Consider the following 142,347-nt stretch of genomic DNA (forward strand, 5'->3'; position numbering starts at 1 on the left):
TTCTGCATTTTGGTCCTACTAAATATATTCAGCTGCAGTGGTGCTAATAGTACTTTTGTAGGTGAACCAACTTCTCAAAAAGTGTGGGGTTTATCACACTATTTCTATCAGGTTTTCTGTGCTAGACAGAATATCTTTCTCCTAAGAAGAAAACGTAGAAGGGAGCTAGCTGTTGTCAGGAAGCACCAGGAAACGGTGTGCAACAGCTATCCCAGTTCCAAGAACACATCAACTGGCAGAAACACAAATGTCAGGGGAGCTGGTTGCATAGCTTACCCATGTCTAGAAGGATATGGTTTTCATTTTGAAACTGCTATTCATCTAAAATCACAAACTCTTATACCCACAGCATGAGTGTTTCTGAGTTCTGTATCAGAGCCCAGAGTTCAGAAACACACGTGTGCACCTTTACATCTGGTGCTTTTATGAATCGTTTTGAGGACTTGTTACTAAGCAGCAGCAGCTATATCAGGGCTCCATTTTATAAAGAGGAAGGGCTGTGTTACTCATTTTGTTTCCAAAAAATTCATTTGTTTTGCATTCCCAGAAGGTACTTTTATTCTCTCAGAAAGGTCAAGCAGAAACATTGATGTAAGTCCTGTTTATGGCGATTTTGTTAGATTTCCAGCAATTGCAATGGAACATATTTATAACAAGTATGTTTCTCTCTAGGGTGATAGCATTAGTCAAAATATGCTTTCTCATATTTCCACTACATAAACACAAATATCTTTTAAGATTCAAACTTACTGGTCTTGAGGATTCCCACAGCCACATCTCATTAGTGGTTCAGAAGGCTGCACTGGTCATGGTTTCAATCTGGGATGAAAAGGTTTTGTTAGGAGAGAGAACTTCAACCAATCTAGAAGGTTGAAAAACAGGATAATATTCCATGTGTGGGCTGTGGCCTGAACAAAACAGCAACTGGGAGAACTCCAATAGTCTAACCATACAACTTGAGATTCAAGGTGCTAAGGATCCAGGCAGGTCTGTGTTTGGTGCCCAGGTCTCAGCTTTGATATTGTGCCACGTCCACAGTAACACGTGTCTCCCAAATCTGAATTGCACTCAGTGTACTAATAATATGTCATCCCTGATGCAGAGTAGCCACTGACTCTGCATCTAGTTCTCTACAAGTATCCCAAAATATGCTGATATCCTAGCAGAAACTGTAAAGAAGCAAACTGTTCACTGATCCAAATGTCAGGAACAGAGCTGACAAATAAAACTGCATTACTGGGAGAACAGCAGCCTAGAAGTTGAAAGTAACACAGCCAAATGAGTTCTGTACTTGTCATTTCTTCATTTGTGAGACTGCTATTGAAATGAGGTGACAGTATTAATCTACAGAGTGTCCAGATAAAGAGGCAAATACCAATGCAGTTGAAATGGCATTTTAGATCTCAATATAATAACTAACTGGCTATGAATTAATTCTTGGAAGAAAAGCAACAGGCTGCTAGCCTCACATGCAATCTTAGGAGGGTTTGCATCTCAGTATGAAGAGGGCTTGGTACCTAGGTTAAAAACTGGTTTTATAAGAATTTGAGAACATAGATACCTTGAACACTACATTTAAAGAAAAGTCTTGCTGATACACCTGAAACAAAAGTGAATACAGATTGGAAGTAGAAAAGTTTTCTTGCTCTTGCTACAGTTGGGGTGCAGCTGTTTGAAAGGCAGACACCCCCCTTCTTAGGGGCTATCAGCAAATTCATTAACTACATTTTGGCAGCAATATCACCAGCTGATCTACATGTCCTAGGACCTAAGTGAGTTGAAACAGAATTTCAGGACAAAGTTCCAAGGAATAGCATTAAGGGCGTTGTTATGTATCACTGTGTTAAAAACACTAACTACAGTTTAACAGGAAAAAACCCTGGCAAAAGTTTACCTACTTCGGTCTGCCAATATTTAGGAGTACTCTTGGGGCCCATCAGCATTACAAGAGAAGAGTGAATCTAGTGGTTATATTATGTTCTGAAAATTTTGGGCCAAAACTTGTTTTTCACACAGCATTTCAAGAAAAGTATTTTGTTTTTCCCACAGATTATAATGGACAATTGACAATAAATTGCATTTTTCTCAGGGTCATCAGCTATAAATCACAACACCCATTACATCCTTAGCAGTCAGAATCTAGGCTGGCTGAAGGTTGTATAAGGCAAGAGAAAACGGATGTGGGCTGTCAAAGGTGGGTTTAACCAGCAGCAGTCACTACAGTTTGGGGATATTTTGTACACTGGAGACTAAAAGCAACAATAGCAGGTATTTTAAACTGTCCTAGTTTTATATATGATGGATTTATTGGAGATTGATAATGATGGGAATAAAACATTCATCAGTGATGGACTCAGTTATACCCCAGTGAACAGAATTTGCCATGACCCAGGGCTGAAGCTAAAGCAGGTTACATGACAGATTGGAAGACAAAAACAGTCTCTGCACAATACCCACCAAATCTTCTTTAGTATCTGATTAATGAAATATCAACAGGAAAAAAAATCTATTGATGGAGAAACAGAGGTGAAGAATGAAATCATTATTTGAGAAATCAATTTCAGTGTAGCCAGACTTTCACCAACGTTGGCAGTTGAAGATAAGTTTAGGAATGAAGCTGTGTGGATAACACATGGCCTTTTCTTCTGATTGCTTTAATTACATCTCACCACTTACAGACTTCTCTGTACCTTTAGCCTCTCTACCCCAAAGTATCAGATGATGAAAGCAAAGGAAATGTACACTGGAATTGAGGGTAAAATAATAATGAAGTAAACAGGCATTACCTCCAAAACATAGTAAAATCAACAATTTTAGTCATTAAAATAGTATGTAGAGATCAGTGCAGTGAACTGAAGGAGGCTGATAAGAACAACTGAGAAGACACATCTCTAGCTGGTTACCACTGGAAAATGGTTCTCTGTATGTATCACAAGCTGGAGTCTGTCACTGCTGAAGTGCTTGCACATTGTGAAAAGAAAAGCAGTAGGTAAGAGCTCAGGATTTGAAAAGAGATTAAAAGATTAAACAATTATAACTTGGCTAAATGACAATTAAGGAAGAGAAAACCTTTTCAAAATGATTGAACTGTGGAGAGGGACTGGAACTATTCAGTATCTTCTGTGGGGCCACAGGTAGGAAACTCGGAGGAATGACCTGAAGGTAAAAGCTGAAATCTAGTCCAGTCGTTGAAGTTAAGCTGGTACAAACTTCATCACTGAGTCCTTTATAGTTCAGTGTTATATATATTGTTATGCTGTAGGGGCTGGTCTGTTACTGTCAGGTATACAAAGTAAATCTAAGATATTTAATAGATGCTTGTTGTCCTCTCTGTGTGTGCAATGCTTTCTGTGCCGTGTAGCTCAGGCTAACAGAGGAAGAAGGTCATGGAAGTAAACATTTGTATGTTTATGAACATGTAACATGCTTCTTTTTAGGAATAGTTCTGATGGATATATTAGGAGATTCTTGTAGGGTTTTTCATACATTTTCTGAGTCAACAGTTAACATTTTTTATATGAAAACATAAAAAAAAAATGTTCCTAGGACAAACTGAACTTTTGTGTATCTTGGATTTGTAGCTTTAGAAAGGCAGGTATTTTAATAGATTCCCCCCCCCCCAAATAAACAATGCCAGTGTCCTAGCAACAGGTACATAGCTGATTACAGATATCAGATTTCACAGAGTATTATGAAATTCATTCTAGCAATCCAATTTCATTAATTCTGCCTTCAAACTAATCACCAGCCTGACACAGGTTCTGAAGTCTGGAAGAAACATCAGATGTAAATGAAATTGGAGCATCCTCCAGGAGATGGGGATGCATCGGTGGAGAGAAGAGTAAGAACATTCATCAAGCCAGTAATTATGGCAGATTTTTTAAAAAATACCTAAAAATGAAGCTCATTTCTCTTAGCCTCACTTGGCAGTTTGTGGAGGAGGTAGCAGTGTGTATGAGAGACTTGTACAAGCACTGGTGTTTATCATATATTTGAATGCAGTGGAAGATTGGAGGCAGTTAGCTGAAGGGGTATGTACTCCACTGCTCAAGAGGAGTGTCTATCTCAGGAAGCACAAAACCTGATAAATCTTTCCAGCTCAGAAGATTCAGTTTGTGTTTTACTTTCAGAGGTTGAATAGCAGTACTCTGCTGAGGTCACACCAGACCTGTCCTGTGAGATGTGTAGGGCTTTATCAGTATTAAACCATTTGAAAGAAGCAAACAAACTCACTCAACTTCAGGAAGACAGACTAAATTGCATAACTAGAAAAAGACAGTTGCTTTTTCCACATCACTAGTTCTGTAGGCAAGAGAACAGTGAATGTTGAAAATGTCTCCTCTTCAGTTCATTAAAGACTGCTTCTTGCAGTGATTAACCTAAATCAGTGTGTATTCTGTGCCAGTTAATTGGTGCTTATCACAAAGTGACATTTCTTCAAGGACTGGCTGGTAAAAATAATGCTTCTTGATGGTCTGCCACTGGACTAAGCTCCTATCAAGAGAGTACAGGTACTCTTGACTGAAATGAACTCAGTGCTCCACTATTTTGCAAAAGAAAACACATCAAGGACCGTGAGCACTGTTTGCAATTCTACACCTTCAGTAGGAAAGAAACGCACTGTGATGCTGCTCTTCCTGTTTCCTTGGGATTTGTCCTCTTTGAGTGCCTCAGGGATGAAACTAGTAATTTGAAATTTGCATCCATGTTATCTGTTGCCTTCCCCATCCATAAGCACCATCTCCAAGAGCCCAGGGCAAAGATGCCGTTATACTCAGTCACTAACAAACCAGGTGCAGTCAAAAGATCTACCAGAATGTTAATAAAAGCTCTGATGAAGAATAAGAAAACAAACAAACCTGCTGTTGTGGCTGTAAGAATTGCTGTGCCCAGGAAATTAAAAAAGTACACATGTCATATGCTGCCTGCCTGCACTCAGCACTGCTGCTCAGCTCTGAAGTCATGTCCACCAGCCACAAAGGGAATCAGGTCAATTGACTGGGGGAAAAGAATCAATTTGAAAAATTCTGGTGAGGTTACAGAAATGTCTTTCTCTTCTGTGCATCTCTGGGGTGACATAGTTATTGTTATGGTTTAAAACAAACCTCTAAAGAGTCACATCATCGTGTGGATCTCATTCTTCAAAAAAGGCACAGACTGAAATTAAAAAACCTGAGTTTTCCTGAAGCTTCATCGTGGTCAGAGGACTCAAAGCTCCACAAGATGTTGTTTTAAAAGATAAGGAAATAATGAGTTGGCCAGAAGTGTGTTTATCTGGTTTCAAAGTTCAGTAGTGTGAGGGAAAAAAGTGGTATTAAAAAAGGCAGCTTAAAAAAAAGTAATCACAGAATACAGCTGTTTTAGAAACCTGAGACTGTGTATCCTGCTGTAGTACTCACATAAGTGTAAGAACTGGATCCACACAAGAACCAGGGATCAAAAAGTCCAGGCTTCTGTCAAAGATCTGCTCTATCAGACCTTGTTCCCAGTTCTGTCTGTGTGTTAGAGGATGGAATTGGGCTCGCATGCATAGGGCTGCTAGCCAGGAGCACATGGGCCAAACCATTGGAAGAGGCCATGGGATGCTCTTCTGAGACCTTCCAAGCATATTCACCAGGCTCTGGGTGGGTGAAGCCTTTTGGCTTGGGAAATGCTGCTGTTTTGTTTCAGAGAACTGCATTGACAGATGATTTAAACCACTGGAAAGCAGCATTTTCTCTTGTTTGAGTACCCCTTGTGAAATTTCCTGTGTGTGAACATTTTGAAGACAGAGGTTTGTGTAGCACCAAAGAAGCAGCAGCACATGCTTGCACATGGAATTGCTTTAACCACTGCTGCAACAGGTTCTTACCCAGGGTTTATCCCCAGCATTCTGTCCTCTTTGGAGGCTGCCACATATCTATTTGCTGATAAGATGCACAGATTGAAGACATTACAGAGCATCTTCCTGGATGTAACATGCTTCTTTCCCTATCTATGCTTCTCTAAGGGAGGCTATATAAGGAAGACTGCCTACTGTTTTGCAGAGGCAAGAGAAAAAAGCCCATTCATTAGGTTAGTACACTGAGTTCCTGCCAACTCACACAGTCCAGTGTTCAACAGCAAATGTCTGTGACAAATAATTAGGATTCACTTGGTAATTACAGAAGAGGAGGTCGTGTGGAGAAGACAAGTTTGCTGTTGGTATACAGAATGAAATCTGGTTTAATGTTTTGCCTTTAAAAGACATTGAAAGATACATCAAATGTGTAACTAAAAGGATTCAAAATTAAGGTGCCAAAATTAAGAACTTGGAAAACAGAAAGTGTCATATTGGTGGTATTTCATGTGACTTCTAACCTTCATCTGTGCTGTAAGGGCATTTGTTCAGATTTCCAGTCTCTCTGGAGCATATAAAGACAGCAGTTGAGGGGAAATAAATCAAACAATATTTGGGCAAGGCTATAAACGTGACAAAACCAGACTATGAGCTTTCATCCTCAGTGATTTCACCTTTCTGTAGTTAGCAGCACTGAGGTCAGTCTCCTGTCCCCGTGCAGTGAGGTGTCTTGAGCTGGATGGACTGGAATGCAGGTGAGTATTGTGTGGACTCCAGCACCCTCTAATGGTGAAAGCACTTGCTCGCCACATGTTCCTGCCTACCCACAAACAAATGACTGCCCTTGTAACAATGAGACAAGTTTTGCTGCAAATGGCCCCTTTTTCACTTGCTGGCAATTAAAGTTTAAAACAGCTTTACTTGCCGTCTATGCTGACAGACCTTGCTACATACTCCATATGCCCTGCCCATATTTCCACATGAAGTTGTGATAACCTTGTTAATTGGGGGATGGGACGAGTGAGAAATCAGAGCAAGCAGGGAAGTAGATGATGACTAAGAGCAGTGACACCTCCTATGCAGCTCCCAGCCCACGGCAAGGCAGGTTCTACCATGAAGGACAAAGCCAGGGGGAATGTCAGTCCACCTTGGGTTTACTATCAGCAGTAGGATAATTGTTAAAATCCATTGTCCCAGAGCTGCAGAAAGAGATCTTAAAAGTGGTGTGTACAAACCCAGCCCTACTCACTTCATTACAGCTCTGCTGATTTACATTAAGTATGTTCTACTGGTTTCTTTAATTTACTTTATCCACTGCAAGATAGTGTCATGATGTTGTACACAGGTTATGTGGATAAATGTATCATAGGACTGTTGTATGTGTGCACACACTCATGGAAACTACAGGAGTCTCAGGAGAGAGCTCCAAAGTCCTGCCAAAAGTCCCAAAAAATAGATTTTCCTGGGAATGTGTAAATGTGGCAGCTTATCACACCTAGTGGAGAGTTCTCACAGGATAGAACAAAACTGCAGCTTACTGAGGCAGTCCTCATTACACTTTCACTATCTCACAGCACTTGGCTAGAAAAAGGGGGACAGAAGGAAAAGTGTTTATAAAATATGACTCTCTCTGAGAAGTGATGAGTAAAAACAACAGGATCTCTTGTGGAGTCTGGAGATTATCAGCTGCATCTACTTTTCATTTTTAACAGTATTCCCTACTCCTGATTCCTCGTCCCATCAGTCCTTTGAACTTTCTGATGTGACAGCAAATGAAAATTGCTGAATTCTGGCCTGTTTGAAACTAACTGTGAAGGCTACTGAAAAACTCCAGCTACAGCAAAACCTGTCACTGCTGCTGAAAACTCTGTAAGCTTCAGATCACGCTGCAGTAACTGCACACAACATGCTGGTTGATGGCCAAGATATTAATCAGTAGTCACAGAGCTCTGCATGGCCAACTTCTGGACTACCTCTCTTTATTTTTCCTCTGCAATCAGCTGTTTAATATCCATTTTCTGGAAAAGCTTGGTCTAACTTCTCTGCCTGAGCTGGGATGCAACATTTTTTATACAAAGCCTTGGTCTGATGATTAGATTTAGCATGGGTTGTAAGCTTTACCTGCTTACCTACAAGTATAGCGTGTGATAGTCCAAAATACAATCAAGGTAGGGAGGGTTCCTGTGTTTTCCTACAATAAATGACAAAACCTTTAGGCCCATAAGACCTTTCAGGTCAGCCAGGGCTGATTTTGGCTCCCTTTTTAGGCCATAGATTTCCACATCCTGGAAATCTCTGTCACTGATGAGTAAAACCATGTATAACCTACCCAGATATGAATAGCTCTGACAATAAAAAAACCACACCTTTCTTTTACACACACTAGGTTAAATGTAGTTTGAAATGTTAGATCTCCATGAGGTTTGGCTCGTTACTGTTCAGGACTGCATTGTAGCTGTCTTTCCCCATGCCTCCAGGGCTGGCAGGTATTACAAGCTTAAACAAGATTTTGAAATGAACAGTGAGGAAAGTAAATTGCACAGGTTTGATTTCTCTGGATTAGGATATAATTTGAAAACACATGCTTTAGTCTGTGCACATCTTCATGTTCAACACTGCAAATGGAAACTTCATTTTCCAGTTGAGGGCTTTGTTTTACTGGACAGTACAATTAAGCATTTCCTACCACGTGTGATTCTTTTAAGAGCTTTTAATAACGTGACAGACAGCACTTCAGTGAAATTGGCATGTGTGGTGCTTTGGGTTTGTCTGCAATAGATACATTGTTGTATAATCCTGACAGTTTTTTCCTGAGTTTATATTGTTTCCTGGGGGTTTTAGCTATGTTTTGGACCAATGACAAAGCCAGTGCTATCTTAGCTGGTGTTAGTCTCCCTACAGTTCTTTGTAATGTGTTTCTTGAGGCCCAGAGTCTATGGCATTGGTGAATCACCATCACTGTCCTCTTTGAGCATCCAAAATGTTACATTTCTGAGAAAAAGACAATGGTGAGCCCTATTTAAATTACCCTAAAGCCTTATTTAAATTACCTCTTTAAATTCAGCAACTAGTAGTTGATTTTCTTATCTGCCTGTCTTGGTGCTACAGTCTCTGTTAGTAGTTTTAAAGTTTCTAGTTGCTCATGTGGATGAAGCCACAGCTTTCTGAATTCTGCAGAAGCTTGCTTCTTTGCTTAAAGAGATGAATGAGATGTGTATTAGCATGAAAACTGCTCTTGGTCAGAATTAACCTTATAGATATTACTTAGGAGAATTCTACGACTTCCTAAATCACTGTCTTAAGTCAGGCTACTTGCAACCATTGTACTTGCTGTGGAGCTCCATGAGGCTGCACATCCAGAGAAGACTTTATCTACTTGGTAAAACTGGCTGAAGCTCAGCATTTATTTTGAATAACATCTGTAGCACTGATTTCTGAAAAGGGCACAAGGTACCTTATAGCATTTGTATCTGACTCCAGCTGGCAATTTCAAATGGGGAGCTACCATTTGAACCACAAATGCAAAAAATACATTATAAGAATCACAAGATTTCATGGTTGCAAGATTATTTTTGTTCTAAAGAGCTGTATCTGGGAATCTCTTACCTCAGATGAGCTCATGTTTATATGACTAAGTCTCCCCTGGAAGCCCATGAAACAAAGTAATTTTGAAGATAATCCATGTGGATCTTAGAACACATAGAAAAACTGGCTGTGGGACAAAAAAAATAGTCCTAACTTTATTTACAGAGGCATTATCTGACAGTGTCTGCTCACTTTTACAGTGTTCCATTGCCATCTGTCACAGAGATTTCCTTCCTGCTTATACACACGTGCAGGAGAAATGTACCATGGATGTGCCTTGTCTTCCATCTATGTGATTACTAGATTTAAGATTCTGGGGGAGGAGATTCTGTAGAGTTGCTTCAGGCACTGATTTAGCTCACAAGAATGATTTTTAAGTCTCACTTAATATTGCTGGCAAAAATGATGGCTTCTCACCTCTATGCAGTTCAGGGGGAAGGAGGGGAAAGCAAGTAGGCATTCACATCTGCCTCTTCCAAATCCTTAAACATCGAGTGTATGTGCCCTGAAGCCTCTCCCTGAAGGCCCTGGAAAGGAGCATTTCCCTTACCATCAACTGTGTCAATATTGATATCCATATTTGTAACTATAAAAACGTAGACTGTGGATTTCACAACCTAAGTCAGATATCTGAGATTTCATATTTAGGGTTACATGCAGCTCAGGCCAATTCATGTTAAGGTATCTGTAAAGCACTTTTGCTACAGCAGAGACTATCCAGCAGCCAGGTTAAGCTGGACTGCAGGCAGAAAATGAAAAGTTGAGATTTAAGACTTTAATAGCCTGAGGAAGGGGAGAATAGTGACCATAAGGACTGTGAGCAGGGTAGAGAAGCGTTGTCGCCTCAGTACTGAACACATTTTTTGAGAAGATTGGGTGTTGCAGCCTATTTCCATGTTAAAATATTGAAGGAACTAAACACAGAATTGCAAGTGCAGTCTAAGGATTTGTAGGTGATGTCTAAATTCAGTGACTGGGGCAGGAGAATGGCAAATGTGACGCCTATAGTCAGAGGGAAAAGTCGCTAGAGGCAGCACAGCCTTCCAGTTTGATACCAACAACAGAGACAGTTTTGAAATAATGATGAACAAAGAGGTGACTGGAAAGTGTGTTAAATTACACAGGGTTTTATCAAAAGTACATTCTGTTAGATAAATCAGTCTCTTGATGAGAAATCTAATTTCCTTAACAGAGGCAATATAGTGGATTTAATTAACTGAAGCCTTAACTCAGAACACGTTACTTAATGTGGAAATGAGGGATATTCCTACGGGAATTCAAGGGGGGTTGTGGAGAAAACTGGGGAAGCAAGACGGTTTGGAGCTTTCTCTTTTTCTTTTTTTTTGCATTAAATGCCATGTTATTAAGCTGTTTGAGGGGACATTTTGTTCCATAACTTGTCTTGAATCCGACCTTACCATGTATATTCATTCACTGGTAACCTAGGTTTGTGTGTAGGAAGTGTGAGAGCAATACAGCGCTGGTGTTGCCAATGCAGAGGACAGCATCATCCTACAAGAAAAAAAAATATAAGCTTAATAGAACAAAGTACAAAATGTGTGATTACTGAGAAAGACAGCTTTTGCTATAAAGACTTTTCAGTCAGCAAGAAATGATACTGGCCTGTATTAGATAGTCAAACCAGCAGGACCAGGGCAGTGATTGTCCCCCTGTGCTTGGTCCTGGTGAGGCTGCAGCTCGAGGGCTGTGTTCAGTGTTGGGCCCCTCACTGCCAGAGGGACACTGGAGCATGAGTATGATGGGGAGGGGCTGAGGGAATGGGGCTGTTGAGCCTGGAGAAAAGAGGAGGCTGAGGGGAGACAGCAGCACTCTCTGCAACTCTCTGGCAGGGGGCTGCAGTGAGCTGGGAGTTGGTCTCTGCTCACAAGCAACGAATGACAGGACAAGAGGAAATGGGTCCAAGTTGTGCCGGGGGAGGTTGAGGTTGGAGCTGAGGCAGAACTGTTTCCCTGAGAGGGGTGTCAGCCCCTGTGCCAGGCTGCCCAGGGAGCTGGGGGAGTGCCCAGCCCTGGAGGGATCCCAAAGCCGTGGGGCTGAGGTGCTGAGGGCTGTGGGTCAGTGCTGGGCTGGGCAGGGCTGGGACTGCAGGAGCTTCAAGGGCTTTTCCAACCCAAACTACTGTGTGATTCTAAGCAATGCAGGGGAAGGACATCTGAGCACATGAGACATGCAGGCTGGCACAGGGATGCTGTGATGGAGAAGGCTGATGTGGGGTGCTCCTAGCAGGGCCAAGGACCGCTGAGCACCAGCTGTGCCAGGGTCAAGGTGCCCACATCCAAGCACCGCAGATGAACACTAACTAGGGCAAGTAATGAGGCAGAGTGGCTTGTGCCGACATAGCTAGGAACTCTATGAGTATCTTAAACCACGGATGTGTCTGTTCGTTCCACCCGGTCACAGGGCGGCTTTGTGACCGCCTGCGGGCGGCGGGGCCGCGCCTCGTGCCCAGAGAGGCTCCGAACGTGCAGTGACACCCAAGCCCTGCGGCAGCGGCCGTGAGCTGGCCGGGGGCCGTGAGCCGTGGGCCGGGGGCCGGGAGTCGGGGGCCCGCGGCAGCGCCGGTGGCCGCGCCGGTTGCTCCGCTGTTGGCGCCCGGCCCGCCAGGGGGCGCCGCGCCCAGCCCCGCCGCTGTCCGCCAGGCACGCTCAGCCGAGCTCCGAGCGCCTCTCCCGTGCCGCTCAGCCCCGCGCAGCTGCTGCCCGATGCGTTCGGGCGCAGGGGAAAGATGGCTGTGTCGCGGGGGCTGCGGTGCTGCCAGCGGGCGTTCTCCTGGCTGCCCGTCCTCATCATCGCCCTGGTCGTTCTCTGGTCCTACTACGCCTACGTCTGCGAGCTGTGCCTGGGTGAGCGCGGCGGCCGGGCGGGGCCGGGGCGGCGATGCGGGGCAGCGGGCCCTGTCCTGCCGCCAGCGCCGGGCGCGCGCGGGTCCCTCCCGGCTGGGTCCGTCAGAGCCCCGAAGGCGGGTGCGGGGGTCCCGTTTGGGCGGGGGGTGCCGGCGGACTCAGAGCCCCCCCGGCATCCCCGGAGGATGGAAGAGTTCTTCCTTTCCTTCTCCTTCCCCCTCTGCTCACGCTGTGTGCCGGAGGGAGAGCGCTGGCGGCGGGCTGGGGGCGCGCTGCCCGCGGCGCTGCCGCACCTGGAAGCGGCGGGGCGGACCGCCGAGCGGGGCCGGCTGCCGGCTGCTCGGAGCGGCCACGGCACTGCAGCAGCCGCGCCTGAAAGGGACGAGTGCGGGGGAAGTACTTCAGTGATGGTCAAAGCCATCAGGGGATTAATTACGGAGAGTTTGCGGTGTGCTGCCCTGGTTTTCCATAAGGTTTGCGTCCCGGCTGGTCTGGCGAGTTCTTTTACGTAGTTATGAGTCTGTGTGTTGTGCGTCTTCCTGTCAGCCAGGGCGAGTGACGCTCCCCAGGGATGGGAGATTGATACCCACAGGGAAAGTCCGTACTGGTCGCCATGTGATACCGTTCAGGCGTCAATTTCTGGTTTAAGCAGTAACGAAATATAGTATATACCCTGTGTTGCAGTCATTTTCTTTTGTATCCTGAGAAGGAGGAACCCCAGGTTACATTAAATCACGCTCATGAGTCACCTTGTTGCAGTACCGTGAAAAAAAATAGATTTTAGAGAGGAAATTTTTTGTACTGGCTAGTAATTGTATAGTTTAATGTAGCAATTTTACTACTGAGTAAGTTGCAAACGTTCTTGTGTTTATTATGTTCTGGTTTAGTGTGTGTTTGCAAAAGCCTGTTACTGGGTCTGGGGGAGGTGGAGAGAAAAGCTGGTAGCTTGGACTTTTGAAACTGTGAGAAGTAGCATGTGGCTTTTTCCCTTTAGGATAGAGTGAGCCAGATAAAGGAAGCCAGAGTTCCCAGGACAGTGGTTTGAGATGTTGCTGTGAAGAGCTGCCTTCTGCTACTTCACAGCAAATGTAAATCAGATTTTTGTTCGGGTTGCCAGTGCAGTAAGACCTATTGTGGGTTTTTTTGATGGGGACTGAAATGAAATGCAGCTTCTTTGATCTGTTTTAATTGACAGCTTGGCAAAAGCCCCAAATTCTTCATGACACTTTATTCCATCTCTGAGATTGTGGGCTGTTTCTTTCAAGGATTCAGATGGAATGATATTTCCAAGGTGCCTGTAACTGTCAATTAGACCATGTGACAAAAAATGCAGAATATTTCCCTGAAATGCTGCAATATGCTTTGTTTGCAGTGCTGTGCAAATTCGGTAATATTTAACAATGTTTATTCTAGGTCTTGGTGGTAGCATTGGGGAAAACTCTACTGGTTTAAGTGGGGTTGGGACTGGGCCTGAGTTACTCTGCAGATGCTGGTTAAGCTGGCAGGAGCTCATCTCACTGCCTAGAATCACAGCTTAAACTCACTCTTTTGCCCACACCCATCTATGGTTTTTTATCCCATCTTTCTCTCTCATGCGTTTTATTTGTGTGTGGAGGAGGTTATCTGCACAGAAATTGAAATGACTACATTAATTATTTTAGGCTTTGAGAAGTTAACTGTGGGCATATGCAGTTAGTTAAAAAACAGAGGTATTATCTCTCTTCCTGAATTCTGACATAGCAAGGCTTTTATATGTTGGCTTCTTTTTTCCCCAGGTTTCTGTTGTGTATTGCCATTTCAGCTGTTTCCAGCACGGCAAAAGTAAACTCTCTGCTTGGATTCTTGAGTTTCATCATTAGTTGTGCAGCCTGCTGAGGACTGAATGTCCTGTGGGGTGATGTCCCAGAGGCTTCTGATGATACCAGGCTTTAAACTTCCAATGCCTGGTATGGACAATAAGTTGTGCTTCAGAGGAGGCTTTGATTTCATGTCTGATTTATGCTGCTACAGCAGGAACAAAGTCTCAGTGCCCCATGATAAAACCTTTTATATAGTCTTTATTTAGGAGTTTGCTTCTTTTTTTGCTTTTTCTCAATTAAAATCCTTAGAAGGGCCATGCTGCAACATGTCCATCAGGAGGGAACTGAGCAGTAGTTGTGAAAAGCTGATGTACTCTTCATACTTTGACTTGCAGCAAAAACTAAATGTTTCCTAACAGTCTTGTTCATCTGAAATTGAGTGCACAGAGTCACAGCAAATATTTGGTCTCTTTTTTACATGTATGTTGTTGTGTACCTTAGGGGTTTTAAGAAAAGCTACGTTCATCAGTAAAAGCAAGACCTCTTGGTCCCTGCTCTGGTGTGCATTATTCAAGTGTGTTATTCAAGCAGGATGATAGAATGAGCCTTGAAGAGGAGAGTCTCTTTCCAGCAGCTGTAGGTTAGAAGTAAAAGGCTCCAGCTCTTCTAGTCCTTTTTCTGTACAGTGTAACAGAGATACTGAAGTGGCTACCAATGGTACATGCAGTGTCTCAAATCTGTGAGTCTTTCGACAAAATCATCTTATTTTTGTGAGAGTGCTGAGCCTCAGGGATGTTATCTACCATGACCACTAGTTTCCTTTCATTCCTCTGTTCCTCCAAGGAGCAACACATTTCAGGTGCAACCATTAGATTCAAGGCTATGGCCTCCATATAAGGGCCTCCCATGGTAAGAATAATCTTTCTGTTCCAAGTAGTATTCTGTCGTGTCACAGAAATGTTCCATTTTCCATTCAAGCTGTCTTTATGTTTTCTGTTAAACTTGGATGATGGTTTTTAAAATAGCCAGTAGAAGCAGACCTTGAGCAATGTACCCCTTGCTGGTGGCTCTAAGTGGTTAGCAGGGACTATTCCTGGGATTATGGTGAAGTAAGGGCTTGTAAAAACTCTGCTAAGAGGAAATGTAGAAACAGTTGAGTCATTACAGCGTATCCTTTGTTGCTGACGGGGCCAAAGCTGAGAGAAATGGTGATTTTTGATTTAAACTGATGCAGAGATGCATTGGGATGTTGCTTACTGTGGAGAATCATGACCACCTAGAGACCAGTACAGAGCAAGTTACTGGTACATGCATAGAGCTGCTGGTGTGACGGTGCAAGAGGAGCCCTTGTTCACATCACTGTCATCAGTGGACTGTTTTTGCTGTATTTCTAATGTACAAATAGACAAGGGAAGATACAGCATAAGTAACATCATACAGCATAAGTAACAGTTATTGAGCATCTTGTTGTGGGTGTCGTTTGTGTGAGTAAACAAGGAGTTGTTGTGAACGCTTTGGATTTGATGCTAAACTGTGGGATCTCTCTTTGTCTGTTGAATTTGAACTTTTTTTCCTTGACTGTATTTCAAATAAAACCTTTTTTTGTCACAAACTTTTCTGGAAATCCTATTTGCTCTATAGCCATGTGTCATTTTTCTTTTCCAGTGACTCTGAGCAACCCTGTGGAAAAAGGTATGTGCATTTGCTTTACCATTTGACATTCAGTCCTTGCAAAAAGATTCACAAATGTTCTACTTAAAATCCCAAAAATGCTTTCCATCATTTTTTTATAGCCTTATATACTCTTCAGTGTTTCCTTCCTGTAACTACCCATTGGTGAAGTGTGCAGCATGTGTTGTTGGACATGCTGTAACTCCTGGATGTGTTGGGAAATACCCCTGTTAGTTGCAGAATAAGCAGAAGGACATGAAGGGGCTTTGGTCCTTTTTACTCTTTCAGAAAAATCAGATACACACTTTTTCAGAGCTGATTTTACAAGCTGAATTAAAAGGATTAGCTCTGTTCTCTGGCCCGTCTATCTTGTTCCACTTTCAGTGAAAGCTACTTTTAATGTTTTGTTGTAGGGAGGTTTTTTGCTTGGTTCTGGTGACCGCTGCCCATATATGGAGTGGTAACTCAGTAACTTCCAGTTCTAGCACAGATGAGGTCCAGCAGATGTTTTTGTCTCATTATTATTTGGCTTGAACCCTTCTCAGATTCGTTTGGCAGCCTGAGCTGGCAGGGCTTGTTCTGAGGCTCCAAAGCCCGCATGAGGCCACTGTAGGAGCTGGGCAGAGCAGCAGGGTCACTTGATGACAATGGGGCTCGGTTGGAGGCCACAGTTACTTTCTTAGAATAAGAGATTAGAGGCCATTTTCATATTCCTCCTCCTCCTTCCTGGAGGTGCTTTGGAGGCATTTGGCTAATACAGATGGCCTCTTACCTTCATTTCTTCTTCCAGGGTTATGAAGGATAGAAGTAGGTGTAGCAGTTTTCGGCTGACAAATCGCTCCATGAGGCTCAGTGCCAGCTGATTCCTTAAAGATCTTCCAGATTACTCTGTCAAGTAAATTCTTCTTCAACTAGAGAGCTGTCCTAATCTTTGAAACTGTTACAGAGAAATTATGGAAAGCATGATGTTAATGGTTATTCAGCAGAAGAAAGTTATTAGTAGCCTAATCTATCAGTGTATCTCCAGGTCAGCTTCCTCTAACACGCTGCTGTGTTGCTTTATCGACACAATTAAACCTGTTGCAAAATTTATCTCCTTAGATGTTAATTTTAAAATGCCTGAGCTCCACCTGCATGTAGTATAAGGATAACATCTCAAACAAACTTAGGAGCATAGTAATGAATGATCATTGACTCACAGATCAGCCACACAATCCCTGGTGTTCTGATGAGGCGGATCAGATCGTTTGCCATCTCATCTGCTGCATTTGGCCTTTTTACCAGTTACATTGTCACCCAGTCAATCTTGCCTGAGAAGTTTGGAAGTGTTTGGATTTTAGACTTCTCTTTCTACTACTAGTAGTGGGGAAAATAAACTTGGTGATTATGATGGTGAAAATGTGTGTTTAAACAACTGTTTTCTGACTGTTTGATAATGTCTTAGTGAGTTGAAGATTAAAGAACTAATCACATAGTTCGTGTAGCTGAAGGATAACTGTCCTTTGGCTTTCTGAACCATAGAGTGCCTGCTTATGCCCAAAGCCTTTGAAATAGAGTTGGCTATTGAAATGAGATTACTCTGACGCACGCTGGGTTTCATGTGATACTGCTCTGTCTAGTGGATTACAATTCTTTCTCAGTAATCACAAGTACTATTTTGCTCAATTTGAGGACCGTTTTCCTGATTTGCTTTATTGCATCACCTGATTTGCTTTATTGCATCAACTGAGGCAAATTAAAAAAAGATGTTTTATAAGAGAGTCATCTCTTTTTTTCTGCTGATGTAAAGCTCTGCTAAGAGCACATTATTTCTCTCAACTATCCCAAGCGGTGGGTGACAGGACACTGATGGTATGGTACTGTGATTCCAAATGCATTTAGTAGCAACTAAACCCCAAATCTGGAGGTGCTGCTCAGCACCAGCCAGTTCTGCTTTGCTTGTGCCCAGGATATGGGGAAGAGACAGGAATCCCATCCTTCCCAGTGATGCAGGGTTGTCAGCAGCACTGTGGGTGAAATCTCTCATGGCTGTCTTCTTCCTCACCCACGGAACTGTGCTGGGTGGAGAAGGGCAGGCTTGTGAGACAAGTAACTTCTGGCTGCTGCCACAGATCTCTGAAATTCTCCTTACCTCTTGACCATAAGGTTTAGCTGTAATACTGCTTGGAGGGGTAAATCTTTCTTGTTCCCCTTTTTTTCGGTTGTTGTTGTGAATGATTGCAATCACACCCATTGCGAATGAACCTGTTAAGAAGTCATTGTTCTGCTTCTATTTTTTGTTTTGTTTTTTAGTGGCCTATCTTATAATATTCCATATTCTCTTTGTGCTCTTTGTGTGGACATATTGGAAGTCTATTTTTACTCTCCCAGTGCAGCCAGCCAAAAAGGTAAGAGTCCAAGCACATCTCACTCATTGCAGAATGAAAGCAAAGCTGCTGAAGGGAACTCAAAAATCCTTCAGTCTAGTTGATCTGGAGAACTGATTGGAATTCCTAAAAAGATGGAAAGTGACCTGTCTTGTCCTTAAAACCAGAGTATTTTACCTTTCTGAGATCCTTTGGCTCCTCAAAGAGCATGGCTTAAGTCAGAGATGATGTTAACTCTTTAAAGCCGCCTTTTCAGGTGTTTCAGGTGCCAATAAGAGGATGATTATGAACTTCCATATTTATGTTATAATTGATCTCTAAGCCTTTAACAAGTTGTGAGCCTAATTCTTAACATAGCCTCACTGGAGTCTCCTGAGAAGGGACCTTCACTTTTGGTTTTCTGTCTTCATGGGCAAGGTGTAACAGTGCAGATGGGGACAGGTGCATTTGTAGTGGGAGTGGGCATTCCTGCCCCCTGGAGCCAGGTTGTTGTGTGAGTATTCGGTGTCCCTCCACAGTCCTGCATGGCAATATACTCTGCTGAAGAGAAACTGGGCTTCACAATGAAAAGTAGATTGTTTCATGAGTAATACTTGCTCAGATTAGTGGATTTTGTTTGCATTTTGTTTTACCTCTCTATGAAATACTAACAAATCCCTGTATTTGGAGCAGTGGAATGAGGTTGATGGTTGTGTGGCTCTCTAAATATGCATGGCCATAATCTGATCCTAATTACAGGAATGTAAACTTATAAATAACTAATCCCAGTTTTAGAAATAGAAAACCGTGTCTGGGAAGAGTTTCTTGCTCACAAGGGAAGTGCTTTAAAGTGTCCTTGCAGTGGTTAGTACTGTTAATTATGAAAAATAGTAACCTAAGGCAGCAGGGGTAGCAATTCCAGGGTGCTGGTTTGCAGCCCTTGATTTCACTTTTGTGTTCCTTATTGATAGTATCACATGGCATTCTGGCTGTCCAGCACTTACTGTCTCTTTTTGTCTTCTTTACAAATACATTTTCACGTTAGATTAATCTCATTAGAAGGAATGAGAGGTAAAAATGTTTCCCACTTGCCTGTATTTTAAATACTTTCTCTGCTCCACTCGTGACTTTTGCTTCTAGTACCACATGTCCTACGCTGACCAAGAGCGCTACGAGAATGAGGAACGGCCAGAGGTGCAGAGGCAAATCCTGGCTGAAATCGCAAGGAAGCTGCCGGTGTACACCCGAACAGGGAGTGGAGGTCAGCTGGGCACAGAGCTGCAGCTCGTCAAGCACACTGAAGCAGCACGTGGCAGTCCAGATGATGCTGCCAACCAGCCAGCAGCGTGTTCCTAATGCCACTGCCTGCACCGAGTAACTCCCGTGCAAATAGTTTTAATGCCTTTTCTCTTCGATTTTATTGTTTGGGAAAACAGCAAAGCCTTGAACATTTCTGTTCATCTTCAGTGGGGTATCAGGTGCTGCCTTTGAGAAGCACTCTGGTTACCCTGTGTGTTCACAGTCCAAAAGCCTCCTTGCCTTGCCTGTACTAATAGCAATAGAATGACAAAATCTGTTGTTGTTTTGAGTTAAAGTGGAGTTTAGCTTAGAGTTACAGGGTGTAATTCTGTGAACAGATTTCTGGACCTTGATCTAAATTAAATGCATACTGCACTCCTTTCAGAGCTGTAAAGAAACCCAAGTTCATATTGGAGGCTTTGACCTGTTTGTTTCTATCAGACAAGGCAAAGAATGCTGAAGTAAGGACTTGCTTTAGAAACAACTGTCAAACTGGAACATATGTAAAGTCTGAGTAAACATGGAAGCTAGAGAGAAGTATACCATTTTGTTCTATTGCTTTTAAGCTTCTTGTCTGCTTTACAGTGATGATTATCCCTCCCAAGAATTATGAGCATTGCTTATCTAGTTATGACTTGGCAGCAAAAACCATCAGTGAAAGCACTGATCTTTTGAAGTGATAGAGGAAAGAACACGAGTAGTTAGGAAATGAGCAAAATGTTAACTAACAGGTGAAACAAAAGGCTATTTTGTTATTTGCTAGTGTGTCTTCATTTGCTTTATGTGTCTTTAATTTCAGGCATTCGATTCTGTGATAGATGCCAGCTGATAAAACCTGACCGTTGCCACCACTGCTCTGTATGTGCTGTGTAAGTTACTGGGTTGTTTTGTGAGTAGAGTCACCCCAGAGGCATGCAATGGGCTGGGCCTTCACATGGCTTTTCAGGTGTAAAGGTCCCCAAACGGTCTCTGTATTTCTGCTGTTTGTCACCCTGAAGTGTTTGCAGCTCCCACACCTACAAGTGTATCAATATTGGTTGTTAGGAAGTATACCATCAAGTGAAAAATAACTGATTAACCTAGGTAGGTTTAACGAAAGTATGATTTTTACTTTAAATATATCTATATATTTAATATCCCAGGCCTATACTTGTGGTGTTTTGCAAAAGTTTTCATCCCTCCAGGGCAGAAATCAGTTTCCTATAATTTTACCTCACAGAGTACCAAAGACATTGCTGAAATGTCCTTGGCTTGAGAAAGTAATAAATGTTCCATCTTAAAATTGTACTTACCTTAAAAAATTCACAGAGACAGTATCATCTTGAGTTTGTCATGTAGAAACCTCACCACAAATCCAGGGTTTTGCTGTTGGTCTGCAGTTGGCAATTAAACACCACATGAAAATCTGGTTTTCTTTTTCCTCCTTTGGCAGATGCGTGCTGAAAATGGATCATCACTGCCCGTGGTATGTTCTAGATGTTGGTTTGTAGTTCTCTGAAAAGCTGTTTGAGTGCATTTCTTCCACAGAATAGTGTCTGTGTGCCTCTTTCATTTGACACCATGCATCCCTTTATGTTGGGAAAGTTATCAAGTGATCACACTTTGAAACTGCCTGAAATATTTGATATTTCGAAAGGCAGATCATTCATGTCTGTTCCATAACCTCTGCAAAATAGCTGCTATGTCAGTATGAATTCAAACCCAACTGCTAATTCAGTCCTTGACTGTTATTCAGATGTTAAAGGGACTTCAGCATAGCCTTTCATTTGGGGTATCTGACTGTTTCAGCATGCAGTTGGTGGTTGCTTTCAATGGGAATATTTGCACATGGGTTGTTTTGGAAACGGTGCCCGCCACCTGTGCATGGACACACACAGTTTGTGTAGAATGGTGCATGGATGAATCCAGCTTTGTACTTTTTTGAGAATTGGTGCCATGAAATTTCTTAAACTCTTCCTTTTTTCTTAAAAAAAGGAAGATTTCAGAAATCAGAAGCAACACAAACATTTCCCCACCTGAACCTCCCTGGTAATCCCAAATTTTAGAGGATTTTTTAAACCTGAGCTTTCAGTCAAACATCCTACTATTTTTTTCTGCCTTCCTTTATTCCTCTTTAGAGTTTCCCTGTGCCTGGAGAATTATAACCAAATTTGTCCTGACTTGGTTTATATGAAAACAGACCAACAGTGGTGAATCTGGCTCCTGAGTTTTGCCAGTGAATACAGTAACCCAGAAATCCCAGACCCAATTAGCTCTGCAGACAAGAAACAGACACTGAGTAATTAGAGCCTGTGTGACAGATCTACCAGTGGTACCAACTGCAAAGCAGATTCCAAATGACAAACTGTCCCTGTACTGGGCATAGCAAGGAGTTTGCAAGCTAAAAACAGAGACCTCAGATCTGTTTCATGTTGGCCACTAAGGGGAGCCAGGTATTGCCAAAACGGGGTGGTGTAATCCAGAGGCTTAATGAAACCAAAAGCATTGTCATGTTCTTGTGTTACACCTGTGTGCTGAACAGATCCTGATTTCAACTTTGCTTTTGTTCTCCAGGGTGAATAACTGCATTGGATTTTCTAACTACAAATTCTTTCTCCTGTTCTTAGCCTATTCTCTGTTGTATTGCTTGTATATTGCTGCAACAGTCTTCAAGTATTTCATTAAGTATTGGACAGTAAGTGGTGAAATCTGGTTTCTTTTTCATGTCCTATGAGTCTGGTGGGGTTTAGTCACTCCTGTTACTGTTTGGCTTTCAGTCACTGAAGGGTCTGCATTTCAGCCTGAAGGTTTTTTCCTGGGCCCTTTTCTGAGTATAGCTCCCACGAAATGTCTGAACTGGAGAAAGTGAGAAGCAAAGAGACCTCGGGAATTTCACCCTGTAGGGTTAGCTTCTGGCAAACAAAAGTGATGTCCTTTCCCTTGCCTTGTGTTTGCGTGTACCTATCTCAGAATCTTTGGTATCAAAGTATAACACCCTGGTGTTGATCTGTACACATTTACTGAACAATATCAAACCCCCCTGTTTATTTTCTAATCCCCAGATGAGTCCTTTCTCAACTGAAAAGTTGGCTGAAATAACATATGCTGCTTGCTTGGTTATTGATTCCCATTCACATTGCAATGCCAACTGACAGTTCCAGGGAGACTCTACCCTTCTGTCTCTAGTTTCCATATCCCCTCAGCTGCTAACACTGCAGGACTGTGTTTAAGTAACTTCACTTTGCTGTGCACTAATTCTTTACATTTCTCTTGTTTTCATGGCTAATCACTTACATAAAATGCTTCCAGAGACCCTCATGGGATGCTGGCTGGGATTGTTTCTTAGGCTGAGGAAGCAGAGACTTGAGCTCTGTGGCTGCATATATGGGATAGGCAAAGGCTGAGATGGAATTTGTTCCCTTTGGGTCCCCACAGTCTGTCTGTAGGTGTGTGCTTAGGAGGAGCTCTGGCACTTGACTCTCCTACCGTAGAAGGAAATCAAGACCCTGCTTGGTTTTTAGACATTGCCAAACCCTCTGTGCTCTGTTCCAACACTACTCGAGTGCTATAGCCAGGCAGCCTAGGTTTGCTTGGTGTGCCTTACATTGCAAGGGGTGCAGAACCTCAGTATATGCCCAGGAAATAGCAGATCGTGAACAGGGCTCCATGAGTTTGCGCCCACTCGTGCACGGGTGGGGCCCTGTTACATGCAAGGAGGTGGCTGCAAAACCCCACTTTCTGCTTTGGGTACAGGAGGGGAAATGAGCCAGATAATTTCTTTGTCTCTTCTTGCTTTTTATAATAGGATGTCACTTTTGTGTATACAAAACAAAGACTTTCCAGCTTTTATTTGTTCTTATCACTGTGTTCTGTGTTCCAGGGTGAGCTGACTAATGGACGTTCCAAATTTCACATCCTTTTCCTTCTCTTTGTGGCAGTCATGTTCTTTGTAAGCCTTATGTTTCTCTTTGGCTACCATTGTTGGCTCGTTAGTAGGAACAGGTCTACTTTAGGTAAGTCTCTTGCCTCTTACTTCTTTAAGTAAGACACACCAAAAGTGCTGTAAGAAGATAAACACCAAAAAAGGCATTTGTGTTCTGCTTCTATACCTTCCTGCTGGTTTATGAGGGAGGAAGATTTAAGATCTTGGCACAACGCTGCAGAAATTTGTCACTTCAGATGAGCTGCATTTATTAGCTGATGTGACAAAAGCTTTGGTAGGGAAATGAGAACCTTAAAGTGTAAATGTCCAATTATAAAAAACATTCTGCATAATTACATTTGCTGTGAAATTAATGCAGCTTCTCAAGAGTAATGGTTCTTTATGCTCACATGCTGGACTGCCTCCTAAACCAGCTCAGTAAGGTTGGGAAACACAGTGTCCATCTTCACTGACGAAGACATTGTGACTGTAAAACCAATGGCATGAAAATCTGAAGCAGTAAGATTTTTGTCTTTCCTCAGATAAGAGTTTTGGATGTAGTTTTATAACAAAACTACACAATCCATCAGATTTTGTGTACTTAACTTCAAAACTCATTTAATGGAGAACTGAAGCTCATCTATCCCAAAACATCACTCTGCAGCAGCTTGGAAAGGAGATAAAATTGTTTCTAGTGCACTCTAGGTTCTCCTCCCCTCTCTTTCCCTAATCTAATGTCTCACCATAACAGAGAGTCTATTTGCATATGTTTGTTCCTAATGTGTGTTCATTATATCATTAATGAATGAGGCAATTTAAATCTCCAGTGCCACTTCTGAAATATGCATTGAAGACCAACCTACTTAATTCTGCAGATTTTCTTCCTTTAGAAATTTCTACCAACAAGTCTGAGGCCAAGATCTTCTAGTTCTCCAGGTTAAACAAAGCGCTTGCACTTCAGTTTGACTGTTCCCTAAGGTTCAGTTGCAAGACCAAACTCCTGCCTGAGGTTTGAAAGTCTTCACAGGCCTGCAAAATGAAAAACATAATCCCCTCTATTACTTTGAAACTCGGTGTCTTTGCAATGCTAGTTGATTACCTGTTGAATCCTGTTGTCTTTAGATGGCTACAACACACAATCCTGTTTCTGAGTGTTTGATGTCGATTTTCATGTTCTCTCCACTGAAATTGTGTGTAGAGGCTTTCTCAGCTCCAGTCTTTCAAAATGGCCCAGATAAAAATGGATTCAATCTTGGCTTTGTAAAGAATCTTCAGCAAGTGTTTGGAGAAGAAAAAAAGCTCTGGTTACTACCTATTGCCTCTAGGTAAGTAAAACTCAAGTCAGTGTTAAAAGGTGACGCAATTAACTGAAGGGACTAGGGACTAAGTTCTAAATGTCTGCGACAGCCTCATCGTGTGTTTGGTGAGTGGTTTGGTTGACTCTGTTGTGCATCATCGTAAAGGCACCACAAACATCATCTCTGTTAATCCTGTTCACCAGAAGTCTGGAAGGGAAAGGGCTTGGAGGGATAAATGTGCTGCAGAGGGTGTTTGGACTCTTCCTGGACTGGTGTGGCAGACGTGTGGATGGGTGTTCACTTTGAAGATGCTGTTTCCTTCACCTGTCAAACACTGTTTCTGCCAGAGGAGACTGTTTCTTAATGTAGGGGAAGAAGGTGTTTTGGTACTTAACAGACCAGTAGTTAAGAACAAGTTTGCAGATACAACATGTCAAAATTGTCACTCTTCAGAGTTACCTGCTGCTCTTTACAGTGTCCTGCTCTGCCTTTTTCCATGCAGCCAGGGTGATGGACATTTTTTCCCAATGAGAGCTTTGTGTGAAGCTCAGAATCCTCTCCTAGCCAATGAAGAGCAGTGGGAAGATGATGGAATAGATGCAGAGCCTCATGGTAAGGTAACACTAAAGACAATCAGTTGTGTCTTGACCTACAACTAAAGGATGAATTCCAGGAGCTGATCAAGTAGAAGAATGATGTGTGTTAAGTCATTGGGCAGCTCTGACTTTACTACTGAACATAGACTCAAAATAAGCCCTACTTTGGAGTGAACTCTGGGGTTCTTTTCAGTAGCTTTCTGCCAGCAAGTAAGTGAAGTGAGAGGTTGTTACAAGTTACAAGAAGCGAGAAAAGGAAATTTCCACAAAACGACTGTATTTACATGTAAATGGTGCTTCATGCAGCACAGTAATCGGAGACATAAAGCTGTGCCTGTAAACATGAAAAGACTAAGGGTGTTTTTAAGTGCATTTATCCTCTGAGAGGTTGTGAAAACAAGCTTGCAATCACCTGAACACAGTGATACATCTGGGTACTTGGGTTGTTCATCTTTATTGCAAGAGTGAAGCAGCTCATTTGGGTCTGACGTGTGCCAAGCAATGTGCTCATCTGCACAGCAGAAATGTGCTGAGAGCAGTGTGAGGTGAGCTGGCCTGCTTGTACAAGGGATGTGATCAGGTTCTGAAATGCAAACATACTTTTTATGCTCTGGATGTCCTGTCCTGAACAGAAAAAAAGCTTGATAGCCACATCTATTCTTTGATGATTTTTGTTAGATCGATTCAAAATTAGTGTAAGGATTCTTTACTGTTACATTTATCTGTTTGAACTTGGTTTTTTTCTGTGCAGATTTACCTCCCAGCTTTGGTCTTTGGAGAATCAGTAGATGTCAGAATATCAGGGCTCATGTCAGAAACCTCAGTTACCATGTCTTGAGGGTTCAGAGATCCTGTCAGTAAATTGAGGATGGGCTCATATTTTTTCTTTACTCCTGCTTTCTCGCTGCTGCTTCACTTTTTTCTAAGGCATCAGCAAACAAAATACTCTAAGCTTAGTTTTCAGTTACTTCTAATAGAAGTGAACCAGCATTGTTTTCTGACCAGAAAGACCTGAAATGGTCCATCACAACTGAAAGGTCTTTGTCTTTGTGGCTTTAAAGCTTGTGACTCAGTTCTCAAATAGATAAAGACAATAATGGAGTAAGCTCAGTTTAAAAACTACTGTTCAGTTATCTCTGACAAATGGTTGTTTGTTTTTGTTTGGAATGATTCTTAAAACCATACTCCCATCCTTCATGAAAAGCATTCTCAGCAAGATAAACAGATTTGCTTCCCTCTAACTACTTTGTTTTTCACCGTACAGATTCTAGTGAAGCTGCATCTCTTGCCATAGAAAAGGAGACATAGCAGTTTGAAAATGCAGCAGCATGAAGCTTGTTCAGAAAGGTCAGTGTTTCTTTGTTACCTTCAAACCAGTGGCTGTGCAGGGAAGTTATTAGTATTTCACCAATATTTTTCCATCTTGTCCAGAAGTGTATTGTTTAAGAGAAGCTAAAAGCAAACAGTAGCTCTCCAGGAGCCCTGGGCTGATGCTGATGTGGTTAACACCAGAGCCAAAAGCCCTCTTGGCAGGAGAGGTTGCAGCGCCTCTGGTAGATGTGGCAGGAACAACTCTTGCCACTTGACTGGTACAACTGCAAGGTTAGAAGTCGGTTTGGTGATTCAAGAATGCTGTGGGAAGGTGCAGATACAGTCTGGAAAGAAACTGAAGTTGAGAGCCAAGTTGCAGTTGGGAATAGATGGAAGTGACTTGTAATGCCCACATCAGCTGCTACTGTCTTATCAGTCTTTTTTCATCAGGGAGAAACTTGGGTACAGCAACAGCTGGTAGTTTGGGAAAGATGCTGCCACCAGAATGTTCCCTGCTCTGTAATCTCTTCTGACGTTGGTGTCAGCAGGGAGACACCCTGCACATGGCCTGATGCAGTAAAGCTGCAGCCTCTTCAGGCTCCATGAAACATCTGCACAGTGGAGTGTCACTGCCCATGATCCTGGGAGTCTCCTCTGCTGTCCCATGGGCAGGAGGTGGAGGGAGCAGACAGAAGATGCCCCCATTTCCCATGCTTGTTGAAGAGCTGTATTTGTGTGGCTAAGAGCTGGAACCCACAACCTTATTCTGCACACAAGAGACTTTATAGATGGGCTTCTTACACAGATGTGACTCCAGTTTCTTCCACTGAGAAGAAAACCCCCAAAGTATGTTTTCTGTCAATAGTGGGGACTGAACACTGACCTTCTACTGGGGGAGTGAAAAAATGGCACCTTCCCTGGCATTCTGCCTGGATTTAAGTCAATGCTCAAAGTCAGGGTTAGGCAGCCATCCTACCTCAGGTCACTGCTTATAGCAGCTCATTTATCTTAATTTAAATTTCAGCTTCCCTCTCAGGAGCCAACATCTCTTCTCTTGGCACGGACTTGAGTTTTGAGAGGCAGCAAATGAGTGGATCTTCAAGATCAGAAAACATCCTGAAGTATTGTCTGATTGGAATCTGCATTCTAGAGTGCTTCTCCAGAAATCCTGCTATCCAGACCTTTCAAGGCTTTACAAGTTTGAGTTACAGAGTGAGCAGAACAGTTTGGCAGAGTGATTGTGGCCAATCTTATTTGGCCTGCTTTCTTTATTTTGTAAATAATAGATATTTTTTATTCAGAACAGGTGAAGGTATTGATGTGAGTGTGTTTCCAAAGGCCTTTTCATTTTGCAAACATCAGGGACTTGAGCTACTGACATTCTTACAAGCCATAATATTCTTGGGGGTGGTATTTATTTTGAGACTGATTCTCCAGCCTGCCCTCAGAAGTGACATTTTATAATGTCTTTAAAGTTCTGAGTCCATTCAGCTCAATGACAGACAGACTCACTTGTATTTGGCACTGAATTGAGTGTTGAAAGGGAAAGTGCTGAACATGCATTTTTTATATACATGTGCAGCTGTGTGGGAAACTAAAATATTCACATTGCCAGGGTCAAGATTCAAGAATATTGTGGCTGTAGATTTTATTAAAGAAAAAGGTTAGGAGGGTGTAATTGTCTTAAAATTCTCGTGCCCTGTAAGCCCAGTCCCACTTGCAGGCACCTAAAATGCAAGAGAGAGCTTTGCACAATACAGTTTGTACTAACTCTTAGGGCTAAAAAATCAAGTCACTCCTGGCTCACTGTTTGATGGGAATTTGTGTGTTTGTGGAGTCAGAAGATGTAAATTGGAAATGTGCACTGAAAGTTCAGCTCCAGCAGTGGTGTTTGGAGTTGACACCCCAGCAAGGTGGGGTTTGGCTCATAATGCTGAAGCGACAGCTGATGCACTGAATTTGTTCAGACTTCTTCCTCAGTGAATGTAGTGACTGGTGGTTCCAAAGTTCTTCAGCACAAAGAGGTGATGGGGTTTTGTCTTTGTTTAGCTCATAAGCAGTTGAAGGAAGGTGTCTCTGGTTTTGTTCTGTGGAATGGAACTGAGAGTTTGCTGGCAGGGTTATCGGCTTTTTTCTGGACCTGAGTCCTTTTTTTTTATCTGCATGATTCAGACCTGGCAGCTCCCTGGCTGGTGTGTGGATTGGGTGCATGCTCACAGTGTCAGCATACTGCCTTTAAGATCATTTGTTCCCATTCCCCATCTCAGTTTGTGTTTGGTTCTCAGCCTGTTTGTGGTGACAGTGACTACAGCAGCAGTTTGCATGTCATGAGAAATTACCTGAGAAGTATCTGTGTAGTGACAAAGGCTTTGCCTACATACTAACTCCTCTTTTCCTCTGCTTACTCTGCCTCTGCTACCAGTGGAAATGTGTTAATGAGAAAGAAGAGAGTCTTGCAGGTATTTAGGGCAGAAGGGTTTTGTTGGCTTAGCTTTACGTAGCCAAGGGCAGTGGATCTGAAAGGAAAGGCTGGTCCCCTGGCCATGAGGCTGCTCAGCCATGTGGCCCAGGCCTCTGGCTGCATCTGTGGTGCTGGTTGCTGTCAGGGTTACTGGGATGAGACCATGAAAGCTGGAGTAGGACCAGCAGATGCTGCCTGTGATTCTGCCATCAGCCATCAGGTAGTAATGACAGTGGCTGAAGTGGCAGCTGGGGCTGCAGGTGTCAGACTGGCCAGGAGAGTGAAAGGGCTAAACAACACCACAGCTGCAGTACCTTAAATCAGGGCACACAGGTGTGAGTTCAGGCACAGCACAGCCTCCCTTCCCTTTGCCCAGCCTGGCAGGGAGGAGCTGTTCTGCTCTCAGAGCTTCCCCAGGTGGGTGTTGCTGTGTGGGAGTCCCAGTGCTCCCGCTGGACCTTGCTGCTGTACTGACCACTGACAGCCACCTCCTCACCTCTCTCCCTTCCCTCCCATTTACATTCAGGTACACTGATCTCTTTAAACAAAACAAGATAGATAAAACATCATATTGATGTTTCTATGGTATTGTGTCAAGTCCTCTCCTTGGCCAGTGAGTCCTGGCTGAGGGATTAAGATTTCTGCAAGCCTCAGTGCACTGCAGTTTTGTCTCTTGCTGAACTGGTACGGGATGTTTTTGGAGCAGAACAGGATTATCTCTTTAACCAGGATGTTTTCAGCAGCCCATACCTGGTGCATGGTGTGCTGTCAGTGAGGAAATGCAGGTCACTTCCCCCGGCACAGAGCAAGGAATGTTTCCTTCCTGGACAGACCACAGCTGCAACTCCCCAGACCCTGCACTAGCTGTAGTGTCTCAGTTCTGTTGCTGCTGTGGGCAGAAAGCACAACTCAGTGTTAGTTACCAAACCTGATGCATAAAGTCTGTAACATAACAGGAATGTGAAGTGTTGGGGGGGAAAGAGGATTTCCCTTTTCTTCCCCAGCCAGTGTGCTTTGATGTGTTCAGGTCCCGCTGCCTCCCGCAGCTGCTGCAGCAGCAGGACACTTGCAGTGTCGCAGGCTGAAGGGCAGGAGCGGGTGTGAGCAGGTGAGGCAGGTGCAGCTCACCAGTTACACCAGAGTTCGGTAACTTCAGGGTTTTGAAATTGATCCATAGTACTTGAAAATACTTTGATTTTGTTGCTCTTTTTCCCATTCTGTCAGCTTCTGCTTTGTTACAGAACACTTGCAAACACAAACTCCTTCTGAAACCATCCGTGGGAGCACTGGCCGTGGCAGAGTGGCCACAACAGGCTGTGTGCTGTTACTGCCCAACGCCTCACCTCCCTTCCTGGTCAGGAACCATTTCTGCTCCTTTTTCCATCTCCCTTTGAGTCTTTCCTCTTTCTCCTGAACATTCAGTTACAATCTTACCAGCTTTCAGCTGTTTGTGCTGGCTGTTGGATGCCGTGGAGGTGAGTAGGTGCCACTTTTAAGCAGTTGTGCCACATGCTTTCTTGGTGACTGATCCCAGTGTGTGTCAGGGATGGGTTTGTGATCCTCACCCTTCTGACCGTTTTGCTCAGAGCAGTGGGATCCAACATCCTGCCCTGCTCTCCTCTCTTCCCCAACTCTCCCATTTCATTTCCCACCTTCAGTTTGGAATGTAAACCGTGGGAAATAAAATGTACATTTGCAGCTCAAACGTGAACTTATTAAGCTGGTTCTGCTCTCGTGCTGCTTGAAATAGGGTTTTACCTGTATGAGGTTTGAAGATTTACAGCAGCATTTGTAAAACCAGTGAGTAACAGACACTGGTTGGAAAAAAATGTTACGTTGAGGTGGGGAAAATCCCAATGAGAGGGACCAAGAGCTCATCTTTGCTTCTGACTGCAGTTGTGCTCCAAAAGAAACGCCTGCTTGCATCACGTGCTCGTGTCCAGCAGCTCAGTGAGCTGAAGGCGTTCCTGCTCTGCCAGTACTTGAACTTTCCTTGAGTTAAACCTTGGGCAAAGTCCCGTGGGAAGCATGGAAACAAAATCCCTTGTCCTGCCCATCTCCTTTCTGGCCTGGGAAGGTGTGTACTGCACCTTTGGAAGAGAAAGGGAAATCCAGCAGATTCTGGAAAGTGTTGGTGTACTTTTTTCCCTGGGAGGATGCAGGAGAAATTCCTCCTGTCAGCACCTGGCCTTGTGCTGATGTAAGGAACAGCCTGGGCTGGGGCAGAGGTGGCCTCCCCACAGGAGGAGGGATCTTCTTGTGCCAGGCAGTGGGAGGAACTGAATTAACTTGTGTGTGTGTGTGTGTGTATGTGTGTGTTCTCCTTTCACAGGAGTTACACTGGTGGGTAGCTCGCTGCCCTACCCACCACACTGCAAGCAGGAGCTGTGTCAGAGGATTTCCAAATTGCACTGTCAGGGCAGGGAGCTTGTAACAGCTTCCCTTTGGCTGGTAATGTGAAACAGAAAAGGTCGTGTTGTTTTATAACTTACTGTTTTTCATCTGAAAGTAACTCATTGACGTTGGCGATGAAAATGAGTTACTTAAACTCAGGATCTGATAACCACAGACTTACCTGTACCTTTGGATTCAGCACTGAGAGGAGTTTTTACCCTTCTGCTGAGGGGTTTTGCTGAGATGCTCTGACTGGGCAGGACGAGGGGCAGCACCGGAGCTACAAGAACCATTCCAGGAGCTGGAGGCTGCGCTGTGTCCGGGGCTCCTCCCCCTCGGCTCCTGTTGCCCCGGGCACCGCAGCATCAGTTTCGCCGCGTTGCTTTGTTGCCTTCAGCCGCAGTTCAGGGACCAGCCGGGCGCGGCGCTGGCGGTTGTGCGTGCGGACGGTCCCCGCTGTTCTGCTCCGGTTCTGCTCCACTAAGGATCTGCCACGTTGTTGAATCCGGATTCCTCACCCTGTAATTGAGCAGGACTTGCACTGGGGATGTTCTCCTCAATGCTGCTGCTGGCACTGAGACTTTTGATATCAAATGGGTTTTTACAGAAGCTTTGGATACTTGTTTTTACTGTCTGACAAACGTTCTGCCTTTATTAGGAATGCTTTGTGTACGTGCCACGAGCATCTTCCCTGTGTTTGTAAGGTTTGTACAGCCCAATATCCTGTACCTACTGCTTTGTCCTTTTCTATTATGGTTTATACTGGACAGCCTGCCCAGTTTGTACTGCACTACAGGCCAGGACTACATTAAAAACCAGTTTGGGCTAATTTCTGATCCTTGTGAATGGTTATTTCCTGTGCTTCAGCCCATGCTGAACAGTCTCTTTCCAGAAGCTGTGATTAAGTGAAATCACTGCCCAGAGAGAGGAAGGTTCTTGATTTTGCTCTCAGCTGCCCTGTGCTGTGAAACACAACAGTTGCACTCCATGATCTCAAAGGTCTTCTCCAACCTAAACGATTCTGTGAGGTTTTGGGGCAGCTCAGGCCTTTGCGTTCTGCTCATCCAACGAGAGGTACACAACACTGCATTTGCTGTGGCATCCTGCAGCCCTGCTCTGTTCACAGTGTGGATTTACTGCAAGAACAATAAAGGACTACATTGTCTTCATATGTAAATGTCCCTAAGTTACGGCAAGGTGAGGTCCTGCCTGGCTCAAGCACTGGCTGCTGTGTCCTGGGCGCTCAGAGATGCCGATGCAGTTACTGCACTGAGCATTCTGCACAGGTGCTGAGCTACATGCTGCACTTCTCCTTTGACTTGAAGCCCTGTTGCTCTGCCAACTGAGCTAGCCATCGGGTTCCAACTTTTTGCCACAGCTCTCCTTTCAACCAGAACGTTTAGAGGCAGCACCTGAGTGCTGTGTGTGCGGCATTGCCGTGGGTAGTGCTGCTCCCACCCTGTGTGTGTGGGCCAGTGGCTGCAGCGGGAAGCTGCTCTGTTCAGTGATGCTGAGCAAGAGAACTGGGGATGTTTTACTCTGAAAATAATCTCAACAGAGCAAACTTCAAAGAGCTGTATCTTTAGTTCTTGGCCACCACCCAAAGACTGAAACTTTTGCCAGCAATTCCCTGTGGCAGCTCAGGATCATGTCGCGTTCCAAGTGTGCCCGTGGCATCAGCAGCCTTGGGAGCGGCTGCACGAGCTGGCACCATGAGAAATGAGCTTACGCCTCTGAGATATAGTTATTTTATTTTGCTCCTGCAAGCAGCCACAGGACAGGCTAGAGAAGAATAAATAAGTTAAAGCAGAGAGTGTAGCAAAGGATACAACCCCCCATTGAGATGCTCGGCTTCGTTACTGTACCTGATGCCACCTTCAGGCAGTAACTGGCCACGACTAACCAAAGCCACATAATTCCTCCTTTGGCCAGGTATTTTGATACATGCCCTCACCAACTCAATGATATTAAAATGTAGAAAAAAACCCCTTCTTGTAACATCCTAGAGGTTTGTTCCATGTGTCAGTCTGTCCCAAAGTACTTCTGTCCAAAGTGTGTTGGTGCCACGGGATGAACTTCTGTAGTCAAAATGGTGATCTCGGGGAACTCCTGGATGATGGATTTGGCACCTTCAGAGAGGAGGCAGGGGCAAAAAGGACAGGTCAGCACCATGTGCTGAGGCAGGTAAGTCTGTTCTTCCATCTCCACGTCACTCTCCTGCCTGGCTGATACCCGTGAGGAAAGTCTACCTCAGTTTAGTGGATTGCTTTTTGGGGTCTCTGATTGGGATCTTCCTCCTCTTTCTGTACACATGTACTCCCAACCCAACCACCACATGGGTGCAGACTGCCAGGAACAGATCTGCAGTTCTGGGGGCATTTCTCGTCATGATTTCTGTCATTCTTACAAGAACACACATTTTCCTGCTTCACAGAAACAAGATGTTCCTTTCTTGGATCTCCTTTTACAAGGTAAGACCTGAAACATGCCAACAGGGCAGTTCTGTAGCTGCACTTCCTTGTGCTCCTTAGGGCTGGGACAAAGGCTGCACTCGCTGAGCTTAAAGGTCTCATGCAGCTGCAACGATTCTGTGATTCCTGCTCTCAGCAATCCTGCACCATTGGGGGTTTTGCCTTTGGGTGTAATGGGCCTTTCCCTTGCTGCTCGCCCAGCCACACATGCAGCTGATAGCTCTGTTTCACAGCTCAGCCAGAATCCCCCAGAGCCCTCCCTCCCCAGCAGAGTGATGCTGCTGTCATTCTCTGCAAGGAGCACCTCTTCCCCTCTGTCCAAAGCACCTGACTGAGGTAACTTCCTCTGTAAACTGCCCCTTCTGCCCCCTCACAGCCGCTCAACTCACCGTGAGGGGTGGAGAAGAGGCTGAGCAGGATGATGACGCTCGGCTGTACGCCGTGTTCCACCAGAACTTTGACAGCCTCAATGACAGTATTGCCAGTACCTAAACGGTGGGAAAAGTGACATTTTTTTATGTTTTTCTTCCCCCCTGGTTGAAGAACCTGTCCTGGGCCATCTGAGAATATCCTTGTGAAGGCTGAGTGATGGCACTGCCCTCACCCAGTGGAGAGCTGTCACCTCTGCAGGCATTAATTGTCGAAAGTGCTGGTCTCCTGGTGAAGGAGCTTCATCTCCATTTCTGCAACAGCCAACTCTGACAGCTTTTAAGCACCGAAGTCAGCAGATTTTATTAAAGCCCTGAGGCAAGAAAGCTCATCTAAAATAATAAAATGCCAATTAAGAGCTCCATGTGTAGAACCAGAGTAAGACTGGAGAAGTTGCTTCATCCTGACAAGCTCCTGACACACTGACCAGGTACTTGGTGTTTTGGTAGCCTTCCCTGTATTTAACTGTTTAATAATTTACTTGTAGCATTAGAATATTAATCCCAAAATGTCTTCTAATAGCATGAGAGAGACACTGAGTCTTTTCTGATGACGTAATTTTAACAATGTAATTTATATCAAGTCTTAATGCTTCAGCCTTCCTCACAAACACAGGAATGCCCAAGAGATCTGCTCTGCATTCATGCTGCTGCAGGCTGACTCGTCTCTGCACTGGCACAGCCTGATCAATTCCCTACTACCTCACCTACATCAAGGCAGAAGCCTAATCAGAGCCCCTTGGAAATTTCCCTTTCAGTTCAGCGTCCAGGTGAGTCCAAGGTACGTAATGGTGAAAGACACTCACTCAGTATCGGGTACATCAGCAGCACTTTCCTCCTGTAAATGTCTGGGGGGAACTTGGCATAGTACACTTTGGCTCTCTGCGTCTCCTCGTCGCTCTGTATCAGGATCTTCCCGATGCGGATGGACCTGCAGCAGTCCCGTAAGCCCTGCTCCATTGCCTCTCCTCAGAAGCAGCAGCCAAACAACAACAACAAACCGTTACACGCTACAATCGGCACAAGCGCGAGCTGCTGCAATCAAACACACTGGCCCAGTGCTGCCTCGGGGAGGAGCTCTAAAAGGGAGAGAGTTTTGCTCAGTCCTGTCTGTTAAGATGACTTGAAGCTGTTTTCCTTTTTTCCCTGATTAGAGAGGCAACTGAGGCCTCTTGGTGTTACTTCTCTTGAGTATTAGTGTTCCCATACACTAGTGCTGGGCTCTCAAAGGTGAGAAGCAGAGCTCTGGGGTGTGGAGAAGGTGGTTGAGCTCTGCCCGGCGCAGGGGGCTGTTGGAGCCCCTGGATTTCACATCCCAGATCCAAAAGACTCTGCAGCATCAGACAAAGCGACAGTTCCAAACCCAGCTGGATGAGTTCCTGTGTGCCCTACCCTAGGTGGTGCTGCTCTGGCAGGGGGTTGCACTGGATGAGCTTTCAAGGTCCCTTCCAGCCCTTGAGATTCTGTGATTCTGTGACAGGGGCTCTGCCAGTGCTGACCGTGGCTCACTGGGAGGCCCAGCCCTGAGCAGAAGTGGCCAGTGGTGCCCAAGCAAGGGCAGCTGGGCCGGCCTCTCGCTGCCAGCAGCTGCTAGAGAAGGAGCAGATGGAAGCTGCTGCAGCTGTTTGGCTCCTACATACAAGGTTAGTGAAACCTATTACCTGACATTCTGTGACCTAGCCTACCTAAGAAAGAGTAACAACAGGCAGTTTTGGCTACATGTTTGCTGTAGAGAGGCCTTGGTGCACAGGAAGAAGCTGCTGCCAGGATTCCCAGCCCCCACCAGACACTACCTACCGCTTCTCATGATGCTCACACCACAGTTTCCCTTTTCGAATCGGACGCCTTCGTACTTGTGTCCTGTGACAGGAAAGAGAGCAGAGACCTGGTGTCAGGGCAGCTGCAGCTCCTCCTGCCCCACCTGAATGTCCCTTGTGGGGACACTGTTTGAGGTGACATGGTGTGGATGGAGCCAGGGTCCCCCAAGGCCCAGGTGACAGCAGTGAGATGAACACCTCACAACAGGCAGCAGGAACCAACCGGCACCCACAGCCTGCAGCCCTCCAACAGGCAATGGGAACAGGGACAAAACCTTCTCTGGTAAAGGACCTGTGCTTTTTTTTACCCTTAAAAATCATGTCAGAGAAGTAGCACAGCAGCAGTCCCTTCCAAGTATGTGTTTTATAGTTTGTGGTAGTCTGTGATTACTTTAAATGAAGGACACTGCAAAATAAGGGTAACAGTATGGGCCCCACGAGTCCAGATAAGTGCAGTCTAGTGCTGCAGGTGGAAAAGCAAGAACAGAAATAGGATGCTACAATGCTCCTCTCACTGTGTTCTCACACACTGAAAGAAAAATAGTGAGCAATGGTGTGCATGAGGTAGAGGTGACTGTCAGCACTGAGCTCAAGTCTCTGGTTACTTCAAAGACAAAGGCAGCAGAGCAAGATTGTTCCACTCATAGTTCTCCAGACCTAACCCCAGAATGGGTAAGGTAGTTGCCCAGCACTGCTGCTGGGAAGGACATCATGGTCCTTCCAGGCATGGCCTGTTCCCCTGCCTGACAGGAAAGGGTCCAAAGGCTCCTTCAAGAGAAGGAATCAGGGTTTAATGGGTGCCCCTGAGGGAGTCCTGCTTCTGTGCCCACAGAGCAGCAGGCACCCGTGCACACATTGTCTCACATTTGCTTGGAGGGGAAGAGCTCATTGCAGCTGCACAGGAATTCCTGCAGAAGCATCTGAGTTCTCAAAGGGCACTTCCCTGGGAGAGCTGGGCTGAGGCACTGGGCAGGTGCTGAGCTGAAAGGGCAAAGGCACCAACTGCAGAGCTGGGGCAGCTTCAGACAGTGAGGCTCTACTATGTCTTTTCACCAGGGTGATGTGTGCTCAGGAGCATGGCCCAAGGCTCTGTGCCCACTCAGAAAACCTGCAGAGGTTCCAAGTGATGGTACTTGCAGGGGACCTGCCAGGAAATTGTGTAATGCGGAGAGAGGATGGTCATCAATCTGCCCATCACAGACTGACCTGCAGTAGCTGTGACATCAATGAGGTAAAGTAGCTGCTTTTTATTTGGAAGAGAGCCAAGGTAAGTGATTATGCCTCCTGAGAGCCTTTCAACCAGTACCCTCTATCTGGTGTCAGAATTGAGTGCTTTCAGTCCATCTTTTCTCTGACTAAAAGTAAAGCCTTACAAGTGATTTCCTGCAAAGGGCATGGAAGAGGAGGGTGTCAATCTCCTGAGCTGCTCACCCTGCCAAAATGCAAATGCAGTTCCCAGGGGAAGAGGACTTGAGTGGGGTATGTCCCAGAGGTGCACTGAGGTCCCAGGAAGCTGCAGGTGCACTGAGCAGCTGCCCATGAGCAATGGATGCAGCCTGACAGATCTTTAGTGAATAGGAGCAACTCAGAACTAATGCCATGGGCTTCCCCAAGTGTCCAAACAGCCACTTTGTATTTTCTGCTTATTGTCACTCCCAGCTGGCCCCCAGCTGCAAACAGAGGTGGATTTAGGCTGGCACAGCAAAACTGCTTGTGCCAAGTACTGGAACAGGCATGTGAAAAGTCATCAGATCTAATTCAACATTGCAGGATGGGCAAATAAACTCATCTTGCAGGTACACTGGTGAGTTTTCACCACAGCTTTTAGATTAATTTAAAACTATGGTAAAACAACAACTGTGTAATGGTATGTTTTGATCTGTTGTGGTGTTACACACCTTCTAGCTTTTTAAGTACTGAAAGGGACCTGAACCCTACATGCTGCCCCAAAACCCCAGGCTCCCCAGGGAAGTGGTGCCTGTCAGAGTCCAAGGAACACCTGGATGATGCTGCCTGTCACATGGCTGAGTATTAGGCAGTGCTGTGAGGAGCAGCGAGTTGAGCTCGATGATCCCTATGGGTCTCTTCCAACTCCACACACTCTGTGATTCTGTAACAGTTTCCTTTTTTTGGTGTTAGTTAAATTCCCACTTCCAGCCCTGCCTGGGGGAGGAGTCATTGCCCACGTACCTGTCGGAGTGGTCACAGTACATTCTGTGTATGGCAGTTGATTCAGTCCCTCCTCAACCACAAGCCTGATCTGTAGAAACAGAGAGATCAGTCAGCTCAAAGGGATTTGTTATTTGTGGAGACAAGATACTAAATGTTAGTAGTTTTCACAAGTACTAGGTGAACACCTAACAGCCTGAAGGTTATAAAGGGTCTCTTTAATAGTAGTTAGGGACTGGATTTAGACATCTTTTGGGGGTGATGCCTATGTTTTGTCCAGAAATCAAATGAAAGCATTACAAAACAAAATGGGGGTAAACGGGGGGGGCTCATCAACAATCATAAACTGACATGATTTCCATCTGGCAGGCACAGGCATCACGCACAATTTTTTCTCAACTAATGAGTGCAGCACCAACTTCATTTTGCTGACAGAAAATACTAGTGAAAAAGGGAAAATTCCACCCCTCTCAGTTCCTCATCAGAGAGGCTCTGAGGTCTATTTACATCTGTACTTCTGTGACTGAACTTCAGTGGGGCTGCCAGAACAGCTCCAGAAGCTGCAGCAATGTAAATGCCCCACTAAATGCCCAAAGAAAGCTCAGCAGATCCAGAAATCTCTTTATCACCTTCTTCCTCTGGCACCTGCCAGCTGTGGTTGCCATGGGCTGCTTCCCCATCTCAGCAGGGTCATCTCTACTGGAGGTGCAGCTGTACCTCTTCCAACCCTTCCAGCCTCAAGCAGCCAGCAAGCCTCTAGCTCTCCCCTATAGCTGTACCCCAGACAAAGCTACCAAAGTGTATTCATCTGAACCCAGAATGATTGCCCAGGAAAGATGCTCTGGGTATTAAAGGTGGAAACATTCTCTCTGCTAGCAAGGCAAAGATTCACAGGGCAGAACTGCTCAAGGAAAGCTACTGCCAGGAAAAGATGAAACCTGCTAAGCAGAACTCACCATATGATGGCAGAAATGAGGTGACTGCAAGTGCACTCACTTCAGACATGATATTAGAACTGAGCAGACTGGAAGGTTTTTATGCTCTAGTCCCTAGCACACAGGCAGCTTCTACTAGAAACAGTCCCTTACATCTACAATCCCTATTTGAAGATAAGATTTAGACAGTTTAGTACAACGATTTTCTTTGCTGGAGTTGGGTTTGTGGCAGCCATTCTCAGAGCTGATGCTCAGACCTAACCAGTGAAAGTCAAAGGGTACAACTGACATATGACAGGAGTGAAAGCCTGAAAAAGCAATTCATGGTGTGGTATTTCCACTGTGGCAAAACTGCATGTGGGAAACAGGTTCTCATAGGTAAGGCATCCAGCTCTACTGCCTTCCTCCTCCTCTTCTTCCTCCTGTCTCTCTGCAAGTAGGGCTTTTGGCTCAGTCTTTTGAGTCAGTCACTTTAACCTCGAGACTGAAGGTACCAGTGTTCTACTGAAAGGAGCATCTTCTCACATAAGCCAAGAAATCCTTGATTTCATTTTTGGTTTCACCAAAAAAAAGCCTCCCTCTCAGACAGGTTTGGAAGAAATGCTTTTGTCTTACTGCTGTCATGTTAACATTGCTCCACATCATCTGCCTCAAGGTCAGAGTAAAGCAGTGAAAATCTATAGTCAAATAATCTCCTTGGGTTTACTACAGGGGTGCATGTTTTACACAGAGCCTGGGAAGGATTCTTCTGTACACTTGTAATTTCTTTCTGCAGGATGTTTTCTGCAGCCCCCATGCTCAGGGATTAGGATTTCCACCTCTTCTCTCTGGCTCTGAGAACCAGCAGCTTTGCTCCTCTTCCAGACAAGTGGATGCCATTGCTTGGATAAATGAAACAGGGATTATTATGGCTCCACATGAAGCAGGGAAGTGAAGCTTTGGTCCCAAAGTGGAAGAAGTTGACCAGAATTTAAAACCATGAATTAAAAGTATCAACAAGTAAATCTAAAATGGGGGACAAAAGCTAAATGGGATGTTAAATTCTACAGGCCTAGTTAATCTCTCATGGCTTATAGAGTTATGCTAAAGTTTGAGATTCAGCATTTAATCTGATGTACCAAATTATGTCATTGTGCTCATTTAGTACAGTTTTACATCTCAGATTTACCCCAGAGTCTTTGCAGTAAGCAAAGAGAAATACTGTTTGCTTCAAACCTGCTTTAGTACAAGATCTGTTAGAACTGTGAGCAAGAACAACAGTTAAAAGGTCGAAGGAGTTTCAGCTCACTGCCACAGAAACATTTCAGGGATAGTTAGTGACATTTACCTTTCCTCAGCCAATTAAACACACAATGTCTCCTACCACACCCAAATGCCACTGAAGTGGCCAGTTCCTCAGAGTTCCTGGGCTGAGAAACATGGATTTAGGCAGCTGTGGAAGGCAGGCTGACAGTACTCCCAGGGGAAGGAGACCAGCCAGCTCCGGGCAGAGCTGGTGCTGCTCTCAGCAGACACAACTGGGAAAGATGGGAACCATCTGGCAAGATGGGAACGTAATGCAAGGTGAAATGAGAATGTTAACCAGAAACCCTTGCTGTGAAAGGAATACAGGTAGGGAAGAGGCTGGAGACCTGTACCCTGTCAATGTGTGGGATTGCTGGTGTTGACCTTGGTCAGCTTCTTAATCTCATTTGCACACTCAAACAGGTAAAGAACCTGAAACTGCAAAACCCAGGAAGAACAAGATGTAGCTGAGTCACTCTCACAGGTGGTGGCTGTTTACTGGGCTGTTCCTAGTTATCCAATGAACTGTAGAGAATTTATGTCTACTTAAGTGGTACCTACTGAGAACTGCTGGTACAGGACAAAGCTGGGGCTATGACTTTTGGCCTGTCCCTTATGAAGTACTATTGGCAAAGATGGCCCTCCAGTCAGTCACTGGATCTATAAGTGATGGGATTCGTTGGCTTGTGCCTTTGCTGTTCTTAGGGAATGGGAATGTAAGGAACATCCTGAAGAAGTGAAAAGCAGGTGGGAAAGTGGAAAAGCTGCAAAGATAAAGAACTCTGCAGTCACAGTCTTAGGCTGTGGTCAGACCTAAAGCCTGAGCAAGCCTGGATCTGGCATGGACTAAGACTGGGCTCACCAGAGGAAACCTGCCTGCTGCAGCAAATGGTGCTGGTAATTGAATGGTGTCTGGACTCATCTTTGCTAGATGGAGAAAGACTTTCCTTGTTAATGAATGTGGATTTACACACAGCAAACACCCTCATGAATACAATGAAGTGTATGTGTGGGTGTGAGCGTTGTGGTTGTCTTTAATCACATAATTCAAATGAGATCAAGGTTGTGTTCCCAGCAGTCTTTGTTCTGACTTAGTAAAATGTGTGAAAACTTCAAATTGCTTTGTCCCTGCTAGCAACTACCATATGGCTAAAAACACATTCCCAGTGTGCATGTACCCAGAGCTACTAATCTAATACACAGCAAGTGCCAGGAGGCACTTCTGCGTGCAAGCAATTGGTAACATCTAGACTGTAAGAAATTGTACAGCTCTGTTCACAAGATCAAAAGTACTATTTCAAAGTAAAACTGAATTATCTCTAGCTTCTGTGCATCTGGTTTTAAACAGTATTCTCCTATTACCACTGCTCTCTGTCCTGAAGTAGTTGTGTTTGATAATAATATGGTTTCTGGAAGCCTTTGAGATGAAAGCAGTCCATAACAGAGAACAGAAGTCGCTGTACAGAAAGTTGCTGTCAAACAGTGATTGCCTTTGTGCAGAGAAGTTGCTCTCACACCACCATGATTCTCTCCTGAAAGACCCATTTCATGGAAGAGTTACAAAGTACAATGCTAAGAAGAAGAAATTCTTCACCTACCAGACGATCAGCAGAAAACACGAAGTCTCCTCTGCTGGATTTCCTGAAAAAGGTAATAATTAGTGCTTTAAATTGGGGAATCATTTTAAGAGTGTTGCTTAAATATTAAATGAATTGAAAGACAATATAATCTAAAGTCAGCTCAGAGAAAAGTCTCCTATAGATACAAAATTTATCCCAGAGATTCTTCTTCATGTGGCAAAGACTGAGAAGCAGTGAGCTAACACAGGGGTTTGCCTCTCACTGCTGGCATCACTGTACCAGGAGTGATTAAAGCATGAAAACAGAAGGATGATGTTCTGTAGGTTTTCCGTTGTACTACTGTTCCATCTGAGTTCCCAGACACCTCCCAAGCTCAGATGTGCACCAACCTGCTACATTCCGAGAGAGCTTCTCTCCACCTGCTCTTAAGTCCACCAGAAACCATGGGACAACAACAATGCAGATCCCCAGCCCTGAGCCCGAGTTAACACACCTGATAAGCAGTATATATAGCCTATCTTATCTGGAATTCGTTCCTAGGGTGACTAGATTAGTGAACTTGAGAACAGATGAGCAGAGATCCATGAAAACATCTCTCTGTCCTCTTAAGAGCTTCAGGACAACTTTTTGCTCATGTGAGTGCGTGGCTTTTGGCCCCGTCAAGAGACAGAATCAGCTGCTTCCTCCTGCTCCCAGCTGTGTGTGTACCACCTGAAAAGCCTGAATTATAAAAGCAGTTTTTGACACCTTGCTTCTGATGTCAAAACCACACTCATTACACGAGTCACACAGGTTTCCAGTTAAGGAGCCAACACTGGCCTTAAAGACGCTCAAAGCATCAACATTACAAGCAAGTGCTTTAAAATGACATTTTCTGTTAATGACAGCAGGCCCATTCCTCTCTCATTTTCAAACTGGGATACTCTGGATGCCCCCTGAAATACCATAAAGAGAGTTTTGCATTTCATCTTCAAGGTTCTGCAACATTTTCTCTTTCCATGAGTGAAAGTCAGGTTTGTCTGCTTCTTTCCTGGGCAGCTGGTAACTTATAGCCACACTGAAACAGGAGTTTCAAAAAGACTGTCAGGCTAATGTAATCTCTTTCCTTCTGCTAACAGCACACTACTGAAAGTGCTGTTGGTTTTTCCTTTTTTCCTCCTGTCTGGTAATGACAGGACATTCATACCTTTCTGCTACTTTGTCGTTCTGCTTAATGTCCATGCTCAAAAAAACCCCAATCCCCCAGAAACCCACCCTTAAACCCCTACAATCATGCCAACTGATCTTATTAAGACTTCTTGAAGGAACTCATATTTCCATCTGTGGTGTGTATGGATATTTTGTTTAAGAAGGAAGTAGCAGACTGGGCGGGTGATGTATCTTAGGCTCTTCCAGACTATGGCATTCCAGCAAATGTAGCCATATTTCATGAATGGGTGGCAAAACAAACCAGATCATGTCAAAACTGCAGTTTTGACTGCAAAGCAATGCACGTGTAGAATGAATACTGAGCTATTAACAGAGATTACTAGGCTTTAAGTTAACTACTCTGCCCTTGCAGAGACACACAGATGTTTTTATGGATAGTTCAATGAACACACTTAGTCAGTTAGGCCTGGTTTTTGAGGAGAGGAGGACAACAGAAAGCAATGGTGCTTCAAAAGGAGAGGCAAATAACAGTAATAGTGAAAATGACAGACCTGGTGTACACCAGCAGCTGGGAAGCTGTGACTGGATTTCAAGCCCCTCATCACATGAGAATCGCTAGGAGCCAGAAAAAAAGGCTTATGAGAAAACACTATTAACTGCTTACCTTCAACACCAGATAGAGGTACAGAAAGTAGGGATCAAGGGCACTTCTTCAGGTTCTTAGTCAAGTAACAAATGAGATGTTAAACCCTGACTTGTAGCACACATGTTGTGCTAAACAATATCGTTTCATTTTGTTTCTGAAGCTATGGAAGCCTGGCTGATGTACAATTACAGTCATGTGTGTGTCTTAAGAGGTGAGATGTGTTTTGTGGGAATGTACTGAACACAAGCTAACTGCAGGATTTCTTCCTGCTTGGTACTGGTTACAACCACTGCTCTGGCTGTAGGCTCTCTGGGTCATGGTCTGACTTTGCTTCTGTAAATCCTGTTTCTCTAATTACCTTGCAGAAGAACTTTTTGAGAGACACCCAGGGTGCTGTGAAGACAAGACTGAAAAAAAGCCCCTCCCATAAACAGAAGCTGTAAAAGGCCTTAGTCAGAAAATGTAAGGCACTGGATGAACTGTTGCCTTCAAGGTGAAATGATATAGCTGGGAAGCAGGACCATGTTCTAACCCACAGCACTTGCAGAAGTCACTTTTACTCATCAGAGGTGAGTTACACACCCCTGAATGACCCTACAGCAGTCAGAACTGCATGTCCTGCCTCTTCACAGCTTCATTTCTGTGTTGTTCAGTCAGTTCCCTGGGGAATGAGAAGCCTCAGCAGAACACAACAGAATGATCTCACGTAACAGACGCAATAACCTTTAAATACCAACATTTAAATCACTTCTGTTGTTAAATCAGGAGTTAAAATTACACAACTCATCTGAGCTTATAAATTTTCTTCTACAGAAACCAGAGCTCCACATGACAAATCACTACACAACTCATTTCAGCTTCCAGACACCTGGTTCTAACTGTGCAGGCCAGAACTCACTTTGAGATCATAAGCTCCTGTTCCTAAACATTCAATACTTAAACACCTCAGTTCACATTCCATTAGGGACTCAAAATTCACATCCAATACACAGTGTAAAAGGCATTTGCCTACCCATTAAGCACTCGCTAGACAGAAAACGGAACAAGCCTGAGGAAAAACGAGCAAGCCCACGCATGCTCAAATTGAGGTGATGTATCCATCTCCCCAGTTCTGGCACACAGACCTAGTTCTTGTTAACTCTGAGGAAGCAAAATACATAGGCAGTTCAGTCCATCAGCCAGCCGTTACTGATTCAGGCAGCTGTGTCTGAACCCACTACAGGAGGTGCTGACGAGCCACATGAAGGTGGGTTTTTCTTTTATAAACTAGATGGCTACTCCCATTTAAAGTCCACAATTTCTTTCTTGGAATCTCCTCAGGAACAAGAAAAGAGCTTTCCACTTTTCTGAGCAGCTTACACTATGGAGAAAATAGAGCCCCTGAGGTCTTCTGCATCTGGCCTGACCATCCTTAGCTCCAAGTAAGCATGCCCAGTTCCAACTTTGCACTGGGAGTATCTGTCCCTTCCTTCCTTAACACCAATAGTACTAAATTGACTGAGGTTTTCCTCATTTCTGTTTCTGTCCCCTGACAGCTTGCCTTTTAATTTCTGCCCTTGTCAGGCAATTGCTGCACATGGAACATTGATCTTCTGCAGCATTAAGTAATCCAAATATCTTCCTTAAGGCAGCTTTAGTGTTACCTGTTCCTTTCTTAATCCAGAAAGATGCAGTGATAGGTATCTAAGTGCCCTGTAGGTGACTCAGCTTTTCTCTCTTCCCCAAGCAGTGTATGTGAACTTACCCTTTAGTCAGTTTAAATTGCATTTTTGACCAGTACCTCCTCTTAGCCATATAGCTGCTTGTTGACAAATACGATACTTCTTCTGAGGAGATTCTTTTAGCACTTGGTTTGAGTGCTACAGTGGTTATAGAGTCATCTGAAGGCAGATTACACCTGCCCAGGGAAAGGTTACTGCAACAGTTTCTAACCAGTGCATAAGAAATCCTCTCAGCCTTGCAGCTGAGCATGTTTCAGCATCTGCCTGAATGAAGGCACTAAAATAGACCAATCTGAGGTCTCCTCTTTACTGAGATGCAGGTGACTTTCTGGGACAGAACGTAAAAATTAACGTTTTCCTCCCCTCCTTACCTCTAGAGCCTACACCTGCCTTTCTGAGCAGGCTGTCCACTTTTCCTCACTGGTTGGGAAGGGAGCTTGGAAGCGACAGCTCCATCTCCAGTGCCAGGACAGCATCATGCTCAGAAGAAAGCACAGTTGGCCATCACTGCAGCTGTTATGAGTCATTAATTATTTACAAGTCTTATTCTGTACTTCCCCTTCCCAAAGTCTTGTGCAATGAAGCTGATGCCACTCTAAAAAAAAACCTCTTCCAAGTTAAAATATCAGCTGCTGGTTTCTGCACACTATGCACACTGTAACCAGAAACTTAGTGAATGTATTTGCAAGAGTTCAGAACCTACTAACAACAAAACAATGGTTCAAAAATATAGCTGGGTACAGCAACCACATTGCTAGTATCAAAACTATGTACTATTTCCTTTTCACTAACCTCAAAACCTTTTATAGGCCATCACCAAGCCTAGTTTAGATTTCCTCTCTCTCTTTGCTTTGCCCACTTACTTGCAACTTCCCTTTCTGCTCTGCAGGGAAGCTGCTGGGCAGACAGTCTCACCTGCAGAGATCTTTTGTGTGGTCTTGCCATAGCTGTCCATTGAGACTGCTGTACCTCAGTGTGCTCATGCCTGCAATGAGATTGTATTTTCCCATGATGCTTTGAAGATGTTTTTTTAAATGGTTTAAGGTAACAAGGTTCGTGTAAGCTAATAAAATTAATGTAGGTGCTGTGTCTGAGAGATAATTAATTTTGCCTTAAAATGTGTGTTACTAGCTACAAAGTTAAGCACTTGAGAACCAGGAAATACTGAAGCCTAGACTACACAGACAGGCAGAGATGAAACAAGGGGAAGAACAGTGTCTGTGCTACATGTTAGTTATTGAAGATGTCAGAAAGCCAAGGTGTCTCAGGAAGAGAAGGTTTTATTCAGTACCTGATCACTCTATTGATAACCTCGATTTCACAGCTCTGTGGCTGCTGGTGGTTCTTGCATCGCAGTAGGTGCTTTTAAAAGACGGTCACTACTTACACTTGTAATACGTTGCATGATGAATTTAATGCCTTACAGAGTCGCCTTCCAAGTGCTGAACAATCAGAGCTACCAATGTGATCAGTGGGAGGTATGCTTTCAGTAGCTGAGATGCTACGTAAAGCATAATAAACCATTTGTTCTTAAGCATCTCACGTGGGATGCTCAGCAGCGGGGCACACTTTTGCATGGGTTTCTGCACTTCAGCTTCAGATTTGTAACAGTGCAGTAACACCTTCATGTCTCACAAGGTATGGTGGCAGCAAGGCCTCCTGGCGATACAAAGTGTCAACAATGTAAAACACCACCTTCAAAAAAGGCACTTTGCAGGTAATGCACCCAAAGTAAATCAACTGCTGGCTCTCTGTCTGCTTCTCCTCTTAACACCGTCTGTCTCCCATTCCTCCCATCTCACCATGGTCTGCTCTCGGCTATTCCCAATGTACTCTTCCAAAACTATTTGCTCTTCAAACACCTGATTCCAGTTCACTTTCATTTCAGCTAGTCCTGCTTTTCTCCAGTCTCTTCCTTATTTATAGCTCTCTCAGGCTGCTCTTGTGATCAGTTTTCTTCTGGCCATACTTGTCCCAAAATCCTTAACACCATCACACCCCTTTTCCAATACAGACAGCAAAGACTTGGCCCTTACATTTTTCCATAACATGGTAGTCTCAATTTTCAGCAAACACATGTGATTTCCCTGCCATTTATTCCTAAACCTAGCATCTGTTTTTTGCCATCCTTTAAATCCGGTCTGTGCTCCTGTAACCGCTTTGTCTTAATCTATTACCACATTAAAACTACAGATCCCGTTGCTGTTCCAGTGAGGGCAAGGGGGGCTGTTAACATATTCTTAAGACTGGTAAGGGAGCAGAACTGTAACCTCATCAGCACCAAGTATTGTGGGAAGTTTGCACAGGCTTATTTGATGTAGGATTCAGAAGTGGGTCCAGGCCAGCCTGCCACTGCAAGCAGTCAGTGGTAGTCCATCCCATGGGCCAGGTTGCCTGCTCATGTGATGCAGGACGTAGTGCCACAGAGAAAGACAAAGGTTCCCCACCCCATCCTGCCTACAGTCTACCATACCCAGACACTGCTAACGAGATCGTTCCGACAGGGCACGAGGGTGTGACAATAAGCTACTGCCTCCTTTCTCAAGGGTTTTGTACTCCATTGTACGGCGGTGATGTGGCAAGCAACCTCTGAGCCGTCCACGGTGTGGAGGCACCCAAAAACCTCACAGCAGGCAGCGCAAAAAAACATCTGTCAGGGCTTTAAAAGCCGCCAAATTCATGTCTTTGTCACCGCCAGGGCCAGGGCCGGCCCTGGATGCCCCCCGGGAGCGCTGCCTGCCGCTGAGGCGAGGCCAGGCAGGGGCGGGCGGGCGGCGGCGCACACCCTCCGTCCACACGTCACCAGACATGGCTGCGCGGCCGAGAGGCCCGTGAGCCGGCCGCCCCCGCGCTCGGCCCCGGCCCCAGCGGGGGCACCCGCCTGACGGGCAGCCGCGCCGCCGCATCCCTCGGGAGGCCGCGCCGGGCACGGGAGCCGGCCCTGGAGGCCGAGCGAGAGCGGGGTCGGCGGCGCTGCGGCTCGGCGAGGGAAGGCGAGGAGGCGGCGATCCCGGCTCAGCCCCCGCCCCGGCTCCTCCTCAGGCCACGCTCTGTGCCGCGCGGCCTCCCCGCGCGCTGCCCGGCCCGCGGCCCCGCGCCCCGCCGCTCACTTGTCCCTGATGATGGTCTGGAGCTCCCGGAGCTGATCGTTCATGGGCAGCAGCTTCAGCTGAGGCCCGATCGCCGGCTCGACGCCCTCCGCCGAGGGGACCGGCGGCGGCGGTGCCACCGCCACGACCCCGTTGCTGCTGCTGCTGCTGCTGTCCGGGCTGGGGCAGCCGCTGTCCTCGCTGGGCTCCGCGAAGCGGATCAGCCGTGAGCCGCCGCTCGCTGTCACCGGCGCCGGCGCCGGCTGCTCGTCCTGCGGCCGCGGGCCGAGCCGCTGGTTCTGGCAAGGCATCGCCTCCATGCGCCGGGGCGCGCGCGCCCCCGCCCCCTCCGCGCGCCGGCCGTTGCCGCCACGCGCCGCACCGGTCCCGCCTGCGCCGCCGCTCGCTGGGCGGGGCGGGGGGCGGGGCAGCGCTGAGGGCCGCTGTCGCGCTATTGGCTGCCGGCACTGTCACTCCAGGCCGCGGCGGGAGCGCAGCCCCGGGGGCGGGGCGAGGCGGGGCCGCCCTGAGGCGCGGGGCCGGCGCTTTCCCGCGCCGGGCGGCCGGAGCGCGGGCTGCGCACCGTGAGGGGAGCCGGGGAGCCGCTGGGCGCCAGCCGCCCCTCAGGTGAGCCGCGCCTTCGCCGCCTTCCCGCCGCCTTCCCGCCGCCTTCCCGCCGCCTTCCCGCCGCCTTCCCGCCGCCTTCCCGCCGGGTGGGCCCTGACAGCCGCCCTCAGGTGCAGGGGGGCTCGGCCGAGGGCTGATGCCGCTGCTCTGAGCCCCCTCCGTGGTGCAAAAGTTGTGCTGCAGGGTTTTTGTGTTTGGTTTGTTTCTGTTTTTTCTGGGAGGGACCTTTCAAGAAAGCAGAGGCTGATTAGTGCAGGTTCAGAGGAGAAGAACAGATGGGATTCAAGGAAGGCCACGTATGTAACTGTGGTTTCTCCTGGGTGCAGACGCCCAGTTGCCAGATTTACAGATGTCATGGCCCTGCAGCACAGGCTCTAGTGTCCAGTATTTCCACTGTATTGAGCTCTCAGGACATGTTCTAGCTGGAATATCCCATCTGTGGATGAAAGAACCCTGAGTTGTGCTGTCGCTGTAGTTGATGTAGATTTAATGCCTCTCCAACGGAGGTTTACAGAATCAGCCAACCAACATGTCTTGGTAAACCTCACAACACCATTCAGCAGCCGTTGTGTTATTACAAGCTTCTGTGTGTTACATACAAAGAGAGGAGCAGGTTCTAGGTACCCCTGCGTTGCATCAGTGATGGAAGGTGCTACACACTTCCAGTAAGACCTTAAAATTGCAGATGGAAAGCATGCATTTGATCATTCAGTTCAGGCTCTCGTTAGCACTGACTACCATTAATTTTGTGTCCATTTTGAAGTCCTGAAGCAAACTTCAGATGCATAAGAAATAAAGATCTTCCTCTCATCAAACACAAAGAGGGGTGTTTAGTGTTCTGGTAGAATATTGGAAACAACATGCTGTCAGTCATCTCATGCTGAAAACACCCCAGCAGGCTGCTGGAGAGGAGCCTTTGAAAAGGGGATTCAAAGTGCAAAATGCTAGTGGCTTCTTTGACAGATAACTAAGGGATGGCTGTTCCCCATGCTGCAAACTGTTAAGAAGGGTGAGAAATTAGTAACGAAAAGAGAGAAGGAAGGAGTGCTGGAAATCATGGGACCAGATTAAATACAGGAAAGCTGAAGAGAAAGATCTGGCCAGTGCTTGTCCTCATGGAATGCAATGGGGTAGTTGGTAGCCCCTCTTGTAGGGCTTTTAGAATGAGAATGTTCTCCTGTCTTACCCATTCTCAGCACTGAAACATCAGGCATTGCATGTCTCTAAACTGACACAATCAAACGGCTGTGTGGCATTGGAAGGGAAATCCCATCCTTCTTCATTTTGCTCTTCTCATGGACTGAGCAGAAAATCGGCTTCAGAATTTCCATTTTTGGTGATAATGTGTATCATCCTGGGGTTTCTACACTTCTAAGGCTAATAAGGTAGTGAAGAGATTTGACCTTAAGAGTTTCCCTGACAATTTTGCCTTTCCCTGCTCTTCCTTCTTTGCTGACTCTCCAGTGCTGCTGGGTTTGTTTCCCCCTCTACTCTTGCAGTCTTTTGTCCAGTTCCAATCTTCTCCTTCTGCGGCCACGTTATTTACACCACACCAGATGACTGATACCTGCACAAGGCACTGCACAAACCCCGAGAGAGAGATCCAGAGAAATTCAAAAGAGGCCACACATCTATAGCACAGAGACATGGCAACCCCTCTCTCAGAGGGGCCTGACCAGGAGGACAAAGCTCTTGCTATAGACACAGAAAGCTGACAGGCAACTTCTATAAACTTACATGGTTTAAAGTAGCTTACCACACACACTCAAACAGTGTTTCTCTGCAGATTTAGCTGTAGATGCAGAGGATGTCCTTGGAGACAGACAGAAATCAGTGTATGCTGCAGAGTTTGCACTCAGAAAAGATGACAGAAGCAGCTTGTTGGAAGAAATAGTAGCTCTGGGAATGGAAATAAGTTGCCATAGAGGAAATTTGTGAATAGAGTCTTAAAAGATACCTATCTCACCTGGACTTTTCCACACCACCTCCCAAAGCACCATAAACTGCTGCAAATACTAAAATAGTAAATGCTAAAATACTGTGGCAAACTAATATTATACTAATTGACTTGTGCAATTGGATGTCCTCTGGAGCAGGGCCACCAGGGGATATCTCAGTGTCCCCCACAGCAAAGAGAAGATAAAAAATAAAGACACCCCTGAGATACGAGGTGTTGGCACGAAGATTAATTTGCTCGTGTTTTCCCAGTATTTTGAGCTTCCATCTGGCTAATAAAAGATATTGGAAGGGAGTACTTAATTTTTTCCTGTAGTGTAGTGCAGAGGCACAGAAATTGCATTGTGGAGGTATTACGTACCTCATAAAACTGAGGCATTTCAGAGGCAATAAACTGGAATTAATCTATTTGTTTCAAAATAGATGAATGGAGGAAAATGTAGTCAGAATGGGCCAAAAAAAGAGACTTCTGCAGATGGATGTGAACTGTGAAATATAGGGCAGAAGGAAAGAATGTCTGCAATAAAACAGGAGGGTTTATAGAGAGCTATAAAAATCATCTGAAATGATTCCTGTAGGTATATTAATTCAGGCGTTTTGAAGTATCAGTTTTTATCACAGAATCCTGAAAGCCAAGGTTGATATTGTTCCTTACAAACTCATTCTCATCCTGAATATGTTTGATTATGGCTGTGTTTAATCCTGATCAAGAAATAGTAACAAGCCACATGCTTATTTATAGTCTGGTAAGAAGTAGAGCTGGCAACTTAGATTCTTATAGGAAACGGGCTTTGCTGTGAGATGAGTGTATCCAAGTGGAGGGAGCACTGCTAACGGAGATTTTGCCTCTAAGTTTGTGTTTGCTTCCTGTTCAAGTACCAGAAGAACTGTTTAGAAACCACATTTATTGTGTGGAGAGAAGATGGTTCCAACTCACTCCATCCAAGGAAAAAATTTATAAAGATGGGGTTGGGGTACACTAAGCCCTTCAAAGGTGATGTTAAAATGCCTTATGAATCCAAAGTTACAGCTCCCAGGAAACTCTTGGAAGAGAAAGGTCTGAATAACAAGTTGGTGGAAATTTGGATATATGTGCCCGGACTCAGGATGCCCTTTGATTAAAGCTAAATCACAGAAAAGAGTTTCACTTTGGATCTCACACCATCTGTCATCTGGATAGCTGGAGGAAAAGAAGAAAAATCTCCAAGCTGACCTAAAGCATAGGTAGATATAGATATTTCCTTAATATAACAGCTCATACCTGCCTCCAAATGTAGTAACTGTGTTGTTAATATATGAGCTTCCATAAGTAATTTCTGCCTTCAATTTACTTTCTCTCTGACTCGCATTAGGAATGATTTCAAGGTATTGGGGACAATTCCCTGTCAGGGGCATGATATGATGGTGCTTAAGACCATCTTATTGCTGTATTTTACAGTGCCTGGTGTGAATTCCAGTTTTTACAAGCAGCTAAAAAACGATGGGCATATCTCGTCTAAGCTTCACAAGCCAATTATGGAGCTGGTAATAAGTGCTGATGTGGAAGAGATGTCTTTTTGTGGTTAAATTAGGTGGAAGCTCATTAGCATTCAGCAAGGCAGCGGAGATGGTGCCTGCACTCTGAGGGATCACAGGGAGTTTGTAACAATTGACAACTGGTGAAACCACAGAGGGTGGAACTCTTTACTTACAACTACACCTAGTACTTGTGTAGAAGGAATTACTGCACTGATGACAAGTAGACTTTGCAGTATGCACTTGTTCTTTCTGTACTGTACTAAGAAATGACTTTCAAAGATGAAGGGCAATACAGAAAAAAATGTTTACAGGCTTTTTTTTGTATTTGACTGTAGCAGGAATGGTTTTGTCTTTCCATCTTAACTGTCCCCATGTCTGTGTTATCTTGCTTCCTTTCTCTTCCATATATTTTCTTGTCCTCAGGGGACTATAAGTGTTAACTTTAAAAGCAAAGCAGACAGTTAAAGTCTGACCTATTGAGGTTTATTACTGGCTGTGTGGTGTCAGCTAATAAACAGTCTGATTTGTAGAAGTTTCAGTACTTGGCTAAAAATAAGCATTCAGAGAACACAACCCCATTCACTGCTGCTGCTGTCCAGGCTGGGGCAGCCACTGCCTTCCGTGACTCCCTGCACTGGCTGTTGCTGCTGTGTTACAAAAAACACAACTGCCACAAAGAGAAGAAAAAGAGATGAAGCTAGAACACAAAAAGTTCCACTTCAACTGAAGAAAAGACATCTTTACTATTGAGATGAGGGAGCCCTAGCCCAGGCTGCCCAGGGTCTGGAGTCTCTTTCTCTGGAGGTCTGCTATAGCACTCAAATAGTGCTGGAACAGAGCACAGAGGGTTTGGCAACGTCTGAAAGCCAAGCAGGGTCTTGATTTCCTTCTACAGTAGGAGAGTCAAGTGCCAGAGCTCCTCCTAAGCACACACCTACAAAAAGACTGTGGGGACCCAAAGGGGTCTCAGCCTTTGCCTATCCCATATATGCAGCCACAGAGCTCAAGTCTCTGCTTTTCTCAGCATAAGAAACAATCCCAGCCAGCATCCCATGAGGGTCTCTGGAAGCATTTTATGTAAGTGATTAGCCATGAAAACAAGAGAAATGTAGGGCAGCAACCCCAGGATCTGCACTCTATGCCTGCCCTTATTTGTGTTCACTGAGTGCAAGGTAACACCATAACAGAGAAAGCTGAAAAAAAATATGACCAGGCAGTTCAGGAAACAACATGAAAGAAAACCACCCACCCACAATTAATAGTTTCCTGTAATACGACTGAAATATGTATGTGGTATTCTTGCAACCACTTTAAAAGCATCAAATGTTGACAGTTAAGAATTCCTACTTGGAAAATAATTATTTCCATAATCAGTAGAAGTTTGGGGCTTCTTTTAAGTACAGAGCTATGGTCAGACAACAGCAGCTGTATTTGGAGTTGGGAAGATTAACCACATTTATGTTCAAGAGTTCAACCTAACTCAAGTAGTGTTTATTCCTCTCTGATGCCTCAGATTTCAGCGTTATGAGTACTGATATACCCTAATGCATATTGAAAATGCATCAATTCCTTTTTGTAAATGGCAATCCTGGGCTCTGTTTCACTGAAGTTTGTCTTCTTTTGAAGGGCATTTGAGTTTTCCAAGCTAATAAATTTGTGGTAAGTTTCCAGCATTCTGAGATAGGTACATGCAAACACAAGGCAAGGGAAAGGACATCACTTTTGTTTGCCAGAAGCTAACCCTACAGGGTGAAATTCCCGAGGTCTCTTTGCTTCTCACTTTCTCCAGTTCAGACATTTCGTGGGAGCTATACTCAGAAAAGGGCCCAGGAAAAAACCTTCAGGCTGAAATGCAGACCCTTCAGTGACTGAAAGCCAAAAAGTAACAGGAGTGACTAAACCCCACCAGACTCATAGGACATGAAAAAGGAACCAGATTTCACCACTTACTGTCCAATACTTAATAAAATACTTGAAGACTGTTGCAGCAATATACAAGCAATACAACAGAGAATAGGCTAAGAACAGGAGAAAGAATTTGTAGTTAGAAAATCCAATGCAGTTATTCACCCTGGAGAACAAAAGCAAAGTTGAAATCAGGATCTGTTCAGCACACAGGTGTAACACAATGAACATGACAATGCTTTTGGTTTCATTAAGCCTCTGGATTACACCACCCCGTTTTGGCAATACCTGGCTCCCCTTAGTGGCCAACATGAAACAGATCTGAGGTCTCTGTTTTTAGCTTGCAAACTCCTTGCTATGCCCAGTACAGGGACAGTTTGTCATTTGGAATCTGCTTTGCAGTTGGTACCACTGGTAGATCTGTCACATAGGCTCTAATTACTCCGTGTCTGTTTCTTGTCTGCAGAGGTATTTGAGTCTGGGATCAAAACTCAGGGCTCGTGGTGACCTCTCTGGGCAAGACAAATTCTCAATGTGTCTGATGGAGCTACAAAGCAAAAGAAGGTGAAGGGGAGCTCAGATCAGTTTTCCAGGCTTCTCCATTCCTTGATAATCCTTGCTCCACTGGTCAACCCCCTCCACCCAAACAACCCAACCCTCCCTTGCAACTCCTTCACAAGGCTGAAAAACTCCTTATTCAAGTGAGGAATTCCCAGTGGGTTAATGGCTTCTGAGGCTCCCATGGCCTCATGCAGCAGTAGAACTGTGCTGCTAATAGGCTCTGATCCCCCACACCAGTCCATATGGATTTCTCCATTTCCCCCACCTTCCTCCCAACCTCTCAACTACAAATTGTAAATCTCTGTTTAAACTGTGTGTTTGCCTTGCCGTGTTTCCATGGCCAAAGGCCTCATTGCTGGTGGCTTCTGAACAGGAGGAAAGAAAAGCCTGTGTTTGTGCTGTGGCCAAGAGGAATGCTCTGCAGACAGAAGGCTCTGTGTTCTCTCCTTTCCTTGGCCAACAACCTTGGCCACTCTAGTGGGGGCTACTGGATTAGCAGGGGGGAAAGATGGAGAAAAGGGAAAAAGCAACCAGCAAAAGAGGCTCCAGAGGGGTGTGGTGTGCCAGAGCACAGGTTAGAATAAAACCTGGAGATGGCAAAAGGATCAGGCTCTGTCCAAGCAAAAGCTGAGAGGAAGGGAAGAGGGGCTGAGCAGCAGCTCCAAGACAGGCCAACAGCAGCTCTTTGTGCCTGGAGGCACTATATGTTTACACTGTTGCCTCAAGTATGGAGAATGCTCAAGCAGTGAAGAGGTGACAGAGAACAGTGCTGAAGAGCATCCTTAAAACTATTTTCCTGAAGCACCGAAAGCTTGATGAGCCTCATGACCTGGCTTGTAACTCATCTCTGCTTCAGCCTACAGAACCACTAAGGTTTAGCTCTCGCCTCTTTTAAGCCCTGACTAATTATGCAATTTAACTACAGCGGGAACAACAGTTCTGCTGAATATGCAACAGTCTCATCATCCTATTTTGATGTGGGGAGACAAGGAAAAAGCAATTTGGTTTAAAGTTCAAACATTCCTACAGGGCTGGACTGATGTGGAACAGACAGAGCCCTTGATGGTGTATCTGCAGTCAAATGCCTTTTCCTGTGTGTTTTGGGTGTGCCTGCAGCCACCTGAACAGAAAAGCATCAACCTTGGAGTTTTTCCTACCCCTCCTTCTCCAGGATTGTAATTCATTAACTGCCAGAAACGCAGTTTCATTAATGTGCATTAACCAATGACTTTCCTATTAGCACTGCTGTCTCCAATCAAAGGCTCATTTATGGAAAACAAGGGCAGAGGGAGCAACATGCTTTGGCAGCTTTGAGATTATCCGCCTTAAAGCTTTCTACCCTCTGTCTTATCTTCTGATACTTTAATGTAAAAATATATTACCATATTTTTCATTATTATTTGTGGCACTAAACAGTGCAGCACACAGTGCCAGATGGCTAATATTCAGAATAAAAATAATGCGAGGCCAATCTTAGAAAGACTCAATGTGAATGTAACAGCATGGATTCATCCTCCAACCCATGCATCAAAACACAAAGTGCCAGGGCAGACCCAGATGAAATAAACAAAATACTCAACATTTCTTTTAAGAGGAAAAACCGGGAAAAAACTCACCAAAATCCCACCAAAATAAATTTCCCACAAGCTAGCAAACAGCTGGCAGAGGGAAAACACTGCAAATACTGTGTGAAGGCTGCTCTTGGCTGAGGTTGTGATGCCATGTGTCTGCAGCTTCTGAGGAAGCATCTTCCAGGATGCCAGAGCTGTGCTAGACCTGCCTATCTAAGGGCACAGAGAAAATGAGTGATTTTATCCATGATGGTCTTGATGTAATGGGTGTAGTTTTTCAAAAGATGTGTGCTTAGCAGAGTGATAAAACCCAACTTCTTTGACATGTTCAAAGCAATAAAAGCAGAAAGGCAGAGTGGCTTGTGTCCACCACACAGAATCACACACACAGAGAATCTCAAGGGCTGGAAGGGACCTGGAAAGATCATCCAGTGCAACCCCCCTGCCAGAGCAGGACCACCTAGAGTAGGTCACGCAGGAACTCGTAATTTTACCCGAGAGGTTCCAGCTCCCTGCCCTTCACCTTGTCCTGCTTTCCCATTTTTACTGTCTCTGCATTCATTTCCTCCCATTAATTTTCCCTCTTTCTTCATATACTTTGGTGAACAGTCCCTGTGTTCATCCCTTTTCAATACTGTTGATTCTAAATTATGATTGAGTATTGTCACTTTTCTTTATCCTCTGGCCTGACTGCTGAATTCATTTTGATTTCCACAGCTCTGGGGGCACTTTCATTTAATCTAATGCCTGCCATAACTAGGATTGTCAATGGTACTGTTAGAAATACAGGTTTCAGTCTCTCCTTGACATGCTGATTATCTGGGTTTTCATGTTGATTATTTTAATTTTATAGGAATGTTTAATAATTACAAATCTTAGTTTTATAAATAGCCTTCATGAAATTGTACTCCACATTTTACAACTAGAAGAAATAGGTACTTGTCACTAGAAGTGAAGTTCAGTACAATGTTATAATCATATTAAACACCTTAATGAGAAAGAACTTTAAAACTTAATAATAAACTCTAAGTAAGGTGTTATTTTGCCTCCATGCACCGGGACTTACCTTTCTTCTACTGAGCTGCTTCTGCAAAGTTTTCTTGCTGACAGCTCTGCAGCATACACTGATTTCTGTCTGTCTCCAAGGAGATCCTCTGCATCTACAGCTAAATCTGCAGAGAAGTGCTTTTTAATTATCTTTTGTGGTAAGCTACTTTAAACCATGTAAGTTTATAGAAGTTGCCTGTCAGCTTTCTGTGTCTATAGCAAGAGCTTTGTCCTCCTGGTCAGGCCCCTCTGAGAGAGGGGTTGCCATGTCTCTGTGCTATAGATGTGTGGCCTCTTTTGAATTTCTCTGGATCTCTCTCTCGGGGTTTGTGCAGTGCCTTGTGCAGGTATCAGTCATCTGGTGTGGTGTAAATAACGTGGCCGCAGAAGGAGAAGATTGGAACTGGACAAAAGACTGCAAGAGTAGAGGGGCAAACAAACCCAGCAGCACTGGAGAGTTAGCAAAGAAGGAAGAGCAGGGAAAGGCAAAATCGTCAGGGAAACTCTTAAGGTCAAATCTCTTCAGTACCTTATTAGCCTTAGAAACCCCAGGATGATACACATTATCACCAAAAATGGAAATTCTGAAGCTGATTTTCTGCTCAGTCCATGAGAAGAGCAAAATGAAGAAGGATGGGATTTCCCATCCAATGCCACACAGCCGTTTGATTGTGTCAGTTTAGAGACATGCAATGCCTGATGTTTCAGTGCTGAGAATGGGTAAGACAGGAGAACATTCTCATTCTAAAAGCCCTACAAGAGGGGCTACCAACTACCCCATTGCATTCCATGAGGACAAGCACTGGCCAGATCTTTCTCTTCAGCTTTCCTGTATTTAATCTGGTCCCATGATTTCCAGCACTCCTTCCTTCTCTCTTTTCGTTACTAATTTCTCACCCTTCTTAACAGTTTGCAGCATGGGGAACAGCCATCCCTTAGTTATCTGTCAAAGAAGCCACTAGCATTTTGCACTTTGAATTCCCTTTTCAAAGGCTCCTCTCCAGCAGCCTGCTGGGGTGTTTTCAGCATGAGATGACTGACAGCATGTCGTTTCCAATATTCTGCCAGAACACTAAACACCCCTCTTTGTGTTTGATGAGAGGAAGATCTTTATTTCTTATGCATCTGAAGTTTGCTTCAGAACTTCAAAATGGTAGAGACACAAGATCATGCTGCAGGGTTGAGCCATCCAGAACACACTGTCCCTGCATACATGCACTGTATTTATGAAGGCCATCTCAGCAATGCATGCTAAAACATTTGAAAGCACTCGACAGACGCTGGAGCGTTGCCCAACCTGTCCATCCACATTTTGCTTGGTCAAACTTACACGTTGAAGTGGCCGTAAGAAGGCAGCATCTGAGAGGAGGCCGTAAGCCCAGGATTTCTGTTTCTGGCTGATGCCACCGGGTGGCACTGTGCAGAGCAAGCGCTGCCCCATGCAGTTGTCCTGAAGAGCTAGATTAGTGACAAGAGAAATGTCACCTGTGTCGGTTGAGGGGAATGCTGGTCAGAAGCAAGGTTATATATCAAAGCAGAGGCTAGAGAAAGCCTGCCTCATTAAACAATCAACTTCCCTTTCTGTCTGTCTGTCTTCCTGGTAAATGACCTTACAATTCTCCTTCAAGGCAAGAGCATCAGTAGTCAGGCTCTGGTAGCTTTGAAGAAATCTTTATGTGATTAAAAATGTCACACAGAGTTTTACAGCTTACTCACAGCTCTGCATGCCAATCAGCTGGGAGTATATGTGCCATTGTAAGTGTAATCCATGGCATAGCTCCATCTTCCTAAATCGGTGTTTAATTAAGAACTGCACTATTGCTGTGCTATTCTGTTCTCAAAGGAACCATGGCTCAGCTGTTGGCTGTGTTAGCTGAAGGACTTCTCCAAAGAAGCTCACAGCTCAACTCTGGGAAGGACTTGTAAGACAGAACTAGGTCTGTGTGGATACTCAGACATGCCATGCCGCGTGCCATCTGGATTACACCTTTGCCTCAGGCCAGCACCTCCCTCACCACTCTGCGGGCCAAGGCCTGTCTGTGCCTCAGCTCCAGCTGCCCTGTGAGGTCCCTGAAATCTGCTGATGTATGCCAGCTTGAGCTCCTTGTCTGAGCAGTGCCCATCTGTGTATGGGGAAAGCAGGGGAGCGCTAACCAGTCATTTGGAAGGAGCCCTTTTCTGAACAAGAGAGACTTTATAAAGTATCACCATCTTAATGAAGCCGCTGTCCCACATCAGCAATGCCGGCGGTTATGTGGTCTGGGCTTGGGGATCTCCATGTTTCAGCAGTCCAGTTCCTCAGAAGGGGTGCTTTGATCCGTACTAGTCTAGAGGAGGTGACAGCTCGGGAAGGGCTTGGCCGCTCCGCAGGCCGGCAGGGAAGCGCTGTCCCCACGAGGCGCCATGGCAGGGCTCAGGGCGGCCTCGGGCGGCCCCGCTTCGCCTCTGACCCAGCGGCCCCGGCGTGCGCGCGGGGAAGCCGCGTTGCCGCGGCCATGGGCGCTGGAGGCGGCGGTAGGGCCCGGGCCCGGCGCTCTGGACGGGCTCCGGGGAAGGAGCGGAGCGCTGCCATGGCGACGTGTCCCGCCTTCTCCTCAGGGCGCCCGGCCCGGCCCCGCCCCGCCGCTCCTCCCAGCGAGTCCGCCGCCGTCCCACAATCCTCTCGTGCGCGGCGCTCCGGAGATGGCGCTGCTGGCGGCTCCGCGCAGCCTGGCGGCGGCCGCTTCACACAGACGGCGGCTGCTCGCCCTCATCCTGCTGCGGCCTCCGGCGGCCGCCGCCTGCGCGCACGGCTGTGTGGCGGGCGGCGGGCGGCAGCGGGCCCGCGCCGCCGCGGAGAGCGGCCAGGTGTGTGAGGACAGCGAGGGCGGCCGAGGGCACCGGGGGCGGGTGTTGAGGGGCTGAGGAAGGGGGGCCGGGCTCCGCCGGGCCGCTCCCGCCGTCTCTGCTCCGTCCTTGCCTCGCCCGGTTGTCAGTGCTCGCAGCGCCGGAGGGGGCCGGTGCCGCCGCTTCGCTGGCGGAGGCCTCCCCTGCGATCAGCCCCCTTGCAGAAGGCCTGGAGAAGGGCCGGGGGGGGGGCACATGGTGCGGTGCTGCCTTTGCAGCCGCCGTGGAGAGAGGTTTGGTCGGAACTGATAAAGTCTTGGGCAAGTCTGGGCCCAGACAACTTCAGGCAGAACCTTTCCCTCCGGTGCGGTGGCGTTTAGATGACCGTTCTGTCTATCTGCGGTGCGGTCGAGTATTTCATCATCTTTTTTGTGGACAAACGTTAAAACGTGATGCCTTTGAACGGATCCTAAGTATTTGCAGATAGAGTAACTGACAGCTAATTTTGCCATTGTTTAGGGAAAGAAAATTGGAGTTGTTTCTGTCAGCAGGGGGAGGCTATGGGGTGTTGCACTGAATGGCTTTTTTGTTACAAGTGAAGAACTGAGTACATATCTCCAGTGGAGTGAGTCCAGCTTTCAGTAATTTGTACACGGTTTTTGAAGTGAGTGGAGGAAGTGTTATGTCAGAGACTGAGTGAACGAACTTTCCCTAAACTCTCAGCTATGATTTCTGTTTGATAATAACCTTTTTTTCCCCTCTATTTTCTCCCCTTCCAGAGTACTGTTATTAATGACCCACTTTTCATTGTCACCTGCCTTGATTAGTTGTCCCTGGCAGCCAGGATTCCATCATAGACCACAATCGTGTTCATATTACTTAGTAAATGAGATGGGCAGGACAGAAGTAATAAGTCTTGGAGGGTTTAGTTTTGAAACTTCTTCAAAACGAGAAGCTGAGAGTTGAAGTTGATGCAGACCAATTTTTTCTTGTGTATTTGGGTATGTTACAGTGTATCTGGTTACTGATATCATCCAGGGTTCCTGAAAACTTATTTCAGATGTTACTGAATAAGCAACATTATCGTGGTGATGTGTGGAAGTATCATCCCATTTTTCTTTTGAATGTTTTTATTTTCATGTGAGAAATATCGGTCTTTGCTGATAAATTTTCCTTGCCATGTGTTGCTAAGTGTTGATTTGCACTAGACTTTCTGAACTAGAACACTAAGGCTATATCTGCAGTACATATATGCATTCATTGCTTTGGCCTTGTAATTCCTACGCTTTTCTGGTCAATAATGCATTGCCCATTGTTAGTGGTCAGTGATGTGTTTCTTTTCTTATAGTCTGATGATTCATTTTGATTTCACTTCTACATCAAGATCAATTTGGATGAAAGAATTCATTAAATGCACAAGCAAGATCTTGCATTTCGTTAAATATAAACCTTGTGCCACCTTTTGGCAAATGGGCACCACATTTTATGCAAGTGTGCAAATTTACTTGATGATTATCTAGTAGGAGGCTCATACTTAGTGTTCTGGAGTTGTTGGTTATAATGTTCTTCAGAATTCTGGGACTAGCTGACACGATTTTTTTAGTTCTTAATTAAATTCACTGTCAGGGGAAAATGCACTGTTCTGTGATTTCAGTTTTCTTTTTCTTCCCGTTTTTCAGATAGTTGAAGAGACATTGTGCCTGCATCAGCAGAAGTGACTTGTCAGAAGTTGACTAGGCACTTCAGCAGCCTGCATTTCACAGTGATTAGCCATCAATGTTTATCAATTGAGTAATTCAGCATTTAGAAAGATCTTCTGGGAGCAAGTATGTGCATCCTGTTTTAGTTTCAGTTATTTAATGATTTTACTGTGTTTATACACTAATGAGGACTGTAAATGTTTTTAATGGTCTTGTTCTGAAAGCTTTTCTGTCTATTAAAAAAAAAGGGGGGGAAGAAACACAGCTGATTTTGCATTTAAAACAACTTGAATTTGTTTTGCTGTGGTCCTCAGATGCAAACTTCATAGTCATGTGGGAATAAGAGTTAATGACATAGTGGTTTATAGCGTGTGCTCTCATGAAAGCCTCCAGTTTGTGCAAGTGTACAGCCACAGTTCTACTGTTACTCATGTAACTGCACAAATAGCAGATCTTTGTGGCAGTGTAGCTGAGTCAGTCAGGAGTTGTGCTTTTTACAGCTCCAACTGGTAATGTTATAGCCATAGCTTAACTTGTGAGGAAAAAGTAGGATTAAAGGAAAGAAAAATAAAGGTGAAATATGACCATAAAGGCAAAGTTACTAATTATTCTTTTGAAAAAGATCATTTCAAACACTTACCTGCTATCCTTCTCCTCAGCATCTGTGCAGTACTTGATCCACCCATCTTCATTGTTTCTTGGCTGTTGTAAGCTGGTTTGTTTTTTTTTTTTAAGATTACAGTTATTTGTAAGCTCAATTACATTAGTAAAATGAGATTCAAATATAGTAGTTTGGGTGCTGTTGCACTACAGATCCACGTTTTCCTTCCCTCATACTTACCTTTTTCAGTAGTTTCAATTAGAATCTTACTTTTCTGAGTAATAAGGTGTGTAATATTTGTGTCACAGAGAGGAAAATAGCCAAATTTCTGGAGGGGAAAAACAGATGCCATAGATGTGGAGTTGTGATCAGACTGGATTTCCTGATGTTGAGATCAGTTTGTATTTCTGTAAACGGAGCTCCTTCAGTTCTTTCTCCTGCAGCTGGCATAGGCAAAAGTTCATTGTGTCAAAACTCCTTGTTTGAGTTTAGGATCTCTGCTGGGCAGCAGTAGAGAGAACGGGCATGTTGGATGTGCCCTGTTTGGTTAACTGAGAAATGACCAAACCAAGACTACTTTTTTTTTCTAGGAAGCTTAAGACTTTTTATTTTTTGTACAACAGTTTGCCTGCATCAGAAAGAAAAGAAAAAGCAAATGCTACTCCATCTAAAACTTAAATGGAAAGAAAAAAGCGTTTGACTGGAAAGGTCCAACAACCTTTAATAAAGAGAATTACTTTACTAGGATTCTGTATAAGTCCAGAAATGCACTAAGGTGTTTCTTTCACAGAGGACTTTGGCAGTTGTAGAAAGCAAGGCTGTGTGAGTTATTGTAACGGTGTAAAATAGAAGAGACTTTTTTTCCCCCCCACCTTACATTATCTTGTGCTTCCAGCTGCCACATGACATGATAAACAGTGTGTAATTTATTAGTATCCCTTGCTCTGGAAGTGGTTGTAAGAGAAATTTCAGGTGTTTTCATTGAATTTATCTTATAAATACATTTTATTTGGTTTATACATTTTAAATTTCTCTTTTTCTTTTGGCCTGAAGCCTGATCTGGTCTGTAAAATTATACAGATGTTTATTGTCCAGACATTGCATTGCTGAATTCTCTTCTGTAGACTTCAGTGGTGCCATTGAACAGCTTGATGCACAGCAACTATTAATCAGCAGTCCCCATTAGTCAATATTCTTTACTAACAGGTGTATACTTTGTCATAGAGTACCCAAAATCCCTTGAATTTTCAGAATCCCTTTACAGATCAGCAGTCTCATCTGTCTGGCTATGAAAACAGACATCTAATAATATCAAGAACTGTTGTGCAGGAGGATATATAATGAAGAGGAACAGATGAAAATATGGGAGCTTGATGTGGAAGTCAATTGGGGAATATCAGAGGTGCCTGCTGGGATGCAATATGGGTTTTCCATTCTGCTGTTGAGGTGTGTTTTACCAAAGCAAGCCAAAAGTGAGGGTTTGTTATTAAGATGTTATGGGAGAATCTCCTTAAGGTACCTTGTTGTTAACCTCAGTGTCATTTGTGCTTCATGTGTACTCTTGAGTAATTGCACATTGGCTGTTGTTAAACGTAACTCCTTTTAAGTTTATATTACTCATCCTGGTGACAGTTTGTTCTATATTTATACCAGAATATCTTCACCTTTTATCTTCCTCAGCTCTTTCCTACTCATCTTTTCTTGCCTTGCAAACTCAGCAAAATGAACAGTGGGACTGGAATGTTGCACAGGTTCTGGGATTCCACCTTCAGTTATCTTTTCTGTTCCAGTTTTTTAAACTGTAACATCCACGTTAGACTAGTGCAGTATGTCTGGAACTGTACATAACATACTCCAGAGAGAGGCTTCTAAGTGAGGATTTGACCTTGCACAAATGTGTTTAATCCCTGTTGTTTGTTTGCATTTATAGTATTTAAACTACTACCAACAGTCATGACACTTTAGCAATATGACTTTTATGTGCAATCAGTACTAGACATCTGTTTCATCCTTTAGAGTATATGGAATCATATTCAAAAATACATTAAAAGAACATAAGGTTGTAGAGTCAGGCACTCAAAAGTTAGGAAATGCCAGAATACAAGTTCTCTGCATAATTTCTTAAATTCAGAAATAAGCAGGGCTTGCTCCACCTCTTGGAAGCAATAACCTTACACTTTTATCTGTTGCAGTAACATTAAACTATGCCTTTCCTTTGTAGTCTTTATTGGGAAAGAGTTGTAGTGAGTGAAAGTGAAGTCCCCAGTCTGCCTGCAGGATATGGGGAGTATGACAGGGTAAGCTTCAGTGCCACTCATTTTGGCAGTTTTGCTAATAATCCTGTGATGGCTGGAGGACTTACAGTGAAGTAAGTTGTTCACCTTGCTTAATTCTCTATTTCTTTACTGAGACTTGTTTTTTAGCAAGAGCAGGAATTGAAACCTCCAGTCTTCCTGGCTCAAGACTGAGGATAAGAATCCAAAGCATAGTTGTGGGCAGTGGTTGATCATCCCCTCAACTTCTCTTTGGCAGGGTTTCTTAACAGTCTTCCATCAGCATTGTGTGTTTAAAGATGTGTAAATGATGGCATAAATATGTGAGGGCTTCAATTGCCTGCACTCTGGCCTGTAGGAGTCAGGAATTCAGTCTCATTGGTGTGAATGTAGGCATTGTAGGTATTAAGCCTCTCACCCTGAATCACGTCTCTGTTATAAATTCCAAATTGTCACCATTTAATCTGTATTTCTGAATGGCCTCAGGTGAAGCAGGTGGAGTTGTATTGATGTAGCTGCCTTTGCTGAATTAGAGAGCACTGCTGCCTTTCATAATGTTTGTGCAACTTAATTTGATGTTGGCTCCTAGGTGGTACTGAGATGCCACAAAAGTGGTTACTGCTAGGAGTGCTTACTCCTCTTGCCTGTTGGTGGGAACTTTTATCCAAAATAATCATGCCTTTATAATGATTACATTAATTTGTGGTAACTTGAAATGTGCTGAAGCATCTTAAAGTCCATCTCTCTTTACATTATATTTTCTGCTTATAAAACTGTCATTTTCCACGTGGAGATGATATTAGTTTAGATGGAGTCCTCTGTACTGACATGAAACTGTAAAGTTCTGAGTCTATCAGTCCATCTGCTTTATAAAGCACTACAATGAAGTGTGTAATAAATGAAGCTCCTTCATTTAACCTAGGTCTTGGAAACAGCAGGACAGTTTATCCAAGCCAGTTAGCTCTACTAAGTGCAAAATGTATAATTGCAATGTTTACATGGCACTACATACAGAGAAAGAGTAATAGAAATGTTTGAAATGAGCAGGTCCCATATGGTGACTTGTGGTGGAATGATCTTCGTTTTCTGCCCAGATTATAACTTATAACTTATCATCAGTGTCTTCGGACAACAGCAAGGGATGTTTGGCACAAGGTGTAAAATACATGATGGTGCTGCTGTTTGTCAAGGTTACAAATAGACTTTTTTGTGATGAGGTGCTTTATTTTGTTTTCCTTTTTACCTTGGCTGATGGTCAGTTCTTTATTTTGCTCTGTGGTAGTTAATTTTTTGTATATGTAATGTGAGATGTATGGTTAATATCGCAACACATCAAAGGTGATATGGCATCATCATTGCTAACTGAAAGAGAGCTCTGTGTTTTGCCAGTGGGGAAGCACTGCTGGCTAGTCCATCTAAGGAAAATAAAGGGTCCTTGGAAACTCTCATGGAAAATTAATTGCTTTCTGTGTAACATGTAAAGCATACTGTGATTGGTGCTTAGCAGTGTGCCTATTAAAGATAATAGATATGTGACTATATGTTATCTTGTGTACTGCCTGTCTAAAACTTGCAGTCATCTGTGCTGTAATTTCTGGTAATCCCAATATTTCCCAGTCAAGGGCTGTAGCTTTGATTAACTTTGTGGTCTCAGAGACAAGCATGGCTTGAGCTGAGCTAAGAGGAGTTGGAATGTAATTTACTTTATAGCTTCTCCCTACCAGTTTTCTTTTTCTATGGTCAGTTGTAAAAAAACAAAGCCATCTGCTATGTCTTCATGTTATCCATGTTTACATAAACTGGATATTCTCTGAGTGTGAAGTGCCCTTTCTGCATTACTCCATTTTCACTTTGTCTTTTTTTCTCCCTTTTATTCTATAGATTTCACCAGTCTGCAAGAAAAGATCATGGCACAGTCTGGGGGGAGATTATTCAAGGCCATTGTTACAGGCTTCAGAGGTAGGTATAAATAGTTTTTCTTCCTACTTGCAGGTCAGAGGAAGTTCAAGCCCTTGGAGCATCTTTCAGTTTAGTCTGCTGTTTGGTTTGGGTTTTGTTAAATTCCTTTATTTACACTTTTGAAGTGCAGCAAGTTAAATGGCAAGTTATGTTTCAGGTTGTACGAAAGGAGATAACCTTTCTTAGAAGCTTCAGACTGTTGCACTCAAGAAGTCTTTTTTGAATCCCTGGAAACTAATGATAATACAGTGACTTACAAAGAAGAGTTCTTAAAAACGTAGGGTTTATGTGCTGATACTTATTTTCTATGCCTGACCACATGAATCTACTAAAGCATAGGAAACTGTGTTTTCCTGGAGTATGTAGGGCTTTATGAGTTCAAAATTCTGCTTAGGTTGTGCAATATCAAGAAACTGTGGAAATGTATTCTCATTATTCTGAGTGCCAGGATATCAGGCTCTTACTCCTATGAGGTCTGCCTGCCTTAACACTAATGTAAATGTAGATTTTTACTGTTCATGGAACAATTATGACATGTTTCTAAGTAACACACTTCACCTGAATAAAGCTAGGAGATGTATTTTTGGGGGTTTGGGTTGGTTGTTTTTTAATCTTTAAAGAAAATAATTATCCCTAGAAGTAACTTAAGCAGCTAGAATCATTTGAGGGTCATTGGGACTTCAAGGCATGAAATCTGCTTAGATTGGGTTTTGTAATGTTTTTCTTTTAAAATATGAAAGGTGAAATTTTGATTTGAGAAACCCCGAGGCCTGCTATAAACCACATACAGAAGGTGGGATTCCTAAAGAGCTTTTACATAACTTGAACCCAGAAATTGTCACTAGGTAGCAAATACTTCAGAAAAAAAAAGAAGGCCTATTTTCAAAAAGCTTTAACCCCATAGTGTGTGGCAGGCACTTGGAAATTCAAGTTGGAGAGTTGCCTAGTCAGTAGTGAGTTGTCGTTTTTTAGCACATCAACATGCATTAATAAGCTCAGACATTTTCTCTGTGTTTTTTTAGCAGGGAGTCTTGGCCACACATTTGTTTTTAAAAAGCAGGTTCTTTTCATCTCTGCACCTGCACATGCTGTACGTGGATCACAGCAGGGGCTGGGGTAACTTGTACATGTCCTGTGGCCCCTGAAGTGTGGATTTATCTGTTTGTGTTGCCCCAGTGAAGTTAGCCTTTGCATACATGGGAAGAATATTATTACTTAGATATGTTCTACTTTATACATTAATGTGCCTGAGTATACTGTCCAAAGCTTCAGTACCTTTTCTGTGTTCTTTAGTCCATTTCTCATGTGTCTTTGTAACTGAAATATTTAAGGCTCTGTTATCACAGAATCATTATGATTGGAAAAGACCTTTAAGATCATCAGTCCAACCACCACCCTCACACTACCAGGCCCATCACTAAACTAACCCATACCCCTCAGCTATATGGGTTTTAACATCTCTAGGGATGACTCCACCACCTCCCTGGGCAGCCTGTCCAATGCCCATTTCAACTCTGTGAAAAAGTTCTTACTGATGTGTAATCTAAACGTCCCCTGGTGCAGCTTGAGCCCATTTCCTCATGTCCTATCATTCACTAGTAGAGAGGAGATTGATCCCCACCTCACTACAACTCCCCTCAGGTAGCTGTGGAGAGTGATCATGTCTCCTCTCAGCCTCCTCTAGGCTAAACATCCCCAGCTCCCTCAGCTACTCCTCATAAGACTTGTTCTCTAGACCCTTCACCAGCTTTGTTGACTGTCTCAGGACATGCTCTAAAACCTCAGTGTGTGTTACCATTACCTCCTGGCTGCTTGGAACATGCTCTTTATTAGATGTATAGTCTCTTTCTTACTATTATTTCCTTAAGCAAGGCAAAATTTTTAGAGAGAGGTCGTATGTTTTATTAAAGCAAGCTGATACAGTTGGAGGATGAGGGAGGGGAAAACAGACCAGTACATTTTCTTTCATTTGCTTTTTCCATGTACGTTTCCTGAGGTTCTTGCAAATTGACTTTTCATTTTCACACAGATCCTCCCGAGGTGGCGACTGATAGAAAAGAGAATGTGTTGGCATGGTCACGCAGGTGGAGGGCTTCACACAGACCCAAAGGAAGGGGTAAAAATTGCTTAATTAGTATTTCTTTTTAAATTAAAAATGTGATCTCACCACCACCACTACCCAATCTGAAAAACTGCATTGGTAGAGATGTGAATACTGTAGCAGAAGATATGCTGTTTAATTGTCAGTGTAGGCTTACCAGTCCTTAAATCACCAAATGTTTGTAATAACTGTGTTGAAGTGCTTCAGTTTTTTTATTAAAAATACAGTCTTAGTGTCACACACTCCTTGAAAATTGTCCTGCATGATGTTAGATGTTTTTTCATGGAATGTATGTTCCATTGTAATTTATTGTGGTTTATTCTTCTCATTTGTGACTGGTGTTTGCCTGTGACTTGACATGCAGGATAGTGGAAATCAACTTGTGGATACAAGTTAATGCATCAGTTGGTAAAACTGCACTTGAAGCTGGGGAGAAGTAATTAAACTGTATTTTTACTTGGGTTTAATGTTAATGCATCTGATACCTTTTGACTGTATTTATATTCAGGAAGCATGTTAAAATAATTATGATAGGTATGTAAGGAGAAGGAGTATCTTTTATTAGACCAAATGATTACAGGTAGAAACAAGGGAAGCTTTTGGTTAAAACAACTGTGCCTGATTAAAATTGCAAAATCAAAGCTCTTGAGTTTATGTAACTTTATTTTTCTCACTTCCTCTGCAAACTTATTTCTGATGCTTTGTGTGTTTGCAGAATGATGCTGTGTGACGATTGTAATTTGTTCAAACGTGGTTGGGATCTTCCTAAAACTAGTGATGATCACATTTGTGACAAACTGGATGTGTTATGCAATAGAATTAATATGGATTGTATTTCTGTAAATGGGAGGAGAGTATTACTCCCTGAATTGTTGTTGTGGTGACTAGTTCTTGGTTGATTTGTTCTTGTGGGTTTTTCCCTACTAGAATTTCTGTTTGCCTGAGTATGCTGATAGGCTGAATTCTTGTTTTGCTCTTACAACTTCATTTTTCACAACTCCATGGAAAAGATTTATAAATATATAGACACACACACATAGAACAAACTCACCCTCATATGATTCATTTGCATGCAAATCCATTTCACAGACTCAGCTTCACTACTGACCTATCACCAGAAATGCCAGAAGGAGCTGTTTATTCTTTCTTTAGAAAGCTATTAACTGAAATGCAGACACATTGCAACTGCACCCCTTCACATCTGATGGGCAACTTCCAGGGTAAATCTATTTAATCATTATAGGTATTACAGGTTTAATCATTGTGTTTTTTCTTTGGAGTTCCTACTTTTCAAAGGTCTACAGTTCAGCAGCATTGAAAAATTTAAATTTCAGTGTTTTCTCTGGTCAGAAAGGAAATGGAAGGTTCTGTTTACCAAACTGCCAGTAATTTTAAGGAATGGTAGATGTTCCTTAACACTAAAACCCACTAGGAATATGTTAGCCAGAAATTTTCATGCCAGATGACACTGTTTTAGTCTGCTAAGCAGTGTAAATATTCCAGTGGCATTCTCCATTCACCCATTACTTGCAGCTATTCCTGTATAAGCCAATAGCCTGACTTTTTTATTCCAATAAAAGGAGCTATAATGTAGTTAATATAGGACATTATCTGTTCAGGCTGTTGTCTGACTAAACAAACACCAGCTGTTAAGAGTTGTCCAGGAGAATCAGCAAGAATGAGCTGTAGATGAGATGAAATGCGTGAAGAGTGGAAGAAACAAAGAGTAACATTGGGTGCAGAAGCCAAGAAATTCGTAACAAAGACAAAGGGAAAGAAACCTGGTGTTAGAAGTGCAGTAATTGCACTTGTGTTCAGTGCATGAAAGTACTGGCACCCAATTTACCATGTAAGAATGTTTTCCCCTAGGATTAGGCTCTTAGGAAACTGCAGATGATACTTGTCAGCTATATTACACCTTTCTCACTTCCCAAGTGTTTTTGACAAACCAGTCTGACCATTCTGGAAACTGACTTTGGGACCAGTGTTTTGAATTGCCCCTTTTACAGCAGCTTCAGGGGGTACAGAACTGAATACTAAGAGTAAACACAGAGTGTGAGGGGCATGTTACCATCATCTCACAAGTAACTAGGAGACAAGCTTACTTTTTTTTTTACAGAAGTAATTTTTACTTGCAACAGTAGCTGATGTGCTGAATACTGAAACTGAAACCAGTGTTACTTTTTACCATCTTTTGTTGTTTTTCTCTCTGTGTTAGTCTTTTGTAGGCAGGACGGGAGTACAAACTATGGTGCCTGACCTGTTGTTAAGCAAACATATATTACTTTCTTATGGCAAGACTGATGGTCATGATGAAGCCTTGATAATTAACCTTCCCCTACCACCATTTCACTTTTCACTCCGTTGCTATTTAGTTTGCTAGTCATGGCTTGCTTTCAGTGCAGGGATGACTGTACAAAGACAGAAGACTTAAGTACTTTTTTTTCCTCAAAGTTTGGAAGGAAGATTCAGGTCCTAGTTTGGCATTTATTTAAGCTGATAAGGCAACTGAAAAAGGAATCCTACCTCCTTCCTCACTTTGATGTTTTGCTGTGTAAGTCACTGTATGGTCAGATGGTGAGCTAGTGTGAAGTGATCTAACTGAAAAATAACATGTCCAAACAGTGGGAACACCTCCTCCTTTCCCAAACAACTGCTGCTGCTTTCCTCACAGCAAGCTACATACCATGGACTGAAACAATCTAAATGCCTCCTGCTATTAAAAGGAAGAAAAGAGTTCTGTTCTCAGACGTGCATTTTCTCCTGCTACTGAATTTGTACATTTAACTCTCTTCAGTGAGACAAAACCCTGAAACAAACACTGAAGAGTTTTCTGCCAGTTTCATAAACCAAATCAGTTCATCAAGATACTTCATGAAGCACCAGAGTTGCTTCCAAATAGGCTGGAGCTGTACAACTAAGTGCTGCAAAAAGAGGAGAAAGCAGGGGAGGAAGCAAGCTGTTAGTGATTTGGAGAATAACCTCGTGTAGATTTAAGACAGCTTGTGCTAGTACAGTAAAGAGGATGATACAGCTTTGTGCTTTTGAATACACAGGGAGCCAGAACCAAGCCTTTTTTTCTTCATCAGCAATGACAGCTTAAATGTTAGTCAAACTAGCATTTCCTCTCATCATGCTTCTGATAGCTCATCATTCTGTCATAGGCTTATCTGTAAGGTCCCAGGGTCAGCCTGAGGCATGCTTGGCAATACACAATCTTGGAGACTGTGAAGAGAAATAATAACTTTCTTTTTTGACCTCTTTAGGTATTTTAAAAGATCCAGAACCTGGATAGGATGGGGCGGGGGGGGGGCGCACAGGAAGATGTTCAATGCTCGTTCCGTTGCAAATAGTCTTCAGTATTTGTTTTAAAAGCATGATGCATTCAACAAGAAGAAAAGGCTTTTTTTCTTAGTTCTTGACTATATTATATTTATAATACTTTTCCTTCCCTTCCATTTCTGTAGAAATAAACCTTGAAAGAAAATATAAAACGTTACTGCCACTTAAAAGGAGGTAAAACAAATGCCTTAACCTTTTTATGTACCACAGAGAAACAAAAAAGGGCCTGGGTCTATTAAACAGATTGCTCATTTTATTTTTTAATGTTGTCACTTGCATACTTAAACCATTCTCAACTTACGTTTCTGTACAAGGGTAGCATTTATTTCATGGTAAACTTTGATGTAATATGTGTGCATTTTGCATCCTCTTTGATATTGCTTCTTGTTACTTTGCAAGGCCTTTGGCAAATGACTGGCTGCCTTCTGACTTGTCTTCTGAACAGATTTACTTCTGTCACTGTTCAGAGCCATGAAGAAACAGAATAAGATTCCTTGTTTGCAGCCAATGTTTTTTGTTCTTTTTAATAGCTTTTTTGTGCAAAGTCTGACTAGGCAATAGCAACATGTAATTAGAACTGCTCTGGTGGCACTAGTATCTTTTGTGTTAATGTGACATCATTTTTTTTAACTTACTTTTAACCTGTAAGTGATGATCAAAGATATTTTCTGAATATCTGAACTGCTGTTTATGCATATCCTTGGCTAAAATGGAAAGATTGATATGCTGCAGCAGAGAACTCCATCTCCTGAATGGGTAGGACATAAACCAAACAGTTTTGCCTCCTCTCTTCCTTATAACCATTTTTTTTTTTATGTTGATTGAAATGTGCTTGTCCTATGTAATTCTCCAGTACATTTGCAATTGTTGACAAAATAAAGTATCTCTTGTCCTTTGATTTTCTTTGGGGCTATGACGAGAAACACAGAGGCAAATTTTCCAGTACTTTGAAAAGCTTGCATTTATAGGATTGGCTTCCCTGGTTGCCTCAGCGATCTTGCCTTTCAACAGAACTCTCCTTTCTTGCTCATTCATGCTGCACCTGAACAGAGAGTTTCTATTCTAATTCGTTTTATTCTCAGAACCAAGGACAGAGCATTTACATTACACAATCTAGTGAGAGAAAGATGAAAGTACATTGCAATACTTCCCCTTTCTACTGACTTCTGCAATGAAAAGTCATCTTTAAAAGGTGTGGGTGAACTTTTTGTTTAACCCCCCTCCTGACTACATAATGTTGCCTGAAATGAAGAGATTAGCTGCTGCTTGTTGCCTCCCTTCAGCTTTTGATAACGTTCATGTCTTTCAAGTTAACTTGTTTTTCCATGTTGACTGCTCTGGGGTTATTTGTGCTGTGTGTTACTGCATGTGCTCTTATTCTTGATAGAGTAACGTGGTTTAGCCATCAGATAGTGTATTTAGCTTGGGAGTTTAGTGGAATAGATCTCAAGTGTGATACAGACATCTATCCATCTGTAAAATAACCTATATTTATATAAAAAATACAATCACCAAACCCACCAGCAACAGAAATCCCCAAACAACTCCCCCAGTAAAAAACAACCCAAAACCTAACATTTCTCAAGAGTACTTGTTAACTTAATTGTGGTCATGTTGAGAGCAAAACTGAGGTCTGGAGGAGAACCTGTTTGAAGGATTCATTAATAATTGACATTATTAGTTATCATAGAATCATAGGATGGTAGGATTGGAAGGAACCTTTAGAGATCATCTAGTCCAGCCCCCCTGCAGAATGTACAGCTTACAAAGAAATACCAGGCCCTCACATTTTGTACAGAAATCTTGGGAACATGAAAAAGAAGGGTCAGTTTAGTTGTTCTGTGGTGGATTGTGGCTTTGTATTCATTTACAGCTAGATATACTTACATTCTTGAGGACACCTGAATTAAGAACAGTTCATCTGATTTCACTGCACATTGTGGGTATAAACCTAGAAACTTGGAATTTTAACATGCAGCCATAGTCTCAAACATTGTGCAATGTCCAAATGTATAAAATTCATTCTTATTTATACTGTTATTTTCATTCCTGGTGTCTCTTTGTAATGCCATGCCTTTGCTTTTCTTTTTTCCCATAGCTGAAAGATATAGATGCCAAAAAGATTATCAGAGCAATGTTGTCTTATGTGTGGCCCAAAGACAGACCCGACCTGCGAGCCAGAGTAGCCATATCTCTGGGGTTTTTAGCAAGTGCAAAGGTAAGAACAGTTATTCATTGTATTGTTATTATTCATCTGAGTTCATACAAGGGCTAATTTTCTGTTTTATTATTTAAGAGCTTTTATAGTCTTAAGATGTCCATTTCCTGTATGAGGAGCATAAAGTATTAGAAATAATAGCTTGTGTCATTTGGTATCGATAAAATGGAATTTCTTTAAGGCTTTGTGCCTATTCTCAACTCTGAATTGAGCAGTGTGGGGGTATCTACTCACAAGTCTTTCTGTACTGTGGAAAAGAGGATAGGAGCTCCAGTCTTGTAGTGATATTTGTGAGACGACAGGGGAATTTCTGTTGCTTCAAGGAGTCCCCTGGTGTCCTTGTGCAAAAAGAAACTGTATAACTTACTTGCTTTTATATTGAACTCTGCCTTTATTCCAATAGTTTTTCTTTTGATGATGAAGTGGAGGGTCACTTTTGTCTTTATTTCATCGAGTGAAAGGATCTCTTATACTCTTGCCTGCAACAAAGTTAGTGTTTATTTGTTCTTAGAGAGAAATAAACATGCAAAAGCTTTCCACAGATAATCAGAGGTTATAATTCAAGTTTAGTGCAGATCTTGTAGAAATAGTTCAGAAGACCAAATGTTAACTTTGTGCAAAAACTGGTTTGCTTTTAGGGGAAAAAAAGAAAAGAAAGATTGCAAAATATTGGGAGTAAGTTCCTTTGAGACATATGGCTCCACTGGATTGCTTCTAAGTAGGGTGATTTTTACCAAACTTAAAGCTAATGTTAGTATCTTGCTGGGATCAGCTAAAATAGACACCACTTAGCAGTGAGTTTTAGCACTTAAGCTAATTGCACTAGCAGCTTATTAACATTCAGCAACGTGGCCATATTACAAAAAGACAGAAGAAACTAATTTCTGCCAGATAGGTGTTAAAAGAAGAGTGCTTGGAAGAGAAATAGGCTCATTTATTCAAGCTGAAGAAGAAAGGCCAATCTTTTGGTCTGCAGCTCTGTCTCCTGAGCAATCTATCAGGTGCTAGCTGGTGCTGTTTTGGCTTGTGCTGCTCTTCGGGGGTGTTGCTGATAACACAGGTGACAACGTGCAGTGTGGCATGTCTATACAAGTAAACTTCCTCTCTTCTTGTATGCCTGTGCAAAATAGGCAGCAGTGCTTTTGATTATGTGTTAAACTGCTTGGGAAACTATCTGCCCAAAATGCAGGTGCTAGTTGTTTTGGCTTGTATATTGTGCAGTTGCCCTCACAATAATGAATAACTGATTTCATGCTTGGTTTGTTGAGGTTTTGTGATGCATGTTTAATACCCAGTTAATCAGATGGATATGGAAATTCTTCTAACTCACTTTCTCTTCAAAGTCTCTTGTTAGTAAAGATAATCTGAAAGTAATTTTGAAATAAGTTTGGAGTGTTATTTTCTTTTCTGCTCTTCCCTTTCTTAATTTATATGAATATGATGGAGAAGATGATCCCAGAATCTAATCCTGCATGTGGCAGCAGCATACCTCACCTTTAATGTTTCAAACAGCTTTCTGGGGTGTCATGAAAACAAAATTGATGGCCAAGATGCCTGACTCTTGCAAATAGCTCTGTGTTTGCTATTATAGCTATTATATTTCTACTAGGAGAGAGAGATGTTTCCCCCTATCAGAAAATCACTTAATTGCACTTTGGGGAGGTAGCTGGGTGTGTGGATATCTCAAATCTTCTCTCAAATTTCCTACTTTAGATTCTGTACAAGGCAGCCTGGAAGCTCTGATGTCCACAGCAGATTCCCAGAAGCAATGCAGAAAACCTATTGAGCTTTGCCCGGGTGTTAAGAGATGCCTTGAACAGCAGAAATGTTTTGTGAGAATGTTTGTTTTGGCAAACAAGGATTTCATTGGGAAAACACCCAGCAAGCTCTCTGAAGAGTATATCTTATAGCTGGCTTGGGGGGGTGGAATCAGAGATGTTTTCTAGCTGTCCTTTGCTAATGTTCTTTGGTTTGCTCTGTTTCTGTCATAACAAAACTCTGTTAGAACTCAAACATATCTGAATAACTAGAAGTTAACAAGTTGCCCTTCATCACCTGAGCTATGTCCACTGTTCCTTTGTTGTGTAAATGTCTTTTAATTGCTTCATGCTTCACACATGCTAAATATGCACATAGCTTTTGTGGCATAACTGACATGCACTGGTTTATTACAGAGCTGTAGTAAGTCTGTCCTGTCTTTGAGCCCTGAACATCAGCTTTTCTTCCAGAGCAAACTAAAAGTCACTTTGTCCTAGAGAAAATGAGATACAAATTAGTTTACCTGTAGCTCTCCTGTACCATGTATAATCCCGTGCAGTTTCCTCATTATCCCATATGGGAGCCCTTTGTTCTGATGGCCTCTGAGGTTAATTACAATGTACTTGATAGACCACACAAGCAGTCTGTTCAAGTTTCTCTGCTATTACCACTGTGTCAGCAGAAGAATACCACCATATCTTTCTCCTCATTGCAGGCCTGGCCTGATTTCTTTGTTTGCTGTGAACTTGTCTGCATCTGAAGGATTTATATCCTTATTATGAATTTTGTCTACAGACCCCTCGTTCTTAGGGAGTTTTCTTGAAGAACTAAGTGATCTTGATGTCTACAGTTAGTCACCTTCCCCAATAAATACGTTTTGAGATATTTCAGGTGAAAAGTACTTTTAAAAGGTGTTTTTTTTCTCTTCCTGGAAAAAGGGTGGTTTGGATCATTATTAAATTTGAAGAAAGCGTGAAGCCAGATGCTTTTTGCCTCCCTTGGACCTCATTTGGAAGGTTCTTTTAGTGGTTTTACCTGCAAGAGGGATGAACTTTTCTGTTTATATTTCCACAAATGGAATTGTTGGATGTGTACATTTGTATTGGTCTAGAGGTAAATTCAGTCATCTTCATGTCAATGTTTCTCATTGAATTATTGGCAAAAGGAGAGTTCACCGTAGACCAGTTTTATCTTGTTGGAGCTCAGCCTGTCACTAATTTATCGTCTTTATTAAGCGAGAAATACAGGAAAGAGCAAAATGAAAGATAAGGCTGTTTGCCTTAAAAGTAAAGTAGTCCCACAAGGGAATAGAGATGATGATACATTGTCAACTTAAAACAGCACAGTCATTTAAAAAAATGTTTAAACTCATTTAAGCATGATGCATTACAGTATAACGTGCTGTTAAACGTGGGCCATTGAGTTGAGGTGACTTCAGAGGTGCTCTATTTGCTTTCCAGTAAATTCAGGCAAAGATAAGCTATTAATTCAAAACTATAAATATCAAATGTACAAATTTCTATTAAAAGGCTCTTTCAATGACAGTTGTTATCAGGCTTTCAGGCACTGGGGCTGTTTAGTCTGGAGGAGACTGAGGGGGGGTCTTATTAACATTTATAAATATCTAAAGGGTGGGTGTCAGGAGGTTGGGGCAGCACTTTTTTCTACAGTAGCAAGCAACAGGACAAGGAGTGATGGGATGAAGCTGGAACACAAAAAGTTCCACTTAAACATAAGAAAACACTATTTCACTGTGAGGTGAGGGAGCCCTGGCACAGGCTGCCCAGAGGGGTTGTGGAGGCTCCTTCCTTGGAGGTCTTCAAGACCTGCCTGGACATGTTCCTGTGTGACTTGATCTAGGTGACCCTGCTTCTGCAGGGGGGTTGGACTGGATGATCTCTAAAGGGTCCCTTCCAACCTCTACCATTCTATGATTAGGAAGAGGGAGAGACACCTATATATTGTGTAATAAAGTTGTTTGCATGGTAGCTTTTCGTACTGCACCAAGGTGTGCTTCAAGCTTTTTGTTCTGTGCCAGCAAACCTCGGCTACTGAAGACATAGCTGAGAGATTATGTAGAAGGCTGAAATTTTGTTTCTATTCATGTGAACATGATCTCATTGACTTAAATTGAGTAGGAAAGGTCTGTTTCTAATAATGGCCACTCATCTCTCTTGCTATAAACTTTGTCAGATTAACTTTGCTTTCCAGTAATTTAAACAAAAAAAGACTGGCTTTGATTGCTAATGAAATGCAATACCATGCTGCCTTGTTCTTATTCAAGCTTTACCCTCCAGGAGACAGAACAACTACAACCTGAGACCAGGCTTTAAATTTCATTTAAAACTCTATTGGGTAGAATTATATTGATGTAAAAGAAGACATTTCTGCAAAATTGTTGGCTCTTACCAGTTAAATTAATTGCGAGTGGAGAACTGCAGTTTAAAGAATACCTCTCTTTAAATGGACTTTAAAATATATCTGTAGTTCTATTTCTAAACTACCTGTAGTGTAGCCTAGCCTATTGAAGAGTAAAATCCCTGCAGAGAGGGATTTGTGAGAATCTGCAGCAAATCAGGACAATCTGCATTACAATACTCTAATTTCCTGCTGAGTAGTTTTCTCCCAGGAAAACCTGCACTTTGTTGTGATGGTCATCACTGTAACACACTGGGTAGTATATTCATCTTTCTCAGGAACAAAATGCTGGCCAAAAATTGAGTTTCAATAACTCTGATGGCAAAGTGGGGCTTTATTATACTTGGAAAGGGGGGTGGGGATTTGAATTTCGGTATTGTAAAGATGCAAAATCTCTGTTAATGCATCCTCGGTTCTTTGTGAGCTTTGTGCTGAAGGTTTGAGCATGTGATGGCAGTAACCTGTTCGGCTGCTGTGTGTAATTGAAGTTACCAGACAGTAGTGTGTACTGCTGCTTTGATAGTATTTGTTGGCTTTCTGCAGATAATGCTATCCTCAGGTCGTTTTTTTAAATGGAGATTTCCTCCATTCCAACCTATTAAAAGGGGAGCTGCTGCTGAATGATGCTCAGACTGGATACATTTCAGAGGAATGTATTTGAAGTAGGGCCTGATCTTTCAGCACTTTTTTCAGTCACAAACTAACCTGTAGTAATCTCACCTACACACCCTCACACCTCATCTGTCTTCTCTCAAAAGTTATCTAGATGATTCTGTATTGAGAATTAGGCAGTCTTTTTTTGTCTTTACTCTTACCTGCTTGGTGTATTTCATAGGGGAGACACAGGGGAGAAGAGGAGAAAATAGATTCCTTCCTCTTTTGCATTTTAAATCTTTGCCTAAAACAGGAGTTAAAAAAAATAAACAATACAGATGGGAAAAAATAGACCAAACAACTTTTTTTTCAATGATCCTGTAGTTAAAAGAAGTGTTTTCAAATCTTCCTCTCTTGGTGAAGTACCAGTCTTCTGCCACTTACAGTGATTTGTAACTCTGGGAATAATTGATACTGGGATAGTTATTGTAATTACCAAAAGCTTGTCTTCAACTTGAATTTGGACTGAAGTGATGAAAGATTTTACCACTCCTTTCACTTGAAACCTAGTTTTATCCAGTTAATTTACAGTTTTTTCACTAGGCTTTCAGCTCTGACAGACGTCCCTAAATACAATTGAGATCTAAGTGCCTATACAAAACATTTGGTGGAGAGAGATGAAATATCTTTGTCAATCTGTTTGGGTTTTTTGTTTCTTCTCATGTAAAATAATTTGTCATCTACTCACATTTTTTTTTCCCAAATATTGGAAGAAATACCCCTAACTTTAAGCAAAGTCAGCTCACTGTAAAGTATTTTAACAGCTGCCATGATTATAAGATTATAGGTCTTAATGTACCTCTTGAGATGCTAAAAAACCTGTATATCTTATTTGCACAACTTCAGAGTTAGAAGCAGTCTGAATTAATGAATCCTATTAAATGAAGAGAACCTTTTTTCTTGTTAGTGCGAGTGATGTAACAATGGAATTTCAGATTGTTACGCTGTCTTCAAGCTTTTCTGTATTTCCTCATGCTACAGTTGTGCAAACAAAAACCCTCCAAGTCAATCCATTACATACCTAGCTGTTTTGCTTTTTGCATGTAGAGGGGACTCAACTATTAGAGGAGGTGCATTTGGGTTCTGGTGATCTCACAGAATTAGCCATTGACATAGCATATGCCAGGTTGTGGATCTGACTTTCATAGTTGGTTTGAAAGCTCGTATTTTTCAAGTCAGTTGTAATGTCTTGTCCACTGTATGGGAAAATGTTTTGTGCTGCTGTGCCAGGTGCTGGGGTTAATGTAGATATTTATGTTTATAGTGGTGTTGCAAATGGAAAGAATTATTTAAATACTAAGGTAATATTAAGTCAGAAGAGATAAAGGAGAGGTTAGCTTCATTTCTCTGACTTGTCTAGAGCTTTGGTTTAATAATCTCAGTTCACCTGGTGTTAGCAACATGTGGTTGAGTTGTTTCTTTTGTGAGAGTAAGTTCTTCATCCTGCATATTGCCAGTATCCCCAAGAGTGATGACATAATTTAGTAGCATTGTGAGTATTTATCATAGAAGGTCTGTTGCCTGCTTCATTTCCTAGTCTTGCTGTTGCTGCATTGAGCACTCAGCCTCAGTTTAAGTGCCTTTGCACTATACAATTCGTTTAGGATAAAAACTGATATTTAAAAGGAGCCCATGAGAGACACAGACTCTGCAGTCCCAGGAGTAAAGACTTAACAGTGTGGAGAATATTGTGTATGCCTGAAATCAAGAGAGACATCTCACTCGTGCAAGGGGTTCAGAACTAAATGCATCAGTAGAGCAAAAAGTTATGTGTTAATGCATATGGACTAATTGATGTTCTTATGCTTTTAGGCCATGAATATATTGGTTCCCTTCATGTTTAAGTATGCAGTAGACAGCCTCAACCAGATATCTGGAAACGTCCTCAACCTCAGTGATGCACCAAACACAGTGGCCACTGTGGCCACCGCGGTTCTCGTTGGCTGTAAGTGCTATTCCCAGTTCTGTTGACAAGTGTGAAGGTTCTGGAGTGAGGGAGTGGGAGAGCAGAGCAGAGCTGCTGACCTTCATGCTGCTAAGCACCTAGGATGGATTATTTCTGTGTTGATGTCTGCTCCCAGTGTTCTGTGACCTTGCTTCTGGTATTCCAATTAAAAACTAAAATACTGCTTAGAAAAATGATTCTTGATTATAAATACTCCCCTTTCTTACAAGCAGCTGCAGAAGAAACTGATGTGAAATGTGTGCACAATGGTTTATAAACCATAAATAAGCATAAGTTATAGACCAATTAAGTATAAGTTATCTTTCAACTAAAAATATTGGAACTATGTAAAGCATGAGTGTAATGTGATTTCATGCATGAAGGGAAAATGGAAGTACAACTGTTTTCATTGTGCAAACTTTCTCCTTTTTTTCAGATGGTATCTCAAGAGCTGGGGCAGCATTATTTAATGAAGCTAGAAATGCAGTGTTTGGGAAAGTAGCTCAAAATTCAATCAGAAGGATAGCAAAGAATGTCTTTCTGCACCTTCATAACCTGGATTTGGCGTTCCATCTAAGTAGGCAAACCGGAGCTCTGTCAAAAACCATCGACAGGGGAACAAGAGGCATCAGTTTTGTTCTTAGTGCTTTAGTATTTAATCTGGGACCTACCATGTTTGAAGTGGCTCTAGTCAGTGGAATTCTGGTAAGTGTTGTTTATTCATGAGCTGGAATTGTCTCATTTAAGAATAATACATTGATTTACCAAAGTCTACTGAGCATTAATACTAATAGAATTCATAAGATGGTTGTGAAAGCAGCTGCTGCTAAGGAGAACAATCTATAGTTTTCAAATATTAGTTGCTTTAAATCTGCTTATTTGAAATTGTTTTCACATGTCTTCAGCCAGTGGTGCTGATGTGGGTGGTTTTTAGTGTTTTTCTTCAGAATTGTTGAAAAGGATGAATTCTGTGAAGTAAACTCTGCACAGAAGTGTGAAATGTGTCTGGGTAACCGTTGAGGAAGCAGGATACTGGTGTCCAGGAGTGTTGTGTCTTATTGTGCTGAGAACAGAGGAGGGAGTGTTTATTGGCTCTCTTCTGAGTACTGGTCTTTTCTTACTCAGAACTTAGAAGTGAAGATTGTCTGGTGGAAAATAGGCTTCTCCTTGCAGGTTTTTAGTTTAATAAGCTCAACTTAAGGCTTTTCTTTTTGCAAGGCCGTTTATTTCTTCTGCTCTGGTCTTCAGCTTTCTTTCAAAATCCACCCAAAAAGCATGCAGACAGATACTTGTGATGATATCACAAACATCAGCAACGTTTATGTTTTAAAATGCCAAAAATAACTTCCAATATTACATTGTACTCTAGCTCTTGGTTATCTCCTCCAACGTTGTGTGTATATCCCTCTCCCTACTACTTTCCTTTTTGAGTTTATGCCTGTATTTAATCTTTAACTGTTCAGAGCAGAGAGTGGGTTGGGAGGGACGTTCAGAGTTCTTCTTTTGGACTAAACTATCACAGTTTTGAGCATGACTTTTTTCCCTTTTATGTTTAGTATTACAAATGTGGTGCAGAGTTTGCTTTGGTAACTCTGGGGACACTGGGAACCTACGCAGCATTCACAATAGGAGTCACACAGTGGAGGTAAGGCATGTCCTTAGATTCATCAGGGTGCTTCAGTGTTGCCTCAGCCCAAACTCTTGACTATATGAAACCTTTTTCCAGGACTAAGTTTCGAATAGAAATGAACAAAGCAGATAATGATGCAGGTAATGCTGCAATTGACTCGCTACTGAATTACGAGACTGTGAAGGTAAGGCCAGTCTTTACTGCTAGGCTCTTTGTCTTTCTTCTGTCAAACTAAGGAAAGTAAGTCATCTTTTATAGGGCTACGTATTTGGAGTGATAGCTTGTGTTTAAAACATTATTCATTTGAATAGACAGAGCATTGTCAAAGTTGTTAGTGGGGCTTGGAAAAATCTATTTGCTAATAAAGAGCGAGAAGTTTTCCTGACCAAATGGCCTCGACCATCAGTTTCTGCACTATGTAAACTCAGAGTCTTGAAGCTTCGCTTGTTTGCAAAATGTCAGCCTGCAACTTCTCAAATGAGCATGTGTACTGGTTTGAATTACCTATTGGGGTTTGTAGCACACCATTGCAATGTTCACAGGAGAGAACAAGTCTCCCTTGGTGATTCTACTGCTACTACTAAAAATAATCCTGTGGACAGCTTTGAAATTGTCCAGGCTCTTGCTTATGTTATGCTTCTTTTAATTGTGGAGAACTAGAACTGGAAAGATGAGCAGAGGAGTAATCCATGAAGTTCTGAGTTCTGTCACAGTAACAAGGATATTCTAGTACATAGAGGACATGAACTTTTTTGTCTTTTAATATCTAGTGGCAGCTGGTTTTAGCATTAATCAGAAGTTCTGCAAAGCAATCACCCAGTGTTACTAGAACACGGGTATGGTGAGGGATCTCCATGATGTCTCCTTTCCCAGTGCAGAATGTGTTGTGATTTGTTCTTGTTTTTTGTCTTCACAGACCAATCTTTTATATCTTCTCTTTAGTTGTTAGAAGTGTTGGAAAGGGCTTGCATGTAGCATGTTTCTACTGAATGTTACAGTCTAGTATGTTTATAACAGTTATTCTTTTTGTGTGTGTCCCAGTACTTCAATAATGAAAAGTATGAGGCCCAACGGTATGATGAATTCTTGAAGACCTATGAAAATGCCTCCCTGAAGACTACCTCTACTTTAGCTCTCCTGAATTTTGGACAGAGTGCTATATTTAGTGTTGGCTTAACAGCCATCATGGTGCTTGCTAGCCAGGGCATTGTTGCAGGTAACTCATCTGTCTATAAGCTAAAAATGACTCTCCTTTAACTTGTTTCTAATAGAGGGGTTAGTTTTCATTAACTTATTGTTGATGTGATAGCTCATCACACACATTGCCATTTGTTTCAGGCTCCTTCCTATGTAAAATCTGATCTTCTGAGAATGTGTTGTGTTTGCTGTTTAACACCTGGGTTTAGAAATGGGATAAAAGGAACCAGATCTTATTGACTTGATGATTTCTTTAAAATCTTTTGGTGCTTCCTAACAAGACAACCCTTCAAGTCTCCTTATTCTCTCATCCATTTTGTCTTAAGGCAGCCTTTCTGTTGGAGATCTAGTAATGGTGAATGGATTGCTGTTCCAGCTTTCTCTTCCCCTAAACTTCCTGGGAACAGTATACAGAGAGACAAGACAAGCACTTATAGATATGAATACCTTGTTTACACTTCTCAGTGTAGATACCAAAATTAAAGTAAGTAGAGGCTTGTTTTCTTAAGGTATCTGGATGTTTAATAGGGCTGTTTTCTGACAATGGCATCGTTTCATCATGTTTGTTACCTTCCAGGTTTAATTTCTATTCAAGAAAGGTGTTGTGTAAGGATGCTATTCTGCCTCTTCTTTAAGTGCAGTTAGTGCAACAGCAGCTGCTTTTTTTTCTTGCAGAACCTTTTAGAGAGAACAAAAGTTGCTTTACAGAAGCTATATTAAGATTTTTGTTAAGTATTCATGCCTTGTACTCGAGTTTTTATTTGTAATTAATGATGCAGAATTTATTACTGCAAAAGAAGTTGTGAAGCAGAGTGTTTACAGCAGCAATTTTTACCTTCTTTGGGGAAAAGGAGAAACAAACCAATCTTACTTGTGTGGCAGATTATAATTATTTTCAACATATCCCTGCTGGAGTGTCTGTGTTGCCTCCTTCCTGAGCACTGAAATGGACTGTTCAGCTTGTTGAACTGCTTGAGATACTGTCCAGGCAGCACATAAAGTGCTACCCTTCTTTTACTAGGACAAAGAGCTGGCTCCACCGCTGCAGATCACACCACAGACTGCTGCCATCGCCTTTGACAATGTGCATTTTGAATACCTTGAGGGGCAGAAGGTTCTTGCTGGAGTGTCTTTTGAAGTCCCTGCAGGAAAGAAAGTGGCCATTGTAGGAGGTAGTGGGTCAGGGTGGGTAAATGGACTAAATACACCAATCAGTGATGCAGCATTTTGTTTAAGTGTGTTTGTCCTTGATTTGCTTTCTATTATTTTTGTTGGTGACATCGGTTCTGTCTGGAGATGGTGAATGGCAAATCAGAGATGTAACATTAGCTTGAATTCTTGTCAATTTCAGGAAAAGCACAATTGTGAGATTATTATTTCGTTTCTATGAACCTCAGAAAGGAAATATTTACATTGCTGGACAGAACATACAAGATGTCAGTTTGGAAAGCCTGAGAAAGACAATAGGAGTGGTACCTCAGGTATGCCATGTTTAATTCTTCTCAAATACTCCATAATTTGTAGTACTATGATATTGTGGTTAATAAGGCCAATCCTAATGCAGTGGTATTGTCTAGTTCTTTAGAAAATCACCATGCTGCTTGGGTTTTTTGTGTTTTCCCCCAGGTAATATTATGGCTTTATGTGCATCATCATGTAGATCCAATTTCTGAAATGTGTTTAAGCTAAGAAACTGCCTCCAGCTTTAAGTGATTTAGCACTATAGTTGATTACCACCCATAATGAGTTAGCAAAGTGGTAAAAGTATTCATGACATATATATTTAGGATACAAAATGTATTAATCCCATTTTTGGGGAAAAGAAATATACCCAAATACATTTTTCCTTCAGGCTTTGTAGAAAAATAGAAGCTGTTCTGTATTGATTTCTTCCATGGATTGGGGATGGTTTTTAAACTGTTGTTCCTGGTTTCTTGTGAAATATTCTTTCCATAAACGTAGGATGCTGTTCTCTTCCATAATACTATTTATTACAATCTGCTCTATGGCAATATTGGTGCAACACCAGAAGATGTGTATGCAGTAGCAAAGCTGGCAGGAATCCACGATGCCATCCTCCGAATGCCAAATGGTTACAACACTCAGGTTGGTGAACGAGGACTCAAGCTCTCAGGTACATTCTTTGTATCCCTTTTGCTACCTCAAAGTTCAATGCATGCTTAGCTTTGTTTTAGCTTATTTACAATTTAACATAACTGTAAGGCTAAATATTAATATAGAAAACCAAATATTAATAGGAAACTATGAGTTTAAGTGGTGAAGTAAGCAGTTAGTGCAGTTCTTACTCATCTCCATGATTGATTCATTAGAAGTAAATAATGAAAACCAAGTTGATTTGATTTTTTCAAGTAGAATCCATTTCAGTGTGTTATAACAGATGTGTAATAGAGAGAGCTGTAGCAGCCCAAACCCTCAACTCTGTGAGGAAAATGGTTAATGCATTGCTGTCCTGAATATGAGTTGGGAAAAGCATGAAACAAGTTGATAGCCTACAAATGTAAGGAAAGACCTTGGAATTTGTTATTGTAGCATGTCTTTCAAATATGGATATTGTCAAGCTATGAGTTTTGAGCATGCTTTAAGAGAGAGGGAGAGTATATTAAAATAGACTGAGTAAATGGTACATATCTGATTGCTACGGAGTTCTGCCAAAGACAGTTTCAAATTTGAACTGCAGCATTATTATCAGCCTTTTAAATGATTTAATAAAGCATGTTCTGTCCTGCTAGGAATGGAACATTAACAAGAACACAGTGATATTAAATGGCATGTTTTGAAGTTTTGAATAAAACAAAGGGGGACAAGTGCACAAATGTGAAATGTTTGCATTGCATACCAAATGTTTAGCAGATTTGAAGTTCTCAAATGCACCTGTTTTCCTGTCTGTAAAAGTTGTCCAAAGTTATTCTTGAGTAGATGTTGGCTGTGAGAATTGTGAAAGGAGGCAACTAGTCTGAAACTTAGCTACATCAGAAACCAACAGGCAATGAATTGTATATTGAGGGAGTATTTCAGCACCACGTCAGTTGTGTTCTTAAAGAAAGTTGCTGTGAGGTATGGACAAATCTGGGCCATTTCAGAGTGGAAGTTTAGATGAATTGAAAGGAGAGGCCTGAAAGAAAAAAAATGTGTGTACAAAATAGATGAAAGCAAATACAGCAAGCATGGACAGAGCATTGTTTATTTGTGAGACAAGACAGGATGTATGTAAAGTTATTGCTCAGGGCATAGCTTAGATGAGGTAAAAGAGCTCACACTCCCTGGTGTATAGAGTGAATTACTGTACATCATTGTTAGTTACCAGTACAATGCTCTTGCCTTGTAGCATATGTCATTTAAGAAAAGGATAAGCAATCTTGAATCACTTTGGATTTACCAGGGAGCAGAAACTTGAAGGGTATTTTATGTAACATGTACAGACCTTTATCAGAGGCAACTGAGATAGATATTAAAGGGAGGAAAAAAATCAACCCCCAAACCAATGATGTCTGCTGTTGAATGTAGAGTATAATGATTGTAACTTAATCTTCTTTGTTTTGTTTAAACTTCTTCCAACTACCCCTTCAGGAGGAGAAAAGCAAAGAGTTGCAATTGCTAGAGCAATGTTAAAGGAGCCGCTGATTTTTCTCTATGATGAAGCCACGTCATCTTTAGACTCAATAACAGAAGAGGTAAATGGGGAGAAGAAAAGGAATGTAGAACTGAAGTGGTGTAATCATATCTCATTCTGATGGTTTTCCCTTGTTCTTTTCCTCTCAGAATTCTAACTTTTTTTACCAGATTTGTGTCATGTGTTTTCCTGGTGTAGTTATTAAGAAATCCTGTACCAAAACCCTTTTCCTAAAGACTGAAGCAGAGATATTGGGTCTGTCTGCCTTCAGACACAGTGAAGAATATCAGCTCTGTCTCTGGATGTATTTTCTGTTTTACACTTTTGAGGTCCCATTCACCATAAAACATTAGTCTCTTGAAAGTGTTGCAAATACCTCATGTGGCCATCGAGTCTGAAGCTTTCCAATCTACTTTAAAAGGTGTTTAGATGGCATCTGATATTCATTCAAAATGTCTTATCAATAATTCTGACATAAAGCAGAACAGAAAAGCTCTTGTTTGTTGTGCAGCATCTTTCCGAGATGCAAATCAGGTAGGTGTAACCTGAAGTACTGCTGTTAATTTGCATTCATTTCTGAGGAAGGGCTGTGACACGTCAGAGTGTTGTGACATAGATGTCATGACACTACCACAGCAACTGTACCAGGCTTCATCATTACATCTTTGCTTAAACACAAAACTCTCTGCACCAGCAGTCATTTCACAAACTGATGTCATAAAAAACTAGAGCTAGAGCTGTGTTTCTGTTCACTTATGCAGCTTATTGAGCAAATTTATTGACTTGTAATCACTCATTACTTTCATTTTCCAGATACAAAGAAACCAGAGTACAAACTGTACATCTATATAGTACAGCATTCAAATATAGTGCAGCTTCCTCGGGCCAGAAGTGTCCGTAACATGGGCAGTTCTACAGAACACTGCTTGGATCTTCTGCACTTCTGTTTTGCTGTGTTTCTTGTAAGAATCATAAACAAAGCTGAAGGTTTCACAGCAGAACTGCACTTGGAAAACAGAAAATGAAAATAAGTCTGACAAAGTTTTGTGACAAAGGCAAGAGTATTTTGGGAAAATCAAGTGGACACTTCACTGTAGAGGGAGCAGAAATTCCCACTTAGTGCTGCTTGATTCTGAATGCAGTTTGGGAAGACTGCTCACAAAGGAAGCAGTGGATAGATGGATAATTCTCAGGATTGCTTTCATGTTGACGTGTTTCTAAGAGGGATTTTCTTCATGAACTTTCATTGTTGGGAAAGTATCATTATTATGATTCATTATTTTCACGTGCCTTTACTGCTGTTCCATGTTGCTTTCGTGGCATGGCTGCACGGGGAAGTTTCTCCTGAAGTTAAGTAACGTTTCTCTTCCTTTGTTCCTTGGGATTTCTGCATTTTCCTGTGGATACAAGACTTTTTTTGCAGCTTGAGGACTTAATCAGAGGCACAGATGTTTCCTGCTTGGGGTTCTTCTGTCTTTTCTGTAGATGCCCACAGCTGTTTCATTCTTATTGAGAAGCTATAGGAGTACAGGAGATGTTCCTCAAAACTTATTTCCAGTAATTTACATATTTCCAGACAGCATTTTATTTCTCTTTATACCACCTAGGAGCGTTGTAAGAGCTTGTCTGTCTCTCAATCTCACAGAACATTCTGAACGCCATGAGGGACATGGTGAAACACCGAACGTCGGTTTTCATTGCTCACAGGTTGTCAACGGTCGTGGATGCAGATGAAATCATCGTGCTGGATCAGGTGAGGTGATCACCCCGTGAGGTGCAATTTTCACACTATGTCAGCATTTGGTTTGGAGAGTCTGAGTGTCCATTTTGAAATATTATTCTCCCACCAAACTGCTGGAAGTTCCTTCTTTGTAAATGAACCATATGAGGAAATTCTATCCCAAGCTTTGCTTTCTATGTATGTCTCTTCTTTGCAACCAGCAGTTTCAGTTGCAGAAACTTGCATGTGTGTGACTCTCACATGTTGTGGTTTTACTTCATTTCTATAGTTCATTTAATTATATGTTCCTTATGTGGATTATGACAAATTGCACTTGATGCTGTGGGACTGACTTAACGTGTTCCATGTTTTTGCATCTGTTACATACGTCTGTCAGATTAAATTTCCTGATGTGTTCCCCCAATTTATGCTTCACTCTCATTGCTCAGTGAGTGTCTGTTTTTCACATGCATCCACTGTGTGTTTTTCTTTCAATGGGAAAACAGGACAGCATGTTCTGTTTCCATACAGATAAAACTGTTTTAGGATTGTGACCTGATCTAGGTGGGACCTGCTTTAGCAGTGGGGTTGGACTGGATGATCTCTAAAGGTCCCTTCCAACCCCTATGCTTGTTCAGCCTAGTCGTGTTATAAATCTGAACACCATTCTCTTTTGTACAAGTGAAAAGTGTGAGGATTCCCTTTCTCAATGCTTCTCTCATAAGAAAAAAAAGATTGGAGAAAAGTTTCAACGTTTGATTTACCAACATCACTGTTCAGAGGTTACTACATACTCAATCTGTCTCAAATCCATTTTCTTCTTTATTACACATAACTAGCTATAGATTTAAAATAAACAAATCTGCTTATTATAACTTCTTAGTTACTCTTTAGAGTGATAATGCTGAAAACACAGCGCTCTGATCTGCTGATAGATGTTAAATTTATCTGTGTGTTCATTCTCTTCAGTTACTGTTTGTATGCTTGTGATCATAGGTGTATGTAGTGACTAAAATATGCATTTCTAAAAGAAAATAAGTCATTCCTACAGTACATTAAATGGTTTTGTGAAGAATTAGAACAATCTCACCAAAAAAGTTACTGATGAATAAATCACTTGTACCGCTCTGTGGAGCTTTGGTTTGGTTTTGATCTGCTTGTTTTTTCAGCTTCTGCAGCAAAATAATTTCCTAAGGTGTATCCTTTTATGTAACTGCATGTTAAAACATCTTGCAAATGCTTTTAACATGTTATAAGGCAATCTGCACCTTTTTGTTTTCACAGCTTACCGAGAGTGTGTTTTGTGTTACAGTGTAACTGTTAAATTAAAAGGCACAACCTAAAACAGTAAAACAGCTAGGACACTGGCTTTCCTGAATGATCTTAGTGTAATAAAGATTGTCAATGAGTAAGGCAGCATGGTGCAGCTCTTGTAGTGCCCAGCTGCTTCTTGAGACATCATTGACGCTACGCTTGCTCAGCAGAAAGTCGCTGCTTGTCATCCCGGCTTGATTGGCGAGCCCGGTGTTAGCAACCAGATAAAAAAGGCTCAGTGCTGGAGGTGAGAGAAGGAAGGTTGTGACTGGGTTTGCTTAGCAGTTGAAATACAGCATCACAATTTCAGCACCTTTGCTGAGGTAAAATCGGAATAGTTCTTGAGTGAGTAAACAGCTAATGTATATCAATGATATATTGATCTTAGTGCTGTGAAGCTGAACAGAGAAGTTACAGTTTTGATGGTTATTCAAGGGTTATTATATAAGAGGCCATAAATCAGAAGCCTGGTCTCCACCACACTGAACTCACTTAAAGTTTTGAGATAAATTCTGCATTTATGTTGGTCAAGTGCCTACTTGTTCGCATTCCACCAGCATGACTAGTAATAGAAGTGACAAGACCCAATTTTTTTCCCAGCATGTTCATCAGCAGCTGTCACAAGGAGGTAGATTTAATTGTAGATCAGAATTTAGAACTAATATAAAATCCATGTAGTTGTCTATGTAATGCTCCTTTCCCAAAAGAAAGAATAGCTGGAGAATGAATATATTACTGTGTTTTGAAGTCAGTGACTGTAAATGTGTATCTCAAAGGGAAAAGATCAGTTGTGTTGTTTCAATGTCTGTAGGATTTGAGTTCTCCTCTCAGCTCTTCCTTCCTCTTCCCACAACAATAGTCACAGAATCATCTTTGCTGTGTAGAGCAGCACAGATGAACTGAACTGCTCACTTGGTTTTCATGATGGCAGTTGCAAGGACTCCAGTTTACACTAATTGTTTTTAGGATTGGGTTTTAAATGCATTTTGTTTATCTAGTACAAATCTCTCTCTGTGCTCTTTTCTTTTGGGTTCTTTGTGTGTGTGTTATCAAGCAGAGACAAATACATGTTTGTTTCAGTATGTTTGTGACATTTACACTAGTTAACACCTTGCTCCTCATACAGAGGTCTGTGTTTGTGTTGAGTAGCTCTTCCAGTTTAGGTAGTAAAACTCTACAAGTTAGTGGGCTTCAAATTGTGTCCAAATGGACAAAAGGCATCTCCTTTCCCGTTTTTGGAAGTTTGAGAAGAGCTCCTCACTTCCAGCTTGCAGTGCAACACATGATTCAGTTTTTCATTGCCATCCCAGGCTTTCTCATTCATAACAGCTGTAACCTGTACTGTAAAATTGTACCCCATGTTTTGCCAGCATTTATGTTCCTAAAGATCTGATAATACTGCTTACTGACCTGCTTACTGACTTACTCCTCTTCTTTTACAGGGTAAAGTCGTGGAACGTGGTAGACACGCAGACCTCCTTGCCAGTCCTAGCAGTCTCTACTATGAAATGTGGCACACGCAGAGCAGCAAAGTACTAAATAGTCATAACAATCCAAACTGGGAAGAGAGAAATAATCAGGTTTCCAAAGAGGAGGAAAGGAAGAAACTAGAAGAAGAAATTGTCAATAGTGTGAAAGGCTGTGGAAACTGTTCATGCTAAGTATGATCCTGGATTCATCTTCTACACCAGGTTAAAAATGCACAAGATTACAATGAAGTGCAGCTCTTGGGGTTTTTTTTTAAACTTCCTGGGTTTTGCAGTTTTTGGGTTTTACAGTTTCTCAGAGGGGACATAATTTCAACCAAAGGAGTTCTATTTTTACATCTTTAGAGATATCTAATATTCAGTGGCATATGCAAGAGCTGAGCTTTTTCAAAAACTTTAAACTTCTCAACCAAGAGTGTCACCTGTGGCAATTTTTAGGCATCAGTAAATTCTCCTGGTAGTTACTTGAGGTGGATTATTAATTTGCAAACAGATTTGTCCTTGATTTATGTTATTTATGTTATTTCTCATCATTGATAGTTGAAATATGACATGTTTAATTGCAGTTGGGCTAATTCAAACTCATTTGCTACGGAGGAAGATGCAATTTCAATTCTTCTGTCGTGTTCTGGTTCTTGTAAACAATAAGAAAAGCCTCAGCAAAATGTGAGAGGCTTTTAGTAGCAAACTAAATATTGGAATTATCCATCTCACCCTTCAAAAACACCTTTCATACTGGACTATTAGGAAATGTATCAGTATTATTGTAAAAGAGAACTAACATTATTTATAAGAGCTCGCAAAAATCTGGAATTGACGAAATGTTGTGTGGCTTTAGTTCTCTAAAGTTTCCCTTAAGTGAAAACAATCCCAAGTTCAGGTTTCTGTATCCTCAACATCTGCTGTTGTAGTCCAAGCAGAATGCAGTCACTTTTTCCTATTTCAGTCATGATCTTAGGCAGCAATTAAGCTTCAATAAAGACTTACATAAATTCCTATTATGTCATTAATGGATGAGAAAATGACCTGGAAAATGTTGAGAGGGTTGCTGTAATAACCTCACTTCAGTAGTCAAAACTTCAGTGTTGAGAAACCTCAGCCTTTGTGACTTCCAGGACATTGCAGGTGTATGGGGTTTGTGTGGAAAGGTTTTGGTAGCAGGGAGCTACAGGGATGGTGCTGGGAGAGGCTACTAAAGCTTTTCGTGTGCTGGACAGAACCAATAGCAGCCAATGGCCAAGATGGACCTGCCATTAGCCAAGGCTGAACTCATCAGTGATGGTGAGAGCCCCTCTGGGAAAACATGTCTAAGGAGGAGAAAAAAAACGTGCACAATGTTGTTGGAGCCAGGAGAGAGGAGATACGGAAAAGCAACGATTCTGTAGCCACTGAGGTCAGTGAAGGAGGAGATGTGTTCCAGGTGCCAGAGCAGAGGCTGTGGTGCAGCCCATGATGAGGCCCTGCCCCTGCAGCCATGGAGGCCATGGGAGAGCTGAGATTCACCTACAGCCCAGGGAGGACCCCAGACCAGAGGAGGTGGATGCCCAAAGGAGGCTGTGACACTTCAGAGAGGGAAGCCTATGCTGGAGCAGCTCCTGGTGCGACCTGTGGACCCATGGAGAGAAGAGCCCACGGTGGATGAGGTTTGCTGTCAGGACTGGTGACTCCTGGGGTGCCCACACTGGAGCAGTCTGTTCCTGAAGGACTGCAGCCTGTGGAAGGGACCCACGCAGGGGAAGAGAGGGAAGAGGAAGGAGCAACAGAAACGTGGTGAACTGACCACAACCCCAGTCCCTGTCCCCCTGCGCTGCTGGGAGTGAGGAGGTAGAGGAACTGGGGGTGAAGTTGAGCCCAGGAAGAAGGGAGGGGTGAGGGGAAGTTGTTCTAAGATTTGGTTTTATTTTCTCATCACCCTACTCTGACTTCTTATTGGTTTCCCCAAGTTGAGTCTGTTTTGCCCATGACAGTAATTGCTGAGTGATCTTTCCCCATCCTTATCTTAACCCAGGAGCCTTTCATTACATTTTCTCTCCTCTGTCCAACTGAAGGGTAGAGTGGCTTCAGTGGGCACCTGACATCCAGCCATGGTCAACCCACCTCAACAGTGTATTTTTAGGCTTTATCTCTTCGGGACATGTACCATGTCTGTCCATCTCTAGTCATTCTGCTACAGTTCTTCATGTTGCATTTGAAAATAAAAATATTTCTCTTGGATGATGAAAAATAACTTCTTTTTTTTGTCCTTCTGGGGAATTATACCAGTAGAATTGCACTGACATAATTATGTTTGTCAATCAGATGCAAGGTTTGTTTGTGTGGGCACTGGCAAAGCACTGGATTTGGTGCTTTTGGAAATCTAACTCCAAATAGTGTTGATATTTTTTTGTGTTACACCCACCCCTGCAACTAACTGGAGGAACACTGACTTAAAGGGAGTGAAACCTTTGCTGTCTTCTCTCCTAGTCACTCATTTTCTCTCTATTAAAATGATGGATGGAAAAAACCCAACCTCCCATCAATCTCCAGTTACAAATTATTTTTAAAGTCTATCGAATGCCAAGACTTTTATTTTCATCCTGGGAGTGCAGAAGCAAAGTGAAGCCTTGTTAATGTAGTGGCAGCTCAGAATTCTTCTGGCTTACAGTCTCTCCTTTATTTGCACTAATTGTCTCCTTTTTTTAGTTTCCAACAGCAGGAAGGTTGACTACAAAGGTGCAGTTCTCTCTGAACTGCCAGAAACACTTAGCAAAGGTGTATTAAAAAGTCTTTTTAGGAGGCATCTCCCTTTCCTGTGTTGTTCCTAGTGAAAAAACCCAAACAATGTGTCCCTTACCAATCCCTCCCAATCCCACAGGAGCTACCTGTTGGAAGTTAAGTCCTTTGTCTCCTGTTGCATCAGCAGATCATCAATATTTACAGATATCTCAATGGTGGGTGTCAGGAGGTTGAGGCATCACATTTTTTCTCTTGTGACGAGACAAGGGGTGATGGAAAGAAGCTGGAGTTCCATTTAAACAAAGAGTTCCATTTAAACATAAGGGAAAACTCTCACTGCTGAGGTGAGGGAGCCCTGGCCCAGGCTGCTCAGAGAGGGTATGGAGGCTTCTCAGGAGGTTTCCAAACCCACCTGGATACGTTCCTGTGTGACCCGATCTAGGTGGACCTGCTTTGACAAGGGAGTTGGACTTAGATGATCTCTAACAGCCCCTTTCAGTCTCTACCATTCTGTGATCCTGTGACTCTTGAGACAGTGTTTGTGGCATCTCTTGAAAAAGCCTTGCAGTTCTTATAAAAACAGATTTATTTTGGAGCTCTTTCACAGCCTGTGTGGATCTTGTTGATTCTGCTCTTCTGTAATCTGGAACATCACTTCTAAACAGCAGCTTTTCATTTTCTGGACTCTTAGCTGGTTGTTTTTCAAAATCCAAGTCATGTGCTGCCGTTATGGAACCTGTCAGCAATTTTTAGAGTGGAAAGAGCCATTTAATTTTCTTTCTCCTTTCAGTCTCTGTTTTTAAAGGAAATATGTTTGTGAAAAACAGGTGTTAGGGGCTGCTTCTTGCAGTGTGTACTCATCTATCAGCAGTGAACTTAGAGGATTTCATTTGAATTGTGAATAATAGTAAGTGAAAACTTAACAGGCACAGGGTGTGATGGCACAACGTGTTAAATTTTGGCTATTCTAACCTCCAGGATAAACAATACCTAATTGGTGATTGGTGAGGCTGGTTTGCCTCTCACAAAAAGCTGTTCATGACTTGTTACTTGCAGATGATCCTTCAGTTTACTCTCAGCACTGGGTTAGTAGTTATCTACACCTCTTAACTGAGATTTCAAGTGACCCTCACATTTCTTTTCAGAGTGGAAATGTAAAATCTACATTGTACAGGAAGATGGTAGATGTTTAAGAACAGTGACAGGAAGCTCATTTAAGATCCTATTGTGTAAACAGTCTGCTGGAAGGCTTCTTCCCCTGATTCCTGTTCTTCATCTGTGTGTAGATAATGACTACCAAATAAAGGATTTATGTTTGTGACTAGAAGTGGGTGTCCTCTCAAAATGGCTTTTCCAGCTTTGCAGCAAGTTGGTCGCTGGCATGAAGTATGAATAGCTGTGACTTTAGCAACAGCTATGGCTATATGGCTCTTCCACTCAGAAAGGGAAACTGTTTCCTTAGTAAAAGCAGTTGTTTGTGGCGCTTGGTGATGACAGTGAGGCTCGTAACAAACCCTGGGGGTGAGGATTAGCATAAAGCAACCACATTCCAGGTGATGGATCAGAAAGGTAAGTTCATATAGTGCACCTGAGCTCAGTTCCCACTCAGCTCTTACATCCCCTTGATTTTTCAGGGCATGGAGCTGCAAAAACATGTGAAGAGCCCTCAGGTGCACCATGCTGATGAGAATGACAAGTCTTGTTCAAAGCTTGACTGTTTCTTACATGAAATACTGAGTTGTTATAATGCAAACTCTTGTGAACAATAGATCTGCCATGAGGATTTGCTTGAGCCCTCAACATGATACTGTGTGTAATTACTGCCATTCTCTTTTTTGTGTGTGCAGCTGTACCTCTGAGTTTCTCGTTAGCAAATGAGAAAGCAGGAAATGGGAGGGGGAGAGGTTATTGTTGACATGTCATTTTGATGCACTTGCACCATACTGATCCGTATGAAAACTGGGGGTTCCAGGATGACTGGGTGAACTTCCAGATGTGGTTTCTAAAGGTTCCTTTGCTCTGTCTTTAAATCTTGTCATGAACTGTGCAGGAGTACTCCGTAAATGTTTACTGACAAGGAAGTCATCAATTTTTGAGGGGAAAGAGCTATAATGGGAGTATGTCTCTTTCTTTCTTCATGTATACGTATAACTTGTATTAGTGCTAATTTGAGTTGCATTGAGGAAAACAGTAATTACAAACCCAGCACTTTGTAATCTTCATATAAATTAGGAATCATTTTGAGGTTACCATGCACATTTAACATCCCATCTGTGCTCAAACAATGGTTGTAGAAGTGACAATTTAGCATTCTATCGATTATCTGCAGCTTCCCAGGGAAGAAGTCTCCAATTGTGTTTATTTTGGTTAGTTGAGCATCTGAATGGTCTCCCCCACCTTTAGTTCTGACATCTGCTAGAAACACCATTTCAGCCTGTGCCCAGGACGGGAGATTTGATTCCAACTGGGTGTTTTCTGGCTTCTGAGGAGTTTGTCACGTTTCTTGGAAGGAGCCAGGGCATTTTTCTCAAATAATTCTGATTTTAAAAGCATGTGAAGTGACATGGCAGTGCTGTGATGTGTAGTTGTCTTACTAATGGAACTGATGGTGAGGAAAGTAATTTGTAGGTATCTGTGGCATCGACAGACTATAACTCAGCTACTTCTTGACTTCAGTGTTCAGATTGGTGGGCCTGGTTTGGCAAGGGTTTGGACTGGATGAGCTCTAAAGGTCCCTTCCAACCGCTCCATTCTCCAATTCTGTGGTCTGATTTCTTTTTAAGAAAACCCTTGAAGTTAATCCCTGAAAAATACCGTTTTAATTCCTGCTCTGTGACTTTGGATTGGTTTCTGCAGATGTGACTAGCCCCAGAGAAAAGGCATGAGTCAACAGAAACCTTGGCAGATCCGTCCCACAGCAGGAGGTCTGCAGGCTGAGCCTGTCCCTGTCACCAGCTCTCTCTGCTCTCCCACCAGGACACTGCCAGCATGTCCCATGAGAATAAAGTATGATTAACTTTCTTTTGAATCACTGGGCACTACTTCACTGAGAGGGTTATTAAGCATTGGAATGGGCTGCCCAGGGAGGTGGAAGTCACCATCCTCAGAGATGTTCAAAAGGCAAGTAGCTGAGGTGCTGAGGGATATGGGTTAATTTAGTGATGGGGCTGGCAGTGTGAGATGAGTGGTTGGACTTGATGATCTTAAAGGTCTTTTCCAAGCATCGTGATGCTGTGTTCTGTGAAAGTAGGGCTGATGGAAAATGATTTGTGTGCATAATTACATCTGTGAATTCCCAGAGCTGCCGTGCAAGGTTCCTGCAGCTGCGTTGTAGCCGTGACCAAAGTCACCTCAGTGCCTCAGTGCAGGATCTGTCCCAGATGAAAAGTGTCATTGGTACCAAGTTGTGCATTGGATTTATTCATTTGAAAGAGACAAATGTCTGAGGGCAGGATTGAAAATGGCATCCCCAAAGCTGGAAGACTTAACATGACATCTCAGCTCCCCCACATTTCATTTCACTTTTGCAATGCTTTGTAGCCCATTATAAAATTGTCAAGCATTGATGCCACACCAGCTGAAAATGTCTTGTAAAGCTCTCAGACTTATCCTGGAGAGGAGAGAGGGAAAAGGAGAGAAGTTTTTGCTCTCATAGAATCACAGAATGCTGAGGTTGGAAGGGACCTTTAGAGATCATCCAGTCCAACCCCCCTGCAGAAGCAGGTTCACCTAGGTCAGGTCACACAGGAACGTGTCCAGGTGGGTCTTGAAGACCTCCAGAGCAGGAGCCTCCACACCCTCCCTGGGCAGCCTGGGCCAGAGCTCCCTCACCCTCACAGTAAAGTAGTTTTTTCACCAAGACACAATATTCCAGCCTGTGTTGTGTTCTTTGAGTACATTGTAAAGTGCCCTGCAAGTGTGACAGGAAGACTTGACTAGCCTTGTGCATACACCAACAAATATTTAGAGAAGTGGAGGTTGAAAAGATGAAAAATTTCTATGTTATGCTATTTAGAGCAAATGGAATGTGAAGGTCAGTCTGTAATTGGGAGTGAACGTTTGGCGTGCATTCGCTGCACGGATGATGAAATGCGCTACGCAGCTTCTAAAAGATGGAAATGCGTCTGCATGGGTTCTCACACAGGGCTGGGGAGGAAAAGCTGTGCTTCTTCAGCTATTTGAAAAGCTAACTGGCTTTTGAAGAACACAGATAAAAGGTTGAGCTTATTTGCAATTAAAACCAGGGAATGTTTTCTGGGGGGAAAAAACCCCAGTGTTTGCAGTTTGTGGAAGGTAATGAGTGGTGTGGCTGGTCACTGCTGCTCTGGGTCAAGTCATGGAGGAGATCTGGCAGGCTACAAGCACAAGGCAAAAGTATCTTAGACTGGACTTGTTACTTTTGCCTTGTGGAAACGGAATTAAAGAATCTTAAAGGTTCGAAGGGACCTGGAAAGCTCATCCAGTGCAACCCCCCTGCCAGAGCAGCACCGCCTAGAGCAGGGCACACAGGAACTCATCCAGCTGGGTTGGAATGTCCCCAGAGAAGGAGACTCCACAGCCCATCTGGGCAGCCCCTGCCAGTGCTCCCTCACCTCAACAGGGAAGAAATTCTTCCTTGTGTTTCTTTGGAACCTCTTCTGTTCCAGCTTGTACCTGTTGCCCCTTGTCCTGTCATTGGCCATCACTGAGAACAGCCTGGCTCCATCCTCCTCACACCCAGCCTAGATGGATTTGTAACATGAATGAGGTCACCCCTCACTGTTTTATTTTGAAGCCTTTGTAAGGGATGTGCTGGTAACAGGGTTTGTGTGTTTGGACCTGAGATTGACACACCTCACCAAAAAAAGAGATCAAGTCTCTGTCAGTCCCCTAGTCTCTGCTGGAAGGAAGCTCGAAGGAGCAGCTCATTAAGTGTTAGTGAGTTCAGCAAAACAACTGAAATGCTAATTAGTGGGGAAGCTGCTAGGTGAGGTAGATGAGGGTCTGGTGTATTTGGCCTGCTCTCCCACAGGCTGTGTAGCTGCCGTCACAGAGCAGTAGCACTAACAAGAAGGTCTTTTGGGCAGACTTCAGGCTTTTTAACAGACTCCAGTGCACGGATGAAGTGCATGTACGTATCTGAGGATTGTGTAAAGTGAAGACTGGGAGGAATAAGATTAGTAACCTGAAAAATAGTATCATGGAAGGACCTGAAGTTTCTCTTTGAGGCTGCGGAGGGAATCGATTGGTGTTTAGTGGTGTGTGATGTGTACAGACCGTGGAGTTACTGAAAATGTCATTTGCCTGAGCAAACTGTTTCTGAAGTTTATAGGGCAAAAATAAATCAATGAGCTGAAGTTGTACAATGCACTGACTTCTTCTTAAACAGTATTTTTACAGTATTTAGATAAAAATGTCAGAGGAAGAGAAATTCAGAGAGGTGAGCTTAGGTCTGTGGGGGAAGGAAGATTTTCTACCTGGAATCCCTGAACTGCAAGATTTGAGTGCTGAACGTGGCCTGGCGTAAGAGTGACTGGTCGCAGGGCTTCTCCATGCAGCTTTGCATGTGAGCTGATCGCATCTCCTTCAACATTACCTCCTTTGCTCTCTATCTGGGCTCTAACTCTCCCTAAAATATTTCCTGTCTATAAACTGGAAGAAGCATGAGCAGTTTCTCCCTTAGGGCTGGGCTTTTCCCTTGCGTGCTGTGGAGGGGGCTGCCTTGGGCTGAGATGCTGTGGACTGCCAGCCCTCCTGCTGCCTTTGGACCACTTGTGTAGCCACTGTCTTGCAGGGAGAGGTTTGCTTTACAGACTGCTCCTTGGGGAGCTCTACCAAAGCAGCTGCTTTTTCCAGCTTGAGTGTGCAAGTAGCCTGAAACATGAGTAAGCTGGTAACAGGCACCTGCTCGGTGCTGCCTTTTGTCCACTGTGGTGGGTGTATTATTCGAGCTCTCCAGGCATCTCGTTTTCAGCAGCATCTCTTGTGTGCCATCAGGCCTTCCAGAATGGCCAGAGATAGCTTTGCAGAGAGTGGTACAGGCACCCAATTCTTGCAGTGTTGGAAGGATTTTTGAATGTTGCATCCACTGAAAATGAGTGTTACCAGAACCCTTTGTTTCTGCTTGGTGCTGCTGCAGAGAGCACACCCGTGTGTCAGGATGTGTGTTTGGGCACCATGTCCCTGCAATATGTGGATGCAATGGGGTTCAGTCCCTGATGGCTTTGTGTTTCCTTCCCAGTCCCCTGGAATTTTTGGTGTTAGAAATCTCCAACTTGACCACAGATACCTTCCTACACCAAATGGCTGAAGATTTACTTCCTTAATCAACATGGGCAAGATCTAGCTGTCACTAATCAAGAGGTTTCCTGTGCATGGCAGCAGCATGCAGAGCATGAGGATGGAGTCTTGCTAGAGGTGGCCTGAGCCGTGCTCCCAGCAAAGTTGGTGACTGGCATTTCTCTCAGATATTTGACTCTGGAATCACAAAATACTTTGTACCAAAAAGTATCTGTAAGTGGCTTAAATGTTTCTAAGACTTCCTTTGTGCATTTTATGTCCAAAGTTTGTACATGAGTTACTGTCATTCTGTCAGACTCAGCTGGGTGCTTCCATGGGGTAGCTGCTCTTGGCCGTAGTCTGGGAGGTATTTGTCTGCCCAACAGCTTGTGATGTGCACCAAAGCCGTGTTCTGCAGCACTTCACATCTTCTTTTAGGAGGAGTGTGTGTGTGTGTGTAATTCACAAATGAGTAACACTCTCAGCTCCCAGTTCATGTGGATAAAGTCATCATGCCACACGATCAACCCCTGAGTACATAATATAAACACAGAGACCAGAGTTGTTGAAAGATGGGACAGGCAATGACTGAAGGTGGATGGCAACATTGGAAAGATTAGTGGAGATAAACAGCATAGGAGTCATTGACAGCAAGTCAATGCCAATAACACTTGTGAAAACAAGAGGGGAACACAGAAAACTGCTTGTCAATGTATGATCAGCACCAGAAGCTGACAGAAAGTGTTTTCTATTGAGTATTTTGTGGAGTTTGCTTTATTTTAATTGAAGGCCCAAAACTTTCTAGCTGCTATTCAGTCAAGTTCTAGCAAATAAATGTCCAAGTGATTCTAATAGGTGTTTAGAAAAGCAAATCCTGCTGATGGCTGTGGTTTTGGGTTTGAGTATTAAAGTCTCTGTGGAAATTCATTCAGTGGGAATATAATCTCATGTCTAATGGCAGCCTCTGATTTAGACCAAAAGCTGCTTTGCTGCCATTTGAGCGGTCCCGTGGAGATCCTGTTCTAACTAGAACACGGCTCAGACTTTCACAGACAATCCATTCTACTGAATGCATCTCTTAAGTACTTTGCTCAAAGGAATGTTAAGCTTTTACCAAATCTGCAAACCATAGCTATTTGACAACTTTGAGTTTCCAGTCTGACAGCTCGCGTCATCAGTCGGAAGATGATGAGCAAAGCAAGAGGCTGCGCTGCGTGCTGGTGACTTACAGGCACCGTGTAAAAACAATCAGCTAGAAAATGTTGGAAAGCTGTGACAGTCTGGAAACTGTGACATCTGTTGAACACACTTGTTTTTATTCCTCTTGCCTGTAGCGAGATGCGAGTGGTATTCCGTGGAAATGGAGCGGTTGTGTTCCGAAGGGGGAGCCAAAAGCCTTCCTCAACGGCCCCTGCTGTCCCTCAGGTGAATGTCTATATAAGTGACCACGGGACATTCTTAACACCTGAGATAGATTAAAAGGAAGTTACTCAACAGATTATTTCTCTCTGACTGCAGGAGATAATGAAGTGAAAATAGTTAGCCTATGAGTTTTGCAGGGAACAGAAGAGGAGGTGAGAGGAACTTCACGAAGACCTTGCTGTTGAAGTGCCTTGACGTGAGCAGTGCTGTCTGCGTGGGAAGTGAACGCAGTCTGATGGCTTTGTGGTTCAAAGCACAGCAGCCACAATTAGAAATTAAATGGGCAGTGTTAGAGGAGATGTAAACTCGCAGATGCACCTCTGTCATCAAAGTGTAGAAGGCCTTGAACATGCAAGATACATGTGACCAGCCAAGTAGAAGAGCTGTGGCTTTCTAAGGGAAAAGGTTCCTAGCTAGATTATTTTGTTGTGCCCTGTTAACCGAAGTATGTGGTTCCTTGTGTTGGGACAAAGTTTACTCTGTGATATATTTTGTAGGCAACATGGACTTGCATCCTTGTCCTAAAGCCCTTGTTACTGAACCTGGCAGCTAGAATGGTGGCACAAAAACCAAGGGAAACATTGGTTTACCAGGTCATGGCAATATGGGCAACTAAATTCAGCCAGGGCTCTTCAAAATAGGTGCAAAAAAGACACGGCCATAGGCAAAAATGCCCTTGCTGAATCACCCAGCTGTTGCCAACACGGTTTTTGAATCACAGACCGTGCAACAGAGGTGGGCAACAGCTAGGAGTATGGTGAACAGATGTGTTAAGGGAAACCCTTGGCACTGCCTAAGCCTCCTCCTGCTCTTCGGTTAGATGATCTAGAACTGAGGAAAAACTGTGATCAGCCTGGTTATGCTGACTAATGTGTTTCTTTACCCACTGACTAGCTATCCATAAACAGAGCAAATGACCCACCTAGGTGATAAAATTGAACTTTCTGTTCCTTCCAGGAGCTTCTCCAGCAGTTTGTGGTTCTTCCCAAGGGACCCTTCTCACCAGCCTTGGGTCAGGTTGGGGCGGAGCATCTCTGATCCTCCCTGTGATTCACCTCGAAGCTGCTCCCCAGAGCAGGCTGAAAAGGGATCTTTGTGGTCAGTCAGCAGCATAAGACACTATTTGAGATGGTGGTCTGTTCCTGAAGGTGTCTAAAGTACTACAGCTCAGTAAGGGCTGACTGAGACGTCTTGGAATGGTTGTAGAGTGGAGCCCAACATGCTGCCAAGGTACAGGAATGGTATCACCTGCAAACCAGCAAGGACTAGTTAAGGAAAAGTTTGATGTGAGCAGTGTGTGGTTAGTTAAACCCTGGTGTTTTCATGTGATGTGCCTTGGAGTGTGTCTGGGAATCTTTCTTATGTGACTGAACCAGTGAGGGTTGCCTCAGGTGCCAAGTCAGCATCTGCAGCTCCCGGCTTCCTTGGTCCCACACATCTTGACACTGTCTTTCTGAAGGGAAGCAAGAACAATGTAAGAAAATAATCACACCACTGAGAAGATATATTTGTCCTATAAGAGAGATCCCTGAATCCTTCCAAACGTCTCTGCTTCAGCCTAGAGTGATGTCTGTGGGTCTCAGAATCGTGGGACTGCCATCATAAAAGACACTGTAAAATGGTTGGAGATTGAGACCCTGCTGTAACTCCTCAGATAATTGCCTGGCTCCCCTACACCAGGAGAGGTGAGGTTGCCTCACCCAGGCGCTGCAATTACCTACCACACAAACGGAAAATGAAATTGCAGCTTTGTGTGCAATTGTCAAGAAGATACCCAAACTGCAGGCTGTGGAGCAGAGCTGCTGCCCTCTGCTTTGCAAGAACAACTTGCCTTGTTCTGTCTGGAAACAAGAGATTTCAAGATGTTAATCTTTTTAAATGTGTCCTTTCAGGATGTCCTGTGAAAGATGATGATCCAGGCAGTGTTTACAGCATCTTCTGCAGCTGGCAGTCGAGCAGAGAGAGGAATCACGTCACCAGAGACCTCCTGTGGCTTCAGTATGAAGCTAAAATTCAGGCTGAGTTTAAAGAGGCTGAGCTGCCAGCAGGTACAGGGCTTAAATACAGGTTTTGTGATGCACTGGAGAAGGAATTGCACGGTCCTCTGCTCTTCAGATGGACTAATAATGGAATAAGTGCTTTTCTCTCTTTTTGACTATTCTTATTGAAATTAGGGCCAAGAAGGAAAGAAAGGAAGCCTAGCAGCACTGTATTGCCTAGAGGAGTGTACAGGTTACAGGAGAGGCAGAGGAGGAGGTCCTTTTGCAGTCTGAGGCAGAGGAACTGTGTGTATCTCACAGTGTGTCCTCTGGAAGGTAAAATAAAGAAAGTTCACCGAGAGATTGTGATTTACAATTGTTTTTAAAGCCTCGGTTGTAATCACTCACTATAAAGAAATGTCCTTTAATTTCACCTTTAGTCTTAATTTGGGGCAAAATGCTGAGGGATGAAGGAAATACATTTAATCTGTACTTCCTGTCGTGTTTCTTTGTGTTTTTGAGAGTAGATATTTGCCTTGAGAAAGAAGCTAAATGGGTTTGCACAGGTGTAAAGCTTTCCTGTCATGAATATTTAAGTAAATGAGGGACTGCCACTGAACTGCTGTTTAGTATTATTTTTAATAAGCCTTTGTTGGATTGCAAAGCATTTACTCTGTTAGGAGACTATGAGGGGAAAAAAGGTTTGTCTTTAAAACAAATTAATAAGCATCTCTTGTGAAAATGCTGCAACCAAGTGGAAAGCTTCCAGAAAAGTCAAGCACTATTATGATTTTTCTTCTTTAAAGTGTGTGTAAAATAATCCTGTCTTCCAAAAAAGATGCTTGAAGTTGTTTGGATTGAGTTGGCATCTGCCAGAGCAGAGTCACACGTAAGATAACATGATTGACCATTTTTGGCATAGGATGGTCTAAATTGGCTCATCTGTTGGCTGTCAGTCCTTTCTGAATTAAATCCAAGTCTTTGTAGGCACGTTTCCATCTGGTTAAGTTTAGGACTCAAGCTGTTTATATATTAACAGGAAAAAAAAAAGAGGGGGGGTATTTTGTAACAATAACACTTTCTGGAAAAAGGGTTTTGCTTGTGTCCCCAGTACATTTTGAAACTATTTGGTTTCCTTTACTGGTCAAAATAAGCTTCTAAAGAGTGGAAGACGATTGGGCCATGTATTATATTAAGACCCTCGAAACATGCAAATGAAACTGAAATAAACTGACATTCTTCTGCATACATATTTAAATACATGCATATATGCATGCAGATAATTCTATAATGTGCTATTCTTCTAAATTGGAAAACCAGATTTTAAGTCTGCTAATATTTTAACTGTGAGCATTAGGAAAGGAGGATGAATCCATGCTGTTACATTCACATTGAGTCTTTCTAAGATTGGCCTCGCATTATTTTTATTCTGAATATTAGCCATCTGGCACTGTGTGCTGCACTGTTTAGTGCCACAAATAATAATGAAAAATATGGTAATATCTCATGATACTTCAATGTAAAAATATAAGACAGAGGGTAGAAAGCTTTAAGGCGGATAATCTCAAAGCTGCCAAAGCATGTTGCTCCCTCTGCCCTTGTTTTCCATAAATGAGCCTTTGATTGGAGACAGCAGTGCTAATAGGAAAGTCATTGGTTAATGCACATTAATGAAACTGCGTTTCTGGCAGTTAATGAATTACAATCCTGGAGAAGGAGGGGTAGGAAAAACTCCAAGGTTGATGCTTTTCTGTTCAGGTGGCTGCAGGCACACCCAAAACACACAGGAAAAGGCATTTGACTGCAGATACACCATCAAGGGCTCTGTCTGTTCCACATCAGTCCAGCCCTGTAGGAATGTTTGAACTTTAAACCAAATTGCTTTTTCCTTGTCTCCCCACATCAAAATAGGATGATGAGACTGTTGCATATTCAGCAGAACTGTTGTTCCCGCTGTAGTTAAATTGCATAATTAGTCAGGGCTTAAAAGAGGAGAGAGCTAAACCTTAGTGGTTCTGTAGGCTGAAGCAGAGATGAGTTACAAGCCAGGTCATGAGGCTCACCAAGCTTTTGGTGCTTCAGGAAAATAGTTTTAAGGATGTTCAGGTTCAAAGGAAGTGAGCATTTTCACCAACATTCAGTTTGGAGAACACTTTGTTGGCAAGATGAACTTACCTTTACGTATTTCCCCAACGTTGGAATTACTTTTGCAGAGCAGCCAAGCAGCAGTGGGAATGGCAAGATCTATGTGGCCATGTGATGCTGCTGCCTGTCTGCATGAAAAACAACTCTTTTCATCAGTGCTGTTCTCTGTCACCTCTTCACTGCTTGAGCACTCTCCATACTTGAAGCAAGAGTCATAAAGTGCCTCCAGGAACAAAGAGCTTCATGTTTCCTAAAGAAATGAAATGATTCATTAGGTCACTACAAGTAACAGCTCCATCAGTAACAACCAGAACTTAACTTGCTTCTATGTTATGGAACAGAGAGTCCTTGCCAGCTCTTTTGACTCTGCCACCTTCATCCAGGAGTTTGAGATGCCAGCCAGCTTGGCTGAAGGGGCAACTAGGTTTGGACTGTGGGACATGCAAAAACATCTGCTGCATCTCTGAAGTTCATTAGCACACACAGAGCAAGATGTCCAACCACATCTGGGTCACTTACTGCCTGTGAGCAGATCAAACCTGTAATGAATCCAGAGCAGGTCTGATTTGTTTCAGGCAGGTGCTGGACCAAGGACCAAAGCCTGAACAGTAAGTCAGGTGTGTACAGAACTGCGTGGGGTTCACTGCTGACGGGCCAAAACTCTGGGCAGAAAGGCAGGAGACACCATCTCTCCCTCCTTTGTGCCCCTCTGCACAGCTCAGTGACTGGAGGCTGCCAGCAGGGCTCTGGGCCCCTGACAGTGGCACAGCCCTGGGAGTTTCAGCTGGAGGCTCCCAGCAGCCAAAGGGCGCCAAAGCTCTGCTGCTGCCCCTGGGCTGTCTTGGAGCTGCTGCTCAGCCCCTCTTCCCTTCCTCTCAGCTTTCTGCTTGGACAGAGCCTGATCCTTTTGCCATCTCCAGGTTTTATTCTAACCTGTGCTCTGGCACACCACACCCCTCTGGAGCCTCTTTTGCTGTTGCTGGTTGCTTTTTCCCTTTTCTCCATCTTTCCCCCCTGCTAATCCAGTAGCCTCCCCTAAAGTGGCCAAGGTTGTTAGTCCTGCCAAGGAAAGGAGAGAACACAGAGCCTTCTGTCTGCAGAGCATTCCTCTTGGCCACAGCACAAACACAGGCTTTTCTTTCCTCCTGTTCAGAAGCCACCAGCAATGAGGCCTTTGGCCATGGAAACACGGCAAGGCAAACACACAGTTTAAACAGAGATTTACAATTTGTAGTTGAGAGGTTGGGAGGAAGGTGGGGGAAATGGAGAAATCCATATGGACTGGTGTGGGGGATCAGAGCCTATTAGCAGCACAGTTCTACTGCTGCATGGGGCCATGGGAGCCTCAGAAGCCATTAACCCCCTGGGAATTCCTCACTTGAATAAGGAGTTTTTCAGCCTTGTGAAGGAGTTGCAAGGGAGGGTTGGGTTGTTTGGGTGGAGGGGGTTGACCAGTGGAGCAAGGATTATCAAGGAATGGAGAAGCCTGGAAAACTGATCTGAGCCCCCCTTCACCTTCTTTTGCTTTGTAGCTCCATCAGACACATTGAGAATTTGTCTTGCCCAGAGAGGTGACCACCAGCCCCGAGCTTCCACTGAGTGTTTCTGCAGCATCAGCCATCAGGGCAAGGTGAAGGCATTGACTACACAGCAGCACTGTTTCTCCAGCTCCTCCCAGGCAGTCCCTTGAAAGGGGATGCAAAGGGCAGGAGTGTGGAGGGAGTCTTCCTGCAGGCAGTGGGGTTCCTAATGTACAAGTGCTTTGGGGAGGGCATTGATGGATGTTTGACAAAGCTCTGAGGCTTGTTGGTGTGACAGACAGGAGCAGAGACATTCCATGTGTGGCAGCTCATGATTCCAGCTCTTCTGCTTCTTTAGGAATTGTTTCAGCCTCAGTAAGAATGAATCACCGTTTGCAGGCTCAGCACTCTTTCCCACAGCATACAGTCAGGTTTGAATCACACATCAGGACCCAGGGAGGAAGGAAGGAGGAGACTGAGTGAGTCTGTCACCCACCTGTATCAAAGCCCACCAGCTGCATGGAGTGCCTCCTGTTCTGCCTACACTGCACTGTTCTTGTTCAGAAGTTGGTTGTGGAAATCTGACAGAGTGGGGGAAGAAATTATCTCTTGACTCTTTGTGGTAAGGTGGGATAACACATAAAGTCTCTTGTTATCCTGTTGCCTTTTGCCTCGGGTTTTTAAGGTGCATCATGTGCTTTCTGCCCCAACCCTTGTTTTCCAAGGCTTACCCACAAGTGCAGGGTTTGAGGTCTTTGAAAAATCCCATTCATGTTGTACTTGAGCCACAAGCAAACCAGGATCTTCCTGTGAACCTCTGCATTTCTCTCTGGTGCTGTTTAGCAGAGGAGCTGTGTATGGCAGAAATTGACCAGGCCATGCCGGATGAAGGAGTTAACCCTTACTGGGTATGCCTCAGTGAGACTCTGTGTGTCAGGAAAAGCAGCAATCAGATAAAGAAAGAATGATGAGGAAATAGAGAGCTGGAAACCATGGTGGAATTGGCCTCTGTCCATAATCCAGGTTCTGCTATTTTAGGCTCTAACTCCTGCTTCCTAGGCAGACAGGGAAGCGTAGGCTCTCAGCATAGATATGTGTCTGGGCACACGGATTCTCTGTGAAGACAGCTGGGAGGATGAGACAGATGTAAATGTCTGATCTGCTCTGTCTTACAGGTTGTAGTGAAGGCTGGTGATGCACATTGCAGCTGCACTGTGCTGGGGTGGGGAGGTCAGGAGAGCAAGGAGTGTGTGGCGGGGCAGAGCCTGGCGCTGGCTGGCACCGCCGTCCTTCCTTCCTCAGGGCTTGGTTGGTCTCTCCCCTGCCAAAAGGCGTTTTCTTTGCGCCTTGCTCTTGTACCTGTGAGCCTCTATTTGACAGCCTGGAAAATGAGTACCCAGGCAAGGTGGGTGGCTGCACTCCCATCCTTTCAGTGCACTTCTTGCATCTGTTTGTGGCAGCACACAAAATGATGACAGTGTGCAGACTCTTAATTTTTAAGATCACTCAAGATGCTGTGCAGAGTTTTGTGCTGCTGATTAATGAGTATTGTGGGGGCTCTGTAAGGGAAGTACCTTAAACAAGTAGCGTGTGGATAAGCAAATGGAAAGGCATTACATTGTATCACAGCTCCAAAGATAATCTTTGAGCTTTCTGTTTGTGTCCTCTCCAAAAGACAGTGTTTAAATAAATACTTGTCTTCTGAACTGGATCCAAGTGCAATGCCACTTTTACTGAGTCTATCTCTTCCTCTCCAGGACGGCTTTCCCCAGGCTGAGGTCTTATCATCTTATCTTATCTATGTGATTACATTCAGCTGATTGCTGTAGTTGTCAACCTCCCTGCTCTCAGCACTGCTGCCTCTCCCTGCCAAAGACACCCGGAGGAGTTGGGTAGGTCTGACAAACTTGGTGTCTGTGTCCTGGTGCTGTTGCCCTCTCACCTGACTCTGATTAAACACTCGTATTTACTCATTTTCTTTCTGTCAGGAAAATGAGGAAGGGATGTGTGTGTGTGTAACAAAATGCAGCATCATGGTAGAGATTACAGATATGCCAAGGGACTGGTCTGGGCGATTTCCTCGGCAACGTGGTGATGCCAGAGAGGAAAACTGTAACTGGACAGGACAGGGAGGTGCCACTGCTGTGGCAGTGACTGTGACAGCGCTCACCTCTGTGCCTGCAGCTGGCAACAACTCTTCAAGTCCGTGCCCTGCTGCAGTGGGAATGAATAATTTATTGGCACGTGATGTACAGCGTGTCCTGGGTGCCACCGTTAGCAAAGGACAAATGAGATGAGTTGCCTCCTTGGCAGTACTGGAAGTTGGTGTACAGAGTGTTCAGAATTAAGAGAGCATTACATATGTTGCTATATGCTTTCCTTGCTGCACATACACACAGGGCTCTCCGAGGCTGCAAGAAGGACTGAGTGCTCAGTGTTTTCAAATTTGATTCACAGCATTACCTAATCAACTTTTTAGACTTTGTTGTTGTTGCCTGGGATGAAAATGCAGCAGAATTTTGTCTAAGCTCAAGTGGGAATTTAAGAACAGGAACCTCTCTGAAGTATCACAATGAATTTCAATTAAACCAAACAGCTAATGCAGTTAAAATACTCGTATCTGGTTTGCTTTTGTATTCACCAAACGCTTCTGTTGATTCAGGAGATGTAATAACAAAACTTCCCCCGTCCCCTGTGCAATAACTCTGGACAGGGTGCACATGTGAGGCTCCAGCATTGCAGATGTCACAGAGAAATAGGGCTGCAATACTAAAAGCTATTGTGGGGGTCCTGAGAGAATGGATGTGGTTTATGAGCTCGCAGGCTCGACAGCCGCAGACTCTATAGCCTTGTCTGTTTCTCTCACCCTCCTGTTCTGCAAAAGGCGAGTCCCTGCCCTCCCCCTGGCAGCAGCAAGCACTGAGCGATCTGCAGCTGAAGCAGCCCCTTCTTTTAAAGATCACCTGAAGGTAAAGCACAGTTTCAGAAGCTGTTATGTATTAATAATATGATAATTCAAATAAAGCAGCAGAGCTGTTGCAACCTCTGACCCGATATCCCATCCCTCTTCCCGCTTCTCTTCGGGCATCTCTCGCGCTGTGGGGAGCGAATGTGGACGGACGGGCCGCGCTCGGGAGCGCGTTTCCCTTCCCCGCGGGGGCAGCGGCTCAGTCCCGCGGCCTGGCGGCCGTCTCCATTGTAGAACACCTGCACCTACGGCCTGGCCTCCCCTCCCCTTCGCGGCCGCACACCGCCCGGCCTCGCCTCGCCTCTCTCCCGGCGCCCATCTTCCCACGAGTGCCGTGGTCACCGCGCCGCCTCTGCCGCCTCGCCCCGGGCTCTCGCCACCCCAGCGAGCGCCCTCCGTCCCCGCAGCGCCGCGGCGGCGGCACCTGCCCCGGGCCCGCGCGGCAGGTGAGGCCGCTCCGCTCCGCCCCGCCGAGCTCCGGGCCCGCGTGTGCGGGGCCGCGGCCGCGCGCCCTTTATGCCCGGTGGCGGCGCGGCGCGCGCTCCCGCCCGGCGGCGGAGCGGGGCTGGGGGGGGTGGAGGGGCTGCGGAGCGGGGCTGGGGTGGGGAGAGTGGAAGGGACACCGGTCCCGCGGCTGAGGGAACAATGGCAGCGGCGGCGCTCCCCGGCATCCTCTGAATGGGCACAGGCGGCCGGGGTGCGGGGCGGCGGCGAGGAGGGAGCGGCCGCGGCGGCGGCGGCGGCGGAGGAGGCGGTGGCGAAGGGGCGAGGCGGGAGCCGCCTTCCCTCGCTCCCGCCCGCCCTCCGCAGGGAGCGCGGGGCCGGCGCGGGCGGGCTGCGCGCCGCGGGGGCCCGGCCGGGAGCCGCCGGTCGCTGAGGGCCGGGAGCGCTGGCTCCGCCGAGGGCCCTGCGGCGGCGGCGGCGGCGGCGGCGGGGGAGGGGCGGGGGCCGGCGCGCGCGGGGGGGAGGGGCGGGGGCCGGCGCGCGCGGGGCGGGCGGGCGGGCGGGGGGGGGTGGGGGGGGGGCGGGCGCGTCCACCTGCGCGCGCCGGGGCCCCGGGCGCATGGAGCAGCGCTGAGCGCCGCCGCAGCCGCCGCCGCCGCCGCCACCGCCGGGCGGGCGGGGGGACCCGCCGGCCCCGCGCCGCCGCCTCCCTCGCGGGCCCGGCCCTGAGGTGAGTCCCGCCGCGGCGCCGCTTACCGACCCCCCCCCCACCACACACACACACCCCCCCTCGCCATCCACCGTCCCTCTCACACACCGTGTGGGAGCCGCAGGGGAGGCGGCGTGAGGCGAGCGGGGGAGGAGGAGGAGGAGGAGGCCGGGGCGGCGGGGAAAGCGGGGAGGGGAGGCGGGGGGGATGCTGATGGCAATGCCGGCCTGCGCGGCGGTGCGGGGCGCGGAGGCCTGCAGGGAAGTTGCGCGCCGGCGGCGGAAGGAGCGGTGCGGCCGATGCGTGTGTGTGTGTGCGGTGCGGCGGGGGGGGGTGGCCCGCACCGGGCAAGTTGTTGCCTTCCCCGCCCCCCACCCCCAACCCACCCCCTTCCATCCCCCCGCGGGGCTCCGCGTCCCTCCCGGGCACAGGTACGGCGCTGGGCGGGGGCCGCCGCCCCGCAGGGCCCGGGGGGAGCCGCTGCGTGCGTGTCCGTCCGTCACCCCCCGCCCCGCGCCGCTGCGCCCGCCGGGGCTCCCTCCACCGCCCCGCACGCCCCGGAGGGGTTTATTTACAGCGGGGGAGGAGGGGGCTGCACGCACCTCAGCCTCGGCCAGAACAAAAAACATAATCAATGGTAGGGGGGGATGGGATGGGGTGTTTTATTTCGCGAAGCGAGCCCTGGCCGTGGAAGTAACTGTCATTCCGCGTATTAAACTAGAAAACTGGCTAATCAAATGAAACTGGCTCATTGTCTGAAACTCTATCCCAGCGAAAAATGCGGCTGTGAATATAATTAACCATCTGTCTAGCGAGCGGTGGAGAATCGGGTTCGTGCGGTTTTTATTCCGGTCTCTTTAATTCCTGAACCGCCTGTGCGTCCGTGGCAGCGCTAATGTGTTTTGCTTACTAAGTGTAAGATGTGACCTGTGTGTGTGTGTGTGCGTGGATGATGCTGAAATGGGGGGGGGGGGGGGGTGAAATAATGAAATCCTCGTCTCCGAAATGAACTGTGCTGCTCGCCAGCGATACGGTTGATGATATATGAACCCAAACAAGCTGTAGCGGGACCGGCGATGAAAGCAAAGGTTACGCGTTTTCTCTCGGTGATGCTCTCCGGCGTTTCACGTCCTGCTCGGAACCGGCGCAGGATGGGTGCGTATTTGGGGGAATTCGCGGGTGGGTGCCGTGGGTAGACGCGTGGGGCCGGAGGGAAGCGATGCGCCTGTGTGAGCCAGGGCCTGAATGAGCCTCCGGCGTGAAAACAAAACAGCTCTGTGGTCCTTCAGCCTTCCCGGAGGGGGCTTTTTCCCCCCTCCTTTCCCCTGCGTCTGCTCGGTGGTTTGCTTGTCCCTTCTGCCCCGCACCCGGCTTCTCCCGAAACCTCTGTGCAGCCGTCAACATCCTGGCATTGCGATGTGCGTCCTCGGTGTCGGAGGTACCTGCTGCTAGCGCTGGAGCAGCGTGGTAATGCGGTAACCGCGGTGCCCACAGCACACGGGGTCTGCTGGAAAGTGAACCCTGCGTGTGCCCGTGCACATGCTCGTGCTTGGTGGCTTGGGTTTGGGTGTTTTTAGTTTAGGGAAGGGAGGAGATGCATAAACTGGAGGAAAAAAAACCCACCCACCAGCAGTGCTGAAGCAGGTAGGATGCAATGTAAAGTCACTTCAGCTAATACCCCATGCAAGACTGGGTTTGCCGAGGGATGTGAACTGTGCGTGAGGCAGTGATATTTAGTGAATCACTTCTTAAAAACAAATGCTTGACAAAAGAACCAGACCTGCTAAATGGATAACAATTATGTAAGCCCATAGTAGATTTTGATGTATGTCAAGTCTGTTAAATAAATCAACCTGTTCAGTGAATAAATCTGCTATGCACCAGTGCTCTATTATTAATACCTTCTCTTTTTTTTTTCCCAGAGAACAAACCTGGCTGTGTGTTTAAGATGTTTTTTACTGAGCATGTGAATCTTACAGCCAAGCCCCGTAGCTGCCAGTGACACAAGACAAATCCATGGGGAGGATGGGGGTGCGGGAACGGGGGGGAGGGGGCAGGCCAAGTCATAAACTGGATATTAAAAATACACAAAGATGTGCATAAGGATTCCTAGTGATAAAATCCTCACTGATCCATGTCTTGATGGAGTGTTTGCTTTGCGGCGGCAATGGCCCATACAAAGCTACATTGATTTAGCTCTCTCTGTTCACGATGGCAGTTCTGGTGAATAATTATTTTCCCAAAAGCCCTAACTAAGGGAAGAAAGAGAGTCCCTGCTTGGCCTACACAGTAGTACAGTATCTTTGAAGGCGCGTATCCGGCTGCAAATAAAGAGAGCCAGTTCAAGTGTTACTACACTCAGCAGAAATAAAAGGGAGGCAGAAAAGGGGAGCAACCGGCTGCCTTCCCCGTGTGCCTCATCCCCCTTTCCCTCTCTGCACCTCACCCAGCGCTTTGCTTTTGGGGGGGATGGGGAGATTTTGGTGGGTTTGTTTTTCCCTTTTTTGCTGTTTGCGGTTGCCTCTGGGAGGTGAGGCTCTGGCAGCCCATTGAAATGGTGAGCTCTGAATCACAAGGAGTCTTTCTTGGATTAAATTAAAGAAGGAAGGGGGAGGAAAAGTTGAGAGCAGTGTGTTTTAACCTCGAAGCTGGTGCAGGGACAGGCTGGCTGAGGCAGTGCTTTGGTGGTGTCCTCCTCTTGTGAGGTGGTGATACCTCGTGGATGTTTTTGTGAGCCATGCTGTGTGTATTTCTTTTCTATCTTTGGAAAGAAACGTACGAAAAGACTTAAATATGCTTGTAGGACTGAGAAAGACACAGGTGAGGCTTGGAGAGAGAGTTCTGAAACAAAGGGGTCTGATTTGGGTTGTCATCCCAGGTGTAGGACACAGCTGTTGGTACAAGGTGCAGCAGCACTTCTCAGATAATGAGGCTTTTCCATTGTAGCCGGAGCAACAGCAAACCAACCGTGCTGGTTTACCCAACCACACCAGCAAACCTGCCCCTCTTAAAGTTTATGCCCTGTTGCAAACAAAAAGCACCATTAGGATCTAATTTTTACCTTGGGCAGAATATAGGGAGCAGAGCCATGGATGCTCCAGCCCTTGCCCCAGTCCTCGCGTGGGGCTGTGCAGGTGTTGCCAGAGTTGGGTTTGCATTTAGCCCTGGGAGAGCTGGGGAGCCTGGATGTTAAACACAGTCAAACTGCTATTGCCTTTCAGTAATGGCAAGTTTTGGTCTGGGAGGGAGGTTAAAAAAAATATTGTGAGAATTGGGAGCAAAATAATTTCTCTGTGAGCCACCTGTTCTGTCGGAAGGCCTGTGTTTCACCTGGGAGAGGGCTGCACTTCTGTATTTTAATGCTAGATCTTTGTGTACTTTTAGCCCCGCTTGAGTTGGCTTTATAATCATTACCTATGTATACAGTCAGGTGCTTGACGAGGCTGATTTTGTGGAAGCTGCCAGCAGTGAGTAAATGAGCCATGTGGCATAAAACTGAGCGAACCGTGTTTTGTTGGTACCTTGCTCTTCCCTCCTTCCTTTGAGTCTGGTCGTACACACTCATGGTGTCACCTGTGCAGGGGTCTGGGCTGTTCCATTCTGGGGACCTGCCTGATATGTGACCTGTCTGTGGTGAAAGAGGCTTGGTGGGATCTCTCAGCCCTTTCATTTTAGGGCTCTTGGGTGCTGTTACAATGAAACAATTGCAATGTCTTAACATTGTTGTGTAGGAAGAGGTGAAGTTACAAATGCTGGAGATGATTAACTGGCTTAACTCTCCCAGTGCTGGGCATGGGGTTTGCCTGAAGGATGTCTCCTCCTTGGTGCCAGAGTGCTGGTACCGTTGGCTGTCTGCCTGTGGACACCAGGAAAAACTGTATTTGGTAAAGCTGAACCAGGGCAAAGTTTGCAGGAGGAGCCACTGGTTCAGTCAGCGTTGAACCCATCTGCGTGCCTTATCCTCAGCAAAGTCATCTTCTGAGCAGCAAGAGCCAGGTGGCTTTAGTTCAGTAGTGCTTTGGATGGCGAGGTGGTAGTGCTGGGTAGATTTTGTTTGCAGTTCAGGGGAGTAGCATGTAATCTGTGTAATACTGCTTTTGTGTGCCTCTATTGCAAATTGATGTCTGGGGAATGACATGTAGCAAAGGCTCTAGACCAGCAGGTCTCTGATATTTTTGTAGCAATGTCTTTTTATTCAAAGCAGGTGTCATGGAGATCTTTCATCCCAGGATTTCTTTCATCCCCAGCGTTTGTTAGCTTGTGTTAAAACTTTAAATCTCGAATTTCTTCTGTACAGAAGGTGTTCTCATATTGCTGTCGCGTGGGCTGAGCTGGATGGTTTATGCTGTCTCCAAACAGTGATACGTATGAGCTGGATCCGTGTCCGCATCATTACGTCAGCTCTGCAAATAATACTGGGCTGGAACCTGTGCCCCCCAGTTACAGGAGAGGTCTGTGCTGGCCACCTCGGAGCATGCTGCAGGCAGGTCTGGGAGCAGACAGCAATGAGGGCTCTTGTCCCTGGGCAAAGTTTGCTTCTGACCCTTAAGTATTCAGGAGGTGATTTATGCTCAGTGATGTGAGCTCATATTCACAGTCTTGTTGGGTTTTAACAAAGCTCTGGAAATGCATTTCACTGTAAGATGCCTGATTCGCTTAATTTATCCAAGCTCTTGTCTTGATATTCTCCCACGATAGAGAATTCTCCTGGCTAATTGGTTCACTGACCTTGTATTTATTTATTGGTTTGTTTCGGTTGTGCCGTATCCTCAGAACACGGGTGGTTGTGTCACTAGGAGTTTCTGATCCATCTTCTTGCCTAAATTGACTTCTGTTGCCCCTATGGCAGGGTAGGACTTATAGTATCTAGGCTGACACTGGTTCTGCTTGAACCCCAGTTGATTCACTTACCAAATCAGTTTTAACATCTTCCCTGAAGCATCATCATCATCACTGTGATTATTGCCTCTGCAAATAGCTGTCATCACCTCCAGGCCTCCGGGTCCAGGAGAGGTTGAGGTTGGACTTCTGGATGTCACCTTGCACGGCGTTGCAATGCTAGTCATTGGAACTAGCAGGATCAGAGAGGCTGGATGCTTGGCCTAGGCACTGGTTAGGTTTTTTGCCAATTAATCAGCTTTCTCACCTTGCTCACATAGAGCCTCTGTTCAGCAGAGTGGCTCCTCGTGCACAAGTTGCCTGTTTGTGTTGTGAAGGTCATCCTTACTCACTTGCAGCATTCACTGCTGTTGTCTGAAGCTGTTACACCCTTCTCCACTGAGTCAGTTTGAGAGGACAGTGTCAGGTTTTCTGAAGTGAAACAAAACAGTTGTGGCAATTTCTGCTTCCCCTCTCCCCCGGGGTAGGGAGCTTTTCATGTACTGAAACCCAAGCCTTGTCACTGTACTTCTGGTGTGCCAAAACTGGTGAGAAGGTGGTGATGCTATGAGACTGTTGCATTTTTGAGGGCGTGCAGACTCCCAGATGGAGGTTATTCAGAAAAATCAGCTCTTGTGAATCTTGCAGGACGTGGCAAGACTTTCAGGAGTGCCAGGATGGAGCTTGGTAGACTGAAGGGTACCACTCAGCGTGGAGCACTCCTGAGAAACTGCCTGGTTGTTTCACTGTCTGTGTGAGACTTGGGCTCTTTGGAGGATTAGTACATGAGCTTTTCCTCAGTGCCATTCTGGGTAAAGTCTCTGCCATACTCAGGAGCTGCCTTTAGAGTCGTGTACTTAGAAAAAAATCCAATTCTTTTCCTCCCACTCAGCAGGGTTTTGACTGTGAGTTACAGCACAGAAGAACCAAATGTAGAAAAGCCAAGCTGTGTGGATGGATTTTGTTTCCTGTACAGCGTCCCCATGAATGACTTGAGGCTTTGATGGAGAAGATAGGCTGAAGCCTTATGAAGGGCCTGTTTATTGGCATTAATTATTTTTTATTAGTTACAGCATCCTAGTCCGTTGGCAGCAGAAGAGCCCAAAGTAAGGACATTAAATCTTCAGAAGTTTTTCAAAGCTTGCATTTTTCATAAGAAGCTTCTGAAGCTTCAAATCTAAAGCTTCCAAAGCCTTTTTTTTAATTCTTCAGAAGTGCCACTGAAGCTCTTTTTTTTTAATTTTTAGTATTTTAGCTGAAACTATAAGTTTTGTACCTAAAAAATTAATTCTTTCCCATCCACTGCATTGGCCCCAATTTTCATCTCTAGCTGGGTCAGGTAGATCCCCTGCAAGCATTGGCTGCACTCTGTAGACCAGGTGTGTACTCTTTGATGTCAGTTTATTATGGTGTTTCTCCTCTGATGAGGGTTTTACTCTGTGGCTGAAGCACAGGCTGACATGAAAGGTGCACTTGTTTGGAACCAGCCAGTTAGGGACAATACTTGACCTTCACAGTTGTTGAGTAACTTCAGAGAAATACTTAACCACTTCATGGAAACAAGGGATTGTGAGTGGGGGTTGGACACGTACAAAATGAATGTGGTGGTGTCTGTTTTGGCCAACTAGAAGCACTTTTTCTCTGCAAGGCTGTGTTTTAATACTCTCTGAATTTCAGGTTTGATATTCAAGCTGCTATTTTGGTTGCAGTACAGGTGGATGCTTGGTTGTGTTTCATATCACTGCGGGGAATGGATCGGTTGGTACGATGGGCCCTCTCTGAACTTTGAGGGTGAAAATGAAAGGGTGGTTGCTCTTCTCATTTGTGTGAAGAAAACTGTTTGGAGGTGGGATTACTTTAGCTACAAAAAGTTGTGATGTTGGGGTTGTTCTTTTGTATGCTTTGCTTGCATGACATAAACAGATTTACTTCAGCGATAGCTGTGCCTGTAACGTGCAAGGATGGGTTGAATTTTTGGGAAGATCAGAAGGGAAAGTCTGCTGCTGACCACAATTTTTCAGCTCATATTAAAGCAAAAGAGCAAACCCCTATCTTATTGACACTGCCGGCTCCGTAGGGAGCAAAACACAATAATTTCCCATGGTTTGTTTATGTCTGTATCTAAGGAAATCCACTATATCAAAATCACCTGTCCATGTAGTGGCTTGTCTGAGACCCTTTGTTTGTGTGATATATTAATTTCCAAGTATATTCAGCAGATGTTGCCAACTTGTGCAGAGATGCAGCAGATTAGGATACAAGCAGCACGGCTAATGCATAATTCTGGAATTTAGGACCATTACTAGCCTACGGTGCCTCCGAGTTTATCCAAAGCAGAGGAGCCACGTGATGTTAACCCAGCCAGGCGTGGCAAATGTGGAGAAACCCGTCAGCTGAAACCTCCTGCAGAAAAAACATAATTTGTCCTAACCCAGTAACCTTCACTTACTTAATTGTCTGGTTGGCTTATTGTTTGATGGAGAGTTTGTACTGTGGTAGAACCAGTTTCATTTGTTGTGCCTGTTTCTTTCTGGTATTTGTGCCAGTTCCTTGCCTGATAAGCTTTCTGGGTTTGAACTGTGCCTGTCCTCATCTCAGCTATTAAAACTGCCAGGCAATCCCCTGTATTTGTAAGAAGTCTCTGGTTTGAAAGGCTGGATTTGATTGGCTTGATTGCTCGATCTCAGAATTTATCGGTGTATTGGGCAACGCAAAGAGACATTTTGGGTTTTACTCGATGTCTGGACACAGTGTCAAACCAAGAGCTGTGTCCCATTTACAGTTCCCCTTTCTTCTTCTGTAGAGGGTTGTTGAAGACCTGGTGCTTAATGATTAACAGGTACAGTGCTGATTCTACCCTTCTGAAGCATTTCTGGTTTGGGAGGAAAAATGGGTATTGGTTATGATGTGGAGCTGAACACAGAGTTAGTTTGTGACTGATGCATTCATTGGCTCTTATATGGTTACTGCTGTATGGAATTACTAATTCTGATTCATGTGTTAAGCCATCCCTGGTATCCCAGTCCCTCTCTGGTTTTCTTTATTTTGCTGTTAACTCATTTACGACCTTTATCTCTCTGTGCACAATCTGCCAGCTCATGGGCTGGATTCCCTCACTGCAAATTCTAGGGCGACTTCTAGACTTCTTAAAGGTCAGTTCAGGATGAATTCACAAGCATCTTGGATTAACTTTTCAACTCCTGCAGGAGATCTGGAGGGGAAGTTGTGCAACATGAGTGGCTCAAGTGAGTGAAAACCCAAGTGCAGGCTTCACCTTGGGGCATTCAACCCTGGCCCTCTGCCAATGGAAGAGAGTAGTAACAGAGGAAGATGGTCCCTAGGAAGGGATAGGTGGTGGTGCTGGAGAGACATAGCGAGTGTGACTTTTCAGTGCCAATGATGGGGACAAGAGGACAATGCTGCTTGCCAAGAGCAGTATGGAGAAGTCTTCACTTGCACTGTGATCAGGAGGTTTGTGCACAGTGGAGTCCAAGTGTTTTGTCAGAAATGCTTCACTTTCTCTGGTAGTGTAGGGGTCATCTTCCCCATTACAACCTGTAATAAACATAAACTACATAAAATCTGCAGCTGACAATGCTATCTACGAGCTCTTGCCCTGCATTCTGAGGGCTGCAGCTGAAACAAAAGGAGATTTAAGGATACTCGATGTTATATTCTGCTATTGGGTTAGGTCTGGACGTTTGCTGAAGGGGCTGTGTTAAATCACACCTAAATTTGCAAGTGACAGGTGAATTGCAAGAGCCAAGGTGAAAACTTGATGTATGCCTCGCTGTTTAGTCAGGATTTTCATTAGTTTAATACCTCCAGTCCCCCCTCCTTGTGTTTATGGATAAAGCAATACCCTGGGGTGGTAGCTACTAACCTCGATCTCTGTCATGGTTGGAATCATTTCTTTCTGGGGCAATAACAGGCTGCTTAAATAACCTGAGTGTGGCATTCCCAGATCTGATGGTGGTTGTACAGGGTGCTCCTCACAGTCCTTTGCTATCAAATGCTTTCACACACTGCTCTTCTCCTTAAACAACTTCTGTGTGTTGGATGGTAATGGAAGTCAAAAGAATTTGTTTGATGTTATTTATTCAAATCTGGAAGGGATGGTTGTGCAAAGACCAAAGAAAAATGGTTTTAGTCTGACAAATGCCAAGCGTTTTTGTTTTGTTTTTAAAGCCCAAACAAACCCTTTGGGATCTTTGGCTGGGTATATAATAGCATGGAACACACCATTTCTTTCATTCTGCTCCCTAAAAAATCTAATTCTTTATGCATTTAAAGTGGGAGTTGAGGCAAAAAACAGAGTTTAGCTCTGTTGACCTATATTTATGAAAAGAGAAGGCTTGCTAAGTGTTGCAAGGAAATATATAGTGCTGTTTGTATACTCTGATGAAATGTATACACATACTAAAAACGCTTTTGGGATTCTTCATCTTCCTGCTGAATGTTTAAGCCCTTTCCAGCCAGATTCAATCCGTTCTTGCTGCTCATAGCACGTACATTCAGACTTCTCAGCAATAGCCACGAAACATCAGCGAGGAGGGGCAACAGAACAGGGAGTTTAGAATGAGCAAGGAAGAGAGGTGTTTCTGGAACCCTCCCCGAACTCAAGGTTTAAAGGAGAGTTTTTGTCCTGTTTATGCTTTTTTTTTAATTCAGCCCACCCTTTCTGAAGTGCAGATTATTGGTTATCAGGGTGCTTATTGCCTAACTGTGGCACAGATGCTATTTTCTGTAATATTGCCTGACAAATTTAAAAGGAAAAGGGAGGAAAGGAATTTATACTCTTTGGGAGATGAATATGTGGAGCCTGTTAGTCTTAAAAAAGTGTGAAGAGCTTGTTAGAGCCGAGGCTGGCACATCTCTGAAAAGGCTGATCTGTGGAGTGGAGCTCTTCAGATAAAGAATAAATGTTGCATCTGATGGAGTTTCTTGTATGTGTTACCAGATAGCCTGAAATCAGAACTCAGTGGAGTACTTCTGTGCTTAATGTTTAGGGACATGCTTCAATATTTTGTGGAACTGAGACTGTTTTTGTGGATCTGGGGCTGTTTAGCCTGGAAAAAAGAAGGCTCAGGGGGGACCTTATCTCTTTCTACAACTACCTGAAAGGAAGTTGTAGCGAGGTGAGGGTTGGTCTATTTTCCCTAGTGACAAGCAATAGAACAAGAGGAAATGGCCTCAAGTTGCACCAGGGGAGGTTCAGACTGGATATGAGGAGGAATTTCTTTGCTGAAAGTTGTCAGGCATTGGAACAGGCTGCCCAGGGAGGTGCTGGAGACTGGTGGATGTTGCACTGAGGGAAATGGGCTGGCGGTTGATAGGGCTGGGACAGAGGCTGCACTCCATGAGCTTAAAGGTCTCATCCAGCAGAAACTATTCCATGATTCTGTGACCAAATCCAAGCCTATATTTAATAACATAACGTGTTGTCCGAAGTTAACTTTCATGAGATTAATCAGCAATGGTGCTTAAAGTTAAGAGACATGGAGATGAAATACATAACTTGGTACGGGTAGTACTGAGTGTTTCAGTGTTAGTATTACTGGAGCTGAAAACAAAACCTTTAAAGTTGCTTTCTTATGAAGGTTTGACTGAGGAAGAATAGTTAGATATACACCAGGTTTTGGAGGAAGGGAAACTGCATCCAGGCCCACCATCTCCTGCTGGAATAGGCATGAGGACTTGAAGTTATCTTCTTTTGGCATCTCTAACATTAGAAGTTTAAAAATAGTAGAAATGCAAATAAGTGGAGATGAAAATGGTAAATGCTGCATTTGTATTCTTTATGTATAATAACAAAACACTTGGTGTTTTAAATCAGTGCAGTGTGCTTTGATTTACAGAGTTTTTGTGTTATAAACACTGGATAAAGCTGCACAACCCACCTCTCCCTGCTGCATGGAGGAGCTAAGCAGCTCACTGAGAAATTAATGACCTGCTGGAAATGCAGACGTGAAACAAGGCCAAGAATCTTGACTTCCCAGGCCTGGTTTATGTGTGTATGTGCAGGGTAACAGGATAATTGTTTGTGATGAATTGATAAGGGGGAAAGAGGAGGGAAAGTGGAGAAATGACACCTCCTGTCGTTGAGCATCTTTTTGAACTCTTAGATTAAAGAGAATTCAAATGAGTCATTTAAGAGAACTTGCAAAAAGAACAGGTGAAACAGTTATAAAAACAAACAGAAGGAAACCTGAGAATGGGTTTTTTTCTACTTGTTTCTGCCTAGGGCAAAATACTTGGGTTTGATTTTTGTATTTTGCTTTTGTTCTCCCCTTTGCCCTTGCTGGGTTACCTACTACAGGAGACAAAGCATTAGGCAAAATAAATCCTGCATTACAGTTGCAGGAGGCAGGAGCTGCTGTGTGAATGTAGGTTTACACACAGGCTCATGTGTCAATTTTTATGGCAGTCCTTGTGCCTGGCATTTTCTTCAGCAAGAAGCAGGGGGCTGTGATTTGTGCCTCAGCTCCTGCAGATGGGCTTTTGAGGCCTTTTGTCCTTACAGCCGTGTTGGTGCTGGGTGTGGATGTTACCATCCTGGATGGGAGAGAGGGCATCCAGCCAAGGTTTTCTTGGCTGGCAGTTGGACAAAGCCCCTCCAGGATCTGGAAATTTTCCTCCTTTCCCTATGTCTGGAGACACCTGTGCAGTGTTTAGTGTGTGTCCTTCTGAAAACTTCCTCTTCTGGCTAAAAAAGAAATGAATGGAAAATACGAGTCTAAAATAGAAGGTTCGTGCTGATGCAAGCTGTGTTTACTTTTGAAAATTCAGTTTATTAAACTCAGGGCTGCAGAACTCCAGGGATCAGTGATGCTGTCTGAACATCACCTTACGCACTGCACAAGCAATTTTTCAAAATTACTTTTTTAATTAAAAGTTGTATCGGTTTAATGCGAGTTAAAGGGAAGTTCACAGGCTTAGCGCTGTCTGGAACGTGCCACAGATTTGGGAAAAAACACCTTCTGCCTTTTTAAGTTCATCCAAAATAGCGAATGTGCATGCAAAGAGAGGGGAATCTCCTTCTGGGCTTTACATCTGAGGGATTGCAGGGTAAAAGTATTGATTATTAGTCGAGCTCCGCTTCCATTACCCTCGGAAGGAGCCGCACAGAAGCTGGATATGAACATAAGAAAAACAAGGAGGACTTGAGGTACAGCAGAGGAAAGTCAATACAGAGCTTATTTAAATGTCAGCTGCCTGGAAGAGCTCTGCTCAAAAGCTGTAAGGAGAGATTAGGTCTAAGACATAATGCATGAGTGTGTAAGGAAGGGAGGAAAGATTGCTGAGCAAGTCAGGTGCTGTGGGGAATGCGTGCGAAAGGAATATATTAAGGAGGGGGAAGGGAGAAGAAACTGCTGACTGAAAAATACATCTGACAATTAGTTTTTAGCAGCTAATTGGAGAAGCATGTGGCTTTTGGACATGGGAAGATTGTGATCGTAGTTGGTGGGCGATCCGATCCGTTTTAACAGTGTTATTCATCAGCACTGTTGACAGGGATAAGCAACACTCATCACAAATCTGTTTACTACATCTATATATTGTATTTATTTTCTGAGTGTATGTGCAGAGTAGAGTGTCTGTGTGAGCACAGCACTTCTGGAATTTGAATCATGTTGGCTAAACAAAGTCAATAGGCCAGGACTGTAATTGTGTGCCATTTTTCAACATAAGTGGATTTACATTTGGGGAGAGCTTGAGCCAAAAAAAATCACTGTTTTGTAGATGAATAGCCTTCTTCTGAATTTCACAGCCATTTGTATTTTGGAAAGTTAGCCACTAATTATGTGTTGTAATAAGAAGTTATTGTATTACAGTTGTGCCTGAAATAAAATTAGATTGAGCACTCTCGTACAAGAAATATTATTGGAGCCATCCTCCAAAGTTCAAACCCAATCCAAGGTACACATAGGCTTTGTTGGTGAGGTAAGGAAGACCTGGAGAGCATTTCAGTTGTGATGAAGTCTGTGACAGAAGGCCTCTACCCTTCTAGTCTGTTTGGTCCGTGGTTGGGGAGCTCTCGTGGGTCAGGCAGTGATGCTGAGCCCCAGCATAGCAGTGTGTTTGAGCAATATTTTCTGCTCTTGCTGTGGGCTTAGGAGTCTGTCTCATGATGGTGAATGGTGACCTCATCTGAGTTTCTCAGCCTCCTTTGGCCTTGTAACAGCAGTGTGGTACACGTGGTCGTGAAGTCCTCAGCATTTAGGCAAGACCAGGGTGAGAAAGGTGGAGTGCACCCTGCTGCGCTGTAGCCCACTGCTTCATGGCCAAGTTTTCCCTTTTCTTGTCAGCCTCATGCCTAATTTTGAGTGGAGCTCAACAGCTTTATCTTCAGGGAAGGGAGTGCCTTGTGCTTATGATAGCTAAAAGACCTAATAAGTCTTCAAGGTCAAGACTACAGCTGGCAGCCTTGTAGCCTTTGCATGGCAAAACTTTCCAGGCTTAACCCACTGTGTTGAAAAACCCGTGTCTTGGAACAAGTGGGTCTGTCACCACAGGAGGGACACTGAGGTGCTGGAGCCTATCCTAAGAAAGGCAATGGAGCTGGTGAAAGGTCTAGAGAACAAGTCTTATGAGGAACAGCTGAGGGAACTTGGACTTCTGTAGCCTGGAGAAGAGGGAGGCTCAGGGGAGACCTTGTCACTCTCTGCAACACTCTGACAGGAGATTGTGGCGAGGTGAGGGTCAGTCACTTCTCACAAGTAATGAGAGACAGGACAAGAATAAACATCTTCAAGTTGTGCCAGGGGAGGTTTAGATTTGATAGCAGGAGAAACTCTTCACCGAAGGGGTTATCAAGCCCTGACCCAGGCTGCCCAGGGAGGTGGTAGAGTCCCCATCCCTGGAGGGATTCCCAAGCCATGGTGCTGAGGGGCACGGTTTAGTGATGGCTACAGCAGTGCTGGGGGAATGGTTGGACTCTGTGATCTTAAAGGTATTTTCCATCCTAAACAATTCTGTGATTCTGGAAGTGCTGGCTCAGTACAGTCGGACCGTGCACAGTGGAACAAAGGACAGCTACCTAACAGTGCTGGCTTGGATGTGAGGTGTTTCTTTGCCATCTGTCACTAACACATAGCAACCTGTATGCTGGTATCTGTATTCTTATACATTCCGTTCTTGTTGTGCCACACTGACTGCAAACACCTATTTATTAAAAAGCATCACAACCACTGCACATACTTCTCCCCTGCAGAGAGGAAGAGAGAACAAACAACATACGATGAGCGGTATTTGCATTGTTTAATGCTTTTCTGGACAGAAGAACTCATTTACACCAAAGGGTGCTTCATTGTCTAGAAGGGAAGGTGACTGAGCAGGCTGAGCTGGGCAGACAGGTGTCCAACAAGTAGATGGAATCTGAACCTATACCTGAAGCAGTGGGCTGAAGTTACTGTTTTGCTCTCTGGCGTTAGCTTTTCTTTTCTAAAAGGTTTGTGACAGTAGAGCAGTGTACAAGGGAAGTAAGTTGACATTTAAAAGGCATCACTTAGAGATCCAAGCACAGGAGCCAACAAACTGAGTTCCAGCCCTTGCACCAACGTTGACTTCTCCCTCGGCCATACCACAGTGCCATCAGTTTCCTGTCCTCCCCACCCCACTTGTTTTATTGGATCATTAACACAGATGTGTTTTGCTCCCCAACAATGTTGTGAAAATTAGTTAAGGTTTGAAAGTTGTGTCTTTCAGTGCTGACCACTATTGCAACTACTGCTTTAAAAACCCTTTCTCCTTCTTTTAGCAGAAAGGCTGGAGGTGACCTCACCTTTTGTGTTCATTCCTTGTGGGATGCACAAGGAATCCTTAGGCCCTTTCAGTAGATATACTTGTTTTTGGTAAAACATTCTGTTTTATCCTGTATTTGAGATTCAGATTTTCAGTATGTGTGTTATTAGTCAAAATATGATTAGGAGGCAAGAAGCTTTATGCTGATGAAACTGGTTGCTGCTTTCATGGTTGCTGCTTTCCCGACTGAGTCATGTCTGTGGGTCATGTGAGCACTGACACATATTTACAATGATACTCCATCGCATCTATTTAAAGGTGTTTAGCCTGGGAGGGATCCTCACAGCTCTTACAATGTTTAACTGCCTTCTTTAGAGAAAGCTGGGAAGCAAACAGCCTAACAGGGAGTACAGGGGAAAAGACCTAGAGATGGGAGATGAGATCTTGAGAGAGAAATACTGCGCTTATCTCCACTACTGAGACAAGGTGGTGACCACAGGCATGTTCTTTAAGGACACGTAGCTCCCATGCAACTGCAGTTGAAGCCTTTTGGACCAGCCAACTGTTAGGCTCTCTCAAGTTAAACAGACTCCATGTGTTTCAAATTGCATGCTCTTAGGTGCTGAAAAAGATAAGGCAACCTTTCAAAATTTGACCTGTAAAACTTTCTTCCCTTCTATATGACATAAAGGAGTTATCGTGCTTAATTAAAAGGTTCATGATATTGTTCTGAAAGTTTCTCTTCCAGTAAAAGACGGAGAGATCTTTCTGCAGATTACTGTTGGCCAGGATTGATTACTTGTCAAAAAATAACCTCTTTTAGCAGTGTCTTCAAAAAGTATCTGGGGAGCCAGCTGCTAAATCAAGAGGGGACAGAGTTAAGAAGAACACTTTCTGTAGCATTGAAACCAGACATTTCTTGGAGGGGATCCTTCCCAGTGGTGATCTGGGTTGACTGTAGGTGGTACTGAAATCCTTGAATGTGACTGGAAGCTGGATTGAAGATGAAGGGAGAGAACAAGGAGATAAGTGTCAGGAGAGGTGAAGAATTTACTCTTGCAGGGCAAGAAAACACTGTACCTTTTCCCTTACAACACTCACCTGAAATGCCTGTGTTACTTTCCCCTCGTGGACTTCTTCCATTCTCCTTGTCTTTCTCTTCAGTATCAAAAGCTGCATCCCCTGAAGGTTATCTTGCTTCTAGTATCCGAGTTCACACAGAGAATGAGATGAAACAAGGCAAGCTTGGTTCTAATAGCTCTCTTCTAATTCTGCTGCATAATAGAGATGAGCAGTACTTACATAACAATATCCTGGGATGTTAATAGATTTAATAACCCAGAAAGGTGGGAAGAGATTCTCAATTACCTATAAAATGGCATCTAACTAATGAAGTTTACGGGAAGCTCATCTTTTTGAAGAAGAGTCAGATGGTGGGTGCAAGACTTCTGCATGTGCTCAGAAGAGAAAACAAAATGAAGCTGCCTGTCCTCATTGGAATAAATCTCCCATTAAAAATAAGTTCTGAGGTGCTGTTGGGTTGTGAGAGTTTTACATGGGCTTCTAGTTAAACAACACAGACTTCTGTAGATGGAATTTTGCTTTTCCAGATGTAGATATGTACCAGTCTTGGGGATTAGATCTCTGTATGTGCCCAATGAAAACAATCAGTTCATTAATGCTGTTTTGTTAGACCTTGCCCCCCTCTTGCCATGGTGATAAGGGACCTTAATTAGATCCCAGAACAAATGCTAGAGAGCTTGACAAAAAAGAGAAACATGGGGAGGGGGTGGAGAAATATGAGATGTTGTTAGCAGATATATGCAGAGAGCTGTATCCTGCAGAGGAGAGAATGTGTTTTATTGAAAACGTTGGTTTTCTCTCCCAGGAACAGAGCATGTGCTGGTAGGCTGAGAGCATCTGTGACCAGGACATAGAGTTGGTGTTGGCAGCTTTATGGATGTCAGGTTGTGCTCTCAGGTGTCTGCTGAGGAAAGCCCTGCTGATGGAGGGGCACTCACAAATTAAAATACATCCTTACATCTATTCTGGATGCTGATGATGTTCCTTGATGGGAAGTGGCCAAATCACTGTGTTGATTCATGTGTTCATACGTTAAGAAAAAATAGTATACGTGGAAAGGGGTGAAAAGGGAGGGAAAGGATAAGAATTTGGAGGGTTTTCCTAAGTACCATCATCAGAGATGGCATAAATGAAAAGGGGGAATTATGATGCTAAACAATGGAAAGAAAGGTTGGCAAATAATGTTGGATTAAAGAAAAGGAAGATATTTTTCTTTGAGGAGCAAATCTCCATGTCAATTTAAAAAAGCAAAAATACAAACACAGGTGTTAAAAACTAGGTTGCATTTTTTAGTAAGAAATGTTAGTTTCTTCCGTGGGAGTTCAGGTTACACCTTCAAAACTTCCTGTGCTGTCGTCATCCAGGGTAGAATATTAACTTCAAGTTAGAATCTCAGCTTTGTATTAACTGCATTTCCAGTTTGAAATTTGAAGACTATGGCTATCAGCTCACACACCTTTGTCTCTGGTCATGAAATCTATGTGCTGCCTCATATAGTTGTACTTTGTAATTATTCCTCACTTAAATTACCTTTCAGTAAGCTAAAATGAGATTATCTCCTCGAGTCTCTCATAAGAAGTGCACTTTCCAGGTCATAAGACAATTGTTCTCTCGGCAACTAATTTATTAAATTTACTTCTTTAAACTTGTTTTTTTTCTTTTCAAGTCAAATTTTCTATATCACAACATACACATCTTGATGCACAGGTGAAGGTATTTGAAACAAAACTGATTGCATTCCAAGGTGATGCATAAAAAGCAGCCCTGTTGTCAAGGAGCGTCTGGTGGCTCAGAGTCTGGAATTGTGTATCTGCCTAGCCAAATATTTTAGAAACTTTGAAAAAGAACAAAGTGTCATTCCTGTACTTTAAAGAATATGCATCAGGAAAGCATCAAAACTGCCAACACCCTAGTAAATATATCAAAAACCAAATCCAGATGCCTGTGGACCTATTTAAATGCATTATAGTGGGTACTAAAGTAATAGTATGAGAGGCAGCTGTAATCTTGGAGTGAATACAAAAATGTCCAACAGCCTTGAGCACAAGAGAGTAACCTTTGAATAATCTTTTGGTGCACTCAGCTGAGTGCATTTTGGTGAGGCAAGAGGAGCAAGACTTTGTCTTAGTCATGATCCAAAGCAAGCATTTGACTGGTTTGGGTAAGGCTGTGTAACTGTGGTCTTGAATGAGCTTTTGTTAGGGGGAAAACAAAAAGAATGCTTTCCACATTGGTAAATAGATTTTTGTATAAATTTTCCTTTGCTGAGCCCAGGATGAGTTGTGTGAAACCAAAAGGTTTCTGTTTAGGTAGCTGATGCAGATTCCTTCAGAGGTGGTTGGTTTCGGACAGGGCTTTGGTTGGGAAGAGTGAAAAAGCTCAGGGTGTTTGTGTGCCCTGCCACAGCTGGGTGTAACAGGGATGCAGTAGGTTCATTTTAACAGAGGTAGCTTTGTTTTTCCTGAAGTGTGTGCAGCAAAGAGAAACTATATGAAGTCTGCTAGGTGCATGATCTCTTCCTCTTTCACTATCTCTGTGTGTTTCCAATAACCCTATTAATGATTTCCATTCAAGATTAACACAATGTGCTCTACAGTTCTTGCTGTCCTTTCAAAACCCTGGATTGAATTATTTTTTCATTTACCTTGAGAACATGGTGGCCTTAGATATCCAGGACTGTCCAATATTACAGGCTCCTTATTGGAACAGCTAACTGAGGTTGTTCAGTTTTAAGTTCTGTAATTTTCCTTCTCAGGCTGAGAGTAACTGATGTAAGCTTGAACAAGTCATAATTGAAACAACAGTAGGGTTATAGAGACCATTTTATAGACCCTCAATGGGAAAGGGATTTTGGAGAAATACGTGTAAGATGACTGTAGTTTAAGTAACATTAATAAAATAAGACATAAAGGTAAATGAGGGAGACGAGACTTGAATTTTCAAGCGGATGAGTTGGGAGTGAGGATGGGTTGGCAGCGATCCCACTGCCTGCTCCTTGATGGGAGTTCAGTATAAATTGGTGACTAGGTTTCCCAGTTCTGTGGTCTGCCAAATTATTGTCAGATAGACATTACTGCAGAAAAGAAACCCATAAACTCATGCTTTTATAGATTAGAGCATTTTTTGTAGTAAATAATACCATTAAAATCAGCACTTTTCAGACAGGTGCTTTGGGAACAGTCAATATGAGTGTCTGCCCATCTTCAGGAGTCTGATTCCAACAGAATTTAATGGAAGGTCTCAGTGGGTCTGGAGCTGCTGTAGAAGGGACTGCTGGTGAAGTATGAGTGTGATGAAACCACAACAGCACATCTGGAAGGGGTCTTTATTGTTTTTAAAGCTGCATGGATTGCCTCCATGTAGTACATGGTTGAACATCTTGTCGTTCTGGGAAAAAGAGGCAGGCAGAGGACAAGCCCATTACATAATTTAGTATGAAGTTGAACTCCCTCATGCTCTGCAAGGAATAAAAGGAATGTTTCCATCTTTGTTGTTAGTCCATTGTAAATTAGTAAATGTGGTGCTTTATAATGTAATATTTTAATTTTCTTTCCATTTTACACCTGCTTTATAAATACAAAGGCAGCATACAGTGTCAAAAGAAATGGAGGATGAATGCACCTTGGAGATCCACGTCATTAGTGTGGCTTGGGTGCGGTGTACACTTACAGGAAAGGCAGTTGGCAGGGAAAGCTGCACTGCACACGGAAACCTTCTCTCATGACTTCTGATATTTCACAAAGCCCATAGTCGAACTCCACTGAAATCATCCAGCCTCCTTAGCTGGGCAGCAGTGGCAGGACACCCCTGTGCTGATGGTGGGATGTGTGGGAAGAGGTCAGCAATTCACTGGATGACTTTGGTTGAAGTTGCCTTTGCACTGCTGGCAGGCTCCCATCAGAGCAGGAAACACACATGCAAGGTGGTGAAGAAGGTAATTAGTTGAACCCTAAATCATTATTTATTTTTATGAGGTTTTTAAGCCCATTGTTCCCAGTGGTTGTACATATTTCTTATCTAAGAAATTTGATGTTTGGCATTTAACTAAGTCAAAATGTTGTAGGAGAGTTTTAAAAATTAGTCTGTAAAGCTCAGGTTTTCAGTTAAAGCACAAACCTTTGCTAATTCCCACCAGTGGATGTTTCATCTGTGTGCAGACAAATACAGAGAATAAACTGGAATTACCAAAATGCAAAGTGTTTTCTCTTCCCTGTGGCAGCAGCTTTGCAAAGGACAACTGCTGCCCATGGAAGGTGTGATGGCTTACTGAAGACACCTTTGGCTGAATGAGTTAAGCTGATAAAATTTCTCTTTAATCCTTACTCTGATTTCCACCTACCTCAATTAATTATGGAGATGAGCTCTTACCGGGGAGTTTTTATGAAACTGTGTGTGTAAACAGTATGTATTAGAAAAAACAGCAATGATCTGGTTTGTACATCTGACTGCAAAGCTGGGAGAGCCCTGCACTAGGCAGTTCCCATCTGCAGCTCCTTGTTACCTCCCACAACTGGGCTATGAGATGGTGATGTGACTTGCAGAAGCTGTGTGGTAATGGTGTAGCCTCACCAGTAGAGATGCTTATGGAAAAAGCCCTTGGTGGCCTGGCATCTGCTTTTATTGTTTCTCCTAAGCTGATTATTGAAGCCTTACATTAAAAAGTGAAGCTCCAATTAATGATTAAGTGAGCTGAACAGTGTATTTGCAGTGAGTCTATTCAAGGCCTTGATTGGACAACTCAGGTGCATTCTCTTGAGAGAGTCTCCAGATGCATCTGAAGTATGTCCAGGAACATGAGCATAAGAGAAGGAATCAAGGGCGTATGGAAATGATACACAGCTCATTTAATAGCGGATCAGCAATTCTAATCAAGAGTTAGAAGTCGCTTGCCAGATGTCTGTGTTTGACCCAGACAGTGGGGGTTTGGGAGCACGTGCTGGGTGTCCAGGTGAGGGTGCAGCCCTGGGGCTCAAAGGGCTGCTCTGAGGTTGCAGTTAACGTTTGCTGTAGCTGTACTGCTGTTCCTTTCTTCTTTCCATCCCTCCTGGACACTCCAGCAAAAAAAAACCCCTCAAACAGCAAAACAACCAGAAAATTGGATGATAACGCTGTGGCTGAAGGAAGAGCTGCAGATACAGGGGACATGGCGCTGCCATCTCCAAGAAATACGACTCTAGTCTGGGTGGCTTTTTGCCAATGGGGGTCTCTTGAGTATCAGGGTACAGGTTTAGGCATCTGGCAAGCCAAGGGTTGCACAGATAGCAGTGGTACTTTTAAGGAGAAGCAAAGCTAGCAGTTGTGATTATCCAGGGCTCATTATACTGCTTGGTAAACACAGGTCCAGCTGAAACGCTTGTCCCGCAACCGGATGCACGTGGGTATCTGTCCAGGGTTGGATGATCATGCTGGTCTGTCATGGTCCTGGCAGGAAAGCCTGGGCACTGCCTGTCTGTTTGATTTGTCTCCCTGGCTTCCCCTGCCTTGTATCCTTTGCATTTCTGGCACGGAGGCTATGTCTCAAACTGCAGATGGTAATAGGGAGCAGGGATGCATGAGCTGGCGAGGTGCTGGAAGTGACCATGTGCTGGCAAGCACTGAGGCTGAGGAGCCGAGCAAAGTCAATTCACAGAGCTCTTGCAGGACTGTTTTACTGCTTTCAGTGCCCTTATACAGAATATAGTAGCCCATAATGTTGGTGTGCCGTAAAATTCATTATGGTCTGGCTCTGTCATTATACAGCTACCCGGAGTTTGTCGTTGGTTTAAGCAAATAACGCAGTCAAACCAGTAAGTGCTCACAAATGTTCAAGAAGTTAAATTGGCAAGCTAAACACGATGGTCTGGAAGTGGGGAGGAGGGAAGAAAAAGATAAAGCTGTGTAAAAAAGCTTGATTGCAGGCAATTTATAAGCAGATGTTTGGAGCATAAGTTTTTGTGTTCCCTGGAAAGTTTCTACTTTAACTATTAGTTAGAGATACCACAGCGATGGGTCTTATCCCCAAACTTACTGGCTACATTTGACTCAACCCTTTCCCTTCTTCCTAAACTCCCTGTTATTGTTTTAAGAATGTGTATTCAGTATTTGTGATGTCTGTCCTGAAGCTGCATAGCATTTCTCTAAAATACAAAATACCTTGTGACACTTGCCATTTCTTTGTACATGTACGACCTCTGGAATAACTCCAAAGCTCTGCAAAAGAATGAGATTTTCAATAATGGCTACAGGCATTAATGGCACAAATACCATCGAGTATCAGTGGGATTTATGCCCCTGTGTTGCTCTAAGTGCTTTTGAAAGTCACATCCAAAATGTATCATTAAGAGCAAGATATGCTGCTAATGTTTTTTAAAGCAGATGTGTGGTATAAATGAACAATCAAATGTAAGGTGCTTTATAATGTTATTGTTGTGCAATAATTGTTAAATACATAATTATTGTAAACAGATGAAGTTTTTTTGAGAGCTTTCTTGTCAGGATTGTGGATTGGTGTGTTGATATTCATCCAGCTGTAGTGAGAAACCAAGGGACTGAGATTTCAGGGCAGAACTTCTTAACTCCATTGTTAATCAGGAAGAATTTCTATATATTCCTACTGAGACAAGAAAATATCCCCAGTTTCCAAGAAATGTTCTAGTACACTGATTGTTAAATGTAAATGAGACCCTGTCATTAAAATCCATAGATTCACAGTACTAAATGACAAATTGCAGTTACCACATCGCTTAATAGACCATTCCTTCATTTTAATATCCTGAAGGTTTGTTACCACTCAGCGGTGTCTGTGGTTTTCCAGGGGTTTCAGATAGTGGCTTTCTCCTGTCTCCAGTGGAAGTTTTGCTTTCCGCTGACCCTTGAATCTCCCGAAGGCAAGAGATGGGCTGTTACTCCGTGAACAGGTTCCTCCTGCCTGTCTTCGCATGGCACTTGAACTATCTCTCTTTTTTCTGTGCCACATCTTCTGAAAGTACACCATTTTGCCCTTGTTAGTGCCTGGTTGCATTTCAGCATTGTGTACCTATTAATTAGATTTCTGTTTCTGAATTCTCTTTCTGGTAGTTATCCCATTAGGAATTGTCTGTGGTGGTTTGCGTGTGCCCAAGCTGCCCAAGCCCATTGCTAACGTTACGTATTTATGGGGCTGGGCACTCCTAATAGCAATTTTAGTTACATATTTAAACATACTTCATGTAAGTGATTATGTTTTATGGCCTGTAGCCAAATTGACTAACTCTGCTTCCTTGAAGCTCCAGAAAAATATACATATTTAGAACTCGTCTAAAGCTTCCCTTGAGCTACTCAGTGATGTTTCCCTAAGGTCAGGTGTTCTAAGTGGGCAAACAAAGGTGTTCCAACGTAAGAACATTTCAAACCAAGTTTTCCCATCTATAGATCTTCTCTCTTTTCTTTTTTGGCCTATCTTTGGGGGCATCTGCACCCTGTTCCAGCCAAGGGGATTTGTGGATGTGCTGGCTGGACTCCTTCACATCCTCAAATGCAAAAGACCTGTCATAAATAAACCGCTCAGATCTCTGTTTTAAAAAAAACCAACCATCAGACAGAGCAGCTGGCTGCAGTATCACTGCAGAGAAGAAATATAGACCAGCTCTGGGCTCAGTCACTCAGCTGGAATGGGTGAATCAAAATGAAGTGGCTGGATTTACAAAGGACTTCATTTATAGTTGCTGGTTTTCGTTTGTAGCAGAGCCGATTACAGGCAGGCAGTTGTCAAAAATGAAGGAACACTGGGCAGAAATTTTTCCTCATGTTGAGCTTTGTGTGACATTGTCCTTGTGCTTTGCAAGTTCTGCATCCCCTCTGAAACACTCATTGTTGGCCACTGCGGGGTGGGGAAGGCGAGAGGCCTTTTCCTGGCTGATCCAGTGTGTTTCGGTGGAGCAGCAGAACTGGCCGGGGCCTGGCATTTTGGCCTGGCATTTCTGCCCGGCCTATGCAACACTGAGTCTGTTTTTGAGCCCCAGTATCCCTCTTGCCAGCCAACACATTCTCCTGCCATCATGCCAGTTATTTGTCTGACATTCCCTGGGTTTTGGTGCATGGTCTTTGCAGGCAGAGATCTCCTCTGGTTTTTTTACACACACAGATAGACAGACAAACACACACACAGACACAAATGCTGGGTTGGTGCTAGCTTAAGTTAGGTTTAAAATGTGAAGCCATTAAACGATAAAAGCAACACACATGCCTGTAGAGGTCAATTTAACTGGTACAGCAGCACAAAAATACACAAAGGACCTATGTAACAAAACCTAATCGGCTTTAGCTTGAGGGTTACCAGAACCCACATCTTTCAGATCGCTGCTATCAGTTACGTTTCTACGGTTCAGCACTATTTATTTATCGCAATTGAAGCACAATATTTGTACCTATTAGCTTCCCAGTTTCTTTTGTAGCTCCCTCCCTATAAAGCAAGATGCAGCATTATTATTAAACTGTTCTCGGGGCTAAACACTGTGAATGTTCTTCATGTCTGTGTTTATTAATAAAGAAGGAAGAGGGAGAAGGGTTTAGCTTGTCTGGTTTGCTTGACTTGCATCAAGGATAACTTTGAAAGACAGAGAGCTTTCAATAAGTATTTGAAATTGCATAATGAAAAGGTTCTGGAAATAATTATAAAAATCAGACTGAAATCACTTTGAGAATTGTTGAGGGGTTTATTATTTTTTTCCCTTTTTCAAAAAAAACCCATTTAAATTGGCAATGAAGTGTAATGAAGACAGTCAGAAATAACCCCTGCCGCCCACGCAGGGTATATATAGAGATTGTATTTACTCTGCTGTGCAAGCATCTACTGCAAGATGGCACATTAAAATGTGAACAAAACAGCACATCCACGCTCCTGGATGCCGCAGTGCTGTTACGATCTGATAAACAGTTCGAGTGTGGAGTGCATGCTGTGTGCATGTATTATCTCTCCGTTACGTTCTGCGTTCTGGCATTTAGCGTCCACTATCTTTGTCTCCACAAAACGCTGCAGCCACTCAGGACTGTGGTTCGGCGAGGGGGGTGGGATATTCTCTCTCTGTTCTCCTTCCTTTCTCCAAGGGCAATTTTCCCCAGCATTAGCCAAAACCAGCTGGTTGGCTCAGGATTGCTCTTAACTTCCAAACTTCCCATGTTTTGCACTTTTACGTTGCCATGTGTGTGAGTGCACACAAGCAGTTCCTAGGTAATAGTTCAAAGGAACCCTTTTGTCACCTCGATTTGCAGATGATGATGTTCAGGCTACGATGGGTATCTGGCAGGGCATGAGATCTAAAATTAACGTAGCTCTTGTAGGGCACTGGTTCACTCTTCAGCACCAATATTGCAGCAGTGACACATTTTATTTTCTTTTAGGTTTAAGCTTTTTCTTTCCTGCTGTAAAATTGTTTCCAGTTCTTGTAGATATTTGTATGACCTTCAGTGTGTAATCTCGTAATTCATTTTATACTGAATACGCAGCATATTGAGCATGAGCTTTAGAGACTCATCTCAGAGGATATGTTAACTTCAAAAATCAAATGCATCACATTTGGGAAGAAAAGCCCAATTGTAAGTAAACAACCTCTTCCAACCCTCCCCCAGCAATTTCACCTCGAAACCTATCATATTGCCTGTATCCGTATGCGATAATTTAGCATGAAAAGCATTTTAAGCACCCTGGAATGAACTTTTTGACATTGAAGTGGATGTTTGCTTTCACATTTCCCATATTTCTGTCTATCTCGGCAAGAAACGCATTGCAGAATTTTTGTGTCTGTAGTTATCAAAAAATCTTTTAAATGCTGGTAGTTAATTATTGGATAATGCTTTCAGTATGGGCTACGTTGGCTGAGATGTACAGGTAGAGGTTGAATTTGGAGTTGGAGTTCATTATGTTCCTATCCTCCTTCCCTTTTTTTCTCCTCATTATTTTCTCAGTGTCAGGTGAGAGCTGGTAAAAGGATTTAGGGTTTGTTTTGTTTTGTTTGATTTTGGGTGCTATGGTGGGGTCATGTTTTAGGTTTCTCGGGGTTGTTTTGGACAATGAAAGAGTCAGCTTTCTGGCCAGCAAAAATGCATGATTTATCTACTGGCTAAGCAGCTAAGCATCTGGCTTTTAAGATGCAATCCTGTGGCCTCCCATTTCATGTGTTCTCACTGTGATTAAATGGAGTGTTCCTTAAAAATGTAGGTATGGTAAAGAGGATGAAAAAAATGTGTGGCTAGTTGTTGGCAGCAGCTACTGTTTGCAAAGGGATGTCATCACCTTCAAAATTTGTTGTCTGTAAGAACGCTTTTCTACCTCCCAGTGTTGCGAGTAGCATTTAAAATAAGCAATACTGAGAAAAGATCATCAGAGTTCTTGTATTTTTCCAGGCTATTTTTGTGAAGATATTGGTACAAGTACATTCAAAGAGTTTTTCTAGTTTGTATAGATTTTTCACATAGCTGCAGTAGAGAAGAAAAACTTCATATTGGAAAGAAGCAGGATTTGTAAATTCTTAAGGGGAAACTGGGACAGATGAAGTATGTAAATTAACTTTCCACATCCTGTAAAATGGAATAGATTTAGAAAGGTGATTGGCCTTTTGTTTTTATAATCTCGTCCAGATACTGCCATACAATATAAACAATAAAACTATATTGTTATATTCTCAACGTGTTTTTCATCGATAATGAATTCTTGATGTGGAGACTCTTGAAGAGATAAGTTTGCAGTCGCTTAGATGTACACAGTGATGCCATGATCTGCTATTTACTAATTCTAGTTTGTGCTATTGTTCTTTTTCTTTCTTCCAGGATACTTTTGTCTGTATTTATTAGTGCAATAGTGACATTTTCATTGCAGAAAAAATGAGGTGGTCGAGAAGTAGCATTCAGCCTCCTGCATACCTAGAAACTTAATTTGTAGCTGGAAAATAAGTGGTTTTATGATGACAGTCATGTGATGTGGGGACCCTGTGCTGCAGTGATGCCTGGGTAAGGTGAGGTAGAATGGCCGGGAGTTGGATCCGTAGGAAGGGGAGCTGTGCAACAGGAGAGATTTCTGGATTTACCTTGACTAATGAATGCAATAGAAGCGCATCTGCCTCGCCTTTGGTGGCTTTTAATCTGGGATTGGTTTCAACATAGCAGGTACCACATGGGGAGCAAAGACCAAACAAGAATAAATCATCTCCAGTGGTAACTTTGGGGCCAATCTTGCATCTTCTGAGAGTGCTGCAATCTTTCACTTGGGCAGAAGTGCTGTGACTGCCAGTTTCCAGTCATTCCTCAAAGTTTATACAGTTGTATTGCCTTGCCCACCATCAGATGGAAGAAGTGAGACCAGGGCAGGTGACAGTGAGGACAGCACTGCTCTGGCAGTGGGGTGCTGGAGTGGGTGGCAAAGCCTGGGAAGGAGCCTTTGCTCCCCCTGTCTCTGCCTTCACTGCTGATGGGGCTTGGGAGTAAAGCTGGGGTAGATGCCCCGAGTGAGGTCTGAGGAGTGAGGTTTGCTGGAGTTACACCAGGTTTGTCCCTTTGGACTCCATCACTTGAGATGAAGCGGGGAAATTCGGCACCCAAGGTGGATTTCCATCCCCAGCTCCCCTCCGTGTTGTTGCAAGCGTTTGCAGAACATATGGTATGTAAGAATCACGTTTCTCTGTGAGATCCCAGCAAATTCTCAGCATATCAGGGTGAGATACTTTTAGAGTGTCTCTTAACTCTTTAATCACTGCATCTCCATCTCGGAGCATTGCATGAAAACATATGGTTCACCCCACCCGGTGTTGTGGTTGGTTTTTTATGTTGCAGGGTTTTTTTCTGTTTTGTTATGTGTGTGGTTGAGGTTTTTTGTTTGGATTTTTTTGTGTGTGTTCCTCTTTTTTTTTTTTTTCCAGAGCAAGACAGATGGAAAATACTTGATACCCTCTCTAGTTATTGGCTGTGTGGCCTTTTGGGAATGATATTATTTTATCTTTGTTAAGCTTTTATCCCCATTTTGAATGACAAGCCTCTCAAATGATGAATTAAGTGCAGGCAACACTTTGACCTTTCTTCATGCACTGGAGGGGTTTTTTTAACCCCATCCCTAGTGCTACCTGTCTGATTTTGAGCAGTATTTCACTCACTTGCCTCTACCTTCCCTCTACCTCTCCAAACAGTTTCTATTTTTTTTATTTTTGGAGATACTGCACTGAGCATGAATATTTCATGTTATATTTACATTTCTTCCTTACCACTGGACTGCTATACTTAAGAAAAAAAAAGACAGGAAAATAGTTGCTCCAGTTGCTTGTTACACACAAATTTTAATGACTAATGTAAATACAGGTCTTTTCAGGATTAAATCTGGTTTCAAAAAAATCACCAACTGTTGATTACATGAAAATGGTGAAATTAAAGCATGTTCCTAAGAGCATAAAATGGCACATAGTCTGCACAATAAACAAGTGGGTTTGAAATGTTCCTGTACCTTGACAATAGTCAATAGACTTTTTAACAACCACTTTGGGGTTTTTTTGTTTGATGTCACTTCTTAAGTGTCTCCCATCATACAAACATATCCCTACCTATGGGATCAGCGAGTAACAACTGCAAGGAACAATCTCTTCTGGGTTTTTTTCACATAAGCATTTAAAGCCTATATATTATTAACACTTTTATTTGTTTTGGAAAGTAGCATAATGTAGATCCCAAAGTCGATTGAAGGTGTTTTTTTTGCTGCTGTGCTTCAGATCAGGACAGATCTCCTAAACAAGGACAGGCAAGTTTGTAATCATATGGCAATACAGCACCGAGTGTCACTGAGTGTCTTGTCAATGGTACATCATCCACAGCAATGAAATGCTATCATTTCATTTTATGTTTGCCCTTCCTGCCAAAAACATCTTGGTCTTATTTTCAGATATTCAATAACTTCTTGGTATCTTAGTTCTGTTTATTTCTGCAAGTGGGTGTTAACTCTTTGCTATTCCAAGAAAATACTGGCATGTTCCAGATCTGTTGGGACCTGTGGGATTTTTCACATCTTAAGCCCACGGCAAACACATCAAGCTAAACATTCTGCTGGTACACATAGGTCTGGTCTTTTCATTGGAACTGGGATGGCGTTGGCCTTTGCCAATAGCGATTTTTGCCCCTTTTCTCGTGGTTACAGAACAGGTAGTAGTGCAGCAGGGTGCTCAGGAGCTCTTCTTTCCCAGACTGCTGGCTTGAAAGGGCTTTTTGTATAAGGCTATGGTGTTTATGTCAATGCAACGTATATAAAAATAGTTCTTGCATCCCATCAGTGGTGGTTTGGTGGCTGGGGTGGTTCTTTTTTGTTTGAACTACTGAAGGAAAAGATAACGCTGCCAACTGTCGTGGAGACAAGCTAGGTAGATAGTGTATTTGTAATGTTCTTTTCCCTCCCCCGGCCTTCCTTTCAAAAGAGCTGCAGCTCATTCTTAAGGATAAATTTACCCGAGACTGAAACACAGTTCCCTCCGAGGTGAATCGCAGTGGTTGTTACAGTTCAGCTCAGTGCTGAGCCTGAGGAGCGCGGGGGAAGCGCCGCAGGTGTGCATGGGCAATGCTCTTGGCTAGTTCATACCAGCATGGCAGGGTGTGTAAGGGGTGTCTGCTCTGCCAGCCTTGTGTAACTCTGCTCCCAAACCTTTCTCTTTGGCGGACTCACCTCTGCCAGGTTTATGGCCCTTAGCACAGCATCGCCAACTGCACGGTTGTCAGGGCATACTAAAGTAAAGCTCACTGAACAACTAAAAATTGCCCTAACAAATAACCCCAGAGCACCTTGCTAATGCTTCTGAGGCTGCATAAAGAAGTACTTTCTGAAAGCCTCTTTTGTGGTTTGGATATAATGTTGGTGTGGTGGGGGACCTGTGGCTTGGGTAGGTGGAATGCTGGTGGTGCCCCATGCTTCC

The 142,347-nt window shown here is 43.7% G+C and overlaps 3 protein-coding genes across 5 annotated transcripts; 2 read left to right on the forward strand and 1 right to left on the reverse strand.

Moving 5' to 3' along the window:
* Positions 1 to 12,143: 12,143 nt before the first annotated feature.
* ZDHHC15 (zinc finger DHHC-type palmitoyltransferase 15) lies at positions 12,144 to 32,171 on the forward strand. Its single transcript, XM_062006685.1, has 12 exons — positions 12,144 to 12,267; positions 15,732 to 15,758; positions 18,030 to 18,124; positions 19,223 to 19,343; positions 20,181 to 20,250; positions 20,814 to 20,846; positions 21,935 to 22,055; positions 23,241 to 23,373; positions 24,481 to 24,607; positions 25,083 to 25,192; positions 26,441 to 26,523; positions 27,512 to 32,171. Exons 1-11 carry the CDS (start codon positions 12,150 to 12,152, stop codon positions 26,482 to 26,484), a joined length of 999 nt encoding a protein of 332 aa, XP_061862669.1. The 5' UTR covers positions 12,144 to 12,149; the 3' UTR covers positions 26,485 to 26,523; positions 27,512 to 32,171.
* Positions 32,172 to 33,076: 905 nt separating this feature from the next.
* Positions 33,077 to 48,999, reverse strand: UPRT (uracil phosphoribosyltransferase homolog). Its single transcript, XM_062006635.1, has 7 exons — positions 48,653 to 48,999; positions 42,045 to 42,087; positions 38,249 to 38,318; positions 36,039 to 36,101; positions 35,048 to 35,209; positions 34,203 to 34,301; positions 33,077 to 33,471 (listed from the first exon to the last, which is right to left on the reverse strand). The coding sequence occupies exons 1-7, from the start codon at positions 48,949 to 48,951 to the stop codon at positions 33,365 to 33,367; spliced, it is 843 nt and encodes a 280-aa protein (XP_061862619.1). The 5' UTR covers positions 48,952 to 48,999; the 3' UTR covers positions 33,077 to 33,364.
* A 212-nt stretch (positions 49,000 to 49,211) lies between these two features.
* On the forward strand, positions 49,212 to 96,632 carry ABCB7 (ATP binding cassette subfamily B member 7). 3 transcript variants are annotated; one of them, XM_062006329.1, is made up of 16 exons: positions 49,212 to 49,258; positions 67,098 to 67,175; positions 69,205 to 69,291; positions 74,717 to 74,836; positions 81,479 to 81,611; positions 82,048 to 82,316; positions 83,168 to 83,256; positions 83,338 to 83,425; positions 84,283 to 84,457; positions 84,765 to 84,922; positions 85,460 to 85,623; positions 85,790 to 85,919; positions 86,401 to 86,572; positions 88,027 to 88,130; positions 89,715 to 89,822; positions 92,546 to 96,632. In XM_062006329.1, exons 3-16 carry the CDS (start codon positions 69,238 to 69,240, stop codon positions 92,762 to 92,764), a joined length of 1,983 nt encoding a protein of 660 aa, XP_061862313.1. In that variant the 5' UTR covers positions 49,212 to 49,258; positions 67,098 to 67,175; positions 69,205 to 69,237; the 3' UTR covers positions 92,765 to 96,632. The 3 variants fall into 3 exon arrangements, with proteins under 3 accessions (XP_061862313.1, XP_061862311.1, XP_061862312.1); XM_062006327.1 differs by lacking the exon at positions 49,212 to 49,258 and adding an exon at positions 60,466 to 60,663; XM_062006328.1 differs by lacking the exon at positions 49,212 to 49,258 and adding an exon at positions 62,322 to 62,468.
* Positions 96,633 to 142,347: the final 45,715 nt, after the last annotated feature.

The sequence above is a fragment of the Colius striatus genome, chromosome 13 (assembly GCF_028858725.1).
Source record: "Colius striatus isolate bColStr4 chromosome 13, bColStr4.1.hap1, whole genome shotgun sequence".
In the NCBI taxonomy this organism is placed as follows: domain Eukaryota; kingdom Metazoa; phylum Chordata; class Aves; order Coliiformes; family Coliidae; genus Colius; species Colius striatus.

What these genes read in the sequence shown, in the direction of transcription:
- ZDHHC15 (XM_062006685.1), top strand. Translation starts at nt 12,150, where the DNA reads ATGGCTGTGTCGCGGGGGCTGCGGTGCTGCCAGCGGGCGTTCTCCTGG. An exon ending in ATGGATCATCACTGCCCGTG is followed by an intron (nt 20,847 to 21,934) that starts GTATGTTCTAGA and finishes TTTGTTCTCCAG; the next exon opens with GGTGAATAACTGCATTGGAT. An exon ending in AATAGATGCAGAGCCTCATG is followed by an intron (nt 25,193 to 26,440) that starts GTAAGGTAACAC and finishes TTCACCGTACAG; the next exon opens with ATTCTAGTGAAGCTGCATCT.
- UPRT (XM_062006635.1), bottom strand. Translation starts at nt 48,951, where the DNA reads ATGGAGGCGATGCCTTGCCAGAACCAGCGGCTCGGCCCGCGGCCGCAG. An exon ending in TGTTTTCTGCTGATCGTCTG is followed by an intron (nt 38,319 to 42,044) that starts GTAGGTGAAGAA and finishes CTGTTTCTACAG; the next exon opens with ATCAGGCTTGTGGTTGAGGA. An exon ending in TACTGTGACCACTCCGACAG is followed by an intron (nt 36,102 to 38,248) that starts GTACGTGGGCAA and finishes TTCCTGTCACAG; the next exon opens with GACACAAGTACGAAGGCGTC.
- ABCB7 (XM_062006327.1), top strand. Translation starts at nt 60,499, where the DNA reads ATGGCGCTGCTGGCGGCTCCGCGCAGCCTGGCGGCGGCCGCTTCACAC. An exon ending in CATTGTTACAGGCTTCAGAG is followed by an intron (nt 67,176 to 69,204) that starts GTAGGTATAAAT and finishes ATTTTCACACAG; the next exon opens with ATCCTCCCGAGGTGGCGACT. An exon ending in AAATCATCGTGCTGGATCAG is followed by an intron (nt 89,823 to 92,545) that starts GTGAGGTGATCA and finishes CTTCTTTTACAG; the next exon opens with GGTAAAGTCGTGGAACGTGG.